The sequence below is a fragment of the Epargyreus clarus genome, unplaced genomic scaffold (genome assembly GCF_041222505.1).
Source record: "Epargyreus clarus isolate Ecla_fem2 unplaced genomic scaffold, WU_Ecla_fem_2.2 ptg000006l, whole genome shotgun sequence".
Taxonomy (NCBI): Eukaryota; Metazoa; Arthropoda; class Insecta; order Lepidoptera; family Hesperiidae; genus Epargyreus; species Epargyreus clarus.
Window position 1 is genome coordinate 7,258,210 of NW_027332214.1, and position 144,179 is coordinate 7,402,388.

The 144,179-nt window shown below is 36.4% G+C and overlaps 1 protein-coding gene across 1 annotated transcript; it reads left to right on the forward strand.

Annotated features, from left to right (window-relative positions):
• The first annotated feature begins 14,980 nt into the window (after window positions 1-14,980).
• Window positions 14,981-110,010, forward strand: LOC140742838 (neural cell adhesion molecule 1). The gene is made up of 16 exons (XM_073073872.1): window positions 14,981-15,108; window positions 32,602-32,810; window positions 52,261-52,371; window positions 66,567-66,773; window positions 68,420-68,565; window positions 69,271-69,421; window positions 82,200-82,330; window positions 85,764-85,923; window positions 90,401-90,562; window positions 96,569-96,703; window positions 105,660-105,845; window positions 105,951-106,109; window positions 106,577-106,834; window positions 108,453-108,524; window positions 108,897-108,973; window positions 109,657-110,010. Exons 1-16 carry the CDS (start codon window positions 15,056-15,058, stop codon window positions 109,969-109,971), a joined length of 2,532 nt encoding a protein of 843 aa, XP_072929973.1. The 5' UTR covers window positions 14,981-15,055; the 3' UTR covers window positions 109,972-110,010.
• Window positions 110,011-144,179: the final 34,169 nt, after the last annotated feature.

Genomic DNA, 144,179 nt, shown 5'->3' on the forward strand with positions numbered 1-144,179 from the left:
TGGAGTTTGTATCTGCGTTTGTTTTCAATATATAACGAAGTAATTAATAAGTAAGTAAGTATATAATGATAAATGCCTACTGCTGGCAATGGACAACAGAGGTCGGCCAAAGATTGGGAGCTACCCTGATGACTAAGTTTGCACAAATGGTTTTCCATTACTCATAATATTCAACCAGATGCGTTTACTGTCATTAAATATAAGACAATACATGAGTCAGTAGAGCCTCCGGAATCAAACCACGTAGGAAATAGGTATATATAGAACATATCTCAAAGAAGAGCTATTTTAAGTAACGTCAGCCTTTAACTTTAACTAGTATGTGGATCTTTTCATGGAGATAGAATCAATACAACAGTAGAAACAAAACTTAATATACAAACTATAAAACAGTTACGGTTAGATGATAACAATTCAGTCACAATGGACACAAACCCTCGCATCGCATGCCGCGTGCCACTGCCACTCACGGCAATAATGAGCGGCACAATGCTTTAGGTGCGAACGACACGACACAATTATTTTACACGATGCACCACACACATTCTATAACCTTATGTGGCAAGTGACCACAAAATTATCCAAGTGGCGTAGTTGTGATAAGAATGATCTAACTCATAGAAAGTTTCGGGTTTGATTCCTGACTCGTCTGATGTGTAATAATGATTACTAAACTAAATCTGAGTTTAGTCCCTTTATGTGTGTCCATTTTAGTCTTTCATGATACGGGTAAAGTGAATGCAAAATTATAAATGTAAAAAGCGACAAATAATGAATGGAACCAAAACATAACACCGTGAAAATAGACGATAACAATTCACTCACAATGGACACAAACCCTCGCATCGCATGCCACGTGCCACTGCCACTCACGGCAATAATGAGTGGCACAATGCTTTAGTGGCGAACGACACGACACAATCCGAACAAAACAGCCCGCCATTACGCGGACAAACCCCCAGTCTAATATAATTTATATTTATCTAATATAATTCATTATTGCTGAATAGTTTTGGGTTATTTTATTCAAAACCTAATGAGGCAAATGATCCCAACATTATCTACGTCGCGCAGGTGTGCTTATAATGACCTGACCTATAGTAATTTTCAGGTTTGATTCCTAAACCATCGAATGTGTAATCATGAATTATTAAACTAAGCCTAAGTCTAGTTCTCTTGTATGCTATTGTAGTCACGACTCGGCTAATACTAATCTGAAGTTATGGGTGTAGAAAGCGACAAAGTATGAATGGAACCGATATATAACACTATGAAAAAATAGCGGGTAACAATTCACTCACAATGGACACAAACCCTCGCATCGCATGCCGCGCGCCACTGCCACTCACGGCAATAATGAGCGGCATAATGCTTTAGTGGCGAACGACACGACACAATCCGAACAAAACAGCCCGCCATTACGCGAACAAACCCCCAATCTAATATAATTTATATTTCCGATACATTATGCGTGGGTTCCCGTCACTACTTTTTGTCTCAATTTGCTGAATAGTTTTAGGCAGGTTTATTCGAAAATTATATTGGACAAGTTTTCGTCCCCTATTGTGTTGTCCCCTATTGTCTTACTGGTCATCTATATTACGTACGGACGTTCTAGACATAATGATATAATTTGGACTCACTAATATAAATTTTATTAATAGTAATTAGGTGTTAGACCATCACCGACCACAGATGCGTTGATACCTTTTGGAATTAAGTTGGAATGCCTCGGGAAAGTCTCCCTTCAAACCAGAACACAGCAACGCCTAACACTACTGTTATTAGTCAGGAATAAGTTTGGCAGTGTTGTCGCCACTTACCACCTTCAGTGCTACTTTTAAATTATAAAAGCAAATGTAAAGCCAAGCCAAAAACAAGCAACAAAAACTCCCTAACCAATGATAATCGTGATGCAGTGACATAGAAATAAAGGGCTGTTCCGATTTGGAGTTTCATTTCGGCTCTTATCTTAATGCGAGCGTTGTCGCAAGCGTGTTGGGTGAAATCGTTTTCTTTCCACACGGAACCTTTATCATGAGACATGTAATGCTTATGTAAAATATTAGTGCCGTTACAGGGAAAAAAATGGCTTGGAAATTAATTAAGCTGTAGATAATCACGTTGGAAATATAATTTATAGGTCGTAAAGGTGTATTTTACATGTAAATGCGTAAGAAAGTTTTTTGGGTGGCGATCGATGTCCACGACTTCACACTGATTTAAAAGTGTATTCTAAAGATGTCATAGATTTTTTTATAAAATAAAAGTCGTCTATATTCACGCCACGTCATAACACCAGCTAAGTACTAGTGGAAGTCGCGTCAAAATCGTCCCAACAGTTAAGACCATTTTCCAAAACAAAGAAACAGACTGGCAGACATTAACGAAAAATTTTAAAAGTATTTTTTTCTATCTGCAGTTAATAATAAGATATTACAAACAGGCACATCATTTGTATTTGTACGTGTAGATTAATACGCTTTTTTTCCAACTTCAGGAATAAAAATTTAAAATAAAAAAATGTAAAACCTATTATAATATTATCACGGGACTTGCTTTGTGAGTAAGGATAACTTTTTAACAAAATAAATGTAGATTTTTGCTAAGTAATTCACATAATCTGAATAGGTCTATAAAGAAAGTTCATAAAAGCTGCTCGTGCAGGATGTACCCTGGCTCATGTTCTATAACAAGTATTAAAAGTCTTTATGCTTATAATTACAAGCTTATACATATTTAATTTGCCTTGTTAGTTCATGTGTATGTTGGGTTAAATCTTGCAACAGAATTTTGAACCGGTTACATCGGTATTCAATGAAAGCTTTTTGAAAACCTTTTTATAAACTTTCATGTATATTTTTTGTCATTTTTTATAAAAAGATAACAACTAGCAACAATTTATTTACAAAATTTTATAAGAATGAATTGAGTGTCCATATTTCAAAAATAACATGTAACTAGCATCTGAGAATAACGTAATAAAATTACAAGCATAGTTCGTCTGATTTTAAACGATCACTTTTGCCCTCGAAAATCAGTAATTAACTTCGTAGGAAACAGAAATCTTAATGCTACTGGAGTGAGGGCTTCTAAAGGCTTTGATAAAATGAATGGATATATTAACGCTGCATTACTATTACAAGACCTAATAAATAAATACCTTTCCCTTTTGCCACACTTTCATAACACTAATTTTACTCTCAATTCGACTTTAGAAGTGTCCAGTGTAAAAAAAATATAATAAAATAGAAAAAAATAAGTAACAACGACATAAAATAAATAGCTACAGAGAACTGCAAGATCGAGCAATCCATCTTTATTTAGCCAGTCTTCACGGTGGGTAAATTGAAAACTCCAGGCTTCAACTAAGTATGACTGATGGTGCATATTACTTGCCCCCAAGCGGTGACAGTTCCACGTAACCGGATTGTCACATTGCATACGTATAAGCGACAAGCGATGGATAAACGAATCGCTTAACATAAACAAAGTTATTTAGAAATATCTACAAGCGCATGAGATAATTATAACATAACACTCACACATGAAGGTGGTAGAACCCTTTGTGGTTCGACTCCGGCGGCACCACCGCCACACCTATTTCTACCTAATAACAGCAGTGTTAGGAGCTGCTGTGTTCCGGTTTGAAGGGTGTGGTAAGGGAGACAGACTTTTCCGAGGCGTTCCAGCTTAGTCCTCAGGGGTAGCGGCGCATCTGTGGCCGACCTCAGGTAGGAATATCTAATCCTATCTGGGGTTGATTACAGATGTCCATGGGCGGCAGTAGCCACTTACCATCAGGTGGACTGCATGCTCGTCTGCTACTCTTATATTATAAAATAAAAATACTCACACAATTGCGCTCAAAATTTACGAGCTAGGTATATCGATTTTTCAGATATTGAGATAGATAATTTCACTACTTCGAGGAAAAATGTGGTGGAAATAAATTGATTTCGTGTTCATTTTTTGTAGCGAAAGTAATATTAACAAATTAAAAGTGGAAACATAAAAGCTATCACGCCTGTTGCATTATTAATTATTCATACAAGTTCATCGCTTAACTCTACTCGCTCCTCGTTCGCTATCAAACAAGTCCACAAAGCAAAGAGGATTATATCGTGCGGTGCGAAACCGAGACATTTTAATATTACGCCTATTTATATTCATGCCCTTTTATCACCAAGGAATAAAAGGATATAACTGTGCAGAAACAGTAATATTCACTTAGTCATTCCTATTCGATTACAGAGGTACTTGCTTGAGTGTTTGTAATGTTCTGTTCAGAGTCTCCTGATACAATATCTGCGTTGTTTTCTATACTGTCTATTCCATATCTGCTTTATTTCCTTTATCTATTTAGTTCTATTTAGTTTATGGCTGAGTCTAGAAGTATGCCATTTAGTTCAGGAGTTTTTTAGTGTAAGAGTTTTATTTGAAATTTAGATTTATTTGTCTGTAATGGGGATAAATAGTATTACGGACGACAACGGCCTAAGAATTTAAATGTAAATGTTGATTAATGTAACTTGTGTATGTAATTAAGACTATGTAAATAAGACATTTTATTGCAATAGATATAAGTCCTACGTAATAAGAATAGATATGTAAGAGTAGGATAGCAATAGAGTGTAAGCATAGAATTGTAAGAGTAAGACAGGCTATGTTAGAAAGGGACGGCAATAGGACGCGGTTGCTGACTGAGCCTGCGCCTGTTGCGGTACCCAAAATAAGTACTTAAGCTCGCCTTTTTGTATGGAAAAGTGTGTACGCCTCGGAATAAAAACAAGAAGAAAAGAACTGAAGATTCAAGTTGGAGTTTTATTTGAAAACCCATAATCTACATTGGTCCTTCGAGAAGCCGGATTTAAAGAAGACTCAAGATGAATACGCCGATCGCAATGAACACAAGGGGTCGTGTTCGCTCCGAATCGGGGTACAGCGAGTCAGAAGCAGCCCCGGGCGCTAAGGGTGCGCCAGGGCCATCGCTACACCGAATTTATGAAGATTCTCCGCAGTCGCCGTCGACGGTCGCAGGAAATTCCCAAGAAAAAAGGATGGAGCACTCTCCGCCAGAAGGGGCGAGAGAGACAGCACCAGCGACGTCAACGCGGACGTCCGTCATGGGGCCACCTGCACGACCAGCTAGCACGCCACCAAGGCGTGAAACTTCATCGCCGGTGCGGAGACCTACATCGCCGGTGCGGAGACCTACGTCGCCGGCACACACCGCTCGCAGTAACACTTCAAAGCGAAGCATCGACGCACGTATGAAGATGGCACAATACGAAGCGGAGAAAGAACTCGCGGCTATAGAAGAGAAGCGGCTACTTGTGAAAGAAAAGCTAATCAAATCGAGATTAGCCGCCGAAATGACTGCAATCGAAGCCGAATCTGAATATGCGGCGAGCTCATGCAACGAAAGGGTACAAGACTTGGTGGATAGAAGCATGGAACAACCAACGGCGACGAAATACAGGGAAGAACCGGAAGAGGTTCGCCCTCCCGTTAGTAAGCAACGGGGGGAGAACGCGAAATTCCAAGGCATTCAACGGCTAGCCGACACCTTAGAAAAACTAGTCGCCTCAAGACCGTTGCCTCGCCAAACAGCGGAACTACCTATATTCACGGGAGCCGTCGCCGAGTGGCTACCGTATAAGGCCGCCATGGAAGATTCTACAAGACTCTTTAAGTTCTCTCCAACGGAAAATCTCCTTCGACTGCGAAACAGCCTGCGAGGGGAAGCGAGAGAAACCGTGCTGTCACAGCTATTCACCGCATCTAACCCAGATATCATCATGCGCACATTAGAGATGAAATATGGAAGACCGGAATTCATAATAGATCGGGCCATGGAAGAGCTCAAAAAGATCCCGAAATTAGGGAGCGCGAGCACCGATCTGTATGAGTTCGCGGTGAAGATTCAAAATATTGTCTATACGATAAAAAGTATAGATAGAAGAGGCTACCTACGAAACCCGCTACTCGTTCGAGACGTAATGGACAAACTGAGTCCTCATCTCATAAGCAAATGGGCGGAGTACGCAGCCAATAACGAAGCACGCATCATGGAAGATAATGAAATGATAGTACTCTCCGAGTTTTTAATGGCCGAAGCGGACCTTATGATAAGGTACACCCACACAACGAAGCGAAGCGTTCCGGTACCCGTCAGAAGAGAAGTAGCACCAAAGCGGGTTGCTACCAAGGGCGTATACACTGCGGGGGAAAGTCAACCGGAAGAAAGAAAATGCTTCAAGTGTCCAACTGGGGGACACTACACTACTGAGTGCGATAAACTCAAAGCACTCGACGTCAACGAGCGATGGAAGTGGGCAAAGGACAACAAGATGTGCTTCAAATGCATGAAAAGGAAGCACAGCAGGTTCACATGCAAAGCCAAGGCCTGCGGAGTCCACGGATGTACCTACCAACATCACGCGCTACTACATAAAGAAAAAGTAACGGAGTCTACGACTACAGTGAGCACTCCGGACGACGGCAGGGAAGACGAAGCAGCCGCGCTAGTAATGAGCGTCACGACAAGGAGGTCGCCTATTACATCAGTACTGCTCAAAACCTGCGAGGTGAAACTCAGCGGTCCACGGGGGGAGGTAAATACGTACGCCCTCCTAGACGAAGGGTCTACTGTGACGCTAATAGACGAAGAATTAGCGAAGCAACTCACTAACGGCGGACCGAATCGACCTCTGAACATAAGGGGTATTAACGATCAGAGAAGGATCGACAGCGAAGCGGTCAAGGTTCGTGTCAAAGGGGTACACGAACAAGAAGCCTACTTAGTGACAGCCCGCACAGTAAAAGGACTACAGCTACATCACCAACGCGTACCGCACAACTTAGAACGGTACAAGCACCTGCGAGTTGTACAAGATAGCATCAGTAAGGGAGAAGCTCGACCTCGCATATTGATAGGTGCCGACAACTGGCATCTAATAATATCGCGACAGCTGCGCGCCGGCAAGAGAAATGAACCCGCCGCGTCGAGAACGAAGTTGGGATGGGTACTGCACGGGTCGGTACCCAGGAAATCGATTTATCAAGACCAGGCGGCCGTACTTCACATCTGCGCGAGCGACGTCCAACTACAGAAGCTCGTCGAGTCACATTTCGACGTGGACTCGCTTGGCGTATCGACTAAAGAAAAAATTAATAAGCATGAGAAGAGAGCCAACGACATTTTCGAAGCGACCGCCACAAGAAAGGACGGCCACTTCGAAGTGGGTCTGCCCTGGAAGATAGATAACCCCACGTTCCCAGATAGCTACGAGTCTGCCCTTAAGAGACTACACACGCTCGAGAAGAGGATGACTAAGGAGCCGGCGTTTAAAAAGGAATACGCGGCTCAGATCGCTAACCTTATACGAAAGGGTTACGCGGTGCAATGCGACGGCAGCGAAAGGGATACGTAAAATGGTTCCTGCCGCACTTCGCCGTCACCAATCACAACAAGCCGGGAAAAGTTAGAATGGTCTTCGACGCGGCGGCTAAGGTGAAGGGAGTCTGTCTCAATGACTTCCTACTAGAAGGACCCGACCTACTAGCTTCACTCACAAGAATATTGTTCGGGTTCAGAGAAAAGAGAATCGCCGTCACAGCGGACATCGAAGAAATGTTCCTTAGGGTTAAAATCAGACCCGAGGACCAACCGGCACAGATGTTTTTATGGAGGGACAAGCCTACGGACCCTCCGAGAAGATTTAAAATGGTCTCCATGATATTCGGAGCCAGCAGTTCGCCATACCTCGCTCACAGGGTAAGAAACCGCAACGCCGTCGACTATGAAAGTAAATACCCAGAGGCGGCCACGGCGGTCAAGGAGCGACACTACATGGACGATTACCTAGACAGTTTCCCATCTGAAGAGGAGGCTATTAAAATGGTGAACGAAGTTACCTACATCCATCAACAAGCGGACTTCAACTTAAGAAGATGGAACTCAAATAGCAAGAGAGTTTTAGCTAGCATACCCGAAGATAAGAAGTCTGAAAGCGCGAATGTAAAGTTAGCAGCACACCAGAAGGAAAAGACATTGGGGCTGCGCTGGGACCCGAGCTCCGACACCCTCACCTTCAACACTGACATCAAGAGGGTTCCCGATGAGGTCAGACTGCGGTTGAGAGCACCGACTAAACGCGAAACCCTAAGCGCGGTTATGTCGGTGTACGACCCACTGGGGCTTATCAGTCAATATACGATCGTCGGCAAGATGATATTACAACGCTTGTGGCTCAAGAAGGTTGATTGGGACCAGGAATTGCCATCTGAAGACGCTAACCTATTCGACGAGTGGATAAGGCGACTCCCAGATGTCTCAGCACTAGCAATACCGCGGTGCTATAGCTACAACGTAACGCCGGAAACTCACATCGAGTTACACGTGTTTGTCGACGCAAGCGAGCAAGCCTACGCTACGGTGGCCTACTGGAGGATCGCACACGGCGATCACATAGAAACAATACAAGTAATGGCCAAGGCGAAGGTGGCTCCACTGAAGTTACTAACCATTCCGAGACTGGAGCTCCAAGCTGCGTTAATCGGGGCACGAATGGCTAACACTATAGTCAGGGAGCACAGCTGTTGGAAACCCAAACGAGTCATATACTGGAGTGACTCCCGCACCGTCCTTCAGTGGATAAGAAACGAGACGAAAAAATACACGCCGTTCGTCTCACATCGCCTAGCTGAGATCGCCGAGCTCACACATACAGAGGATTGGCGATGGGTGCCTACAACACTCAACGTAGCCGACGATGCGACCAGGCTTCAACGACGGGATCGACAGCCGGGACCGGTGGTTCACGGGACCGCAATTCCTACGAGCCACAGAAGAGCACTGGCCTACGGAGAACGGGGAAGGTGAAGAGACCGGGGAGACGTGTTACACCGTCTCAGAAGAGGACTCGGACCGCAACGACTCATTACCCGACATTAGAAGGTTCTCCAGTTACCTGAAGCTTATAAGGGCGACGGCACTTACTCAGCTATTCGTCGAGAAGCTTCGATCTAGAGACAAGACTCTACACTTAGAAGTGTCACACTTAGAAGCGGCCGAACGACGGTGGTTTCAACGCGCGCAGCGGGACTCCTTCAGCGAAGACTTAGCGCGGTTAAGTCACAACCAGCCGCTACAACGACACAGCAAATTTAAAAGGCTCGACGCAGTATTGAACGACGGGCTAATAACCGCAAGAGGCCGTATAGGTGCGCTCTATTCTACAACGCACTCTAATGAGCCGGTAATACTCGACGGGCAGCATCCCTTTACTCACCTGCTTGTCGAGCATTATCATCGCCGGGCGGGACACGCGAATAACGAACGAGTCGTCAACGAGCTCCGTCAACGATTCATCATACTGCGCTTGAGGCCTACAGTCAAGAAAGTAGCACGAGCGTGTCAATACTGTCGCGTGTACAAGGCGACTCCGACGACACCACCGAAAGGAGACCTACCTAAAGTGAGGTTGGACTCGGGGCACCGCGCCTTCACCTATTGTGGCGTGGACTATTTCGGGCCCCTAACGGTGACTATCGGACGAAGACACGAAAAGAGGTGGTGTGCACAATTTACCTGTCTCACCACAAGGGCCATTCATTTAGAGATCGTCCAGTCGCTCTCTACGGAATCAGCTGTTATGGCGCTGCGAAGGATGGCCGCCAGAAGGGGTTGGCCGCGCGTCATATACTCCGACAACGCCACTAACTTTAGAGGGGCCGACGTCGAACTGAGAAATACATACGGAGCATGGATCGCAGCACTACGGGACTACGGTCTGCAGTACAACACCGACTGGCGTTTCATACCGCCGGGGGCGCCACACATGGGAGGAGCCTGGGAGCGCTTAGTGCGTTCAGTAAAAACCGCACTAAGCACCACGCTCAAAGAAAAGTCGCCAAAAGAAGAGGTACTGCAGACGTTAATCACCGAGGCCGAGTACAGCGTGACCGCGCGACCGCTCACGCACGTCTCCGTGGACCCCGAGGACGAGGAAGCACTAACGCCGAATCACTTCCTCATCGGCTCATCGACGGGGCTACCGCGGACGGGGCCATGCACCGAGGCGGACCGCAGCACGTGGAGAAGGGCGCAGGCACTGGCGGACCAGTTCTGGCAGCGATGGCTGCGAGAGTACCTGCCTACGCTCATTCCGCGGGGGCCGTCCAACGCACAGGCGTCACAACTGCGGGAAGGCGATCTCGTAATTGTGGTCGACTACGCCTTACCCCGCAATACCTGGCCGAGAGGAGTCGTCGAGCGAGTTCACCCGGGACCTGATGGCATCGTCCGGTCTGCAGACGTCCGCACAAAGGGAGGTGTGTTCCAGAGGCCAGCGACGAAGCTTGCCGTCCTTCAGATGGAGGAGGCTTCGAAGAATCTACGCCGGGGGGAGAATATTACGGACGACAACGGCCTAAGAATTTAAATGTAAATGTTGATTAATGTAACTTGTGTATGTAATTAAGACTATGTAAATAAGACATTTTATTGCAATAGATATAAGTCCTACGTAATAAGAATAGATATGTAAGAGTAGGATAGCAATAGAGTGTAAGCATAGAATTGTAAGAGTAAGACAGGCTATGTTAGAAAGGGACGGCAATAGGACGCGGTTGCTGACTGAGCCTGCGCCTGTTGCGGTACCCAAAATAAGTACTTAAGCTCGCCTTTTTGTATGGAAAAGTGTGTACGCCTCGGAATAAAAACAAGAAGAAAAGAACTGAAGATTCAAGTTGGAGTTTTATTTGAAAACCCATAATCTACAAATAGGTTGTTTTAGTGTAATTTATTTTTAAGGCTTTATTTTTGTAATATATCATTTTTCTTTGGAAAGCACAAATTCAATGAATTTCGAATTAATAACTATAACATGAAATATGTTATCCAGAAAGAAAGCATAACTCATACGCTTTGTATTCACACAAATAAATATTATATGGATTTTACATATTCGTATATTTGCATGAGAGTACAATAAATCCGTTCGAATAGAAATTCGGTTGAAAACTAAACAATTCCAAAAATATTTTTAAATGTTTTTGTGTGAAAAATTAGCTACTACTCGAATATGAAGCTACCACCTCGCTTAAGCAATGCATGGTCGGTTTTAGGTACGAGTAGAATACATGTTTTATATGAAGGTGGTATATAAATAAAAATATACAAATGTCCATAGACGGAAGTAACCACTTTCCACTAGGTACTTGTCGTTTTGTCCCTGTAGTTCCGGGACCAGAATAGGGCTACGGTATCTCCTGCCTGTCGTAACAGGCGACTAAAAGGGGGCTTCCGGGGTTGCGGGCGGCAAGAGTGGGAGCTCGGCCGGAGGCGGGCGGAAAGAGGAGGGAGAAGTAGAGCTGTCGTACGCAGCAGACGGTGTGGCGAGCGCCAAGCTCACCTGGGCGGAACCCGACGGGGCAACGCACTTAGAGGACTGCGGTTGCATTCCTTTGGAGATCCCGGAGCCCTCTACGCAGCGCCGAGGACGGCCACCGGGGGGGTTTTAGTGCGGTAATCCCACATAACTCTGTGTCGCTCCCATGGCACCGGGTACCTTTAGAAGGTTTCCCCCTCGATAAAAAAAGGTACTTGTCGATTGCTATTTGAATCTCATAAAAAACATTTCAAACATATATACTTACACATTAACCATTATTATATGGCAAAATAAATATACCAGCAAGCCGATTGCAAAGTATTGCAAGAATAAAACAAATTTAATAAACTAATGTTTTTGCATGATAGCAAACAATGGGTTTAGACACTCGGATAAGTAAAAACTAAACAATTTCTAATTTTTTCTCGTATCGTGCCAAATTCGACATCAGTCAACAAAACCGACTACTCAGGAATGGCAACTCGTTCGTCATTGGCTCTTGGTAGAATACATGTTCCATATGGAGTAAGGTATACATATCCCTGGACGGCAGTGACCACTTTCCACTAGGTGGACTATATTTATGTGGCGTTTCCTACTTAAATGTCATAAAACCCTTTTGAGCATACTTACACATTTACCCATTATTATACGGCAAAAATAAATATACCAGTAAGCCGTCTCAATCTTACTACAAAGTTCCACCACCATATTTGTACACATAATCCATTATCCTGTACCTTAAACGTCACTTCACAAACACTCAAATCTGTAGTCAGTGGCTGGAATGCGAACATGTCTAAGATTTCAGAAGTTAAGTTTACCTCTAAAACTTGATAGTTCTAGCGCACCGAATACACTTTGTGTTACGTGCTCAATTTACTGAACGCTATAAGCAAATTATTACAACAATAAAACGAATTTAAACCGAATTTAATAAATCAAATATTTTGTATTTAAAGGAAGTATAAATATGTGTGAAAAAATATGATTTGTGTGTAATATTTAACTGTAACTGTTTCTATTGGCATACTATAACTTTTCTTAAAGTATATTGATTTAAGTTTTTTTCTCGTTTTAAGAATACTAAAATTTCAGCTTCACATTATTTGTAACCCTATAGCAATTAAAATAATATCAAATTCATCCTTTTTCTTCTTTTCGCAATTTAAAATTCAATTTAGAAGTAATCTAGACAATCAACTCCAATCAATTTAATAGGACCTCTGAAAAGGCAATTACATCTCTATAAATAACCTCCTAAAATTGCGTTAGACAATTCGCAGTCCGTACCCTTAGTATGAGTTTTTACGTTTTTACTGAAATGACTGTTTTTGTATTTATTTACATATTTCCCATACAAAACCAAACAGTTCTTATACAGTCCGCCAGACGCACTGATTGGAAATGTATGTGCAAATACAAAAACAGTCCTTTTTGTAAAAACTCATACTAAGGGTACTGGCACGCTGTCAAATGAACATTCATAAATAAACTATTAAACCAGTTACGGATGCCTTAAATGTAACAGTTTATTTCCAAATAAGTTTATAAGTTCATCACCAACATACCCAATATGATTACTATCATTACTTAGTTTATAGGTTTCTGGTTTGGCATCATGCCAGCATACTAAAGAGAGCGTGTGAACGAGGTACTATTACTACAAATATGTCTGAAGATCGGATATTATGTTCCTGAATATGTTTATAACATCATCGAATATCTTATATTATCGCCAATATCGTTATAGCTATCATTACTCTGTAAATAAATATCTGGCGGCGACTGGCACTTTGCCAAAATAAACTTATACTTATAATATTTGGCAAAGTGTTAAAGAAAGAATTAAGTCAAGGATATAATGTGAATGCAACTGTTATTTAAACAACTGCTTAACCAAATTTAACTTAAATTCAATAAGTGTGGATCACTGGCACCGTGCCAATGAAACTAGAAACATAGAAGTAAAATATCGGAAAATCTTTAATATACAATATTTTCTTCTTATGCAATACAAGTACTTAACTTTGTAGTTAGCTGCTATTGTAGTTTAAAATATGGTTTTAAGCTGTAATTTATTTTAATGAGCAAAATAATCGGTTGATCTTAGAAATCGAATGTTTTTAGATACACTTAAAGATATCACATTTAACCCCACACTGTCAAGCCCATTTTTATTGCCCCATAAAACAATTTAAACGGTAAAGTATAATGTTACATTATCTTAATAGAATTGTGGTAGGGATTGGCAAGTTGCCAGTAGGAAAGAGGAAGTGTGGCAATAATAAATACTTGGTAATCAACGCCGTACACGCTGCGGTAAGTGACGTAAACGTTCTTTACGTCAGGGTAGCGTGGTGATATTTATTCAAACTTATTTTACTAATGCGACTGAAAATACTGTGATAATTTAGTGATGTGTGTAATGTGATATGTAAGAAGTGCAAAAAGAGCTCTCCTTCAAAGCCGACGACGCTCTGGTATTGCAAATGTCCATGGGCAACGATGACTGCTTTCCACTAGGTAGCCCGTCTGCCTTATCGTTAGGTATAAATATAAAAAACACTGATATGACACTAAATACTCGTATATGTAGGTCTTTGTCATACTACTGTCCCACTGGACACATGTCTCCTCTGAGAATGAGAAAGATTATCCCATAGTCCACCGCGCTGGCCAAGTATTGGTAGACGTCACATACCTTTAAGGACTATTTCTTTTGTTCAAAGATCTCTCAAGTATGCAGGTTTCCTTAGGATGTTTTTACTTCACCGTTTAAGCGAGTGTATATAGGTATCAATATACATATACGTATTAGATATATAAATCAATTAACATTTCACTACATGCTGCCGTTCTTCGCGATTACTGCGAAAAGGCCACAAGCCAGAAGAAGTTTATCTTACTTGAGATCTGCTATTTACTAGACTGTGCGATCTACCAATAGCAAATTTATATCGCTGCCTAGGAAGTTCTGTATGTGGGTTAACGCGAATATCAGAAATCTTTGCCTTTTAGATACTATTAACAATAATGGCCAGGTTGTTAGCTTTAATATACTAACTCTAAATTGTCAATATATAAATTATATTATTAAGGTGTATCGAAGTAAACGCTTGTATTTTTGTTATAACAGTCTTTAACGTAATTCTCTGCTACATTAATAGTATCTTGATTAAAGATAATATTTTACCTTTGTATCTAAAAACCTTTGATGTATATTAAAGAGCTAAAAGACATTATATTAAAATAGAGGCAAGGTTCATGCCAACGACATGACGTTGCTTTCTGTGCAGTTACATAACATCGCAACTTAGAATTATGTTACAAAGGTCTCGAAGCCACATTTTCTGTAGCACTAAAACTAAAATCTCCTTGCAGTGTCGACGGTGGACGTGGATGCGGTGTTGGGGCGGACTGCATCGCTACCCTGTGACGTCACGCCCGACACTAACGAGGACCGCGTGTACATGGTGCTCTGGTTTAGAGCAGGGAAGATTACTGGCGGGAAGCCTATTTATAGGTAACTCTATACTTTACTTAAAGAATATTAAGTATGTTAAGTTTAAAATGTGGACGTGGATGTGGTGTTGGAGCGGACTGCATCGCTGCCTTGTGACGTCACGCCCGACACTAACGAGGACCGCGTGTACATGGTGCTCTGGTTTAGAGCAGGGAAGATTACTGGCGGGAAGCCTATTTATAGGTAACTTTATACTTTACTTAAATAATATTAAGTACGTTAAGGTTAAAAATGTGGACGTGGATGCGGTGTAGGGGCGGACTGCATCGCTGCCTTGTGACGTCACGCCCGACACTAACGAGGACCGCATGTATATGGTGCTCTGGTTTTTTTATCATAAAAGCAAATCATCCCGACTGCTTAAAATAATAAACTAAAAAGGTAAATAATGTAGACTTATTCATTTCCATAAATTATATGAATCCGACGGCAGTTTAGTTACGTTAAAATCAATCTATTTGGATTCCAGGGTATGTCACTAAACACTAAACACTTGATAAACATCCGAGTTAAGATATGTAGTGTCTTTGATATTATCTTGTACATTTCGATTGTAATTACGGTTCAGAATCCATTATATATACACCGTTTCGTCAGTTGGTACTCAAGTCTAACTATAGTTGAGACAACTATGAATATGAAATTTCATTATACTTGAACGCTACCAATATCAATATTGGCACTGCAAATGGCACAACCATGTTGCGGAATATTAATGCAACATCATCGCCATCTTGCTACTCGGTATATAAATGAAATATACGATATCAATGATTGAAGCGTTGAACGATTTTATAAACGGAGTATATTTTGAGTATATCCGAAGATTCTTCCGAAGTTTCGGACGTTTCGTTCCGTAACAGTTCTGTACCCTTAGTATAAGTTTTTACGTTTTTACAAAAATGTTTTTGTTTATGTATTTCCAATCAGTTCTGGTATAATCCGCAAGGGGCGCTGATTGCAAAATGTATGGGCAAATACTTAAACAAATACCAAAACAGTCATTTTTGTCAAAACGTATAAACTCATATTAACTGTACTGTTTCAGCTAGATTGGATTAAGAGTAAAGAGGCTTTACCTATCACGCGTGCTGACAACCACACGCGCGTTCCACTCGCATACATAAATGTTCTTTATTTAACTTTTATGCGAGATGTGCCCATAAGCAATTAAAAGATAAGAGTATGCAAGTGGCACGCGGGTGGTAGAGACGCGCGTGTAGACGTAAAAATGCGCGACAGTACGACACTAAACTATTGTAAGGAAAGTAAAAGGTAAGGATTATTTGTCCTTGTAATTTATCTATATTAAAATGAACAAAAATACTACATTCAAATCAAAGTTCATACAATATGCAGTATGTAAACTTCTTCACTAATAAAAACAGTAACAGGAATGTATCCCTCGATTTAACTATTTGTAAGCGCGTCGTTTAAAAAACACAGAATTCAATTAATCTAATCAAGATTGATAGCTTGTAATCTGATTTAAAAACAGCATTTAGTCTAATGGATATCGGTAGAGTACAATCAGATACAGATTAACCTTGCCAAAACATGCATCACAATAAAGAGGTCAATATGTGACAAATTAACCCATGTAGTATTTGTATTGCATAATTGTGTATTATTGTTATGATCTACTGAAGTGTGCAATAAAGAATATCTCTATCTATCTATCTATCTATCTATCTATCTATTTGGAACTTTCCCCTTAGTGTTTTTACAAGAATGACTGTTTTTGTATTTGTTTACGTATTAGCCCATACATTTCCAATCAGCGCCCCTAGGGGACTGTATCAGACCTGAATAGAAATGTATGGGAAAATAAAGTAGAAAGATAAGAAAGTATGGGTAAAAACGTAAAATCTCACACTAAGGGTACTGTTCTAAATTTTCAACATTTTGTACAGAACAATCACATTTATTTTTCACAATCCACGTGGATGAAGTCACGTGTAAAAACTAGTTTGCAATAAAAACGGCAGTCAAACGCAGAATGTAACGAATGAAACGGTTTGATTAAATCAAACCTGATATCAATCAGTACAGCAAATATTTGAATAAAAATATTTGCTGTCGCTTTTACAAAAGTTATATTATAAATGGCAACACACATTTCAAGTTTTAGTATTTTTGTGTAGCTGTAAAGTTGTATGCGGAACGACTTGCAATTTGCACAGTAAATATTATTTGGTTATTGTAATTACTAGAAAATATTTTTAGGGAGTCCGTTTAGATAGCAATCCAATACCCTTACCATGAGTTTTCAAAACATCTCACAACTTCAATTGAATTGAAGGTGGTAGAACCCTTTGTGGTTCGACTCCGGCGGCACCACCGCCACACCTATTTCTACCTAATAACAGCAGTGTTAGGCGCTGCTGTGTTCCGGTTTGAAGGGTGTGGTAAGGGAGATAGACTTTTCCGAGGCGTTCCAGCTTAGTCCTCAGGGGTAGCGGCGCATCTGTGGCCGACCTCAGGTAGGAATATCTAATCCTATCTGGGGTTGATTACAGATGTCCATGGGCGGCAGTAGCCACTTACCATCAGGTGGACTGCATGCTCGTCTGCTACTCTCATATTATAAAAAAAAAAAACTCACAACTTTACGTTACGTTCACATAATCCAATATTCAAATGAAATGAAATGAATATAGTTTATTTATCTCACAAAAAGGTCATATGATAAATCGCATGATTACAACATATGGATATTTTAAACCTTACGTAGTGAGAGACTGGTGCCTATTGTAGGTAAAAAATACCTGAATTACAGGTCACCAGTGCCCTGCCGCGGAAGACTAAACAATAAACATTTGTGTGAATGCAAGTAGACGTGTGTGTAGTAGTGCATATTGGTGTATACGTGTATGAGTGAGTGTATGATGGGTATGATATTCTGTTCCGTTTGCTTTAGTAGACTGAGTAAAGGTAACAATAAGTAAGTGCTCAAGTCTTTCTGTCTGCCTCACATGTTCGCAAAAAAGAGAGACAAAACATAAAGCGCCATTTTGTCAATTTAGACATTTAATGTTACGTTACTGACACTATAGTTCTGATACAATCCGCTAGGGGTGCTGATTGGAAATTGTATGGGCAAATACGTAAACAAATACCAAAACAGTCATATTTGTCAAAATCTAAAAACTCATGGTAAGGGTACATTAGTATGAACACAGTATTGTATTTGCAGATTTGTATGAAGTTCGTCTGATTAAGTATATTATAGACCAACCACATATTTTATTACTCGCTCGCATGCTACTTGCATACTATCCTTTTATAAGTATACATGTGTCGCAGACTACATGTATGTGAAATGTGTGCGTGTAGAGACGCGCGTGCAGATGTAAACACACGCGATCGACAAAGCATCCAAATTATTACTTTTTATTTACCAACAAACAATATTATTACCAAAAACCAACAACATTAATAGTTACTAAAATTAATTGGAATATAATAAGCATCGACAGCGTATCACTCGAATTAGAAGCGCCATAACAGTCCATACGATGAATAAGTTATGACAGGGAAGTAATGAGAGAACAAAGAAATATTTCTTTTTCATATTAGGTTACACCGGCAATAATAACGTTCCAGCTAATGTGAAAGCAAATATGAAATATGAGTGCTGGGTAGATAAAAATGGCGGATTGATTTACTGTAGTCGACGCTAGCGGGGCTTGGAGATAGGGCTTCCGTTCGCATAAAAACATTCTGTATCTCTTATAGGGATGTGTGCATTATTCCTGAAAAAATCGATTCGAATGGTAGACTGCCAATGGAACACAATATTGAAGAATATAAAATTTATTGGCCAAAATTCGCTATATTTCTATGTGTTATTTGCCTTTCTGGGTATAAATGATCATAAGAATGTTCCGATTTGTAATAGAAAAATAAAATTAGAAAAAATAGATTCAGTAGATCGATTTATTACTTAATACCGATTAAAATAAACAAAATAAACATAGTCACTGGTCTGCTTAAAAATATCTCATATGTTAAAATCCATCAAGCTGTTAGGGCTGTAGGAATAGCTAAACGAATGACACATCATCATCATCATCATCATCATCAACCCATTACTGTCCCAATGCTAAGCACGGGTCTCCTCTCATAATGAGAAGGATTACGTCATAGTCCACCGCGCTGGCTAAGTGCGTATTGGTAAACTTGACATACCTTTGAGATTTTTTTTATAAATCTCTCAGGTATGCAGGTTTCCTCACGATGTTTTCGTCCACCGTTTAGCAAGTGATAATTAATTTCTAATACGCACATAACTTAGAAAAATCAGAGGTGCGTGTGCCTGGGATTTGAACCTAGGACGCCTCGATCGAGATGCCGAGTTTCTTAACCACTAGGCTATCACTGGTTTGAATGAACTTTGAATGAATGAATGACACATACATACAAAGATATATGCGCTATGCAGTCCGATAAAACCTTTTTTTCGTTCCAAACATCGATTCTTTAATCGATTCCAAATGCATACTCTCAACGTAATTCAACAAAACTTTTGTTACTTTAAAAAATGGTTATTTCCCGTTGCTACGCTTTTGTATTTTAATATTGAATTGGAAGTCATCACACCGTAACATCGCTGTTACCGACTGTCCGATGGTGTGGGAAATGTAATTTTTCATGCTAGTCATAAAAACCGAATGAGTGATGACTTTCCGCTGTAGCGGGTTAAATTCGCAGTTTGTACAAGATAATACCTGCAATCAAACGGTTATTGGCTAATAATAAAAGCTGCGATATTTGTGAAATTGTACGCTATTTAAGGGTTAAAACTATGTTATGATTTATATTCGTTTTATATTTTTATTTAAAGTGTAAAGTTGTACAACCTGTATAAATTTAACTAGTATTATTTTGACATTTACAATGTATGAAATATACCCATACATAACTAACTCCAAATAAATGATTCTACAATTTATAGCCCAAAGTATATCCGACATTGCCCTCTCTTGTCTCTGCGTTACAACGCCAGTAAATGAATACAGAGCAGTTTAACACTGCTGTTATAAAGTAGAAATAATTGTAGCAATCATGTTTCTAAAGTCGAAGCACAGTAGAAGGGTTCTAGTTTCCTCTATTTACCCCCAAATCTACCCCGCGTATTGCGTCTCGCGATAAAAATCTGACATGAGTTTAGATAACGGTGGATGATTAAATTATGGTAAATTAATTTTAATTTACTTTTTATTTTAAAGGTGGTAGAACCCTTTGTGGTTCAACTCCGGCGGCACCACCGCCACACCTATTTCTACCTAATAACAGCAGTGTTAGGCGCTGCTGTGTTCCGGTTTGAAGGGTGTGGTAAGGGAGACAGACTTTTCCGAGGCGTTCCAGCTTAGTCCTCAGGGGTAGCGGCGCATCTGTGGCCGACCTCAGGTAGGAATATCTAATCCTATCTGGGGTTGATTACAGATGTCCATGGGCGGCAGTAGCCACATCAGGTGGACTGCATGCTCGTCTGCTATTCTTATATTATAAAAAAAAAAAAAACCTATTTCGTTTTATAGTAAAAATAGCGTACTTAATTAGGAGTCTATGACCTAACTTGGGCGAGGAACGTGTGATATTTTGCACGGAACTTTATCCAGCAAAGCTGAGGTAAACCGATTTGACTCGGAACTGCGGAAGTAGGTCAGTCGCAGATTATACGAAGGTTACGTGAAATTTTCTTAACTACCCACCTACGAACATGAAAGAGACGTAATACGGATAGTTTTAGAGCAATCAGGATAAATTTTCGAGCGTTTTAATGAAAAAAATACATGACAAATTTTTCAATAACACCATATAGGCCAAAATATATCAAAATATACTCTCCGTTAAAAAATATTTATGGATAAATATTGCGTCAAAATCGACCTAGCTATTTCTAAGAGTAACGCATACAGACAAACATTTTAAAGCAGACTTTTATTTTAAATTGCTTTCCTATTCCGAAAGTAACCTAAAGCAAATTAGATAATTGCATTTTAAAAACACCAAGGTACATTACATTAATTTCTACCTATTCCATGCTAGAAATTGTACCTTACATATAGTCAGGGTCTATGACCTAACTTGGGCGAGGAACGTGTGATATTTTGCACGGAACTTTATCCAGCAAAGCTGAGGTAAACCGATTTGACTCGGAACTGCGGAAGTAGGTCAGGCGCAGATTATATGAAGGTTACGTGAAATTTTCTTAACTACCCACCTACGAACATGAAAGAGACGTAATACGGATAATTTTAGAGCAAGCCGGAAAAATATTTACTCACGTCCCTTTAACTTTTCGACCGTTACATTGAAATTATTAGAACGTTTAATCCAAAATAGGTAAAAAAGATTCAAAGTGAAGGTAACTTTCCTTATTCTTTGTTCATACTTGCATCTTTATATAATGAGTATCTTGGTAAAATGGATAGTAATAACCTACCTATCATAGTTCAAAATAGAGCTTTTTCAAAACAGCCACAAATAAAGGAACTGAGGCTAAGGATGCCAGCGCGCTCTGATACTTATTCTAGGCATACCAACTTGTTCTAATATTTGCCCTTGATTTAAAATCTGCCTTGCAATATTACGCCACGGATTTACTTAAGTGTCCTCAAATAGTTATAACTTTAATGTGGGACTTAAAACCAGGGTATATGCTTTAAAGTCCCATTACTCATTACGATTATTTCGCTAAAGGACTCTATATAAAATCTTTTGCTGCATTTCTTTGTCCCCATTCCAGAAAAGATACCCGGTATAATTATAAGCGCAAGAAATGGGACGCCTCGACTAAATCCTCCCGGTAATGCATTCCCGGCTCTTTTAGCTTTTATTTAGCTCTACTTGTTTGCTTCAAACAAACATTGCGTGAGATAATTATGACCTATTTCTTAAATTGACTGCAACATGTTCTATGTCCACGGTTGGGCAAGGTTCTTCAACAGGGGTGACCCAAGAGCATTCTTTAAATGATTGAAGTAGCCATGAGCTTGAAGTTAATTTTATGGTAAGTGGTCACTGCAGGTAGTGACCATTTTGAAGGTGGTAGAAACCTTTGTGGTTCGACTCCAGTGGCACCACCGCTTCACCTATTCCTGCCTCATAACAGTAGTGCTAAGCGCTTCTGTATTCCGGTATTCCGAGACGTTCCAGCTAAGTCTACAGGGATAAGTGGTATAATTCTGTAGGCGTGGTGCTACAAGCCTACAGAATTATATAATCAACCCCAGATAGGATTAGATATACCTACCTCAGGTCGGCCACACTTGCGCCGCTACACCTGAGGACTAAGCTGGAACGCCTCAGAAAAGTATACCTCCCTTACCACACCCCTTAACATCACTGCTGTTATGAGGCAGAAATAGATGTGGCGGTGGTGCCGCCGGTGTGGAACCACAAAAGGGTTTTACCACCTTCAAAATATTTTCAAAAAACTATCAGCCCTAATAATTTTTGTTCTATAAATATCAATACTCCTTTGTTACTCGTATGTCGATTTTTTCCCCTTAATATTTTCGTTGGTTCATATTTAAAATTCCCCAAACATTACGTGTACAGGACAAATTTCAGTTATTATGCCAACGTTGTAATTAAGCATAACATAATTGAAACAACGTAACGCCCCCGGCTATAACCGCTAAGGCGAATTCCGTAGCAGCCTTCGAATCACGCACTCGAAAATTCTATGGTATTAGATTGGTACAAGTATATTTTTTGTAGTTCTGTTTTTGTTCTGAAGGTGGTAGAAACCTTTGTGGTTTGACTCCGGTGGCACCATCGCCACACCTATTTCTGCCTAATAAAAGCAATGTTAGGCGCTGCTGTGTTCCGTTATGAAGGGTGTGGTATGGGAGACATACCTTACGAGGCGTTCCAGCTTAGTCCTCAGGGGTAGCGGCAGTCTGTGCCCAATCTCAGGTAGGAATATCTAATCCTATCTGGGGTTGATTACAGATGTCCATGGATGGGAAATTTTTTAGCGATAGGTTGGGAACTAATTGGGAATGTTGACTAACTAGTATTTTTATAGGTATGTATATTCATAGGCTTGAATTTATTTTGATTTGAATTTAATTTAATTTAAATCTAAATATATATAACTCAAAGGTGACTGACTGACATAGTGATCTATCAACGCACAGCCCAAACCACTGGACGGATCGGGCTGAAATTTGGCATGCAGGTAGATGTTATGACGTAGGCATCCGCTAAGAAAGGATTTTGATTAATTCTACCCCCAAGGGGAGAAAATAGGGGATGAAAGTTTATATAAATCTTCTTAATTAATAATATTACTTCGTAACGCGAGCGAAGCCGCGGGCAAAAGCTCGTTTAATTATAAAATGCGACTTAAAATTACATTTGCACGCCATTTATGACAGAATGAGCGAAATTTCTTCACTATAACAACAATGTATACACCTTATTCTAAAAATAAAGATTGTTGTATTTGTATTTGCATCTGTACAACCTATTTTGTAAGGCATATGCACCAGTGGAACCACTATAGACTACTAAAAAGATTACAATATTTATTATTAGTATTGAATGTGTAGGTAACAATTATTTACACAATGAACAAAAAATAAAACACATTTCCTATGGTATTAAGGATATGGTATTAAGATCTCGTCAATTTCTGAATAGAAATAATAAGGACGTCGACCTCGTTATAATGGTCTAAATATTGTCTATCAAAAGGAAATTACCCCAAATAGTTTGACACAACCTTATCAAATATGTTAAAAACGTTTTCTTTTCAATACGGAAGTCCAAAAATAAAAGTCAAGACAAATAACACACTATTATAAGCCAACCTAGTAGTTTACATGAAATTACTATTAATATTGGAATCCAAATTCAATTAATCACCCTCATATTATCAGACTAATCAACTGTGGAACTTTTAAAAATAACCTTCGTATCAACATCAATGACAATAACTGCCCTGTATTAAACTGCTATTTTTTAACACGCTTTTATTAGCTTGGGTTGTATGTATGTATGTATGTAAGTAACAAGTAACGGAACCTTTGAACCCGATTTCTGTCCACTTTGAACGTTCAGTTTAATTCAACATTTTGAAGAATGATCAAAAACCGATGACAATACACGATTTTAATCATTTTGTACCATTATCCTTATCAACATCCTCAGGATTAACGATTTTTTGTAAGAAATGACGTGTAGTAGAATAATTATTAATCCTACTATTCAGTCAAATTGTAGCAATAATAATAATATGATGGGACTAGCTGACCCGGCAAACGTTGTGTTGCCATATAAATAAAAAAATGTTAAGGGTGAACAATCCTTATCACTTAAGGGTATGGAAAATAGATAGTAGCTGATTCTCAGACCTACTGAACATGCATATAAAATTTGGTGAAAATCGATAAAGCCGTTTCGGAGGAGTACGGTAACTAACATTGTGACACGAGAATTTTATATATAAGATAATTCAATTCGTGTAAGGCAGATATGACACGAGCCACAGTGTTGACAAAGGTGTAAAAAGAGCTCTCCTTCAAAGCCGGCGATGCTTGAGCGACTCCTCTGGTGTTGCAAATGTCTAGGCGACGGTGACTGCTTTCCATCAGGTAGTCAGTCTGTTTCATCGTTTAGGTATAAATATAAAAAGAAAAAAATCGATGAAGCTTGTTGACGACAGCCGGCTGCAGTGACCGACAGTCGGTGACGGTCGCTGGCGACAAGCGCCGATAATCGGCGATATTCGTCAATATAAACTACAAGTTTTTGCCCGCAGCTTCGCCCGCGTTTAAAAGAAAATAATATAACATACTAACATACATAAAACTGTAAATTCGTACCTTCAATTTTGCTAAAGATCATCACATGATCAAATGCATAGTTTGCGATTCAATCCTTACTTATATCGATTAAATAATCGATCTTTTGGGTCCAAAAGATCGATTCTCCGATTAATCGATCTGAGTTCTCCATCCCTAGTTCCCGTGGGATTTCCGGGATAAAAACTATCCTATATCCTTTCTCGGGTCTCAGACTATCTTTGTACAAAATTTCATTAAAATCGGTTCAGTGGTTTATGCGTGAAGAAGAAACAACCAGACAGACAGACAGACATACAGAGTTACTTTCGGATTTATAATATTAGTAAGGATAAGTAAAATATAGGTACCAACTCTTCATTTTGCTGTTGTCAACAGATTTCTATGCCCAGCAGTGGGGCACAGAAAATTTTGCAGTTACTACCATCAATCTCAATAAAAGTGATTAAAGGGGGCGTTCCCACTTCTACTATATAAAAAAATCGTTGATTTTACCACGCTTATTTATTAGCTTGGCCTGTATGTAACGGAATCTTTGAACTCGATTTTTACCCACTTTAAACGGTTCGATTTTGAACAATTATCAAGAGATAGACAGTACATGATTTTAATAATTTTATCTCATTCTTCTCATCAGGATCGTCAGGAATCGGGATTAACGATTGTCCTTGTGCGATATTGGCGTGGTTTTTAGTTTTTAAACTATAATTATTTTCTAGTCGGTTGCAGATGTCGATCGGCGTAGAGGCGGCAATGACTTCTTGATATTTGATTGCCATGTCCCTGTAGTTCCGGGACTAGAATAGGGCTACGGTATCCCCTGCCTGTTGTAAGAGGCGACTAAAAGGGGTTTCCCCGGGGTTGCGGGCGGCAAGAGTGGGAGCTCGAACCGTCTAGTAGCCCCGGGAAGTACAGTGGTATGTGTGGTCGCATACCATCGTGAGCACCAGATGGTGTGGGAGGAGCGAAAACTACTCCCCTAGGGCAGAGCCCGATCGGGGCATCGCGCTTGGAGGACTCCCGTTGCGTTCCGTCGGAGATCCCAGAGTTCTCCAACAAGCCTTGAGGACGGCCACCGGGGGGTTTAGTGCGTTAAAAATCCCACATAACCCGGCGTCACTCCCACGTCGTCGAGTACCTTTTGAAGCTTTCCTCCTCGTTAAAAAAGGTGGCCTACATATTCATTACTGATACAACCATATAAAATATGACAGTCTGTTATCGTAAAAATGGCGAACATAATGACAAGTGATAAGTGAAAACAGCTTTTATTTTCTTGCAACACAATCAGATATTCTTTTATTATTTTAATTTGTTTCCAAAGATATAAGGCGCCGTATTTTCGTAAAAAGATACATTCGATAATGGAATGCTAATGTAAAAGGAGGAAATGAAGTGTGGAATCGAATTTTTGAATATATTGAATGTTCGCCGCATACAGGTGTTCATGCGAAATAATGGAACGACTAAACTTTGAATATTGTTTTGTATTTGTATACAAGTATTCCTTTATTTATGGTTTGTGAGTACTAGAAACGTTTGAGTAGAATCCGACGCGATGTGCATGTGCAAACTATTATTTTTCAATGGGTTTTCTTTAAAATGGAAGTAGCAAGCGAGCATACAGTATATTTGATAGCAAGTCTTTTTTATAATATAGGAGTACCAGACGAGCATGCAGTCCACCTGATGGTAATTGGCTATTGCCGCCCATGGACAACTGTAATCAACCCCAGATAGGATTAGATATTCCTACCTGAGGTCGGCCAGAGATGCGCCGCTACCCCTGAGGACTAAGCTAGAACGCCTCGGAAGTCTGTCTCCCTGACCACACCCTTCAAATCGGAACACAGCAGCGCCTAACACTGCTGTTATTAGGTAGAAATAGGTGTGGCGGTGGTGCCGCCGAAATCGAACCACAAAATGTTCTATCACCTTCAAACGACAACTTCAAACGACGAGTCTAACGACTTACTATCAAATATATAGTATGCTATTTATACGATTATGGATATTTATACGTATCTGTAATCAACCCTAAGTAATATTTTGGCCACATATGCATTGCTACTATGAAGACTAAGTCAGTATTGATCATGTAAATTTCTCTCCCTCACCACTTTTTCAAACCATAAAACAAAAGCACGTGACACTGATGTTATATGAATACAGAAATAGTTGTGGCGGTGGTGCCACTATGATCCAATAGCCTAGTGGTTAAGAAACTCGGCCTCATGATTGAGGGCTCCGAGGTTCAAATCCCAGACACGCGTCTCCGATTTTTCAAAGTTATGAGCGTATTAGAAATTATCTATTACTTGCTTAAACGGTGAAGGAATACATCGTGAGGAAACCTGCATTCATGAGAAATCGTAAAAAAGGTTTTTAATGGTATGTGAAGTCTACCAATTCGCACTTGGCCAGGACTGTGGACTATGGACTATGGACAGGACTAACCTAACCTAACCTAATCCGTCCCATTCTAAAAGGTGAGCCGTGCCCAGCAGTGAGACAGTAATATGTTGATGATGACCTAAAGGACAGTGTTTACTTACCATCAACATTTCATGCTAATTTGCTTTTTCTAAATAAAAATAAAAATAATATGATAGTGGGTGACGCAGTTAAGCGTTGGTGATTTCTGTCGCAGTTAACCGTACAGTTAAAAATACATACTCGTAGGAGGCGGATGGGAGTTGGGGGTGAAACGGTAAAAAGTAGATAAGAGGTGGCTCACTTACAGTTTGCTTTTTACGTTTTTAATGTTCAACGCAAAATGCTTCATATTTTAAGTTAACGTTTTTCTTACGTGTATCTGTTTTTAATATCGTAGTTCTAAAATAGATAAATGTTTATTGAAAATCTATTTATCCGTTAGTATAACCTAACGAGTCGTTGTCTTATAAAATTTAAAATTTGACAATCATTGCCAAATATAGAAATGTGTCTCATTCCTTTTTAAAATTTTGTGTATTCTAAAAGAAAACCCACGTCTAGCAGTGGCACACTAGATGTATGTATATAAAAATTAATGTTTGTCTGTTTGTCCTATATAGAATCGTAAACTATGCATTTGAACATGTAATAATCTTTAGCAAAGGTGTTGTGCATGAACCCACGAAGGTTTCTGAGTTGGTACAACCAATTTTCGGCAGATGGCGCCAATATCATTCCAATAAAGGTACAAATTTTCAGTTATATGAATGTCTTTTTTTAAACGCATTTGAAGCCGTGGGCAGTATTAGTTAAAGATAAAAATTACTATTAAATTAATATTCTTATACCAATTTTATTTTTTCAACTTACGCTATACAATGTCAACGTGGCGTTGAAGATGAAAAACTATTTTCATATGAAATTTATGTCATTTCTGAAACACGCTTAGTAATAGCGACTATTACGACTAGCTAGCGTAAGTTGTCCTCGGGGCGCTATTTATGCGCTATGTTGATGATATATTACTAGTTATATTACGTTTCTACGTTATAAACTGTAACTTATCTGCTATAATTAAACTTTTTGCTGTCTGTCTGTCTGTTATACAAAAGTACGAAGTTTATTTTAATGATCCTTATTGCTTTTAAATTCTATTGTAAAAACATACAAAGTAGATTTATATTCATTATTCTAGTATGGAAATCTAAATACTAAGATTTTCTTCTTACCTAACAGGTTATTGAACCCGAAACCTCTGCATTTCAGACGAGTAAAATAAAATCTATACCACACAAAATAGCATCATTACATTCACTATTCGCGCTACGCGTGATGTCATACTATTCTTTGTTTTTAACAGAGACATAAAAATAATAAAATCATTAAGTACGTGTCCGGTAATGGCCTTATGTCCACTTGGTACCGTTTACTCGTCCCTCGGGCGCTGTATCACTCGCAAGGATAAACCGAGAGTTATGGTTTAATTTGAGTTGCTAATTTACTTGCCTTGGCAACGGTGTTATGTTTTGGTTTGATGAATACGCTAAGACGATATTTATGGGACGTGAAATAATTATTCGCGGGTACTACAACCACACCATATATACCAAAGACAATAAAAATGGTTACTGGTGAATACAGTAATACATACAATAAATGTTCTAGTCTTCTTTTTTATATATGTAACCTAACGATAAGGCAGACGGGCTACCTGAAAGCAGTCACGATCGCCTATGGATATGCCTATGCAACACCAGAGGAGTCGCCAATGCATCGCCGGCTTTGAAGGAGAGCTCTTTTTACACCCCTCTTGAAGAGCCCCATGTCATAGTCCTGAGGAATACCTTAGTCTAAATAGCATTGCAAAATTCACAAACTTAAATAGAATCTTCAAACTTAGTCTTTACGGATAGCAACGGATTTTTACATCTTTCTAACACAGAAGCACTTAACACTGCATTTATAACGCAAAAATAATCCTAAGAAATAGACGTGGCGTTGGTGGTTATAGAAATCAAGCATGAATGGTACTACCACCTTCAAAATTCGCAATAGATATAAAAATACAAATAAATATAAATCACAATCATTTTCTTACGCACATATTAACAGACACAAAATTCACAGCAAAGCTTTAAGCACGTGCCAGTTATGTCCACTTAGTACCGCTCAGTCCCCAGAGCGCTGTTTGACGATAACGCGGCCTACAGTTTAACTCCGACAATAACATATACCATAAAGCGATTTTAAAATAGATTTTTTTATATTTATCTCGAGTAGATTGAGACCAGAAGCATTTTCTTCGACTTAAAGTGACTACTGTGCAATCAGCGGACGTTTTTGGTATAATAGTTTTAAAGTAGTTTATTTATTTGATAAACCATATGCTTCAGTAACTTGTCATGATTTTCGCTTATTAAACTAGAGAAATCACACTACCTTTTCCTCATCTTTTATACACGTGTTAACGGACACAAAATTGACAATAAATCTTTAAGCACGTGCCAGTTATGTCCACTTGGTACCGCTCAGTCCCCAGAGCGCTGTTTGACGATAACGCGGCCTACGGTTTTTTTTCTATTTATCTCGACAAGATTCCGACCATTCGTTTTCTACTACTGTAATGGATGTAATCAACAGAATTTACACTGTTATGTACTAGTTGCGTTCTATATTTTAAAACCTGATCGATTACACGAATAAACCGCCGCCTACCAAATCCCAATTGGACAGTGAAATGATTCTTATGCATATACCCATGCTAACCAATTGAACAGTAATAGGTTGATAATGATAATGATGACCCGAAAAAGTATAGCATTTAACTTTTATGTCAGAAATCAAACCCAAAATCCTTCGTGCCAGGCTGGCTGTGACCATTCCGCATTCGGATTCAAACGTTTAAACAGAGCAATCATAACAAAAACAGTTAAACTGTAAACGGGTATGCCTAAGCCTTCCCTAGAGTACCGTTTGGCCACCAAGATATAATGGCATGGTGTAATCCAGCTAAGTACACTTTATTGTACCAATAATCCTCATACATAGCTGAGATGAGTAAAATACATGGATTGATCACTCTTAATAAGTGTAATCAGTTCTAAAAATGTTTTTTTTTTGCGTAAATAAAGTGATGCCACGTCTCCGTTCTAATATGTCCCTAAAATATTTGAAATAGTTATTTATTATGTAAATTATGTAGTATTCGTTATTTATACGCAGATTTTCTCTACAAATGTTTTTTATTTGTCAAGAATTAAGAAATAAATTATAAAATCATCCTTTTGTGGCTATTTTCAAATTCAAGACGGTGAAGTATCTTTCTATTTTACTTATCAAAGATACATAGACATAACTTGTTCATCAATTGTACCTTGTTAACACAAGTTCTAAGTGTTAAGCCTAAGTACATTAACTCAGTCTAATACTAATCCTTTCAATGTATATATTACTCAATTTATAACATGAGTTTATGAGTATATATTTATCTATGTATTGCGTAATGCAGTAACTTACTAAGAAATATACATGAATGTTATATCAATAATAATGTGTAGTATACAAAATGAATAAAACGCAACAGCCAGACATGAATTTGATTATCTGTTTTGGGTCTGGGTGTTTGTGTATTCGTCTTTGTGTGTGTCCATGACACCCACGGCATAGTATGGGGCTGTGAGTGTAGAAAACGTCTATTATTACTACTTTACTACAAATACATCTTTATTAGAATAAAATTTATCTTTATAGTGCGCATAAGAAATTAATTATCACTTGCTAAACGGTGAAGGAGAACATCGTGAGGAAACCTGCATACCTGAGAGATTTATAAAAAAAAATCTCAAAGGTAAGTGAAGTCTACCAATACGCACTTGGCCAGCGCGGTGGATGGCCTAATCCTTCTCATTATGAGAGGAGACCCTTGCCCAGCAGTGGGACAGTAATGGGTTGTTGATGATAATGATGATGATATCTTTATTATTGAGTAGGTACTCTCGATTTTTACAAGTCCTATTCCCAGGGAAACATAAAAGGGTTACAGTCAAACTTGTTTACATAAAATATTAAGTTAGACTTAAAGGCGAAGGCAATAATTAAAGTTATAATATTTTTTTAATATTCAAATATTTTGGTATTTAAAATTCCTACATACTTCCAAAACAAAGGGCAACTGAAAACTGTTTATCCAAAATTAACGAACAAAAACCGCTTTCGAAATTTAACAAGATACCACCGCTTAAACTATGTTCGTAGAATTCGTTAACGAAATAAAACATGCCATAAAATTCTAGAGAAAATTATAAACGACGCCAAGTACGAGTCGAACTTGTCACAGAGGGTTCCGTACCACTGTAAAATAATGTAGCAGTTTATTTTATGGGTAGCACCTACCCTTTTTAAAACCTATTTAACTTCACTCGTATATTAAACTTCTTATTTTCATTACTTGTTGTTATAGAAGCCATAGTAACACACTCTCCCTATAATTTTCAAGGGTCTATTTATTTCGCTTCAAGATTGCTGTCACAGACAGACAGCGGGAGGGTCCCACGTCTATCTTTTAGGGTTAGTGTACGGAACCAATGTACGGAAAAATACAAAATATTTGTGCATACTATCTATACATATAAAATTGAAAGTGACAGACGGTGAGACAGACGCACAAGTGATCCTATAAGGGTTCAGTTTACGTTTTGTCATACGGAACCCTAATAAATTTAATACGTAGCCCCTTGAAGTCAGCGCGAAATCGCGGGTAGAAAGTAGTATTTATATAACGTTCAAAGTATTTACTTTGGCGTTGTTTCAATCAAATAACTGGTTTGCGGTCCCGACGAGACGACCGCCAGACTGTATTCCATTGAAAATGTATTTATTATGAAAAGTGGTTCAAACATGGTACATTCGATGTTAAATGTAATATAATTATGTGGTGTAAAGCATGGCTGGTTGTATAAATGTATCTGATGCGGGATTTTAATTGGCTTTAATTTTTTTAGGGTACCATACTCTTGACGACTACACATGTGCAGTAAAACATAATGCAGTGCAGTAATAGCCTAATCGGAGAGTCCGAGGTTCGAATCTTAATCACCTCTGATTTTTCAAATTATAGCTTAAATGGTGAATGAATATATGTTGAGTAAACCTGGATGCCTAAGAGTTCCTAAAAATGTTAAGGGTGTGTAAAGTCTACCAGTTCCCACTTGGCCAGCGCGGTGGACTGAGGCCTTAAGCATCCTCTCATTCTGTAAGGAGACCCATGCCCAGTTGTGGGACAATAGATTTGACGACAATTTTCAAGAAACATACTAGAGCTTTTTAAACATACTAAACCCTAAATCGAATCTGACTTACTTTACTTCAGATAAGGATCAAATACAAAAACACCCATCTTTAAACCAGTTTATCTTTCCAGCTTCGACGTCCGCGGGCGGTCGTTCAACAAAGCCCTCCAGTGGTCAGACCCTCACGTCTTCGGACCCCGCGCCTACTTCGCGACGGTAGCGCGACCAGCTGCCCTCACCCTCGACACTGTACAGCTGGACGATGAAGGAGTCTACCGGTGTAGAGTGGACTTCAAGAACTCACCCACGAGGAACTTCCAGATACGACTGGCTGTGATAGGTGAGTGAGATTTTTTAAAATACTATAAATTTTTATAGTACTCGTATAGTAGCAGACGAACTTGAAGGTGGTAGAACCCTTTGTGGTTCGACTCCGATGGCACCACCGCCACACCTACGAGTATTTCTGCCTAATAACAGCAGTGTTAGGCGCTACTGTGTTCCGTTTTGAAAAGTGTGGTAAGGGAGACATACTTCTCCGAGGCGTTCCAGCTTAGTCCTCAGGGGTAGCGTCGGTCTGTGGCCGACCTCAGGTAGGAATATGTAATCCTATCTGGCGTTGATTACAGATGTCCATGGGCGGTAGTAGCCACTTACCATCAAGTGGACTGCATGCTCGTCTACTACTCCGATATTATAAAAAAAGACGAGCATGCAGTTCACCTGATGGTAAGTGGCTACTGCTATGGACATCTGTAATCAACGCCAAATAAGGTTAGATTCCTACCTGATGTTGGTCACAGATACCCCACTACCCCTGAGGAGCAAGCAAGAATGCCTCGGTAAAGTATTTCCCTTGCCACACCCTTTCAGCCAAAACACAGCAGCACTTAACACTGCTGTTCCTAGGTAAGATGCTGTTATAGGTGTGGCAATGGTGGTACTGGAGTAGAACCACAACGCGTTCCTCACAAACTACCTAAGATATAATATTTTTTTTTAAATCCTATCTGGAAATAAATTCCCACCACCACAAGATAAGAACCCGTGGTCGAACAAAGGTCTTCAGCATCGAAGACCATTCTTATACTCGTATAGCACACAATTAAGTACAAACGATTTCTTACAGCAGAAAACTGTCGAACAAAGTTTGACATAATCGTTACGAAAAGGAAATTCGCGAGTTTCGAAACGAACCAACTAGTATAGCGATTGGCGCAGTTGTTCGCATTCCCACGAAAAACTTTAACACAGAACCTCTGCCTTATGTCGTGAATTTATAAGCGTTATCTAAAAAGCCAGGCTTTCTTAGAGACAAAGCTTTGAGATCCTTTGAATTTCGTGGAGGTTACACATAAAAAAACAGTGATAGCCTAATGGTTTAAGAAATTCGGCCTCTCGATCGAGGGGTCCGAGGTTCAAATCCCAGGCACGCACCTCTGATTGTTCAAAGTGATGTGCGTATTAGAAATAAATTATCAATTGCTTAAACGGTGAAGGAAAACATCGTGAGGAAACCTGAGCACATCTGAGAGATTTTATAAAAACATAATCTCAAAGGTATGTGAAGTATACTAATACGTACTTGGCCAGAGCGGTGGATTATGGCCTATTCCTTCTCATGCTGAGAGGAGATACTTGCCCAGCAGTGGGACAGTAATGGGTTGATGATCACACAAGAGCCGTCAAAAGGTGGTGGTTTATTACAATTACTGTTATATGAAGTTTGTGCAGTAAAGAAAACTGTGCTATTTTTTTTACTGCTGTTTCTGTAGTTTTTAACGGATGATATTAAAACTATCACCACCACATATGATAATCTAAGACTTACAACAGCACCAAACGTAACCATTGCACCACTCTACAAAGTAGCCCAATAAATAGCGCATTCTACTAAATAAATCAAACTATGCCAACAAAGGTGTAATTTTATAAGCCATTTACAAGGGCAGTGACCCTTCCTACACATAGACTAAAATTGACTTACAAAGTGATTTTATTAACTCGGCCAAACTGCCTTAGCGAGTCCGTTCCGGAATTTATTACCCCCAACATCTACATGTGTTTATCGCGAACTTTAAATTGCAAATAAGCTAACCCGATATACACGAAAGATTAATATCTATCAATTATAGTGTCTGCATATTTACACCGGTGAAGAATGGTATCTGATTTTGACTTATTTACCATAAGACTAGAATTAACACACATTTACATAAGGAAATAATACAAACACGGAAACGTGTTGATAAGTGCTAGGGTAGTATGTATTAGTAGGTTTTGAGCATGCTATCCACCTTATGGAAAGTGCCCGCCCATCGACATGATGTGTCACCAACTCCATATATAACTGGAAATAAATGCATTGCCGTTCTTGAGAGAAAATGTAAGATGGTCATTGGTCGCCTCATATGGAAGTCAGCATCCACACCTTTCGACGGAAACGTAAGAAATGCTTTACGCTAGAAATGGGTGTGACGGTGGTACCCCCCCCCCCCCCATTCGAACAATTCCGTTCTGTCTTCCTATATGTATATCTGGAAATTTATAATTACCTGCATGGTACACATTGGATTATCGAAGGAGAATATAGAGTTAATCATTTTTCTTCGGTAAAAAGATGGTAAATAAAATGATAAATATATTAATATACGATTTACCTGCCTGAGATTTTAAAGCGGTCTTTCTTACAAGAAGTGCAGAAACTAAGCTATTACTAGACCTCAATAAGGAGAGAACGGACCGTGATAGCCTATTCTAAGATTTATTACTTCATTTGTTTTAAATATAGTTATTATGAAATATATTATATTCGGAGCCAATTTGATAACTAATAATAATAATAATCTTTTATATAAAATTCTCGTGTCACGATATTAGTTACCGTACTCCTCCGAAACGGCTTTATGGATTTTCACCAAATTTTATATGCATATTCAGTAGGTCTGAGAATCGGCTACTATCTATTTTTCATACCCCTACGTGATAAGGGTTGTTCACCCTTAACATTTTTTTATTTATTTGGCAACACAACGTTTGCCGGGTCAGCTAGTAAAAATATATAATCATAGTGGACTTTTCGATTGTAAACGACACCTATTCAATGTCGTAATATACAATTTCCAATGACCACATCGCTTACCATTAATATATCAATCAGAACAATTACAGTTAAAATCGTTGGCAGAGAATTAAAACCACAGAATACACCGTAATCACTCCAAATTATTATTGGTGTACGTTTCACAGACATATGTGAACTGATTGCGTATTTACATATGAGTAGATTATGCCCATGACTTCCTTACATTACATTTTTTTTACAATATAGTAATAGCAGACGAGCCAATATAGTAATAGCAGTCCACCTGATGGTAAGAGGCTACTGCCGCCCATGGACATCTGTAATCAACCCCAGATAGGATTAGATAACCGGGTACCTGACTACCTGAAGTCGGCCACAGATGCGCCGCCACCCCTGAGGACCAAGCTGGGACGCTTCAGGAAAGTATGTCTCCCTTACCACACCCTTCAAAACGGAACACAGCAGCGCCTAACACTGCTGTTATTAGGCAGAGATAGGTGTGGCGGTGGTGCCGCCGAAGTCGAACCACAAAGGGTTCTACCACCTTCAAAATGTAAAGATGTAAAGATTTGACTCTGAAGGTTCTGTCGCCGCGCCTATTTCTACCTAATACCTGTATTTTTAAGCGCTGCTGTGTTCCGCAGGGTAAGGGAGACATACTTGTCCCAGGCGTTCCAATGTAGATTACAATAAAGCGATACGTCTGTAGTTAATCTTAGGTAGGTATCTAATCTTATTTAGGGTTAATTACCATGGTCCATGGGTGGCTTTAAACACTTACAATTAGGTGGAACGCATGCTCGTTTGCTACTCAATATTATGGCTAAAAATGTGGTATGAGTGTAGATTTTAATCGAAACATTAGGTATACATGGTATCAGCCCTGTGATCTCAGATCAGAAGATAGAGTATGCCTTGCTTATCGTGAGTAGCAAGAATATATGGCTTTAGGGGATGTGGGCTGCAAGGGATCTCAAACTACTCAGCTAGCGGCCCCGGCAAGAACAACGGTAGGGAGAACTTCACAAAATTAGACATCATTCATTTTTCCACTATACAAATATAGTTTAAGCACTAAATATAACTGAGTTAGTTATAAAGTTTCGTTTTAATTCCCTATACCCAATCTACATACAAGCCTGTCGTTATTCCCACTCAGTTCATTTCTCAAATCGATACGCGCTCAGCTGTTTCCGAACTTGTTTCATTAAATTCAAATTTCGTGTTGTACTTATTAATTCAGGCGAGCGTTTCTCCACATCGCGGCTGCTTTGCACGACTGCTTTTTATACGGGAATTTGAGCGACAGAGTGGTTTAGTATGTGAAATCGTTTTAGTATACGATCGGTTATAAAGTGCGCTAAACCTACGGTTTGGGTGTATATATCGTTGCCTACAAAGTTAAGCAACATTGTATGTATTCGGGTATGACCGATAGTAGCCATGGGATGTAAGTTTTTAAACATCGTCAGAGAGCTTACGACAGACCGGTACGGGCTAGATACCTTTCTTCTGTGAAGGTGGTAGAAACCACTATGGTTCGACTCCGGCTGCACCACCGCCATGCTTATTTCTATCTAATATTATATATTCTTTTTTTTATAAAATAGCAGACGAGCATGCAGTCCGTCTGATGGTAAATGGCTACTGCCTACTAATGGCTGCGGCAGATAAAATTAGATTCTTACCTGAGGTTGCTAGTAGTACATGCAGCAACTGTTTTTTGATTTGAAGGGTTTGATACGGGAGACATACTTATCAGAGGCTTTGGGTCTTAGCCTTCAGAGGTAACAACGTATCTGTTATTTTAGGCTTATGGAGAATAGGAAGGAATGATAAAATATGAAACCAATGAGCTCACTAAGTCTCACTAAGGGTTTTTATTTGGATATCATAACTAATGTCACTGATGTGATGTCACATGTGCACTCTGTATATCCGTGTACAACAATTTCTGTATCAAATACTAAAATAGTTCTCACTAACAGGAATGTTGAATTACATTCTCAAATTAAATACAGTTCGAGTCAACTAATTACAAAGTTATTTCATACGTCAGCATAGTTTACGAATGCAAATATATGTGGAGAGATAGAATTACGAACACAATAGAGATTGTATAAACCGAAGTTACTGCTAGTCGTTTACAGTAAAACAAGTTTGAGAGGTCGTGTTGAGCAATTCACTTAAACTTCTTGCATAATCACATTCGGAGTCGAAACTTTGATGTTGTTATACAATATTGTTGTTATGAATAGTTCCGTTTTGTCTATTTTTGGTGAAGCGCTGCCGAAATAATTTTATAGATAATGTAATAAATTTGCACATTTAATTATAAGTTTAAGATTAAAATTGTTTTGGGATTCCACAATTCAAATAGTCGGAAAATAATTTAAAAAAATAAGTATTTTGTGATTATCTTAACACAAGCGAAACATATACGTATATGTACATTATATGTGAATGTGTATGTGTCTATATATAAATATAACATCGTTTTCATTAAGAGGAATAATGATTACATTCACGAATTAAATACAAGTACTCGTAGTTTGAGTCAACTTATTAGTAAGTTACTTCGTAGTACGTCAGCATAGTTAACGAATATATGCAAATATGTGAAGAGATAGAATTACGAACACAATAGAGATTGTATGAACACAAAGTTACTGCTAGTCGTTTACAGCAAAACAAGTTTGAGAGGTCGTGTTGAGCTATTCACTTAAACTTCTTGCATAATCACATTCAGAGTCGAAACTTTGATGTTGTTATACAATATTGTTGTTAAATATGAATAGTTCCGTTTTGTCTATTTTTGGTGAAGCATGTACCAAAATAATTTTATAGCTAACATATCAAAGAATACGTCATGGTCCACTGCGCTGGTCAAGTGCGTATTGAATTATTGATAAACGTCACATAACTTTGAGGATTTTTAAAATCTCACAAATATAAAGGGTTAATCGCGATGTTTTGCTTCACCGTTAAAGCAAGTGATAAATAATTTTTGATACGTAAGTAACTTTTAAAAAAGCAAAGGTGTGTGGCTTGTCGTAAGAGCTGTATGTAAATTCTGCCTCTAGATTGAGACGCCAAATTAAACCCACTAGGCTATCACTGCAAAAAAATTATTCATCATCAACCTATTAATTCTAAGCACGGGTCTCCTATCAGAATGAGAAGGATTAGGCCCATAGTCCACCGCGCTGGCCAAGTGCGTATTGGTACACAAATTATTACCTATAAATATTTACATTTTACTTCTAACTTTAGGTGGTAAAAGGCAGTTATTTAATAAGAAGGCTTTTACCAAAGTGAAATTTAATCACGATTAGTCCGTGGCCGTACAGCCGCTAAGCTGTGATGTATGGGGCTTGCAGTTCCTCTGACATGCTGTGTACGAACTGCTTGAAAGTGACAGCCACCGGTGGGGTTTTTAGTGCGGTAAAAATCCCACATAACCCCTTGTCGCTCCCACGGCACCGGGTACCTTTTGAAGAATTCCCCCTCGAAAACAGAAAAAAACTGTGATGTATGGGGCTTACAGTACCTCTGACATGCTGTGTACGAACTGATCTGATTTTTGAAATTTATGCGCGTATTAGAAATTAATTATAACTTACTTAAGCGGTGAAGGAAAACATCGTGAGGAAACTTGCATACCTGAGGGATTTATAAAAAAAAAATCTCAAAGTGGGACAATGATGGGTCAGTGATGATGATGATGACGTAATTACGTCAGATTCGTTGCACTGTTTCGTAACTTGCTCATTTATATGAAATAATATTTTTCTTTCTAACATTTTCGCTAACAAGCCTTCTCACTTGTCACATTAGTAGGATACATTTTAAGTCTAAAAAGGAGTTATTTAATAAGAAGGCTTTTACCAAAGTGAAATTTAATCTCGATTAGTCCGTGGCCGTACAGCCGCTAAGCTGTGATGTATGGGGCTTGCAGTACCTCTGACATGCTGTGTACGAACTGCTTGAAAGAATTACTGGCTGCCACACATTCACGTCAGCTGGCTGCGCCGTTCCGTTTTAGGTTACTTAAAATCTATTGTACTTAGTTTCTTAAGTTTTGTAATTAAAAAAAACGGTCCTATATAAAAAAGTTTACAATAATTACGTTTTATTGTAAACTTTTTTAGATGTTTTTATAAATAAGAAAGTTTACAATAAATAAGTTTTATTACATTTTTTTTTATTTCTGTCTTATAAATTATTTTCATTTACTAGTTTATTTTATTATATCTGAAAGAATTATTGGTTGCCACACATTTACGTCGGCCAGGCTGCTTTGTTTCCTAAATTTTACTTCCTTATATATATATATTTTTATTGTGTCGTCTAAAATGAAAAGGTAAATAATGTTCTGAAAAAAATCTAAAAAAATGTTTTATCTTATAATAATTTTAATCAATTCACAGTCAATTTATTTATTTAAAACACATGAAATAAATTTATGGGTTAAGTTTCCAGCATTTATATAATTTTGAAAATTAATTTAAAAATAATTTGCCGATATTTTAAACATTATATTAAAAAGCATTACCGCTACCGTGACAATGCAATACAGGCGAGTTATAATAACGCAATACTGTGTAATATTCAAGCAATTATCACATAGCCATGTATAATAAAGCAACTTTGTAGAAAGGGCCATAGTAGTGAGGCAAGTTAAAAATTTTATTAGGCTGCATTTGTTTAAGGGTGTAATATTCAAAAACTTTCAAATATCATCATCATATCTAACCAAAAGCTAAATAAATAAATACCTAAAAATTATGCCTCTACATTTTCGGATCTTCAAATAAACTTGAAACCTCTATACAACCCCTCTAGATGTGTAATAACAAAGAATCCTTCCGTATTGAGTGTCGACGTCATAAAAGAAGCGTATTAACCAAATTTCAGACTTCTACCATGAATCAGTCAGTCAGTCAGTCAGGACAAGTCTTTTTATAATTATAGATTTAAGTATACAAATAATTAGAAAGCAACATCGCTTCGTACGAGTATTACACGACAATATAGTAGCATAATGAAGCAATGTGTAATATTTAGTGGATCGTAGTACATCGTGAGTCATAGGTCGCCTCACCTCGGGCTCTACAAACCCATACATCAGACTGTTTAAACGGAGACCCGCATACGATCACGGTAATGTCGGAAGTAAGTTATGGTATTGCAGACTACACAGTATACACTTAAGATCTACGTTTTTATGATAATGTACATAAACATAGAAGTGAGGTTAGTTAAATGATATGACAGGTTTCCGAGCGAAGTCGATTAATGAATGGCATTGTAAATAGGAAATGTTCATTCATAACGAATGTAATGCTTACAGTTTTATATCAATGTTTCTTTATGATCTGTACCCTTACCATGAGTTTTTACGTTTTGACAAATATGACTGTGGTATTTGTTTACGTATTTGCCCATACAATTTCCAATCAACGTCCCTAGCGGATTGTATCAGAACTATAGTGTCAGTAACATTAAATGTCTAATAATTGGAGATCTACAATAATATATTGTTTGCCTGTATAACGGTTAAAGTTTAAAAATACTAATTTAATATGAAAATTTTTGCGAAAAATATTAATTATATTACGGAAGTTTTTAACGGAATGGTGAATGTAATGTTCCAGCATATGTAAGTAATTCTCATTATTTGGCATACCCTACAGCCTAAACGGGTAGACGGACTTTAATATAAGAGGTTTTGTTAAATACGTCTAGATTGTGAGAGTGACAATAACCTTTATTTTTAAGCCATTAAGTTCATGTTTTATCATAATTCATAATTCACATTTACTATAATTTATATTAATTGTCTGATTATTAATTACATGGTATTATCTGATTCTAAAACAAGAAAATCCAACAATTACCTTAACAACAATAGCTAATAATTAGATTGATGTAGAGAAATTAAACACCTCAGTTAAAATAATATTCTATATTTCAACACACTTACAAATTACACTTTTACTTATTTTAATTTAATGTAAGATAATTCGGAGTGTAACTATAACCCGAGAACCTTCTCGTTTCGTGGCAGATTTTCTAATAATCCTTTTTGAGAGGGTATCATATTATCTGCGTAAAGACAACTTTTTTTAAAAAACGTCTGTACATTACAATTAACATTTTGACTAAAAGTACGAATCAAGTTAGCATCTCAAAGAAAGATTCATTCATCTAGCGTTGTAAAATATAACAGAAAAACATTAAATAAATTTACAAATTTTATGAAATCTTTACGTTATTATAATTTGTTTGTTAACATGAATTATAGTAACACATGTTTAATAGTACATCCCTTATAATCGTTTTTAAGTAACCCAATAAGGTCCGGCCTTATTCCACTTGTCTGGTTAACGTATTACCAGCACGCACAATGTTTATCCCCGCCGGATATCACGTCCGGAAGCAGCGTTAACCAACTCCGTCAACAACGGGAAGACAAATGCTCGATACTTTCTTTAGGGATGTTACTTACACTTATTTATGTGGGACATAATATTGCTTTTTTAATAAATCAATTACAAATATTGTAAACAACGTTGCGAAAAAGGGGGTAGAACCACAGATTAATAAATAGTACGTAGTAACTTTTTTTTATAATATATGAGTAGCAGACGAGCATGCAGTCCTGATAGTAAGTGGGTACTGCCGCCCATGGATATCTGTAATCAACCCCAGATAGGATTAGATATTCCAACCTGAGGTTGGCCACGGATGCGCTACTATTCCTGAGGACTAAGCTGGAACGCCTCGGAAAAGTCTGTCTCCATTACCACACCCTTCAAACCGGAACACAGCAGTGCCTAACACTGCTGTTATTAGGTAGAAATAGGTGTGGCGGTGATGCCGCCAGAGTCAAACCACGGGTTCTACCACCTTCGAAACTATTATTAATATACTACTTCGAACTATTTATTAATCTGTGGTTCTACCCGTAGAACCCTTTGTGGTTTAGTTTACAGAGTTAGTCAGTGCCACGCCTTTTTAACACGCTGTTATTAGCTTGGGTTGTATCTATGTGTGTGCATTGTACTGCGGTTCATAACTATTCTCTCAAAGATAATTGCCAATAGAATAATATATAATAAACGCTTTGCACACTCACAGCCCCACATTAGGATTCCCTGTGTCGTGGGTGCCATGGACACACACATAGACAAATACACAAACACCCAGACCCAGAAACAGAAATCTAAATTCATCATTTAGACATCTGTCTGGCCGGGGATCGAACCCGGGACCCTTTGCGCGTCAGACCGGTATGATGGCCACTCCGCCACGCGGGTCGTCAACGTAACGTTTAAATAATTGTAACCTTTAAAATATCAAGCACCCCACCCTTAAATGTTATTATAATTTTATTTCGATTTGCAATAAAAGCGTGTTTTTTAGTTTTTTTTAACTATTATTTATTTCTGTCTAATAACAGCAATATTGATCCGAAGCGTTCTAGTGCTCTAATGCGTATTGATAGACTCATATTAAGATTAACTTAATCCTTATTAGGGTCAGTCACAGTTAATACCATATTGCAATTAGTAACTAAACGATATAATTATATTGATTTTACACCATTTGGATCAGAATCATGTTTAACACTGTAATAACAGAATATTTTTTTATTTTAATTTTCTATTTAACCGTTAATGTCCTTACTGAGGTCGGTCACAGTTAATAGCATATTGCAATAAGTAAATAAATCGGATAATTAAACACCTACTCGCAACAACTTCAAAGCGAACTAGCAGTTTGGCGCGGACTTTACCTGCTGTTAGGTTTAAACCTAATTTCGCACCACACACACACATAGCTGTTCTAAACTAATTCCGAGTTAGTTTATGTTTAAATCATAAAATCTTGGAACACTAATAAAGTTTCGTTCTAAAATCTGAGTTTATTTTTAAGTGCACAATAGCCATTATGAGTAAGTGCTGGGTTGTCGAGACTAGCATGAAACTAGTTTAGCATACCTGAACACGAAGTTGAACTGTCATACAGAACCTTATGTCCACGTGTGTAAGACTCTTCATCGGAGTCGTTAAATAAATGTTGCCCAGGTGGTCTACTCTGTACACATATTCGAAGTTTCGTCCGAAAATTCGGAAATTCTAAATAATATACGCCTTAGTATTTGTAGGCTTTGCGAAAAATTGTTGTCAAAATTATCACAATTTGAACAAAGAATAGTCGACCCAAATGAAAGGAATGAAGTAAATGTAATTTTAATTAATATTAAAATTGTATTTTTAATGTTTAAAGTATTCGTAAATGGTCTTAAAATTAAAAATATAATCATTTAAGTGTACATTATTGAACAATTATGTTTTAAGGCAAATTTTTGATAAGTTACACGATATATTCGAAACCTTTCCACGAATTGTATTCTACCGACTACCGATACTGATGTCTATTTTGAAATTTACAAAGAATTTACAAACGACAGATTAGGATAACTTAACTCTTTATTCTTTAAGTCCGTCCGAAAAATTGAATGTGTCAGATTCATCGGATAGTTAGTCAAATGTTTTCGGCAAATTTCGTCTCCGTGACTTCGTTGACGTACTGAATAGACGCCCAAGTTATACCTGCGGGCGTGGACGAATTTTCGAGTCGTAAGAAGTGGGTGTCGACTCGTAAAGTTGTCGCGTATAAACGCGAACTTGCAATAAACTAGAGCAATTTGTGTACAAATAGTGGGAGCTCGACCACTCTCCATCGGGACTCAGTTTTACAACCAGCGTTACGGTTGATGCATAATTCAGTGGCCATAATTTCAACGTAGTCTCAGCTCGATTTATCGTCCATCAATGTTAGTGTGTGAAAACTGAGGACAAAGCTCAGAATAATCACATAACACGATAACTTTAACTAGGCGTGCCATATGTTTTCTTATAAGTGGGTTGACTGTCCGTAATAATCGTTGTAATCAATTTTTGCCTACCTAATATCGAAATTTGAAAATTTATATTTGTTTTTATTTTATTAAGTATTAGTTCCGTAGTTAGCAAAATATATAATAAATTAAGATTAGAGTAATGGCAAAGAACATTTTTCTTTTTTATGAGTCAATCGATTTGTACTACGATTTTTTGACGAAGAACTTTAGTGTTGTCAATAAAAAATGAAAATAAAAGAATTAAAAAAAATAGGAATTCGGTCACCATCCAATATCCGAATGCACCGGGTTGAGTAACTTTGTAATTCAGTTGAAGGCTAGTTCACATTAGGTCGGCCTGACAGTTTTACTGTTCGCCGACTGACGTACTTACGACCCATGTCTGACACATTCAATGTATGTAGATATAAATGATGCTCATTATAAGTATCTTTTCACTTGTGTATAAAAATCAAGCGGACATTACCAGCAGGCCGTAACACATAGATTGCAAAAATCTTCCCAGAAACTGCACATCACAAACCGTCAGTTTACAGCATGTTGCGGTTTATGCATAATTCAATAGCCATAATTCCAACTGTAGTCTCAGCTATACGATTTATCGTCATCAATGCCGTGTTAGGACAATGTGGGATACAGATTGTAGAGGATGAGGACTGAGCAAACAGATAGTGATTGCTTATGCAATCCTATACCGTACCTAAAGACAGGGACCGAAATAGGTATTTACATATATACATTTGCATACGAGTACATTTATACTAGCACCTAAGATAAAGCCTAGCGCACATACAGACACATCGATATGTATGTTCCTTTGTGAAGGGAGACGATACCTAAACCCTTTGTGGCTTGACTCTAGGGGATTCACTGTCACATATAATTGTTATTAAGCAATCCATTTCTGCTTTATGACATAAGCACTGCTTTCTTCCGCTTCCGAGGCATCGTCATCAATCCATTATCGTCGCACTGCTGGGCACGGGTATCCTCTCAGAGTGCTTAGGAATTTCCATATGCAATAGTAGCCTCTTACCACCAGGTGGACTGTATTTCCGTATACTATTTTAAAGTTATATAAAAATTAAGTTTTGTAAAACTATATTTAAGGTTTTATTAACCTTTCTCGAACCACATAATAATTTATTATTTGAAAGTAGTTCTAGCTATTGCATTATATTATTTTTATATTTTCTTAGTTATAAATACAAGATTCCTTTTCATAAAACGTATTTCTAACTACAACTTCATATTAAACGTACACATTCAAATTCATTGGATTTCCGAAATTGGATCTCGTTTGGCAATACAGCGGAATCGTTGTCGAATGGTCACCCATGTAATGACTACTAACTAAAGGGTCTGAACGCAATGACTACTAAATAGTTGGACAAACCTAGGTTGGTACCACAACTAATTTGGGATTAGATTTCTATGTTTTAAGCATGGACCTCATTAGTGTTTAGTGCGGTAACGTCGATGATTAAGTCCATTTGTATATATTTTTTTGTCATTAAATCTTGCTATCATGTGTTTTTAAATGAAATGTTAAAGTAATTGCTATCTTAGGCACGTTATGCATAATATAATAAGCAGTCCATTTTTTGCCTAATTATATTTCTACCTGAGGTCGGTCACAGATGCGCTGCTACCCCTGAGGACTGAGTTGGAATGTCTCCCTTACCGTTTCCTTTCATAAGAACACGAACCACAGAGTGTTCTGCCACTTTTAGAAACTGTACTTATTGCCCACTGTCGCAGCCAAAGCAGACAATTGCGACTTGGCAGGAATAAATCGTGGCAACTACCATCCAATTACATTTTCGCCAGAGGATATCCTACATATATTATTGGAATGTAGCCTAAATAAAAGTAAAAGGGATGCATTTCATCAATGCTTCTCTTCAAAATAGAAAAATCTAATGTTTTGAGAAACTGTTTGGATATTTTAGTATTATTGTTATATATTTGTATGTCACTAGTGTTAGTTATTATGAAGTTGTCATGTACAATTGTATAAAAAGTTCTAAATAAATGAGATTTAAAAAAATACATTTTCATCTATCTTGTTGCGTTACTACAACGGAGACGGAAGAAAAACTCTCATTCTCACCAACAGTCAATACTACTACGCGGGTAGTTTCGGGTCAGTATCACAAATGGTAAGGGTTCCCATAATTCGGTTTTGCGGTGTTCCCGAAACGTGCCGCCCAACTATTTTGTTTGTTGAATGTAATTAGGACGGCTTATTGTTCACGGATTACCGATTGTTCGCGCCCCGTAACGCATTTGTCGTGAATTATGTATTAAATGATGATTTACGTGTAGTTGTATTCGTATTTATTTCATTTTTAAGTTGAGACGTGGTGTTAGTTATCTTTTTACAAACATAATGTAACTTGTCTTTCTAATTAGCTTGTCCGCGTAAAATCTTGCAAGTTATTTTTAGCAAATCACTCCAACCGATTGAATTGAAAGTTTGCATACACGTTTGGTTTAGAGGACGATGCATAAAATAGCTAAACAGCTAGTGACGTCATTCTTAAGTTAATATGGAAGAAGCAACAGGAAGGTAGAGCAATTGTTTCTTATGCATTCCCATGATATGGGTGTCAAATGAAAGGGCTTTTTGAGAACGTTTTTCACTTATGTTTTATTATCTTTATTTTGTAAAATTTTAGATTATGGTCGTTTTTCAACTCCTTGGCGGACTTTTCATATAATTGAATGGGAAATATAAAAGAAAAACCAGCTTACTTCACTTTTTCTCTTTAGTATAGCCAATGTTTTGGTTTTTTAGTTGCTAGTTGCTACCAGCTTTATAAAAAAAATCTAAGATCTTCGATTCGAATTTCGACCACATTCTGAAACCCGGTATTTTATGATTACTATTACTCTCATATCGTGGTCAGATAAAACGTGGGGTAGAGGGGGTGGGTGTCTTAAAGTCGTTGAATTTCAAGTCGTTTCAAGTTTACTCGTTAAATCTAGTCGGAAGCTTCTGGGTTTTATTGATTTCATCCAATTTTATCGCATTTTGGTAGACCCCTTGACTTCCAATCTACATTCCGTGGCAGAATGTGTGGGCATTTACAAGTTACAAAGAAGTGTGTATGTACTTATGTATGACTGTATGAAGTTATAGGCCCCGTTTGTAAACATTGAACGCGTCAGGTACGGGTTGTGTCAGACAAAATAATATTTTTCTAAATATATTTTGACAAACACTACACGCGTGTGGTTGTTAAAAATACGGTAACATACATTATCCGCAAAATTTGCATTAAAATTTTACAAAGGAAATGATTAATAGACGAAAAAACTGAAAATAAAGTACGTGTTACATTGGGGTACGCAACTTCGCCCCACGTTATGAACTACACCCGGATCTGTTTTGCTAAACGCGCCCAAAATATTATAACTTTAATAACACAGAGATGTACTCGTAATACCAATTATAGGGTTTAAAAGTTAATGTGTCGATATCAGTTATAACCAATTATATTCTACTTATAACTATACTATTTTACTTATTCACTACAAAAAAAACGAAAACAGATAACAATCTAAACCGCTGACAGCCCAATCCCTACCAACCCCGCAATTGGGGGTGCAAACCCCGATAATACCGGTCCCATGTTTTTTGCGCCCCGGCTCAGGGTACAAAATCGTCTATTCTTGTTACCTTCTGAGAAATACGGTTAGCGGCTCTGACATGCTTACAGCCGAACTACAAGACAAAGACTTTTGTGGCAAAGTGCCATAATAATCAACCACAAAGTTTGCCATATATGAGCAATGATGAAATAGGATCTTGTAGTGAATGAGCAGGTTCGTATAGTATTGTGAGGCGTCTTGCTGTGTTGAAGCCTTTATTGTAACTCCCTTAATACTAAGCTTAACCTAACTTATATAACTATAAGTCCTACACAAACTTTATAGCAATGATGAAATACTTTTTTATTATATTTGCTAACTCTTACAGCTGAACACAGCTACAAGATAATACTTTTGTCGCAAAATGGCATAATAAGCAACCACAATGTTTGCCATATATGAGCAATGATGAAATAGGATCTTGTAGTGAATGAGCAGGTTCGTATAGTATTGTGAGGCGTCTTGCTGTGTTGAAGCCTTTATTGTAACTCCCTTAATACTAAGCTTAACCTAACTTATATAACTATAAGTCCTACACAAACTTTATAGCAATGATGAAATACTTTTTTATTATATTTGCTAACTCTTACAGCTGAACACAGCTACAAGATAATACTTTTGTCGCAAAATGGCATAATAAGCAACCACAATGTTTGCCATATATGAGCAATGATGTAATAGGAACTTTATAGCAATGATGAAATACTTTTTTTATTATATTTGCTAACTCTTACAGCTGAACACCGCTACAAGATAAGACTTTTGTCGCAAAGTGGCATAATAATCAACCACAAAGTTTGCCATATATGAGTAATGACGAAATAGGAACTTTATAGCAATGATGAAATACTTTTTTATTATATTTGCTAACTCTTACAGCTGAACACAGCTAGAAGATAAGACTTTTGTCGAAAACTGGCATAATAAGCAACCACAAAGTTTGCCATATATGACCAACGATGAAATAGGTACTTTATAGCAATGATAAAATACTTTATATATATTTTATTATATTTGCTAACACAGCTACAAGATGAGACTCTTGTGGCAAAATGACATCTCAATCAAAGTATGCAAATTTTGAGACTTATCATAGGGTTAACCGGTTTAAATTATGTTGCAATATTTGACCTTCACATACTGACAAGGTAAGTTAATAACCTAGTATAACTCTGAAGATGCATTACTGATTAAAATTCAAAATGATGCTTCAGAAACTTGTCATATTATAGTACTTAACGTGTGTGGGGTTATAGGAAGTGGAGTATGCATTCACAAGAAAGGGCTTTGTCAAAGTTCTTGCTACCCTTAAGGGACAAGGTCTTCAGCGACACACCCGCGCTTCATACTCGCTTATACCTAAACTTTGAAGGGAGTAAACACTGTTATTACCACGACGTAGATCAAACGCATGGTTTGTTATTTAGCACCCTCCGCTTCTTAAGGAAATTGCGGATAACATTGCACACAACAATTCACTTGTAAAAATAAAATATCCTAGTCACCTTAATGCTTATTTATCAAGAAAATAAAAATGTCCATCTTTATGTTTCAACTGGTCCAAAATGTTATTTTTGTGTGAATTTTGCATGGTTTCGAAATGTTAGTGTATTCACTATTTATAAAATAATGTTATCGTAACAAATATTTTTAGAAAGACATGCCCGACACTAATAACTATTATTTCTTTAATTATATAACTTCACAACTACTTTTAAACGTGATCATAACTTTTCGAAAGCAAATGTACCTACCATCTCACCTATTTTGACCTAGAAAATTACGAGGCTCCAAAACTATACTACCCCACTCATATAGCATATAAGGCCGAGTAATATATATGTATGCGACACAAAGCATTAACAAGTAGGGGACCCGTCGTAAACACGAGCCTTAAGGCTGTAACGCCATGCACTCGCCCTGTTTGCTCGCTAACACGTCCTCACAGCCCTGAATAGAATGAAAGGATCACATTACAACCGTGGATTTTACATACGCTTTTACTTTTCTTTCGTACACCGGCGTTATAATGACGTAATACAACTTATGATTTGTATGTTCTTAAAATTTGGAAATGTAATTAAGAAGATATAATTTAAAAGTTTTGATAGTACTAATACATAGTGTAACGTACAATTATTATTAATATTTAAATCGAATACATACAATCTCACTTATATAAATAGCGTGCAAGTACCTCTTCATACCATTTTTGAATTCGATTAATAAAATTAAAGACAGTGTTCGTTATTTTAATAGCGCTAATTCCTAGAAGTATAAATATTAATAATGAAGGTGGTAGAATCCTCTGTGGTAGAACTCCGGCGGCACCACCACCACCAATATGAAAAATAAACAATGAAATATTTAAGTGTATTTGATGACAACTACTTTTATGTCCTACGGGTCTCTTCCCACACTTGGGAACACCTGGAGTGTATTCCACATCAATGCTCCAATGTAGATCGTTGAAGAAGGGTACAAGTACAGCAACTGACATCGCATCACCACCACCACTTTAATATTTAGTATTCTTCCTCTAAGTACATATGTACGTAACATTATAATATGTGACATTTGCCAGGTAACACTTGACCTTGCGTAATAAATGGGCTTGCTTGGGTTGATAAATCAATATAGATAGATAGGTGGTATGAGGGGAATATTTCGCAAGCTAAGACTGTTACCAACCAATATACAAATAATATAACCCAGACTCTATGTTAGCAAAAAATGTTTTTTCTACAGGATATTTAACAGTGATGTTAAGTACATGCACGTTGAAGGTCCCGGGTTCAAATCCCAGGTACGACTTTAATGACTTTCAAAGTTATATGTGTATTATTAAGTATCGTTTGCGTTGCGGCGAAGAAAAACACAGTGAAAAAAATACATGAAATTTCTCTAAATCAAAAGTTTTTAAAGGTAAAAGTCTATCAATTTACATTAGAAGGTGGTAGAACCCTTTGTGGTTCGACTCCGGCGGCACCACCGCTACACCTATTTCTACCTAATAACAGCAGCGTTGAGCGCTGCAGTGTTCTGTTTTGAAGGGTGAGGTAAGGGACTAGGCGTTCCTAGGCGTTCCTAGAACTTTTCCAAGGCGTTCCAGCTTAGTCCTCAGGGGTAGCGGCGCATCTGTGGCCGACCTCAGGTAGGAATATCTAATCCTATCTGGGGTTGATTACAGATGTCCACATTTTGGTCAAGGTAGTTAATTATGATATAAATCTTTCACATTCTTAGTGTACATCCGAGCTCAGTAGGACAATAATGACTTTATGACGCTGAAGTATCTAAGGAAAATAAAAATAAATACTAAAAGTTAAACAATTGTCCTTCAGAAACTTCTCTCTTAGTTATTTTTATTACCTGAAAGCGAAACTTATAATGTGTTTGTGAAGTCGTTAGCACTCAACTTTTTATATTGCGAGTGGGATTATAATTTTTTCTACCCACTTAGGGCCCTAGCAGACGTGCCACTTTTGCATGGGCGACTCGCGTTTTTGCGATTGCGTTGATGAGGGATTATGTTTTGGCGACTTGATACGTTTAGTTGCGTTATAAGAACGTGCATTTGTGACTGCATTAGTGCTGCAACTCGTTTTTTGCAGTCAGTTGCTGTACTAAGATTCCAAAAGAACTTAAACGTGTGCGGGATGTAACGTTAAATCATTGAATCGACCAAAATCAGACAGCTACTATTCAAAACACTAGATCGTCTATCGCCAATGCAAAATAGCAAGTTTGCTGGGTCCTTCCTAACATCCTTAGCGTTTATGTAAGGGCTGCAACATTTAATATGAAATGAAAGTTATTTAATATTCGTCTTAATAACACGTCATCTTTATAATGAATTCCATTAGTACTCCACTACCAAATCACTTCCCAGACAAGGCCAGAATTTAGACCACTACATTATAAAGCGTTACAAATAAAATATTACAAGAATTAAGTTGACCTGATAGAGCTTAAAAATCAGAGATCTCTGGGAATTGCGATCCAATCTGACAGATAATAGAGTATACTAATCGTGGCGTACTTTTGGTATATTATTCGAGATAAATTGTATTGTAAGTTTATTTTTATTATAAAATATTATTTAAATTGTTTCAGTACCGCCTCATCAGCTGATTCTGTATGACAAGTCGGGCCGAGACATTTCCGGAGTCGTCGGGCCTCTGGAGGAAGGGAACGAACTCGTCCTCATTTGCGAGGTCAGAGGAGGTAAGTGTATTAACTTCCAAAAATACAGCATATGCTTATATATGTTGAATTTCATAGATTGTAAACTATTCATGTTTCAATATTCCTAGGCATGATATGTATGATTTTGATCCGGCAGAGATCATAAAATTCACTCTCTCTGTGCAATATATGTTATTAAATACCAACAAACATACCATATTATTATCTAATATTATCATATAATCAATAAATATTATCGTCATTGAAACATATCACATTACTCCGAGCTCGACATAAAATATTCTTCGTTTGTGTTGCTAATCCATTGCAAAAAAATACCAGCAAAATTATTAACCGACGGGCTACTTAGCCTTCAATGGACAGTATGAAAATTGTAGTTATAATATGTTTTGGTTCCTCGTAACTACAACTATTGGCGTAGCGGTTTACACCCATTCGTATACGTAGCAGACGATGAATCGTAGCTTTAGCCGTAGACATTTGTCGTAGCATGTAGGGCCGACAATAGTTACATGAAGACAAAGACAAATGTATTTTTGGATATATTTATATGGAATATTTCATATAATATGTATATGTATTTAAATTAGAAGATACACTTCAAAAATATAGCATGTCACTCCCACAAAGAAAGTCACGAAGGGTCAAGAAGGTCAAAGGAACTCTGGCGGCACCACCGCCACACCTATTTCTACGTAAAAACAGCAGTGTTAAGCGCTGCTGTAGTCTGGTTTGAAGAGTGTGGTAAGGGAGACAGACTTTTCCGAGGCGTTCCCACTTAATACTCAGGGGTAGCGGCGCATCTGTAGCCGACCTCAAGTAGGAATATTTAATCCTATCAGGGGTTGATTCCATATGTCTGCATGCTCGTCTACTACTCCTATATTATTAAAAAAAAAACACTTTAGACGAATCCAACCTTACCTCACATGTTAAAATCCGTCAAGTCATTTGGCTGATAGTGCGAGTTAAAGAATGATACATAATACAAACATACATGCAAACGTTAAAAAACATAAAATTAAATTTATTTAGGTATCTAGAGAGCTTGTTTATAATTCCAAGCGAAAGGAACCACAGGCGGTGGAATTTACGAAACATTTAGACGTGAGCTAAGTCGAGCGTCTAATTTTACGTCAGAGGGAGGCTCGTAGTGTCTCGAGGCGATGGATAACTTTACACCGGGTGCCATTTGGAGCCGATCTCTCACAGTGACTTATCGGCAAGTTTAAGCGATATATCAAAGTAAATGGTTTAATTTCTCATCTCTTGAGGGCTATGCTAGATATCGTCTGATTTCAAATGGGTATAAAATGCCGATTTCGTGACTTGTGGGAGTTTCGCACGGTCTTTGTAAAATGTATGAATAGTGTGTTATTATTGTTTGTTATTATTAGATTAAGAGAGGGTAAAATCAGTATACTTAGACCGGAAATTCGCACGTCCATATCCATTTCTATCGTAGAGAAATTCTTGTATTTCGATGGAAAGGTGTGGATACTGACTCACTTTACTGACTTATGACTGACTGACTTACATGTTTAGCGACTATCTTAGTCATCAAGAGTGGCAATGTATCTATGATTGACTTCAGTACCCTTAGTATGAGTTTTTACGTTTTAACAAAAATGACTGTTTTTTTGTTTACGTATTTCCCATATATTTTCAATCAGTTCTGATACAATCCGCGCTGATTGGAAATGTATGGTAAATACGTAAAAAAATAGATTTTTGTAAGTCATTTTTGTAAAAACGTAAAAACTCATACTAAGGGTACTGGTGTCAGTCGTTTTCGTGACTTGTGGTACTTTCCCGCAATCGTTGTGAATTGTATATTTTGTTATTACTATTTTAAAAGGAGAAAAAGTCAGTATAGATCGGGGAGTTACCATTTCCGCATTTATTTCTAGTGTGAAGAAGTTTTGCGCTTCGGTGCAAGAATGCCGACTAACTTACAGACGCTACCATCTTAGCCCTCGGGAGCGTCAACGCATCTGTGATGTATTACTTGTAGAATCCTTATCCATCTTGATGTAGAGTCGATAAAGGACCACCAGCATACCTTTTGCTACTTCAATATAATAAATAAACCTATCTTAGTAAGTAAAAGCAGTGATAGCCTAGTGGTTAAGAAACGCGGCCTCTCGATCGAGGGGTCCGAGGTTCAAATCCCAGGCACGCACCTCTGATTTTCAAATTTATGTGCGTATTAGAAAATAATTATCACTTGCTTAAACGGTGAAGGAAAACATCGTGAGGAAACCTGCATACCTGAGAGATTTATAAAAAAAAATCTCAAAGGTATGCGAAGTCTACCAATACGCACTTGGCCAGCGCGGTGGACTATGGCCTAATCCTTCTCATTCTGAGGGGAGACTCGTGCCCAGCAGTGGGACAGTAATGGGTTGATGATGATAGTAAGTAAAGAACAGAAAGTTTTTACTGAATTTAACATAACTAATAAATATTCCTACGCTGAAAAGGTAAATTATGCTGTAACTGTTACTTAGGTAACTATGTAATAAATCAATTAATTTCTTTTCATTCATATTTTAATATTTATAAGCCTGTGTGTAATCTAGTCGCGAACACAAATTAATATTTTATAATGGAATTTCAGTACCTGACTGATTTGTGGTAAACATTTTTTTAAGTCACCCCTGGGCATATTTTAACATATTATGATAGTCAGCTAGTTTAACTTTGAAAATCCGTCAGGCCGTTGGGACTGCAGGGTTTACTATAGGAATCCTCCTATATAGTCCTCATTCTAGGACATACGTACAAAACATACATACGAGTACATACTCTCCGCGCTCAATAAGTAATGGAAAAGATATATAAAAAATATAGTTTAACCACATTTTTTTATAAATTCAAATTATAATGTACTGCGCCGTAGAATAATACCATTCTTACGTAAATCATTAATAAAAATTGTTCATATAAAGATCACACCAATGTTTAATTTCGTAATGTGTTCAAATTTCCCACACCAAAATGAAAAAACGTGATAGAATACGTACTACGTCATAAAATGGGTCAGGTGTGAGCATTCAGTGCAGTGGAGCGGGATTTCATTCCAGAAATTCATATGCAAGATGATATTATTTTTGCATGTGGTCCGTTTACAAAATTGCGGATTTGGAACGCTGATAGCAAAATCGTTCTGTTTTTGTTGGATATGTTTTTATGTGACCAAGGAGTCCAAGTGACGATAAGTGGAAATGCGGTCCTCATTCTTGGACTACTGTTATGTATAAACAACTAGATAGAAGTTGAGTGTAAGTACAAGGATTCCGTTGTTTTTCGTGAAGAACCTTAAAAATGAGTACATAAATATCCGAATAAAATTTCAAAAATGCCGATCTGTAGATCGAACCCGGAACTCTCCGGATGACACACCTTTATGACGTACTGCGTCATAGAATGGGTCAGGTGTGAGCATTCAGTGCAGTGGAGCGGGATTTCATCCCAGAAATTCATATGCAAGATGATATTATTTTTGCATGTGGTCCGTTTACAAAATTGCGGATTTGGAACGCTGATAGCAAAATCGTTGTTTTTGTCGAAAATGTTTTATGTGATGAAGCGGTCCAACCGATGGTAAATTGCCATTTATTATAGATAAATATGGGTGGCAGCATAGATTAGTAAAGATACTTCGCCGCCTTGAAATCGAATGAAGCCACAAACGGCTTATTAGTAAGTTATTTTTTTGAATTCTTGACAAATAAAAACATTTTTAGAGAAAATTTACGAATAAAAAACTAATACTGCGTAATTTACATAATAAATAAAGAATTATTTCAAATATTTTAGGGACATTTTAGCACGGAGACGTCGCAAAACTTTTTTACGTAACTATTTCAATTCTCAAAACTGGGTACATTTTCTTGTTAGGAATGAGTAATCTTTACTAATCTATGGGTGGCAGTGGCAACTGGCAATCAAGGCAAAACAGAACTCGAGATTTATCAGAGGTCGACTTACTACTACGACCTATACGTTGCTACTAGAAAGGTCTAAGCTTAAATGCGTCATTCTCTTACCATGTCCTTCTAACTGACAACGCGACTACGTGAGTACAAAATATTATGACAATCGATTATGTAGTTAGGCGTGAAAGTGTAGCAAATAGAAACTCACATTAATATTAAAATATTATTAGTTCCGCGTTACTAGGCTTTTTTTTTCTCGAGGGGGAAACCTTCAAAAGGTACCCGACGACGTGGGAGCGACGCCGGGTTATGTGGGATTTTTACCGCACTAAAACCCCCCCGGTCCTCAACGCTTGTTGGAGAACTCCGGGATCTCCGACGGAACACAACCGGAGCCCTCCAAGCGCAATGCCCCGATCGGGCTCTACCCTGGGGGAGCAGTTTTCGCTCCTCCCACACCATGTAGTGTTTACGACGGTATGCGACCACACATACCGCCGTCCTTCCCGTGGTCGCTAGCTGGACGGTTCGAGCTCCCACTCTTGCCGCCCGCAACCCCCGCGTTACTAGGCTATTCACACTAAAACATAACAGCTTTATCCCGCTAACAAATAGGCGTGGCTAATTGCATGTATATAAAATTTAATGAAAATACTGATTATACAGGTTCTTAAAAGGAGTTTATGTAACATATTTTAAGTATAAAAATGATTCATTTTGTAAAAAACATATTTTTACTTCATTTTCCGTGTAATTAACACACATTGCACATTGCAATTAAATACACGACACACAACAATTTTTACATATTTTCAGAATGTTTTGCATTTTCATTTTCAAAATTTCATTCATTTATTTAGAAATGAAATAAATGTAATTTAAAGAAATTGTAAAATAAACAGAATCCGGTAATCACATTATGTTGTGTGATTATAGTATAAGGAAATATGAAAATTCACAAACGGATGTCTAAAATATTTTTTAGAAAACGAAAAATTATCTTAAGATCTATATGGACCTTTTTTGAGACCTAGAACTCGACCTCGAACCACGTCACAAACAAAAAATCAATTCATCTTTTAATGAAGAAAAAGGTACATCATTCGATAACATTCGGGAAAAAGTTTCCACAAATAGTTTTTCTAAATAAAGATATTTCCGCAATCACATTCCAAACTTTTGTAACACATAAATCCAAAAGCGCCACTAAAAGAGTCGCAGAACTTCCTTACGAAAGAAACTAAGGCGCAAACTTGGATAAAAACTGGAAAATCGTTAGATAGCTAAAATTATCGGATACGTCTGATAAAATACTTGTATGAATTCCCGGAAGACGTCGAAATCGACAACTTAAACGGAACTTTGAACGGGAAGTCCGTAACTTATCCGTAGGGAAAGAGAATTTGCCGCGATGCAAACTTTTCAACATTGTATCGTTTGACGTTTTATACATTATTCCCAGTTTGTATTTTAAATCTACAGTACAAGTTTCCGTGGTATTGTGATGCTCGGTATTTTCTTTATCAATCCAAACGCGTATTAAGAAAACAATTAATCCTAATATTAAGATTATCAATATCTAAAGCTAAATGACAATTTCTGCCCAAGAGATTTCTTTTTGACTGACTTTTATAAACAGATATAATATAATTAAAATTACTTATCGAATTAATTATTAGAATTAAGAATGAAATATAAATTAATTATCGAAATGATCGAATTTCAGAAGAAAGAAAGAAAGTCTTTCTTTCTTTCTTTCTTTTCTAAATGATAGAATTTCAATCTTTAATAAGCAAAACATGGCACAGATTGATTATTGATAACGGACGCTGGCTCTTAATGATATCTTGATTTCAATCCAACGTCTAAGCGCCATCAAATTAACAATTGATGTCACAGCAAGCAATAGCAATTAAGGCGAAGTGCACCTTGGGCCTTTGTTTATAGATTATCTTCGACTAAGTAACGTTGAGTAGAAGAGTTGAATAATATAATCTTAACACGTCTATTATTATTATTATTAATCAGTCTATCCAACGTTTTGTCTACCGAAGATTGGAATATGACAATTTCTACATATTAACTACAAAACGTAAAATTTATATCATTACTATTCTTAATAATGTCTTGATTTCGATCCAATGTATAATAACTTTCATTATTAATAACACGACTCTACAAAAAAATTTTCGTTCTTTGTCCTAAAGTTTATACTATTATTTTCCAGTTAGTTATGCACAAAAACGAAAAGAAAATACCTTTTTTCGGTATAAAGTTTGCTTTTGTGATAGTTATAATAATAATACTCATTTTTAAATTTTTTCATAAATTTTAATTGATTTTAATATTTTTAAAAAGACCGCGCGGTGAGAGTGGGGTATTAACGTTTACACTGTGCCGCTAGATGGCACCCGAGTGATAAACAACCATCAGGTGTTATTTACAATTTATTTTGCATTTTAATAATAAAGCTGAAAACTACGAAAAGTTGGTTGAGGATATGCTTATAAATTTTAAGGCCATGGGCTGCAGGATGTCATTAAAAGTACATATGCTGCATGCTCATTTGGATAAATTTAAAAACAATATGGGAGCCTATTCCGAAGAGCAAGGAGAACGTTTCCATCAGGACATCATGAATTTTGAACAACGCTATCAAGGCCAATACAATGAAAACATGATGGGCGACTATATTTGGGGTTTATTGAGAGAAAGTAGCTATGAACATAAAAGAAAAAGTAAAAGTGTGCACTTTTAAGTTATTTTCCACTTTTCTGTAAGCTAATTTGATAGTAAAACTTAATAAAAATAATAAACATTTTTATTTCAATAGTTTTATTTTCAATCAAAAATTAAAATCCGAGATTTTTAAAAATTTCGTTCAATCAGTCTTCTAAGCACAAAAGCAAAGTTTTTCATGCCATATATTTTTTTCCGTCTTATTACGACCTAAACTACCGAAATTTAATGCTTTGCAATCAAAGTCAAATTTCATGTTGACCCGTGTAATCAATCTTTCCAAGTTTTACCTACTAAATATCGAAGGTTGAAAATGACTAGTATGAAGAAATTGTCAAATGTCGAACTTTGGTAGGCAAAACATTGGATAGATTGATTATTAAAGCCGGGCGTAAGAGCCGTCAAATTAACAATTAATGTCACAGCAAGCAATAGCAATTAAGGCGAAGTGCACCTTGGGTCTTTGTTTACAGATTATCGAAATGGAGTTGCTATTAGAAAATCCGTTAATATTGTATCGCAGGAATAATATATAATAATGACGTCATTTGTTCTTAGTACTGTGACATAGTTAAATCTGTGTTTGGCATTACATTAAATTGCCTGTAAAGTGAATGTGATTTGTATTATTGCAAATGGTGTGAAAATTTGTATATTATTAAAGTTGTGCAAATATGGTTAAGTCATAGTGTTAACAGTTTATTTGTTTCTAAGGTAAACATAGTAAATACATCATACCATTTATTTCAATAAATTGGACTTAACTAAAAATAAAATACTAATGAAATAAAATGGCGGTGACAGCCAAGTAGTAGAAACTCAGCCTCTCGATCGAGGGGTCCGAGATTCGAATGCCAGGCACCTCAGATTTTTCGAAATTATGTGCGTATTACAAATTACAAATGAATTATCACTTGCTTTAAAGCTGAAGGAAAACATCGCCAGGGAACCTAAGAGATTTATAAAAAAGTTCTCAAAGATGTGTGAACTCTACCAATTCGCACTTAGCCAGTGCGGTGGACTATGGCCTAATCCTTTTCGTTCTGAGAGGAGACCCGTGCCCAGTAGTAGGACAGTGATCGGTTGATGACGACTAATGAAAGATATGAAAGGGAGAATAATTAAATGGAATCATAATTATGATAAATATCACTTTTTAAACGGTCCTGTTTTGATATTAAGTATCTACAACCGTCTTTATGTAGGACTGCAATCCTGTTTTCAATTGATTGCAAATGACCGACGATTTTCATCAAGTGCACTACATGTTTCTTTACTACTTCAACAAAGCAAACAACTGTACCCTTAGTATAAGTTTTTACGTTTTGACAAAAATGTCTGTTTTTGTTTTTGTTTAAGTATTTCCCATTTATTCCAATCAGTTCTGATACAATCTGCTAGGGGCGCTGATTGGAATCAATAAAAAGAAATACAAATAAAGCGATGTAAAGAGTCACAAAATTTTTAACAATCCAGCAATTCCATCACTTCCATACTTTTATTACACGAACAATAGAACAAGTAAGCGGCTTCTTGTGTAAACGTCGCTAATCCCGAAAGCGCTTAATGTTTCGAGCGGGAATTATGCATAGCCTTAGGGATTAGGGGACGTCATCCCGCGGTCGAATTTGCTAGATCATTTTCCTGATATAGCTTAATAGGCAAACACTGCGCTGCCGTTATGCTCCTAACTTAATTAGTTTGCTAAATTAACGATGTGGTCTTTGTTTTTTATTTAGTACTGCGATATAACTTGAGACCTGATTGATGACGTCACAGTGGAATTAAGAAAAACCTCTACACGAATAGGTATCCTATGGATGCAATGGACATACACAAAGACGAGTACACAAACACCCAGACCCAGTGAGATATCTTAATTAATAATTTAGATATCTGGCTGACCGGGGTTCAAACCCATAACCCTCAGACCGCCCCGCAGGGCGGGCATATAGATGTTTATAAAACATGAAAGAAACTAGAGGATTAGTATAAAAACAAAAATCCCGACTGCTTAAAATATAGCCTGTATTACTGCCATAATTTAAACCTGGAGGAGCATATTACGCTATTACTCTATTAGTCATCAACCCATTACTGTGCCACAGAATCCTCTCCTCCTCTCAGAATGAGAGGGTTTAGGCCAAAGTCCACCGCGCTGGCCAAGTGCGGATTGATAGACTTCACACACCATTGAGATTTTTTTTTAAATCTATCAGATATGTAGGTTTCCTCACTATGTTTTCTCTCACCGTTTAAGCAAGTGATAATTAATTTCTAATACGCACATAACTTTTAAATCAGAGGTGCCTGGGATTTGAACCTCGGACCCCTCGATCGAGAGGCCAAGTTTCTTAACCACTAGGCTATCACTGCTTTTTATATTAAATTTTATAATAACTTACTTAATCACAAAGTAAATCATACCTGAGACAATCTCGCTTACGAAGATATTAAATTTTAATTAGCGTCTGCCCGTCACGGCTCGATTTAGTATTTATCTCGTTTAGCGTCAACCGTCACGGAAACTGATGGCAACAATACATCAACATTAAAGTTACGAGCCTCATTATTTACGTCTATTAACGCTAAATGGAGTAGTAAATAAATAAACGCAAAGTAAGTTCGGAAAGTGGCTGTGAAATGAACTGGTTTGAGTTTTTGAGCGCATTTTGCAAAAAACGAATGGGATTATAATGGATTTTGTGTGTTTTATGATCATTCAATTAATAGAGGCAATGATAGCCTATTTGTTGATATTTGATATACCCCGCTATGATCATTCGTCTAAAACACAGTGATAACCTAGTGATTGATTGAAACTTAGCCTTTCAATCTGAATTTAAGATTCAAATTCCTCTGATTTTTCAAAATTATGTATTTATTAGAAAATGATTACTTTCTTTAATGACCAATGAGAAAATTGTAAAGAAATCTTCATGCCTAAGAGCTTTTACAAACAGTTCTCAAAAGCGTGTGAAGCCTACAGAATCGCAATAGGCCAGCACGATTATGGCCTAAATCCCTCTCACATTGTGGGAAGTCCTGTGTCCAGCAATGGGACAATGATGGGTTGACGACGACACTTTAAAGTACGTTCACTTTCAAAATTAAAATAATAATACAATGTGACATATAAATAAGAGCGATTATAAAGTTTCCTTTAAAAAATAATACGAGGTACAGCATAATTAAATCGACAGTTAAATTAATTCACCCAAAGTAGATAATACATATTTAATAACCACACAAATAGATTGACCCCGTTCTAACTTCAACCTTCAACTAAAGTTGACCGAATGATTAATAAGGTAGAAAATACGTATGTGGTAATTAAAAACCTTATTCAGGTAACATGTAAATTAACGAAGTCCTAACTGATACACTCGTAACTTGGTAAGACTTAGGGATGGCGATCTGAGATCGATTAATCGAAGAATCGATCTTTTGGACTAAAAATCGATTATTTTAATCGATCTCCAGTAATAGATCGACTCAGTGAATCGATCTTTCATCCTAGAAAATCTAAAGTCGATTTAAGTTGATTGAACATTAACAAATGTAATGTAGACATTTTTTGATAACGGACCTATTTTCAGTGCTTGTCTGGTCCAGATGACCTTTTTTTTCACTATCTTCGTCATTTTTAGCTGAACTGGTCGATTTTTGGAGGATCGATAATTTGGGCCTCAATTTTTTTTGTGAATTGATTTATCACACTTCGATTCGATTCGAGAATCGATCTTTTTTGGAAAGAATCGCCATCCCTATTAAAACTAATTTGTTCGGAATAAGAGATGTGGAATGATCAATAGCGCCCAAGTCGAAGTTGACCACAATAACGTAATTACGAGGCCTCAAGCCACGACCTTGGTACGTAAGGGTCAATACACACTATCATTCTTGCCGGTCCGGTAAGGCTTCGTGATTCCGTTCACAATGAGGTATAATTTGACTCATATACGTCTCAATCTGATGTGTCAATCGCTTCGATCTACAGGTATAATGCTACCTGTTCATGCTGTTATAAGGATTTATAGGTAATAATAATGTAATGCGTACAACTTTTAAGGGTTCCGTACCCATAGAGTAAAAATGGAACCCTATTACTAAGCCTCCGCGGTCTGGCCGTCTGTCACAGGGCTCTATCTCTCGACCCGTATTAGATAGAAACTTTAAATGTTTGTGATTTGACTGTGGCGCTATTACTAACTACACTAAGTTTTTAGTTTTAACTGTCGACTTTATTTTTTTTTTTTACTTATACTAAAGTTTAATGGTAATTTGGACCATATTAATTTATTTATTTTAGAAAAAATAGCACTATACCAGATACAACTTGAAGTGTAGTACCTTGAAGGTGGTAGAACCCTTTGTGGTTCGACTCCGGCGGCACCACCGCCACACCTATTTCAACCTAATAACAGCAGTGTTAAGCGCTGCTGTGTTCCGGTTTGAAGGGTGTGGTAAGGGAGACAGACTTTTCCGAGGCGTTCCAGCTTAGTCCTCAGGGGTAGCGGCGCATCTGTGGCCGACCTCAGGTAGGAATATCTAATCCTATCTGGGGTTGATTACAGATGTCCATGGGCGGCAGTAGCCACTTACCATCAGGTGGACTGCATGCTCGTCTGCTACTCCTATATTATAAAAAAAAAAAAAAATATATATACAGCACTCATTCTATAAATAATCGTATAAATATCTAATTATTTTAAATTATATCATATTAAACCGATATCCAGTAATGTTAGTAGATAGTTAGTTGTTAGTTAGCTAGCACATTGTTAAAGTTTGCTGTAATGTAATTAAGGTCATGTAAAACATATTTTAAGGTTTAGTATTTAATCATACTCAAACATGTAATCTTGTTGATAAGTCTTAATAAATAAATAAATAAGAATTAGCTTAAAACCGGATGATAGTATGTATAATACCTAAAGTTTTGACACCGTTATACCGATCGGTTGTATAACCTCATGCAATAGATTCGACCATGAAGATATTCCCGCTAAGCCTATATGTAATATATCATCATCAACCCATTTCTGTCCCACTGCTGGGCACGGGTCTCCTCTCATAATGAGAAGGATTAGGCCATAGTCCACCGCGCTGGCCAAGTGCTGTATTGGTGTTATGTAATATTTGTTGATCAATAATCCTCATACTGCTCTAAATTATCTATACGTGATAGATTGATTTCACGGCTTTAGAACTAAATCTAAAACTCGAAATTAGTTATTTAAATAACTACCAGTGGTTAAGAGTAGGTTTATATACATTTCGTTTATACTACTGCAACAACTACAACTAATACGACTATATTTTTATATGTAAGGAGAAAACCAACTGGTAGTCCACTTACCAATAAGTGGCTACTGCTATCCAAGGATCACCTCTGATAAGATTAGATTTTCAAGATTATTGAAGATCGACTACGATGCGTGATTACTTCTGAGGACTAAATTGAAACGTCTCGGAAAAGTATGCCTCCCCCATCACAGCCTTCAAATCAGAACACAGCAATGCTTAACACTGTTGTTATCGATATATACAGGGTGGATTTCTCGAATAGGCCTTCAGGGCTAAATCCGAAACTATTTGGCCGACCGAGGCCTATTTTGATAAAAACTAAAACTGCATTATTAGTTTTTTAAAATATATTTTTCCTTAGCCGGGAATCGACCCACTGTCGCACGTGTGTTCCTTGCCTTAATCTCAAACAAACTGACCAAGAACCGTACCTGGCGAAACATCTTAGGTATTTCCCAGAACGTTATATAACTAAACAGTTGTTTGTCTGTCAAAGCGAGCTTGCTGTACCTGACAGTTGCAAATGTTCCTCAAAGCGTGAATATCGCAGAATCTACCTATATCTCACATACGAATATCTGTCTATACGAGCGTATTACATGTATATCATACAAATGGATCTTCCATTCGATACTTCGCTTAGTACCATAGAAACACAAAAATAAAGAAAATATACAATAATCCACAAAATATTACAATTTGATTTTTTCGAGGAAAATTTAAAACTTACCGTCTTTTTAGTACGTAAGTTACATAGTTAACACACATACAGTTTATCTATGGTAAGTAGGCACTGCCTTGGAGATCTGGAATTAACCCCTTAGTATTAGAATATATTTACATGCAAGAACGAAGTTACCGTTTCACCTGAAGACTACTCGTATGTTGGAACGCCTCGTAGAACTGTCTCTCCTTTACCACATTCTATTTCACATTCCAACCAGAATCCAGCATAACTTAGCAGTGTTATAATCCAAGAATCTGTGTGACGTAAATATCATAGGTATTCCCAAAAGATTTTACCACCTTTTGTTAATGTTACATTTTTTAGTAAATAACCCCAAAAGATTTTGCCGCAATTTTTACTCCTAAAAAGAAATAGTTTAGCTAACTTAAAACAAAAAGTTTGATTAAAACAAGCCTTAGTAAAGCTACAGCTGGAACAAAATGGAGATTTTTTAATAAATGTCGTTCTACACGACCGCAGCTGGGGTTGAAAGCTCATTTTACGTGTGAAAATAAAAGCTATTCTCATAAAATACTTTTCATAGTACATCTCGTAGCAATAATTGTAAAAGAATGTTCTTTGGAAAATTCAATATAAGATTTTAACACTAGTGCAATATTTTTAACAAAATTTAAGTATATATTTCCTTTGTGGTATAAAATTTGAATTACAATATTATATTCCGGAGTTTAGTTATATAGTCCAAATAATGACAATTCATTGTCTAACGGCTTAAGCTTAAAATATAGCTTCTACCTTTCTTTAGAACGAACAGGTTTATAGTATCAGAGAATTTAGATTTTTTAAAAGGTGCAAATGAAATAAAGTGTGAAAGCTATAAATCCGCCCTTGGCTAACACGATGGCCTAAGCACTGTCACTTTAAACCCGCCCCGGCAGTGGAACAGAAAATCTTTCACAAAGCTATAAGAAAATATTTTTCTACTCATATCTCAATAAATCAAAAAATCAATCAAGTCAATTTTAATAAGTCAAGTGGACAAAACAAAATAACAAACCCGAAAACATATAAAACGATCTGCGGTTATTCCTTCCTAAAGTTTGATCACTGATCGTCCTGTGGCGTAAACTACCCCGGTCATGTCGGTTTCGCCCGGAAGCCGGCCGCCGGACCAAATTCGATACCCCTGTAAACTTACTAGTGACTTGTTTGTCAGTTGCCTGTTACATACAGTTTTATATAATATAACATTTGCGTTACATGTCGTTGCATAAACATTTTTTTAATAACTATTTATACATATTTAGATAAACTTGAAAAAATTGAAACTTGTAAAATATGATTTACAATTTATGGTCATCATAAAATTTTAAGTGAAAAAATGGTTATGTACCTGAAAGAGTAATTTGGACGAAACATGCCAAATGCGTACAGGCCAAACTGGTCGCGTACTGCTAATCATAATATCAACTGCACACATGCAGGCCGTTTTAGGAGATATTTAAAACAAAATTAACATTTATCTTCGTTCACAGGCCGCCCAGCACCAACAGTCATATGGCTGATAGATGGAACTCCTGCCCCACAGTACATAGGCGAGAAAACAGACACACACGTGGTAGTAAACCAACTAGAGCTACCACATGTAAGAAGAAACCATCTAAACACTACATTCAAATGCCGAGCGTCAAATACTAATCTCGTCAGTCCTCAGGAGAAGACGGTCAGGTTGGAAATGAACTGTAAGTATAGTTTGTTTTTAAAATATAGGAGTAGCAGACGAGCCTACAGTCCACCTGATAGTAAGTGGTAACTGCCGCCCGTGGACATCTGTAATCGACCCCAAATCGATATTCCTAGCTGAGTTATCCCTGAGGACTAAGCTGGATCGCCTCAGAAAAGTATGTCTCGCTTACCTCACCCTTCAAACAAGAACACAACAGCGCTTAACACTGCTGTTATATTGTTTAGACCATGTTTTGACTGCGTATGAGCAGTTATACTAATATATAGTGTTTAATCTGGTTTACATTAGACCATATGCGCTCTGGGTTTCGGGTTCGAATCTCTGATAGGTAAATTTATCTTAATTTTTGAAATTAAGTTATTTAATTGAACGGTGGAAGAAAATATTTTGAGGAAATCTACTTTCTTAACAATTCTTTAAAAATGCGTCGGAGGAAATCAAGGCTAAGATGACCGCTATTAATAATCAATCCTTCTCAAATTGACAAAATTTTCTTACATTTGAAATACCATTTTTTCTTATTGCTCTTAACTACTTTGTACACAGTAATGAAATATTTAATTAATGTTTAAAATTACACCGTGTTTTTGACAGTTTATTAGTAATTCTATGAAAGTTTGAGTAAAATATTAAAATGTTAAATCTTTCTTTTACCGCAAAATAACTTAATAACACTAAATTAGATTTTTCACAAAAGTCTTGCCCTTGATTTGATGTAAATGTAGTTATTAATAGAGTATTTAGGTGAGGCAATTAGTATTTTTTTTCATTTAGACATTATTTAATTGTCATTTTTTTACATAATATAAGAGTAACAGACGAGCATACAGTTCGTGGCTGTGGCTACTGCCACCCGAAGTCATAAATGTGTAAATTTTAAAATATGGAAATTATAGCCATTTGTTAATTCGACGTCAATCTATTATTGTCCCACTGGACACAGGTCTCCTCTCAAATTAAGATGGGTACGGGGTAGGCCATAATCTACTGCGCCAGAGTTTTCTCTCAAGAACTCGCACGGTTGTAGGCTTTTCCTTACGATTTTTTTTTTGCCCTAATAGCAAGAAACAGTTAATTTCTAATACGCACTTTAATAACAATACGCACTTTAATAACTTGGAAAAAAGTTGTGCTGGCCTGGAATCGGAACCTTGGACCCACCGACTGAGAAGCCGAGGTTTAACCAGTAGACCATAGCTTTTAACTTGGCTATTACTGTCAATGATTTATGAACCTAATTGATCTGAAGCAGTGACACGTTCAATTGGTCACTAACCCGTGTACTAATCGCATTGACGCATATTTGTATAGTCCAGTATACTCCAAACTAACCACAATGGCAGAGAGAACGTAACAACAACAACATTCGAATGTATGCATATACTCGTGCATACGTACGTATGTAGACTGCAACTAGCCACAATGTTTTTATTTAGAATTTCCATCCATTTGTTTGCGAATGTCAAAGGGCTCTCTAATAAAGACATATATTTCTACTGCACTAAAACGACAAAGCGGCGCCGTCAACCGGAAAATCGGAGCGCGGTCCGTGAAAACGTGAAAATTTCATGTACGCCAAAAAAAAACTGGAAACACGATATTCCATTTGAAATGGTTACGGAAAATCTTTTTTCTTTACAGTAAAGCCGACCCGCGTGGAGATTCTGAACAAGCCTGTGACGTTATCGTCCGAGAGGTACGTCAGTTTGACGTGTGTGTCGGAGGGGAGCCGCCCGCCCGCCCAACTCACATGGTTCAAAGACAATAGGAAATTCAAACGAGGAAAGGTGAATGCGGTATTATTGTCTTGTATGTTCGTTTTATTCTATTAGATGTTATCGTGTTACGCTAAAAGCATGGCTTTGTGATCGCGAATTTCATTACTATATAAGTCAGTGTAATGAAAGGTTTTCTCTTTTATTGCTTATAAATGTTTTTGTTTAAGCAACCATGCATACCCTGTTGTTTTCTTAATTTGAAAAGTGGTATGATATTCATAATTACATGAAAATTCTACCTTAATCCTTATACAAATAAAATGAAATTTATGAATGAAATGGTTCAATAACGGTGGTTCCACCACCACTTATACGTATTTTGTTTAGCCTTTTATAGGGATTGGTTACGCTAAGTACCGATACAATGCGTTTTAACTTATGCCAAAATTTATATAGTTACCGTCGGTAGCTACTTGAAATGAAACAGGGATAAAAAACATAGGCAATAATGGGGACTATCATTAGTACCTAGTGATAACTTAAAACTTTAGAAGAACTTAGAACATTTTATTTCTTAATTAATTTACGTTTGGCACACTAAATCACAGCATATCGGCGACTCGAACCCAGTAGTTTTCTTCTAACCCAAAATTACTCAACGCTCCTGTTTATCTTTAAAAAATACATATAAATTTACAAACTTTTATATTTACCACAAATTCTCTTGAAAGTCAAGTTCTACAAACGATTCGTAACAGATTGGTTATCTGACAGATAATAGACGCAATGAACGAGACCTGGGTGAGCAGTAGCCTGCAGTTCATGCCGTTACCAGAGGATGACGGGGTCCAGCTCAAGTGCACAGCAGACAACAGCGCGCTACCCGGCCAAAGTATAGAGGACTCCTTGAAACTGGATGTTGTATGTGAGTAGCTGTCATTTTCAATAGTTTTCTTTATGGTTCGCGTATGTCGTTGTAACCTTGTTATATATTTATTTTATGTATTCCTACCATAGATTAGTAAAGATTACTCACTCCTAACGAGAAAATGTACCCAGTTTTGAGAATTAAAATAGTTGCGTAAAACAGTTTTTCCACGTCTCCGTGCTAAAATGTCCCTAAAATATTTGTAATAATTATTTATTTATTACGTAAATTACGCAGTATTAGTTATTTATTCGTAAATTTTCTCTAAAAATGTTTTTATTTATCAAGAATTCAAAAAAAGAACTTATTAATAAGCCGTTTGTGGCTTCATTTAATTTCAAGGCGGCAAAGTACCTTTACTAATCTATGATTCCTAGAGGATACTTAGTTTTAATGGTTTTCCTACGGTACGGTTTCGTACTAACGTAACGGTAATAACATCCGTTCGGAAAAACGAGATCAACTGTGACTAAGCGTATAAAGTGAAACTTCAGCAGTACTCGCTTATTTTTAAGTAAATTGACTCTTGACTCTTGTATCTGTTTCCAATCGACTGAAATACTGTAATACATACGTAATTAAATTTTTTACAACCTACTAAATCTTATCTTATACTTATCAAGGCGGCAGAACCCTTTGTGGTTCGACTCTGGTACCACCGCCACACCTATTTCTACTTATACCTAATAACAGCAGTGTTAGGCGCTGCTGTGTTCCGGTTTGAATGGTGTGGTAAGGAAGACAGACTTTTCCGAAGCGTTCCAGCTTAGTCCTCAGCGGTAGCGGCGCATCTGTGGCCGACCCCAAGTAGGAATATCTAATCGTATCTGGGGTTGATTACAGATGTCCATGGGCGGCAGTAGCCACTTACCATCAGGTGGACTGTATGCTCGTCTGCTACTCCTATATTAAAAAAAACTTAATAACATAAATTGTACTATGTTACTGTATAGTTAGCATAAAAGAAAGCGTAAAAAGGATTCCTATTCGTATCACAGGCCGAAATAAATAAAATATATACGCACAAAATAAAAAATATTCAACACAGCACTAGTACTCAAACTACTTGAAGTGCGCCTCAGTCTTAGATATTCAGCCAACCTTGTATCATTATGCCCAACATCGACACCAACGTCTTGTAATATGACACAATTCTAGCAAACTAGATAACTATAATCACTACTAGATGTCACTATGTCCTTTGTTTGCGACGGTCCGCAAAAAGCAAAATTCACCTCTCCGCTAGAATAAAATTTGCGCGCCGTATTTTTCTTTTGTCAGCTTTTAATAAATGTAAGCGCTCCCGAGCCATTATGAACAAAATAACTTTTATTCATGAGTTTAACATAGCCTAAACTAAAGTTACGCAACTAATGTAAAGATAGAATCTGAGTGGAAGTTTCGGGAATAATATTTGACGACACGGCAATGCGGCGAGTTTATTTGCACGAGCGCGAAATTACCAATTTTACAAATCATCAGAATTGTGCCGACAAATATTCTGTTTTATTTGCTTTACTTTCGAAATAATATTTGCGATTCGGTCTCGACTTTGCCATCAGCCCAATTTGTTCAAACCGACTTATTTACTCGAAGACAAACGGGCGCAATGACGCAATTCTCTTAACTTCTTAATTTGCGAAGACTCGTTTGCAAAACGAATATTGCTACAAAATAAGCAATAAAGGAGCTCGGTTTAACCAGTTTGCACATCTCTAACATCGTTAAGCTTAATTATCATTGCTACTTAAGCACTTTCTCTGTACACCGTCTTACGTATGACACACGGGCGGTGCGCTCTGTCTATTGTCGCTGCTCACTGACACTGATTGTTTCTCGTAAGTAAGCTGGCGATGTTCGTACTCATACGAAATACAAAAACATTACCAAGCATTTTGTTTTAAAGTTTATGATTGCTGTTTGCAATTTATCTACATATTTATTACTGAGAGATTTCTATTCAAAAGTCATGAAATAAAACCTTGTGAAACTCAAAAGCAAATGTTACAATTGTTTAGCCATTTTGTTCTTATAATAAGTATACGAGTTTAATGTTGACGTAATCTAAATATATATAACTCAAAGGTGACTGACTGACATAGTGATCTATCATCGTACAGCCCAAACCACTGGACTGGTCGGGCTAAAATTTGGCATGCAGATAGATGTTATGACAAAGGCATCCGCTAAGAAAGGATTTTGATCAATTCAACCCCCAAGGTAATAAAATAGGGGATGAAAATATTACTTGGTAACGCGAGCGAAGCCGCGGGCAAAAGCTCGTTAGAAATAAACGTGGAAATATCATAAGTTACATTCGCCATTTCATTGTATAATAAAAGATGAATAAATATGGACTAAGGATAATGATTTAAATAACGATTACATCATGTACACGATGCAGACAAGTTAAATACTTTTAAACAAATTTTATGCGTTGTAAAAATTTCAAATTATAAATTACAATATCGTGACTGTGTGTCGAAAGTCTTGAAAACGTCATCATGTAATATTTGAGACGGCAAATTTCCGCGTATCGCGTATTCTAACGATATTGCTGTGTGCGTTTCGGGAAATATTACATTATGAACAGCTGAGTTCATATGAGGCGATCATCTCCTCCGGAGTCGCGATGCATATGTGATAGGCTCAGGTAGAACCACTGGTGTATCTAACTGGCTAAAGACTTTATTTAGTGACATGATTCTAAGTGTATCAGGTAGACTGCATGCTCTTTTCCTACTTCATATTATAAAAAAAAACGTAATTTTAAAAAAGAACAAAAAAAATTATTTACATTAAATTTTCCGATTAAAGGTAGCTGTTATTTTCCATGAGAAAACCGACTTAATGTATTGTAACAAAATTCACGTTATTATTAGAGTATTATTAATCAAAAATACTCTTTTGTTTTGTTCATTTGATTTTCAAAAGTGAAATATTTTCCTCAAAACATGTGTTTTAAAAATATGTACTTAACTAACTTCCATAATTTGAATAAACATCATCGGTTTGGATCGCAACTCTATAGAAAGTGGTTGTTTGTTAGCAAAGATCCTAAATTCAAAACATAACATGAAATGGGAAAGTTGAAATGAAACAACTTTACTTCGCAACTGTCGTGCGACCGCTTGTGTGTCACGTCGTCTGCGAGTTATATTTGAAACAACTTTGCAACATTCATGGGACTGTGTGAAGTCTTAAAAGCGTCATCATGTCATATTACATTTCAAACGTTGTAAACAATCATAATGGAATTGATTGATACTAAGTGCCTAAAAATACAGGATAATTGTAGAAATAATAGCTTAGTGGTTTGAAATTTGACCTCTAAATCTGGAAATCCGAGTTTCGACTTCCAGGCACGATCTTTAGAAGTTAAATCTGTATTAGAAATTATTTTTACTATTATTGCTTTAACCGCGAAATAAAATACAAGGAAACCTGTAAGTACGCTTCAAAGATTTTAAATAAGAAATGATTTCTAAGTAGAGGAAGTCAAGCAATTCGTACTTGGAACCACTACGTCGAAATATATACAAAATTCTAAATATTTATTTGTCAAAATCAATGTGTGAATGGCACTATTTTCTTGTATCACTCGAATAATACTGATATGTTATATTTGTACGGAACTTCCGTTGAAGGATTTTCTCTATAGACACACTGTTTTAGTTTTCCTCTTACCTAGAAATTCTAGATGAAAAGTGCAATTAAAGTTACTTACAAGAAAATACGTTTATAGATGTTCAAGTTTATATTTCCTATGGCTTCATTAAGACAAAAACCTAGCCACAAAGATGGTAGAACCCTTTGTGGTTCGACTCAGGAGGTACCACCGCTATTCCTATTTCGGCCTTATAAAGGCAGTGTTAAGCACTGCTATGTTTTGGTTCAAAGGGTGTGTTAAAGCAGACATGCTGTGTGGGATTTTAGTTTTATCTCTCGCATTATGAGCTCGTTTGATACTTTAAAAATATAAAAAGTAAATTCTTCCCCCATTAAAACTTACAGTATTTTCGCAGCTAGGTTCAGAACTTTTACTTTTACAAATATTTTTTACGATTTATCTCAAATTCAACTCCTGCCTTATTTAGCAAAAAAAGAAGTGGAGAGATTTTTGGAACAAGGAATCTACAGGACCTTTTTTAAAAGTTTTAGTAGTTTCAAGCTAACCAGAAAATCTATTTACTTATATCCAAGAATTACTTTAATGTGTGTTTAAGACAACGATTTTCCGCTCAGCAGAACGAACGCAATAAGCAAAGGCATTGTGTACATTTAATTAAATTTGTGCAATAGCACACGTCACCGTTTCTGATTACGCTATAAGTTGAGTTGTTACTCTTAAGTGTTTGTTCAGGAAGTACTTGTTGCCGTTCGTGATTAAGATTGTCAAGATTTTTGTTGTTTTACGTGAATTGTGAAAATAAAACAAGTGTAATATGTATAGAAACTTGGGTTACTGCTGAGGTTTTAGTGCGTTACAAACCCCACACAATCCGGCGTCGCTCCCACGGCGAAGCTTTTTTATGGGGAAACCATAAATATATACCTCGATAAGAAAAAGGAAGGTCTATATGAAGTTAGTTTCAGTACTACATGGGCGGCAGTGACCACTCAGTATTAGGTGGACTGCAAGTTTCTTGTTTCAATCTTAAGAAAAATCTATCGACTATAGTTACGATAACGGAGAGTCGTCCACTATAAAATCCCGCTTAATTTATTTATTAGTATAACCCTGCCGGTGCTCAGGTGAACAGTTATCTCGGGACAGCCGTTGACACTTTATTGGCCATTAAAGACCTATAACGACCCCCGCCCCGCAGAAAGAAACGTACCCCGAATAAACATTTACGATACCGTTTAAATTGTTGCCAAAACGATTCGCGCCGAAAGCAGAGAATTCTCCCCATTCCAAATGCGTTACGGTTCGCCAAGCAGAAGTAAATAGAATTTATTTATATTTGGAAATTAATTTCCTTACTTGTAATAGAGTTGGGCGGCTCTGAACGGAATGACCGGCCCGTTTGAGAAGATTCGCGATTGACTTGAACTTGATGAGTGTTTTGGTCAGTATTACGTAGTAATGAGTTATGTTTAACGAGGGTGCGGCGGGTAATGGTTTTCTACCATATGTATCATTCTTTGTCAGGACCTACGGCTTGACGGATTTTAATATATGAAGTCTCGTTGGATTCTTCCGTTGTAGGAGTGACAAAGGCAGAAGGATATTTGCTTTAATAATAAGTCTCTAGTTAAGCGATAGAAGTAGCTGTAAATAAAGTCATTGATTAAGTTAGATTGCCTCGTAAAATAAGTTAGTTAAACTACTTCTTTTAAACAAAAATGGGTATGGCAATACCACAACAGTGCACCCAGGAAGAAATATGTATCAAGAAATATGCCTGTAAATTAATTGAAAAGAAAGTCACTCTACGCGACTAATTGATGTGACACATCTATGTACCTACTTTAATATAATTTAAACTAATTAGAGAAATAATAAAAGTCGATGAACATTAATCGCACAACTACAACAACGTATTTCTAACACACATACGAGTATAGAACATACTCGTACCATTTCGTCACTAATTATATGTTAATTTAATTTAAATATATTTTGCTACTATTACACAATCGGGTTCCGTAGGACCATTTCAAAGGAAAATATGTCCGCTAGTATCAGATCGTAAACATGCTGTTAAGCTTAGTTTAATCCTCGTGTCATGTGACCTCCAGCGTTGAACGGTTACCCACTCGGAATTACGTCCGGTGTTAACTGTTGATTTTAGACCGAGAAGCTAACCGGCTTTTAATTATGTTTTGGACAATAGCATATGTAAAGTTGTCTCAATTGCATGTAGATGCATATTGAAAGAAGAATGTTTTGGAGATAGGTATGGAAGAAACAGAATGTTTTGCCTGCCAAAGATCGGTGTTTCACAATTTCTGTATATTGGTAAGTGTCAAATTTTAATCGTTGGTAAAAATTGGATGGATTGATTAATAACAACAAGTGTTAGTTAAGTTACGTCCGGAGTTAAATTTAAGTTCTAGTCGTCAAGCTAACTAGCCTTTAATTATGTTTTGGACAACCCTCGGATATGTAAAGTTGCCTCAATTTCATGGAGATTTGTATAGAAATAACAGAATGTTTTGCCTCCCAAAGATCGATGCATGACAAATTCTGCCTATTTGTAATTGACAAATTTCGAGCGTTGCTTCATTCCCTTCACAAAATTGGGATTCATAGAACCAGTTTTAGTTTAACAAAGGAAAATATGTTAAGCTTAGTTTAATCCTCGTGTCATGTGACCTCGAGCGTTGAACGGTTACCCACTCGGAATTACGTCCGGTGTTAACTGTTGATTTTAGACCGACAAGCTAACGGGCTTTTAATTATGTTTTGGACAATAGCATATGTAAAGTTGTCTCAATTGCATGGAGATGCATATTGAAAGAAGAATGTTTTGGAGATAGGTACGGAAAAAAACAGAATAGTTTGCCTACCAAAGGTCGATGCTTGACAATTTCTGCCTATTGGTAATTGTCAAATTTTCATAGTTGGTAAGCAAAAATTGGACAGGTTGATTATTAATAACTGATGTAAATTAGGCTACGTTTAGCGTTACTTGTTGATTTTAGTCCACGAAGCTAATCAGATTTTTAATTATGTTTCGAACAACCCTCGTATATGTCTCAATCGTACGGAATTAGATATTGCAAAATTAACTGTAACAACTATTAACAACACAGGGAGAGGTGTGACATTATCACTTCAGGTGTCGAACCAAAAAAGGATATACCATTTTCTTTAATTTTAAGAAAACATATGCGGAAAAATGTTAAAAATCTGTAAATTCTGATATCTTTCTACTACGAATATAAATAACTATGTATATTCCTACACAGTAAAAAGGCATTTGGTGATAGTTTACCCAACTAAGTCGTGACGAACTAATTCCATGTAATTCACCGCACCGTCTACGAGATCTCCTGAGACGGCGGATTAATTTGGCTTTGTCCGTCGTACCGACTTGTCCGACACAGAACCGGTTAAACCATGACGGACATATCTTGCTACAATAATAAATTAAGTAAATAAATGAAATTCGTTCTTCTTAAAGTCAATTACAGGTGCGTGCCACTCCTAAGGACTACGACAGTTACTTCATTTGCGTTTAGCAGAATAAAGATAATTATTTTAACTTGATATATATGATCACGTCAATTTATTTCTATTACCAATAACAGAGAAATCAGGAATGTATTTTAAGACGTTACTATCAAGTAGAGAACCACACAGAATTCTAACACATTAGTGGTTTACCCAACTAAGTTGTGACGAACTAATTCCGTGTAATTCGGTCGTGGCCGCGGCGCGTCGCTCGCCGAATCTCAGGAGACGGAGAATTAATTTAGCGTTGGCCGTCTTACTGACTTATGTAACACAGAACCGGTTAAGCGGACGTGACGGATGGAACTGGCTCGAAGAATATACTATACGAATTAAATAAAATTAAAGTGTACGTGTGTGATTTAACTTTATTGTATTATTAATCATATTTTTTGTAAATTTAATCAGCATTCAACGTTTTGACATCACTTATTACTTCAATTTACATCTATAATTAATTCCAGAAAACGAAAGCTCTGCCTGAAGACCTATAAATCATAAGGTATGGCAGTGGCTCCATCGCAGTGAAACCACACAGGATTCTAACACATTAATGATAGTTTACTAAACTAAGTTGTGACGAACTAATTCCGTGTAATTCGGTCGTGGTCGCGACTGTCGCTCGCCGAATTTCCGGAGACGGAGGATTAATTTAGCTTCGTCCGTCGTACTGACTTGTGTGACACAGAACCGGTTAACCGGACGTGATAGTCTTTATGTCTTTCAAGAACAAATTAAATTAATATAATTAAATAAATTTATTTAATAAAAAAAATTAAACAAAAAATTTGCGTCGATCGCAGATTTTAAGATGTTTTCTTAGTTCGTGTTTGCACAAGAGTTAAATGTGTAAATGTGTTTTATTTTTTTTTTTCTTCAAAGTTTAAAGAATATTTTTTACTAGAAAATATTTACAGATGCTGCTTGAAAATTGAATAAACCTTACCAATAGCACTATTGCGCACGCGATAGAGCTCTTGAAAGAAGTTGTAGCTCGTTTGACAATATTTATATTCCTACCATATAGACCAATAGTTAAAATGTATAAATATATCCGAATACATTACTTATATTAATGTACTGATTATTTTTGAGATTATATTTCATTAATAAATAAAAGTATAAAATTTAAGTTCACAAAGCCTTAGCTTAGCTTTTATCTTAGCCTTAAAAACAAAATATATTCAATACGGCTATGATCATTCACTATCGTCACTCATATTGTTTGTTTTGTTTGTCCGTCACTCCCACCTTTTATTCCTCCGTCCGTCTAATCTTCCGTCCGTTCATCAGTTCAACTGTCAATTCGTCAAGAGATCTATTACTGCCAATGTCTCAGTACCTACACAACCTAAAACCTCATATCTGACATAGCAACACATCTTTCCACAAACGCAAACTTTGCGAACAGTAAGCTAATTTATTACAACATTCTTGTTTTCAGAATTCTATTCCCGTAGCATTTGTACAGACAGTTTATTCACTAACTTGGTACAGAATAATTCCGCGTAACTCAGCACGAGGGCTCGCGACACAGCTTCAACTCCCCGTGACGTCATCTGAGGGATTAATTAGGCTTTGTGCTTCTTATTGTCGTCTTACCCCGTCTGGTAAGATTTCAAAGGAAAAACACGAAAGGAAAGAGGTTGATTCAACTTGTCCTTGTCTCAGTTTGTCCCGGTTTTTATTCTTTTCCAAAAAATGGGTGGTTTTTCTGAATTTGGTTGAAGTATCTGTCTGCTTTTTATGTTATAGGTAACAAGTAAAATATTTTCAAAATTAAGAAACCCGATGCGTAAATGGATCATATTCGCCGCGTCGTTATAATTTAATGACGCCAAGAGACAACTAAATCAAATAATAATTCTGATTATTCAAATTTGTTTAATTTTAAATGTCACTTACACTTAGGCTACCCTATACTAATCTAACGACACCTCATGTGATAAAATCATTAAGCTGTATTACCTATATGACCATAGTAAAAAAAATCGCTTACGAAAAGAAATACTAACGAACATAACGCAGCCGAAAAACAAAATCCTCGTCTCCGTCGGATAATAAGGCTATAAAATATGTAGCTTAATAGTAGTTACAAAACTATTGTTATACATTTTCTAGCTTCTATATACTCGCTCTCAATAGAACATGTCCATTAGATTCTAAGAAACTCCAAATTAATAATAAGTATTAGGTAAGTTGTTCTAGGTAAGGTAAGGTTATAAGCCAGTAATCCATTTGACAACTGTTCTAGAGGTTATTTAATATATGACTGGAATATAATATTTCTAGAATAGGAATTAATTACTATACTTATGCTAGTTAGGCTTAAACTTTATTCTGTTTCAGAATTTTATAAGCGGCTTATAGGTTTTGATTTGTGTCGCCGAATATAACGAGTTATTAAAATTAATGAATAAACGACTCAATCATTTTAATTATAAGTATTCTATACATACAACACTATAGTAAACAATATTCCTTACCTATATATATATTTTATAATAACTTTAATAAATACAGTATTACAACAACATTTTAATTAAATAATTATGTTGAAGGTTTTATTAGTATTTATGATTAATGTATTTTGTAGAAAACACATACTAGGAAATAAAGTCTATTGAATGTGTAAAGTAACAAACAAATCTGTTTGAAGGTGGTAGAACCCTGTGTGGTTCGACTCCGGCGGCATCACCGTCACACCTATTTCTACCCATTAACAGTAATGTTAAGCGCCGCTGTGTTCTAGTTTGAAGGGTGTGGTAAGGGAGATATATGCGCATCTATGGCCGACCTCAGGAAGGAATGTCTAATCCTATCTGGGGTTGATAACAGATGTCCATGGGCAGCAGTAGCCACTTACCATCAGGTGGACTGCATGCTCGTCTGCTACTCCTATATTATAAAAAAAAAACATAATATCAAATAGAGTACCTATAATTCTATTGACTCGAAAATATTACTTTAATATTTTAGTATGCCGTACATTAGCATTATAAATTTAAATTGATATAACAAATGTATGGTAATAAGTAGTGTTATTTATTTCACGCCAAAATGAATTTGTTTCGAGACATTTTAGTATTTGAACGTTTATATCTCAAAGACAATATTCGGGTAATATTCCCAAAGGCATATCAACAACATAGTTACATTTGTATGTTACATAATTAGTGAGGCGGAATCGTGTTTCAAAGACGTTCTTGTCTATTTCGGGATAAAGTGACATTTAGTCCTGAAGTAGGTAAATCTTGAATCTTCAAGGACTCAAACACAAATGTTTTATTAACTTATGATTTTTAAATGCAAATGAAGTATCGGTGAGCCTTGCAATCCATTTGACGATAAATAGTTATTAACAGTCATTAAAATCAATCCCAGACACGATTTTAATTTCTATCTAAGATCGAGCATAGATACTTGGCCAATTTGTCTACTTCAGACGTTTACATGGATTTGCTACATGTAATTGTTTCTCCTGCCGTACACTTAACCAAAACACACCGGCACTTGATAGTATTCTATGAGGGAGTCTTTATATTAAAAAGAAATAACCATCTACATTATTCATAGGATACTACTGAGGTAGGCTTCTGATGTAGCTCAGTTGTTATTTAGTTATACTGTATAGTTTTACACTTGTAGGTACGCATACACAACACACACATGCAATATAAAACGCAGAATTAAATTTTATTTTGTAGTATTTCAGTTCTCGTTCTAAGTTTTTTTTTATAATATATGAGTAGCAGACGAGCATGCAGTCCACCTGATGGTTAGTGGCTACTGCTGCCCATGGACATCTGAAATACACCTCAGATAGGATTAGATATTCCTACCTGAGGTCGGCCACAGATGCGCCGCTACCCCTGCGGACTAAGCTAGAACGCCTCGGAAAAATATGTCTCCCTTACCACACCCTTCAAACTAGATCACAGTAGCGCTTAACACTGCTGTTATGAGGCAGAAATAGGTGTGGCGGTGGTGCCGCCAGGATCGCACCACAAAGGGTTCTAGCACCTTTAAAAATCTAATATTTTCAAGTTCCGACACAATCCGCTAGGGGCGCTGATTGGAAATAGTATAGGCCAATACGTAAACAAATACCGAAACAGTCATATTTGTCGACACGTAAAAACTCATAGTAGGGGTACTGGGCACAGATCTCCTCTCAGAATGAAAATAATTAGGTCATTGTCCACCGTGATGGCCAACGTACCTCTGATTTTTGAAAACAATGTTCACGTATCAGAAATTAATTAGCACAGGAAAACATCGCGAGGAAAGTTACATATCTGAAAGATTAAATAAATAAATGGTACTCAAATTTTACATGAAATCTACCAATATGCACTTGGCCAGCGCGGTGGGTTACGGCCAAATCCTTCTCATTCTGAGAGGAGACCCGTGCCCAGCAGTGGGACATTAAAGGGTTGATGATGATAATGGCGAGCAAAACGTTCAAAAACTTTTATATTGTCACCTTTTCAAATACACACACCGTACGTTTAATTATCATGCATAATCAATAACAGATTTCATAACGCTATTAAGATACCTATATTGCCCTATATTGCCGTTATTAGAACTGATTCCGAGAAAACCCCAAGTGAAATTTCACTTAAGTAATTTAATATAATGGAATTTCGACCTAAACCCAACTTTGGGTAGAGACGTTCTCTTTGAGTTTTAATTGTTTGGAGAATCTTGGATGGCTCCAACGTTTTGACAGCCAAGTAATGTAATTTCGGCGTATGACTATCATAATACTTAAATGGAATTTGGGACATTGATTGCTATTAGCTTACGGGTTGCTACTTGACTTTTAACACTTATTTTCGAAAACTTTACACGACAAACTATACACGTTAGATGAAGCAGTATTTGGAGGTCTAAGTCTAAACTGATATAAAGCTGAAAAGATTGTTTGTTTGTTTTGTACTTATTAGCGGGACACAGCTAGTAAATTTATATGGTTTGTATCTTAGTCTTCAGAGACAGCAAAGCAGTATTATATGAGTAATATTTTAAAAGTATTTTTTTTGAAAGCTCCAATCATTTATTACTAAAAAAAAAAAGATTTTAATAGAAAAATACTTATTAGTAGCCCATTTCAGGATATTTTTTTTCGAACGGTTCAATAAAGCCTCTGATGCATGGTACATAAATTAAATGGATTCTTTAAATCTAAGCTATCCAACTATATCTACATTCTTCCCGATCTGGCAGACGTGGCAGAGCGGTCACCATACCGGTCTGACGCGCAGAAGATCGCGGGTTCGAATCCCGGCCAGGCAGATATCAACGATGAATTTAATTTTCTGTTTGCAGGTCTGGGTCTTTGTGTATTTGACTATGTATATGTCTGTGACACCCTACGAATAGGCAATATTTTAGGGCTGTGAGTGTAGAAAGCGTTGAGTGCATAAAGCGTCTCATAAAAAAAATGTATCGTTAAGTGTATTAAGATGTTTACCGGAATAAATGTTTTCTTTCTTTCTTTGTTTCCTTCTTTCTTAAACTATAACTATAACTACATAAATATAACTAAATAAGCAAAAGTATGTTATCAATGTTTTTTGCTTCCAGATCCACCAGTAGTATCACTATCACTAGGAAGCACGTTAAACCCCCACGACATCAAGGAAGGGGATGACGTATACTTCGAGTGCTCGGTGCGAGCAAACCCGAGGGAACATCGTATATCGTGGTATCATAATGTAAGTAGTTTTTTGTGAAATTCCAAAAAGGTGCGATGTTGATTATCTTACACTACTTATTATTATTGCAATGCGCTAGTTAGGGAAATACGGCCTATAATCGACGGGTCCGCGGCTCGATTCCCAAGCACGAACTTTAGCCAAGTGCAAATTGGTAGACTTCACACACCTTTGAGAACTCTCTTCTAAGGACTGTCAAGAGTGTAAGTTTCCCTTAATTAATGTGTATAATACGAACATAATTCAAAAATCAAAGGCGTACCTGCTATTCAAAAAGGGATTCCCGGCAGGTTTTCAACCACAACGCTACTACTTTCTATTTCCAATAAACGTATTTCTTACTACATCAGCAAGTATGAAGGTGGTAGAACCCTTTGTGGTTCGACTCCGGCGGCACCACCGCCACACCTATTTCTACCTAATCACAGCAGTGTTAGGCGCTGCTGTGTTCCGGTTTGAAGGGTGTGGTAAGGGAGACAGACTTTTCCGATGCGTTCCAGCTTAGTCCTCAGGGGTAGCGGCGCATCTGTGGCCGACCTCAGGTAGGAATATCTAATCCTATCTGGGGTTGATTACAGATGTCCATGGGCGGCAGTAGCCACTTACCATCAGGTGGAGTGCATGCTCGTCTGCTACCCTTATATTATAAAAAAAAAGTAGCAAGATAGTATTCAATAATTTCTAGTCTCATTCTTCTCAGGCGAAACCTCGGTAACGGGGATTAGAAAAGGAGGTGAAACATTCAATACCGCCCTTAATGAAGTCTACAAATTAATCTCTAACTTAAGACGCCTGCCTAGAAATGATCATGTTATCAATTTAGGGCTGAAAGTTGACAGGAAAGCTTTGCGGCGAGCTAGATTGCCGGCATTTCTTCAAAGCTTTGAAAGTCCTAGTCCTTAGCTTAACGACGAATACCAAAATTAATTCTTCTCATTTGTAAATGTATAAAAATAAAAAGGTATTTTTGGTTATACAATTAATTAAACTTCAAATTTTTATCGCTTTTTCCTTTACTCGCTATTTCAGTATATTTGCTTATTACAGTTTAGGCCTATTCAAGTCATTATTTGTTTTCTTTTTCTATATTCTCCTTTGTACGATTTATTTTTGTTTATATACATTTTATATTATTTGTTTTTTCCCTCACGCGCTTAAAATCCAGCTTATTATTTTTTATAGTATGGAAATCTGTAATCAATCCTAGATAAGATAAGTTCTATCTGAGTTCAACTACAGATGCTACTCCCTAAATCCTAAACCCTCCTGAGGACTAAGTTGGAATGCCTCAGATAAATATATCTGCCTAAACACACACTTCATATTAGAACACAGCAGCGCTGAAAACTGCTGTCATTAGTCACAAATAGGTATGGCAGTGTCTTCAGAGTCGAACCACAAAGGGTTCTATTTGCGGATATAATTTAGACGTATCATTTAATTTAATGAAAACACTAAAATGCCAATTCAGTAACACACAGGTATTATGTAACAACGTAGTAAATACACCAGTTCCTATATAAGTTGTGGACTACCTATATGTCTACACTTGACATGCCTCCCTAACGATGCTTCTTGACAAACGCCTTCAATTACAATTATGGAATATTCACCGATTATATTCACACTTGAGCGAACTTAAGGTTATGTAAACAGTGATAAGCGAAAGCAATACTAAGCATTTGCTTCTTACTCGAATGGTAAGTTGAGTCGAATGTTAAGTGTTAACTACTGATATTACGAAGCAATAGGGTAGATTTTTTTAAACACCTTAAAGAACAAATAATTTACTAAATATAGAAATTAAAAATATATCGTTTACATTTTTTCATTTAAAATACTGTTCTTCCTTACGAAAGGTATAAACTGAACCCTCGGTGCATCTTTAGGCTATGATCTTTAGCCTTTAATAGCTAAAGCAACTGGTATCTTCGTAATTATTAAAGAAGTGGTTAATGCGATTTTCAAAGGTTGCTCGGGATAGACTAGACTATTGTAATCGAAGTCTTCTTGAAGGTAGTAATGTATAAATATAGTTACATATACGGTACAGAGTAACGATATTACAATTACACGTAGTAGGTACACACTAGTGATTAGAGGTATTATAACTATTCCCGTTATTAAACTGTTCTTGCTGAAGTCTCCGACCAGAATGTCGCTCTGATAACTCGAGCGTCGCCATGATATCATCCCCACTTGACATCCCCACTGCATCTATGTTTGAACTGTAGTAATCAAATGAGTGACTTATTATTTTAAAGTAGTAATATAAAAATGCGATATCGTTAATATTCAAGCTTCGTATTAACGATGATAACACTATAGATTTTCAAATAAAATATAGTGCCGCTCGTGAGTTGCCCAAACAACAAAATGATGCCTAAACGACAAGATTATGTGACTACTTAGTAGTTTAAGTGACAAGATGGTAGCTTATCCTTAAGTTATTTGAAATCGTAAAAAGTATCCGCTCATCTCATCGTTACCGCTACCGCTCGTCGCTCACCGCGTCCAAAGGCGTGTCGTCAACATGACACGGTTTCGTGACCTCCATCGTGATTCACACGAACATGAAACTCACGAACACAATCTACATAATGTTGCTTATACCATAAATAATGTAATGAATGAATCTGCCTTAATATAATAAGTCCTATTAATTTATGTTACTGTCACAGAGTAATCAAGTTTACTGCTGCCGACAATTCCCGTATTTATGTCTTCGTAATTCGTCGTGAAATCCCGTTTTCCTTTAATGTCATTTAGCTGAGCGTCAATCTTACTAGTTACTTAAATAATTACCGCTTTGTTAGTGAGTTTCTGAGAAACAAAATCGCAATTTATATTTACGTATTTATATTACGTGGATTAGGCTATTTCGAAGAATTCTCTTGACTTTTGTTGGTAGTTTCCGACACGTTTATTGGAGAAACCTACCTAAGAGGTCTTTTACAGTTTCAAGTATCAAATGAAACTTTAGTAATTCAAGGTTTTATAGCAGAACATTTGATAGTTATTTGAGTTCAAAGATCCTTCACGATCTTCAATGAACGTTTAATTAAGAACAGTAGAGCCTTAGATTGGATTGTATGATTAAGATGAGTAGTTTAAATTTAATTAAACTATATTGCCCTGAAAGGATTTGTTACCTTGACAATTTTATGCTAAATTTAACTACTCGTATTTGTATTCTTCGTAATATTTTAGCTGGTATCATTTTATTTTAAAATTATGTTATTATGTCACAAAATAATCATTTTATTTACTTAAATACTTCTATAGACCGATTCATAATTAGATGTCCTAAAATGTTGATAAAGCAAATGCCCTATCAAAAAAATTGTTGAGTTTGTCAAAGTTATTTTATAAAAATATTGACAATTTCTGCTCTATCTACTTAATCTTTTTGTAACAAGTTGTTATATTTTAGGACAAACCAGTACTACACAACGTGGTGTCAGGAGTCATAGTGAGTACCAAGTCGCTGGTGCTGCAGAAGGTGACCAGGGACCACGGCGGCGACTACTCCTGTAGAGCTACCAACGCTTTGGGTGAAACCGCTAGCCAGGCGACCCATCTTAGCATACAATGTAAGTGTAATATTTATTTGTATTTTAAAACCAGTGTGATGCGTCGATGTGTTCTAATTTGAATGTAGATAATAAGCACGCAGTCAATCTGATAGTAAGTGGTCACCGCCCAAGGATATAATAAACAACTCAAATCAAATATTTTTTTTATTCAGAATAGTTTTATTACAGAGCACTTTTTGAATGTCAATACATCTACCAACACTTCACAAGGTGTTTCGTTATGGAGAAGAAGTGGCGGAAAAAAACTCCATAACACACATCTCTTTTAAAATTTTAATGTTTTTTACAATGGCAACTTAACCTAATGGTCCATAATTATGAAGCTGGAGCTACTCCAGACTACACCGTTTACTACTCGTACACTACTCCTGAGTACTAAAATGATTGCCTCTTATGTAAGTCAATTCGGCTACGGGAACCTTTTGAGTGGCCGACCTGAATAGGGAAGCAATGTCCACTTAGGTAGATGGTATATTAAAGTTAGTGCACTTACTTGCTACCAACCCTTAACACATTACGGATACTTTGAACTGAGTAACCCGTACTTCCTACCTTAAGTTGCCGTCAAATTAATTAGATTTCATAAAATATTTTTAAAATATATTTTTACTTTAAATTTACAAATTTTGCAAATGTCGAGCACAGGGAATACCATTTCGTATTTCGGAAGAGTTATTTATTTAAAACAGCTCTACTAAAATGAGATTCATTTATAAAAACTGAAATTACCTTAAATTTTTTGCGAATACGTAAGTACTCACTCTTAATCCGATAGAATGTTTAAATATTAAAACAGGTCGACTCTGAAAATGGTAAAATAATTTAAGTCTAATAAACTAAAACGCCGGCCAGGGTAAATATTTTACTCTTAGATATTTTTCACGTTTCCGAACTAACGAGAGTGCAAGCTGATTTTGAGTAGTCACTGCTACCCATCACCTTAATTTCTTTTAAGGTTTCGTGGATCTAATGAAAAAATTGAGCTTAGTGACTCTCGTGTCCACTAATGTGCCTAATATATGGAAATATTTTTTAATAAACCCATTTTACTTATCAATATTTATTTTTCGTAACTACGAAAGAAATTATATTATCCACATATTAAATGTCTAGTAAAGTTAATGTTACATTCTCGAAACTGTAAAGCATCCACAATGACTTAAGAACAAGCAAATATTTAAATATATTTTCCGGTGAATACCACAAGTACCTACACCCCCCCCCCCCCGCATTTATCATGAAATCGCATTGTAAAGTAAAACACTAACTAATAACGTATAACCTAAGCTGGTGGATTAAAAAATAAGAAATTTTGCAATGTTCCTTATATAATATAGTTGAAAATGGAGAAAACATTTTTGAAAATTTCGCCCTTAAGGAGCCCTAATAAAGAACAAATAAGGAATGACAGCATGTATAAGAGTGTATATAACGTCCTTCGACTTTCCCGACTTCGAACAAATTCACGGACAGAAGCTAGTCTTAATTAAAACTTTAAATTAGTAAAAGGTAACGCCGACAAGCGCAGATAATAAGCAAGTTAGATACTTAAGTAGTCAAAGGCTCTGTGTTTAACAAATATCTCCCTATAAACTTTCTTAGTCCAAATGGTGACTCTCTAAAGATGTCCATTGGGAATAGCTACGCAATGCAGAGGGTTCGATTCCCGAAAAGGCCGGCAATACATATAAGTTAAGTAATTATTTATGTAGGCGATGATACTTATGTATGAATATCATAGAGACAAAAGCGATAATTATGTTATAAGAAGTCGCATTACCTTGCCATGTTATTCTGGTAAAGTATGCTAAAAACCGAGTTGTAACTGAGGAATTACAAAAAAAATCCATGTCCGGTACTATGACATGAAAAGCCAGACAGATTTTATTTATACTAAGAACTTTACGATTGCCTTACATATATGATATAACTATCATTTATTCATTACTTATAAAAAAAAAATATCGTATTTATAAATAACATATAGAAACCAGGTTAGATTTATAGGTTCCGTTCCAAATTCTAGTCAATAACATAAATGTATTTTTAAGGCACTAAAGTACAGCAAAGTAAGTATTAATAAAGATGTAAAGTACCTACGCACATGTCCAACATCCCATTGAAAGTTAGATAATGGATCCCTTAACAGTTCTTGAGCGTTACCTACATCGTTTATTCTCATATATTCGATACTTTCCACAACGAAATAAAGCCCATAAAACCTTAATAGCCTAAAGGAGTCCTTCCCTTCGGAATAAAATAGGCAGATAAAAATAAAACGCCCCAATAAGTAAATTTGTAGCGAAGATTGCTTTCCTAATTCGAAATTGGACGAGTCTTTTTGTTCTATTATCAACAGAATGCTAATAAATTTTATTTCATCTCCGGAGAGATCTCTAATCGTTTCAGACTTCGGAATCAATCATTCCCCGAACACCCCTAACGAAGATTTGTAACAGTCAACGGGGTGAAATGGAGAAAATCTATTAAAAGACGAATCATTTGTTTTTCTGACAGACATGAAGAAATAAATAAAATATAACGTGTTTGGTTTCGGCCTACTCGCTAGTGATATATTGCTGAGCAAAATTTCGGCTAGGGTTCTCGTACTTGAGCCATCTCGGCCAATAGCCTACTTTAGTAGGTCGGCGTTAGTAAATATCCGTTGCGGAGTTCGCTTAGCTATTTGTGTGAGTTATTGAAGTATCGAAAATGCATCAATCAATATCGGGAGCGAACTATCATATCCTCAAGGAATTCGCTAACGAACAATAATGAACGCTCCGAATAGATTAACTTCTGTTTGCGAACTGTTGTGAATTCCAAAGGGAGGGAATCACTACGGGGCATCAATCATGAGGGTAGGAGCGAAGATTTACGTGGTTGACGCCGACCAGCGAACGACGACAAATGTACGCTTTGTTCGATCCCTATTTGTCACCTCGCTCTCCTTTGTACCATTCAGTTGCGGATTATTTGTTTGCGCCTTATTGATCTTTGTGTAGCTACAAATCACTCACTTAGAGAAGCGGTGAATTAAGCTTTACTGTTAGCGACTTACTAATTTGGTACACATTAGTTTATTACATTTCATATTCCGAAGCAATTCTTGCAAGATTAACGCTGGAAAATATTTGAATATTAACTTTTTAAATTTACTAGTAGCTCACGTAGTTATAGTAGCTCAAGAAAATGTAGCCAATAGTAGGCTAGCAAAACTACTCGGCTTCTATTTAGTAGCTAAAAGTAAATACATAGCATACAACGTCATAAACGAATTTTTTTTGACTCGTCGGTTGCTCAGACCGCAAATTAGTCGCCCAAGCGGCAGTGGCTTATGCAATTGCAGAGTAGCTTAAACGACAAGATGGTTTAACGCAACAATCATTCTAGATACTAACCAATGGGCAGCCTTAATGAAAATCGAAGGCACCGTGGCACAGATACCTAATGGCGCAGATAGATACCTAAATTAAAAGTTGCGCCAGCTGTGGGCGATAAAATTTATATATCGCCTAACTTCTGTTATGATTTAACTATTACTTTTGCTTGAGCAACTCATAGCCTTTATGATTTAATAGTAGTCTCGCAAAACTACTCGGCGACAATTTAGTAGCTTACAAAGAAATAAATGGCTTTTTTTTTGACTCGTCGGTCGCTCAAACAGGCAATGGTTTATGCAACTGCGGAGTACTTAAACGACAAGATTCTACGCAACTATCGTTCTAGATACTAGTCAATGGGTCTTAATGAAAATCTTAAGCACCGTGGCGCAGTGTAAGTAGATACCTAAATGAATCACAGTTGTTGGCTGCGCCGGCAGAGGGGGAACAGTTGGACGATAAAATTTATATATCGCCTAACTTCTGTTATGATTTAACGAACTGAATTCGGGCTCTCTTTCAACTCGCAGTTAATTATCACATCCCTTTTAAGTAAATGAAACGCTGTATTTTAGCGTGATTACAGCGTACGTATCATGAATAGGTATATGAGACAATTATGCGTATTTAGACAGTAATAAGTGAGGATTATGTTACCGCCTGTTAAGAGAAATGTTATTATGGAAAGTAAATATGATGAAGTTAATTTACTTATTGTATATATTGCAAAAGTGAGGCTAGGTTAGTAATAAATGCTTTGAATAGACTTTAGACAAATCTCGACCATATACGTTTGCTATTATTATTAAAAGACCATTTATTATAATTTTAATTACAACTACACAAATACAAAAATTAGGCTACTAAATCAAGTATCGTAGGATATTAGGTATATCATAGGTATTTGAGTATAATATTTTTTTACCTTTTAATTCAATGTTCCATCGTTCTAAAGTTTAATAACGCCAGCAAAAGAGAAAAAAGAGAAATATAGAAGTGGTCTAATTTTATTTTCTGCTAATATATTAAGTGATAATTCATTATGGTTTATGCTTCATTATTTGTAAAAAAATGTTTCTTTTTCAAAACAGATGCACCAGTATGCGCGCATTCAACCCCACAAGTACTAGGCGCGCAGTTGGACGAAGCGTTGCGCGTCCGATGCTCCGTCACCGCCAACCCACCTGACGTCACGTTCTTTTGGCAGTTCAACAACAGTGGCGAGAGCTTAGACGTCTCACCTACTAAGTTTGGTAAGATATACTAAGTAATTTATTTTACAAGCTTTTATTTAGCTTAAGTTGTTTATTGGCAGCAGTGGCAGTGATAGCCTAGTGGTTAAGAAACTTGGCCTCCCGATCGAGGGGTCCAAGGTTCAAATCCCAGGCCTCTAATTTTTCAAAGTTATGTGTGTATTAGAAATGAATTATCACTTGCTAAACGGTGATGGAAAACATCGTGAGGAAACCTGCATACCTGAGAGATTTATAAAAATAAATCTTAAAAGTATGTGAAGTCTACCGATACGCACTTGGCCAGCGCGGTGGACTACGGCCTAATCCTTCTTATTCTAAGAGAAGACCCGCGCCCAGCAGTGGGACAATAATGGGTTGTTGATGATGATGAAGTTGTTTATTCATATGTATGCTAAAATGAAATCTTGCATCTGAATTTTAAACCCTATCGATTGGGCTAAGATTTTGCATGCATGTTTGGTTTGGACGACATGGTTAGTTTAGTGACGTCATTGAAATCCAATATTACGGTCGCTCCAGTTTGGCGGACCAATTATACCCGTTATACATAAAGGAGCTATCTAAGAGGAAATTTTTTTTATTATTTGAAATGTATTATTTAGTAGATAAGTATTATATAGTAAAAAAGATCGTGATGACTAATTCCGTACCACGCGTGAATATTTTAATATGTCGATCTACTGTAAATATATTTATGTACATTATTTTGTTTTAGTCATAATAAACATTAGGATTGTTTAATAATTTTAATTTATAGGGTGAATAAGTAAGTTAACGGGTCTTTGATTACCGTACATACACAACTTGTCAAATTTTAAAATAACCCTCTCACCAAAGAATAGAAATAGCTGCAATGAATATTGTGCATTTTCGACTTATTAACTTATTCACGCGTGGTACGGAATTAATGTTAACAGATTCCTATAACCGAACGAAAATAGAACAGGAATCCTGTCAAAGGTCAATTATAAATACCTTTCGGCCTCTGAGAACTAAACTATTACATCACATTTCTATACATACATACTTGTGTTACCCACGTACAATGTTCTTAGTACATTTAGCGGTCTATTATTACCTACATTTTGAAATACAAATACATATTACATCGTTTATTTTATCAAGTTTCTGATTATAATCTAAGCTCAACACAGTACTAACTTTTAACAATTCTTTTCGTAGATCCTAATATTTTAAGTTATTTTAAGATACAAAACAAACGCAACTACATAATTACAGATCGAAACACACCGTCAACACGACTTCAAACTGGGAACAAATACAAAACAACAACCGGACGAGAACAACTCGTCTGCATAGAGCAGTAGGACTACCATGAGTTTACAAAAGTATTACTCGCTAGCGACTGCGTAAAATAAATGTATGAAAAATTGTACAGCGCCTCTGGTGGTTACTCGTAGAACTAAAATCCGTAGTGACGTAACTCGATACGTAAAAAACCTATCGAAATCAAATCGCTAGCGAATGTCATTATGATCTATTGCCATACAAATTCGGTCCCATGAGTTATTAATTTGACAGACGTTGTCAAGAAATACCGTAACGATAGTAGTTATGTTATTCACTAGCAAAATGACAATAGTTTTCTATTTACCATTTCTATAGTGGCGTTTCTATGCCAACTCATGGTAATGCTACAGTTTCGAACGAAAATTTTGTTGGATAACTCTATACGTGTCACTATACAGACGTAGCATTGGATTTCGAGTTAATTAAAATTGTAGAAGATCGGGTTTCCTTATCTCAAACAATAGGTGCCTGCATTCCGTTCGTATTGATTTGGGTCACAATTACAAAAGGTTTATAATACTACGAAATTAAATGACACGTTTCTTTCTGTATGTTTGGTTATGTTTTGTTCCTTTGTAATTTATTCAGCTAACAATCAAATAATGTTGATATCAGGTTGTCAAAGTAATCTTATGTATTTTATAGGTAGGATTTCTTTCACGTAAAACCCACGTAACATTGTTATTATAACTTATTTAACTGTAAAGAATTTTCTTATATCTAAACAAATAAATAGAATTATAGCCCCGCTCTACGTTTGTCAATTCTAACTTATATTTAGCACGATAACAAAAGACAAATTAAATTTATTCAAAATGTTGTTTATCTGCGCGAATTCAAGGACTGCTAAACCACAGTATTAGGTTAGTCTTATCTATCTATCTAATATATACAAAAGATATGCCATATTTTGTGTTGTAAAGATACACTAGGTAAGTTAAAACGGAAAAATCCAACACTATATTGCACGGAATCAAAACGAAGAGGGAACTTGAACGTGTGAAAAACAAAACACTGAGCCTAACTATCCCATCTACATTGAGCGTAGTCTAGTACGCAAATTGAGTTACACTGGCATAAAACTAGACCTGCCTTAGTCTCAGATATTTCTAGTAAAGTTAATGACAACAAATAGAATATTATAGGATACTTTAGATTTTATCTTTCCATTGTTACTTATTTACGGTCTTATTCATAAAAAGTTATAGCACACTTATAACATTGCTATAGTACGATTGTCAAAAAGTGTTATTCATAAACGCATTTTAGGCACTAAACCGTTCTATAAGCCTTCTATAACTTATAGAGGCCAGAACCCTACTATAACAGTGCTATAAGACAAAGATGGCGGACTCTCATCAGCTGATTAGTGATTACTAACCTAATTTGACAAATGTTTTGAATAAATTTTAAATGGCAATGTCCGTTTTGTATATAAACTTGAAATAATTTATTTAAATATCCGATAAATAACATTATTATATCACTATTTCAAATTACAATGCAAATTTTACAAAGCTTAGATATTATTAATAATCTAGAAAACCGTCCACTTCGAAGATCATTGCACCAAAGAGTGATCCGTTTTCTTTAAACGACGAATACTTTCGGAACCGTTATCGCTTTAATAAATCGACAGTAAATTTTATAATTGATCTCGTACGTAATGATCGTAAATTAGATCGCAGAGATCCTGGTACACCTTCTGAAATACAATGTTTACTGCCATAAGATATTGCGAATGTTTACAAAACGAAACTTAACAAAACATTTATATCCAACCAATTTTCACTCCTTTATCTTTTAACAACTTTTGCTTAATATCCTATTTTAACAAATTACATATTTTTAAATTCGCGGTATTTACAAATACAATGACACTGACATGTTATTTGGTTTTATTGACAACGCATTGACAAGAATGTCAAGACAGAATATTTTTTTAGTACGAAATAATGTCATTTAATGATGTTTATCTATGGATATTTGTCAATTTGTTCGCCGAACTTCACTATAATGGCAACATTTTCATTTATAGTTGACTTTAGCGACACATTAGTTATAGAAGGTTTATGGAAGGTTTATGAATAAGCAATTTTATAGAACGTTTTATAAGCTTATTGAACACTTTAACTAATGAGTGCTTAAAACCTTCTATAAGCATTTTTTATGAATAAGACCGTTAATCTTTAAGAAAATGCCTCTGATTTTAAAATTCTTATTTAATTCTTTACCTTTAAGAAAATACCTCTAATTTTAAAATTCTTATTAAATTCTCTTAAAGAAGCCCACGCAATGATAGCCCAATGGTTGAAACCTGATCTATCCACTGAAGTATCCGAGGTTGAAATCCCATGCATCTCTGATGTATTGAGCTTACTAGAAATTGACCTATTTGCTCATTGACCATACTTGAGGAAACCTGAGACTATGGCCCAGCTCTTAATATGCTGAGCATAGCCCCGTACCCGACAGTGAAACAAAAATAAATTAATGAAGATAAAATAAATACACAAAAGATAAACTCTTTAAAATTGTATAAATACTGAGTACTGTCAAGTTAGTTTGTTGGAATTGCGAAATAGTTTTATAAGCACTAAAGTAAATACCACTTGTTTTAAAGCACCAATTAAGCTCATTCATGTAAATAGATAAACAGTCTGTAAATGTAGGTTAAAAATATTTATCATTTACTCTACGGAATTGCAATTGACTATGAGGACCTGTGCAAATTATTTGCCCACAGCCGCTACGGAAACTCGTTTATTAAGTACGAATTTACTTAAAGTTTTTTCATGTTAAAAAGTTAAAGTTTGAAACACACAGTGAAGTGTAACTTCAAATGATAAACACGCCTTCAAAGTGTGAACAAACACAAAACAACAACAGGACGGAACAAGTTGTCTGCATAGAGCGGAGTTTCGAACGCAAATTGAGTTGGACCCCACGTCCTACGAGACGCGTAGCGCTACGAAGTTACACACAGGGATTTTGAGTTAATTAAAAATTTTAGGTGTGATAGTTGACAATTGAAATGCTGTGAGCACAATCAAGGAAAGTAAGTCCCTTAGGATTTGTATACACTTTTTAGACATAAGATGAGACACGTGTAGTGCTACGAAGGACCCCATATGTCCCACGAGACGCGTAGTGCTATGAAGTTGAACACCGCGATGCTGAGTTTTTAAAAAAAATTAGGTGCGATTGTTACCCATTTAAATTTTAAATGCTGTGAGCAATTTTCATGGTTTCATGCTAAATTCTTACGGTCTTATTCATAAAAAGTTATAGCACACTTATAACGTTGCTATAGTACGATTGTCAAAAAGTGTTATTCATAAACGCATTTTAGGCACTAAACCGTTCTATAAACCTTCTATAACTTATAGAGGCCAGAACCCTACTATAACAGTGCTATAAGGCAAAGATGGCCGACTCTCAACAGCTGATTCGTGATTACTAACCTAATTTGACAATACGTTTTTAATAAATTATGTCAATGTCCATTTTGTTTACAAACTTGAAATAATTTATTTTAATATCCGATAAATAACATTATTATATTACTATTTTAAATTACAATGCAAATTTTACAAAGCTTAGATTATTAAAAATCTAGAAAACCGTCCACTTCGAAGAACATTGCACCAAAGAGTGATTTGTTTTCATTAGACTATAGGAAGCGTTATCGCTTTAATAAATCGACAGTAAATTTTATAATTGATCTCGTACGTAATGATCGTAAATTAGATCGCAGAGGTCCTGGTACACCTTCTGAAATACAGGGTTTACTGCCATAAGATATTGCGAATGTTTACCAAACGAAACTTAATTGAATTTAACTTTATATAATTATATCAATATTATATAAAATATTAATATCCAACCAATTTTCACTCCTTTATCTTTTAACAACTTTTGCTTCACATCCCATTTTAACAAATAAAATATTTTTAAATTCGCGGTATTTACAAATACAATGACACTGACATGTGATATGGTTTTATCGACAACCCATTGACAAGAATGTCAAGACAGAATATTTTTTAGTACGAAATAATGTCATTTAATGATGTTTATCTATGGATATTCGTCAATTTGTTCGCCGAACTTCACTATAATGGCAACATTTTCATTTATAGTTGACTTTAGCGACACATTAGTTATAGAAGGTTTATGGAACGTTTATGAATAAGCAATTTTATAGAACGTTTTATAAGCTTATTGAACACTTTAACTAATGAGTGCTTAAAACCTTCTATAAGCATTTTTTATGAATAAGACCGTTAGCCTCTATACACACTTTTTACATATAAGGTGAGACAAGCATTGCGCTACATAGTTACACATCGAGATTTAGAGTCATATGTATCATATGTATCATAGATGTCATAGTTGACTATTGAAATGCTGTGAGTTCAGTTAGCGAATGTTAGTTCCTTAGGCTCTATACACACTTTTTAGATATGAGACAAGCTTAGCACTACGTACGTTCTACGAGACGCGTAGCGCTACGATGCTACACACCAGGATTTAGAGTTGTTGGAATATGCGGTGTCGTTGGATTAATCTAATTTGTTGGAGTGCTATATGATATATTTTATACAGTCGAGATTTTTCTCTGCATATTAATTGTTACTAAGATTGAATGAACTGAATCAATGTTATATAATCTTATTTATTTTTGGACAGGCACAGCAAACGGCAGTACCAGTGAGCTGATATACAAGCCACAAAGCGAGCGAGACTACGGCGCCCTGAGCTGTCGCGGAAGCAACTCTGTCGGCAGGCAACTTGAGCCGTGTGTCTTCCAGATTGTACCAGCTGGTGAGTATTGCTTCTTACTACATGTGATAATAAGATTACTATTCACTTTAATTTTTAATTTTAACTGCATATTCTGAAGAACATAAAACATATAACACAAATGTGTCGCTGTCATTCTCACTACCCGAAGGTTGACTGGCAGAGAATGCTATATAGCATTAAGTCCGCCTTTGTGCCTTTACATTTATGTAAGGTTCATAAAGTAAATAAATATAAATATAAAAAAAAAAATGTGTTTAGTCGTCGTTTAAATTAAATCATAATGAGCTTTAAATCATAGGACTTTTTTAAAATATAATAGACCTATTGAAACACTACTGTTGTTATGAGCAAAATTATATGAAAGTAATCTAAAAAGGTTTGTAAACGTCTAAACAATGTTTTTTTGATTTAATCTTAGAAAAACTTAAAGTATTTAATTTATAGACATTTCAAAACCTTGACATTTTGTAAAATTATATACGTTGGCAAGAACACGCGCAATGCTCTATAAATGCACTTAAAATAAAATATACCAAATAAAGAAATTAAAGAGTAGTGTAATAAATAAATAAATAATTCCTGAATGAAAATCTTAATATCCCATAGCTTATACAGCACAGCAAGAACACACTGCGGTTGTGTTCTTGCTTCGTAAGTACAACGGAAAATATGGTTTGGTTTAGCGAGATGCAGGGAAATGCTTAGCCGCAATATTTAATTTATCCTTCCCGACGTAATATAATACGACCACATTTCATCAGTCTGGAGGAATTTAGTAGGGATATATTGCACTTAATGCCTACTATTTAAGCGCATTTATATGTTCTCGATAATATTATCAAAAGTGAAGTATTTTTATATAATATATGGGTTAGCAGACGAGCATGCAGTACACCTGATGGTAAGTGGCTAGTGGACATGGACATTTATTATCAACCCTAAATAGGATTAGATATTCCCCGGAGGACTAAGCTCGAACGCTTCTGAAAAGTATGCCTCCCTTACCACACCCTTTAAATCAGAACACAGCAGCTTAAGTGCTGCTGTGTTCTGGTTTTATTAGGCAGACTGCTGTTATTAGGCAGAAATAAGTGTGGCGGTGGTGCCGCCGGAGTCGAAACGCAAAGGGTTCTATCACCTTCATTTCGATATTTTCACGGTATCCATAAGAGCAAAATGTTTATCGACCGTTACCTAATGATAACAAACGAGATGGAGGCTTGACGTATGCTCCAAAGCAACTTTCTAACATGAAATTGAAGCCACTAGCCATCACCCATCACTTCCTATCGTGTTTGACGTTAACACTGTATATCGGTTAAATGGCCATAAATAGTACTTCTGATTTCTTGATTAATTATAAACAAATTAATACTCAAAAAGACCTTAATAAAAAGTTTTTAGTAACATTATGATGTTATTCCTATTCTTCTCGGCAAATTTTAATTCAAACCTTGGAAGTGCATAAAAATAATTGTTCAATCATATTGGAGCGTCAAATTGGTAATAGAGTGGCGACACTACTCTAATCATGCATTGTCGTACGACACATATATGCAAAATTTTAGGTCATTTGGATACCGGGACACTTCCCGACTGGTCCACTGGTCGATTTTGATATAAATTTAACCCTCACATACGTATACGACGAAAGCAAATTAAATAGAAGCTTGTAAAAATATAGCAAAAGTATAAACATGAAATACAGAGAATTCTAGAATCCCTAGAATCTATGGAAGAAATCCATTATTATATTTCTGAATAAAAATCAAATGTGGAAGGAAGTATAATTTGTATTTATTCCTATTTACGTTATTAAAATGTTCGTTAAATCTTAAAAGGATTACGATTAAATATTCATAAATTATTTCTATCCTACTCAATGTCATCAAATTAGTGCAAATATATATCATAAGCATTAGTTTCAATTCTAGTGCATGCAATGTTTTTTATATCGTATACTTATTATTTCATTCTCAAGTAGCAGTGTTTCATAAGCCATTCGGTAATTTTCCTCTTAAAAATGTGTAAGGTCAGATATTTGTGTTCTTCAGTCTTTCATCTTTTTGGTATCTCAAGACAAGGTTAGGTTTTTAAATATACAATAGTAATAAACCCTTCTATTTTTGTACAATGCACACAATGTTGTCCCTACCCCAGTCGAGTTACAATTAGTGAATTCAGAGGAGCACTCAATTTTCATTTGAACATGTATGTACACGCGTGAATTAATACCTTTGTACTCGCAACTTCGCACGGATATTATCATGATTAAAGCTGAACGGAGTTAGATATATTGCGGGGTGTCTTCAACTTTGAAATGTGAATATCTGATGTTTTAAACGGCTTAAGTGCTCAATTCAGTTATAAATTCATTTTATAACCTTAGATTTTCTGTTATGGCCCGAGTTTCTTTTAAAAAAGTTAATAGCTTGAAAAATTTATAGTAAAATTATAAATAGAAACGTTCCCGATGATATATAAGTACTGTATTTCTACATACAAACATATTAACCTCCGCAATTGGATAAAAATTCATTAACATTCTTGTTACAAAAAGAACCTAATGTTTAATAAAACATTCCGATGGTTACAGACAGAAACATTTCCTAAAATTAATAAATAACTTTAATAATCCGCCTGCTGCGTAACCTACTGTCTAAGTTATACTAATGGAAATAAATTACACTCTTCTGACGCAGCCCTCGGTTATTCATCGTCAATGAGATCGCTCCTCATACAAATGAGATTAGGGCGCGTGGTGTCGGCCAGGGTGCTAATACTGTTAGTGTGCATTTACGTGAGTGCCGGAAGTTAGCTTAGAACGCTATTTTCTAAGTTTCTGTACTATGTGCTTCTCTAACTTTCTAAGTTACTATATAACTATAATTTACTATAGTATTTCAATAAGGCATATTATATTATGTTTAAAAAAATAGAAAAAAGATAAAAAGCGTTGAAAACACAACAAAGTAATATTTATCTCACTATTAGATTTTTGTTAAGTATCACTTATAGTGATATTAATTTTAAAACTTTAAACTTAGGAACACACTATTTCGACTTCAGTGTAAATTTATTGTGCTAAGTTAAAAAAAACAACAAAACAATATTTATCCTGCCTAATTATATTTTATAGTAGTAACTACAGTAGTAGTTGTATTAAACCCTAAGTCTTAGTAAAAAACAAACTAAAACAACTTTCAGTTCGAAAATGTACAACCTAGCAGCATCTAGATTACCTGTGCTACTTAAGTAATTAATTAATAGTATCGTACTTGACTACTTAGTCAACTTATTCATTCACATTCCCTCACTAGCTCATAGTCAATGAGATCGCTCCTCATACAAATAAGATTAGGGCGGGCGGTGTCGGCCAGGGGTAACACTGTTAGTGCGCATTTACGTGAGTGTCGGAACTTAGCTTAGGAAGCTATTTTCAAAGTTTCTCTCCTATGAGCTTCTCTAACTTCATGATTTATGTGCACGAGTAAGTAGTTCTTGTAGTATAATGATATATTTAGTTAAAGTTGCTATTATGAAATCAGGTATAATATATCGTCTAAAATAATAAACAATATATTTAATGCTATTGATATGATCGATATTCTCTTAGAACAAACTTTTTTATTCACATCTTCCTTAAATTTAAACACTGAGATATTAATCAAAACCATGAACATTTTTATTATTAATATATTATTAGTATTATTACATTCCAAATCATTAATTTAGAAAGATACAACCTAGCATATGTCAAGTTAATTAATACTAAGCTAATTAAGACTGAAGCACCCTACATACAGTATCATACCTAGTATTTAATGAATAATCCACTGATGCACTCTCACTCACTCATCATCAATGAGATCGCTCCTCAAACAAATGAGATTAGGGTGGGCGGTGTCGGTCAGAGTGCTAATACTGTTAGTGTGCATTTACGTGAGTGTCGGAACTTAGCTTAGGAAGCTATTTTCAAAGTTTCTCTCCTATGAGCTTCTCTAACTTCATGATTTATGTGCACGAGTAGGTGGTTCTTGTAGTATAGTGAAATATTAAGTTAAAGTTTGTACTATCAAAGCAGTTATACATTATATTTGTTGTTATATTATATTTACTTGTCATATGTTATAATAAATATATAAAATTCTCGTGTCTCAATGTTAGTTACCGTACTCCTCCGAAACGGCTTTACCGATTTTCACCTAATTTTATATGCATATTCAGTATGTCTGAGAATCGGCTACTATCTATTTCGCATACCCCTTAGTGATAAGGGTTGTTCACCCTTAACATTTTCTTATTTATATGGCACCATAACGTTTGCCGGGTCAGCTAGTAATAAATAAATATTCAATGTAAAACAAACTTTTATAGCTTAAGTTTCTTATAAAACTCTTTGACAATAATTAATACTTAGTAAATTCATTTTTTAACTTTGCTCTTGGCAACGCATATAAAAAGATTAGGGCGGGCGGTTTTGGGCGGGGAACTAATTCTTTCTTATACATCTTTAAGTGACAGTTCCATGATTTTATTTAATATACTTCTTAATGCTTTATTTATTTACATAACTATCAGCTTCTAAGTTATGTCCTACAATACATATGTATCTTAGTATCAATATTTAAACATGATTTATTTTTCTAAACAAATATACCATTTTATATTGCATTTGAAATGATTATATTAATATAGTGTCCCTATTTATTACTTAGTAAATTACTTTTCTAACTTAGCTCGGTCAGTCGTATAAAATAGATTAGGGCGGTGTCGGGCGGGATCTAATGTTGTTACCGTGCTTATACGTGTCTGTTGACGGTTAGGAAAGCTATTTCAAAGTTAACTCCAGCGGGCTTCTCTACTTTGATTACACGTTTGACCACCATAATGGTATTATAAACCAAATTGTTTTTTTTTTTAATGTTATAATGTAATTTAAAACTTTACCTATAAATTTAAATAGAACAGTGTTAATTAAAAAAAGCAAATTGACGAATTGAAACACTATTTTTTTTTCTTATACGTAAGTACTCCGTTACTGACTTCAAATAAACAGGTCCTATTTGACATTGATAGTAGGTACCTGTAGAAGAAATGTTGTATTTTATATTTCAAGTGAATTTAATATATTCATATGATTTCACTATTTATTACTTAGTAAATTACTTTTCTAACTTAGCTCGGTCAGTCGTATAAAATAGATTAGGGCGGTGTCGGGCGGGATCTAATGTTGTTACCGTGCTTATACGTGTCTGTTGACGGTTAGGAAAGCTATTTCAAAGTTAACTCTAACTAGCTTCTTTACTTTGATAACGTTATACCACCGTAGTGGTATTATAAACCATCTTTTTTCAAATGTTACAATGAAATTTAAAACAATAAGATTAACTGTTCAATTTAAATAGAAATATGTCAATTAAAAAGCAAATTGACAAATTGAAATACTCTTTTTTGTCATACATTGTTTTGTCATAAAGTAAGCAAATTGACTAATTGAAGTACTAATATTGTTTTCTAAAATAAAAATTCCTTCTTATGAAATTACATGAGTAATAAAGGATTATTGACTGCAAAAACAGGAGTCCTGTTTGAGAATATCGAGAGATGTATCTATTAAAATAGATCTAGTGCCTATTGAAACGATGTTAGAACGAATATTTATAGTACTTCTACCCACGCTTCAAATCAAAAACAGACACTTTATTGAGGCAGTAATGCCGAAACACTCGAACCACAACAAGTCAAACCGTCATTGAATCTAAATTAAAGATCTTTTAAAGTTATAATCTAAACATATATAACTCAAAGGGGACTGATTGACATAGTGATCTATCAACACACAGCCCAAACAACTGGACGGATCGGGCTGAAATTTGGCATGCAGGTAGATGTTATGACGTAGGCATCCGCTAAGAAAGGATTTTGATCAATTCTACCCCCAAGAGGATAAAATAGGGGATGAAAATATTACCTCGTAACGCGAGCGAAGCCGCGGGCAACAGCTCGTTATATTATATTATATCTTTTGTGTATTATTAAAGTTGTTAGAACCCTTTATTGTTCGACTTCGGCGGCCCCACCGTCACACCTATTTCTGACTAATAACAACAATGTTATATACTCTGTGTTCTGATTTAAAGGGTATGATAAGTCCTACTAGTCCAATATTACAAAAATAGCCTAAAATTCTCGAGTGTTTAGATATTATCTAATTAATATTTAACTGGAGTATTTATCTTAAACGACGAATAAAGTGACATAATAATTTCAAAGACATTATTATCTTAACCTAATCACAAATTAGGAAATCATAACCTATCTTCGCATTAAGAAATGTTAAACACGTATTAATCATGACGTCATACGGGTATTAAAAATTCAAAGGGCTTAAATTAAGCCATGAAAAAGCCAACCTCATGAAAGAGCGTATAGATATTTTAATGAAGATTTCAAAGGCAGGGAAGCCTAAGAGCCATTAGGGGGAGTACGGTTGGAAATATGATGGGTGGGAAATGGGTTTGGCAATTACTTTCTTTTTACTTTCGGGCTCGCGTTTTGGGATTTCGGTAATCTTTCGGAGGTTTTAAAGTACAACAGCTGATTTTTAGGTTTTACACAGAAACTAAGCTACTTAGCCACGGTACTTTTTTCTTAGAACTAAGGCTTTTTAGTGTTAAATTTGAAGTAAATAATTTATACAAAACAGGTACGAATATAGGTATGGTATAAATATAAGTTAAATATGTCTAAAATAATATAATAGACTTGAATTTACAAATATATTTTTAAATAACAAGAAACAATATCAAAATGCGATAACTTTACAAGCGCGAAAGAGTAATCTTAATAATTTGTTTTTTGGAAACTTATTTATATCACTATGCTTTTATTTTGTTATAACTACATTCCAACGATTTTACTACTCTTTTGTTTATAAGCAACAACTTCTTTAATAAATAATGTATCTATTAGCACATAAAAACAAAACCCGCGTTGTTTTAAACAAACAATTCATACACAAACATACAGTTATTCGTATAATTGTTTGTATGTGGCCGTTAGCTCGCATCTTACGATGTAAGTTAGACATGAAGTCTAATTAATTAAACCGGCACTCTCATAACAAACAAACAAACATAATATCAGCCACTCGAAATAATTAAACCGAAGTTTGCTGCGGAATTTACTTACGACTAGCTTCGTTCCCGTGTTTCGTCATGTGCCATACTGTCAATGTGAGAAGTTCATATACGTATTATTCGCGGTTTGTCCCTGTAGTTCCGGGACTAGAATGGGGCTACGGTATCCCCTGCCTGTCGTAAGAGGCGACTAAAAGGGGGCTTCCGGGGTTGCGGGCGGCAAGAGTGGGAGCTCGAACCGTCCAGCAAGCCACCCCGGGAAGGACGGCGGTATGTGTGGTCGCATACCGTCGTAAACACTACATGGTGTGGGAGGAGCGAAAACTGCCCGTTGGGCATCGCGCTTGGAGGGCTCCGGTTGTGTTCCGTTGGAGATCCCGGAGTTCTCCAACAAGCGTTGAGGACGGCCACCGGGGGGTTTTATTGCGGTAAAAATCCCACATTACCCGGCGTCGCTCCCACGTCATCGGGTACCTTTTGAAGGTTTCCCCCTTGAGAAAAAAAAGAAAAAAAAACGGTATTGGTATTATTCGCGGTTATTGTTATTTTTTAATTACGTTATTAATTTTGTAACATACTATCATTCGTAAACGAGCTCACAGTCCACCTGGGTAAGTGGTTACCGCCCATAGACTTATGTAATGAACCCCAGATAAGAATAGATTAGATATAACCAGATAAGATTAGATAGAAGATAAGCAGTGATAGCCTAGTGGTTAAGAAACTCGGCCTCTCGATCCAGGGGTCTGCGGTTCAAATCCCAGGCACGCACCTCTGATTTTTCATAATTATGTGCGTATTAGAAATTAATTATGATTTATAAAAAAAAATTTCAAAGGTATGTGAAGTCTACCAATACGCACTTGGCCAACGCGGTAGACTATGGCCTAATCCTTCTCATTATGAGTGGAGACCAGTACCCAGCAGTGGGACAGTAATGGGTTGATGATGATGATTATGATGATGATGATGATTATGATGATGATGATGATGAGGAATAGATTCCTACCGGAGGGTGATCACAGATGCGTTGTTACCCCTGAGGCATAAGCAAGAACGCCTTGGATAAGTATTTCTCCCTTACCACACTTAACAAAGCGGTACGCAGCAGCGCTTTGCATTCCTGTTATAAGGCAGGAAGAGGTATGGTGACGGTGCCGCCGCAATCGAACCACAAAGGGTTCACTTTCAAATGTTTCGAAAATTCAACATCTTCCTTCACCGTGGAAGCAAATGCTATATACGAGTAACTTCATAAAAAGTCATACGTAAATTTTGAAAAATGTGTACAGTAAAGAATGAGGAATAAGCCTCGGGCATGACAGACGCTAATCTCAATTACTCTCATTGTGCAAAGAGACTAGTGTGCGGATGCCGGACAATACAATTGCCTCATTTTCATGATGTACATTTTATTCCACTATACATATTCTGTTAAGTAAACACCCATTCGATTAGAACATTTATGTATTTGCTTAGCAAAACACATTCCGATATTTAGTAGAAATAGGTATGAATTTAGAATATGGTAAAATGATCGTGATATAACGCAAAAGTTTGTTCGTGAAGCAAAGTTAATAGAAGCCACAAATATGCAGTCGTGATGCTAAGTGACCACTGTCGCCCATGGTCTATAATCAATCCCAGATTGGAGTCCTACGTCAGTCGGTCACGGTCATGTTGCTATTTCTGAAGACTAAATTAACACGACTTGTTGCCATAACAGAGCTTAACATTCCTGTTATAAGAATGAAATAGGTGTTAGTGGTGCCACCGGTCAAACAACGAAGAGTTTCGCCATCAAAGACGTTTACGATATATTTTTCTTGCAGCTCGGCCAGCCGCCCCAAGAAACTGTTCGTTGCAAGCTGGTAGCAACAGCTCCGAAGGGTATACCAGCTGGCTAATTGTGCGGTGCGTAGCGGGTTACGACGGCGGGCTACCACAGACCTTCGTGCTGGAAGCATTGGACCCCATCACCAGTAAAACGAGATACAACGGCAGTGTTAATGAGACCGGTATGTTATATTTCGATACAATATACCTTCTACCCATTACTTTGAACCCATTACTTTGACATATTTACTTGACAATCCACATTTCTCAATAAACTTACCCCGCAGACGGCCTGGCGACGTTCAAATTGGACTTGTCGCAGCTATCCGCCGGCAACGTAGAGGGCGCCACTTTTAATTTGCTCATCTATGCGAGAAATCTCAAAGGGGAGTCTGAGAAGACGCTGCTAGAGAACATCGCATTCAACGACGCGGCTAGGAGAACAGGTACTCAAAGAGATAGGAGTAACAAAGTGCACAACTGCAGACTATTGTTGGACTGAAGAATCTTATTAAATTCAAAGTTCAAGTAGTGGTTACGGTCTGCATAGAAAATTTGTTATAAATAAACCATTGTAAATCAGTAATTTGGTCAAGAACACACAAACACAATATAAATTATCTGTTTGTAATAAAAAATACTAATATATTGAAAAAAATGTCGGGATGTCTTTCGACCTGGAATAATCTCGGAAAAGTAGAGCCTTGTTTGACGAAGGTTTCAGTTAAACGTAAAAAATATTACAAGATAGATGGATTATATTTTTCTTCTTAAAATATATAGGCTTTCACAGCAGAATGCTATAATACAAATAAGAATTAATTTCTCTGTATGCCTTTTGCCTTCTTTCTTGTATTTTATAAAAAAAAATATTACCGGCAACGCATTAATTAAACAAACTTTCACCAAACAGATGGCAAGAGTTCAATGGGAGGGATAACCCTGGGAGTTGTGGTGGCAGCAGCGTTAGGCATCACACTTGCTGCTGGCGGCATAGGACTAGCAGCAATATGTGCGAGACGAAGACGTGCACACCCTCCACATAAGCATCCCCCAGGGGATATGCTGGAATTGAGCGATGGTTGCAGAAGATACGTGGTAGCATACACCATCAAACCATCACCAGATTCGAAGACGCCGGATCCTCAGCCGGATATACTGAATCCTCCAGGTTTGTATTTACCTATCCATAAGATCATAGTCTATTTCTAGACATAGGTCTTTTCTAGCGATGTGATTGGGTAATTGAACAGGTTTAGGTCAACCAAGGACAAACTACCATTACACCTATCTCTAGCGTAAAACAGTTCTTGTAAGGGTGTGAATGCCGGCTGACGTACGTATGCGGTGACCACCTTAGTCTATAAGAGTGACATCGAATCTGTACCACATGAGTTTTCACCAGTTTGAAGGTGGTAGAACCCTTTGTTGTTCGACTCCGGCGGCACCACCGCCACACTTATTTCTACCTAATAACAGCAGTGTTAGGCGCTGCTGTGTTCCGGTTTGAAGGGTGTGGTAAGGGAGACAGATTTTTCCGAGGCGTTCCAGCTTAGTCCTCAGGGGTAGCGGCGCGTCTGTGGCCGACCGCAGGTAGGAATATCTAATCCTATCTGGGGTTGATTTCAGATGTCCATGGGCGGCAGTAGCCACTTACCATCAGGTGGACTGCATGCTCGTCTGCTACTCTTATATTATAAAAAAAAAATCTTGGTCTCATAAGAGTAACATCGAATCTGTGACCACATTTGAGTTTTCAGCAGAATACTCTCGGTCAATCTACCAACACTGCTTCCGTTACATATAAATGATTTAACGTGGTTATTTCTAATGAAGACGTAATTATGTGTACAACTATAAAATTAAAACGGTCATTTGCTATTCATAAAGTGTGAGAATGTGGTGTATGATTCCTTAACAATAATGTGTATTGATACGTATAATTATTCAGAAATCTCCACAAAGCGCACTCCGAAGTTAATAAAAAACTCGAGCAACGGAAAAGTAAAAACAAACGTAAAAGGCAAAATGGCAGTCTCGGTTTACATTACAGTGGCTGTTTTCCTTTTTTCATTGCCTTCCGCATTATCACGCTGGTTTGGTAACGTCTTTGTTGAATGTGGATGGAAATATGTATGTTTAACTGGTGGTATATGGTAACTAGAACCCGTGGATTTTGCACTTGTGTCGTCGAATACTCAGCTCAGTAACACTGGATCCCCATTAAGAGTCGCTAGACGCTTTCTATTACATACATGGATGCTATGGATGGGCAAAAACGAAACACAAACACCCAGACCCAGAACAGATATCTAAATTAATAGTTAATTTTATCAGGCGTTACTTTGCGGAAATCCATGCTATTAAGTTAAGATTAAAACTACTTCGCAACAATCCGCTACAAATATGTATGATGGTATATATTTTGAACCATGCAGTATGTACCACCCTCCCTCCCTCAAAGGATGCGTGCAGATGCAAAAATTAAAAATATACACCACCAATCACCATACATACCACCACCAACACGTGTTTCGCTCCAAAATGGAGCATCATCAGGGTAAGTTGACTCCACGACGGTTAATCGTTAAGTAAATTAATAATTTACACGTCCGTTTGGCTGGATCGAACCTAGAACTCTCAGCTCGTCTGCTTATTGTGACCGCTCGGCCACGCAAGTCGCCAGTCAGTTACGCCAAAAACCGTATTTGTAATTATACAACATATATTTCGTGCTACATATACTTTGCGCGAAAGTTTTACCAATCTGATTTTTAATATTTGTATAGATGGTGAAAATCAAAATCCCCCGCCAACATCTGTAGAAGCTGATGAGTGGCCTAGCATAAAGGAAGTAAGAGGTAAGAATATCCGTTTAGAAAACTTGGTGGATCAGCTGAAGTTTGGAATCATTCTTTCTAGACTTTTTCACCCTCAGCAAAGTAAGTTGCTGTTAATCCAAGTATGAACAGAAAATGTCTGTTCCAAAAAGATATTTCTGCCATAATATTTTTACAAGTCTTGATTGTCCAACTCATTTTTATGAATCTCCTAGTAAGGTTCAATAGAAGAGATGGTTGGTAGACCTTACAGAATTTTTTAAAATTTAATACATTACTATCCTGATGACTTGATAAAAAGTTGATTTAGGAAAGATTACAGCAGCACTTTATTTTCCATCTTTGGCTGACTGGCTACGATTGTATTTCCTAATAATATTTGTGTGCCCAAAGGAGACTGGTGCAAGACTGGAGCAGTCTTCTCTGCAGAAGATTTGGCGCTGCTTGACTCTGCGGGGCGACCACAACAGGTAAAGGTTTCATCTTTACTCAAGGAAAATAATTATAGTTTAAAAAAAACGTTCAAGGAAAATGGTTAATCCTGATTCCTAACGATCCCAATTAAGAGAATGGGATAAACTTATTAAACTCGTGTATTGTCATTGGTTCTTGATAATTATTCAAAATTTTAAAGTAATCAGACCGTTCAAAGTGAGTAAAAATCGTGTTCTAAGATTCCGTTACATACATATATAGTTACAGGTCAAGCTAATAAAAGCGTGGTAAAAATGAAGAAAAGACATGCAATTCTCTTGATGATCACATACAAAATCGATAACAAACTACATTCCAGTAATTTCGGGTTGTGATCAAGTTTGTGTGTAATAACATGATGAATACGTCCTTATTTTATTTAAGAACACAATAAGAAAAACAGCATGTCACTATCTTGATCTTCATAACTTATGATATTGCCCACAACGTAAGAAATTGTATAACAATCTACGTGATAGCAATTCTGGGTCTACCCAGTCAGACTAAAATAATGAAATTTGTCTGAAGTAAATAACTTAATATAATATTTGTTCTTAGCCCGAGGGTTTTGTCCTTAGCTTTATTTATTCATGTTTCTAGAATTACTAGTAAAGTGAAATGAAAATCGAAAGCGTTTTCATTTCCATTACATCATCTTAAATATTTGTTAATTTTCAAGCTCACACCTGGAAGCGATATGGTGCCCAGCAGTCGACAAGACATCATCAACGACAACATTCAGCAACAAGTTCAACCAAACTATAGATCTAACTACGTAGTGTCAAACAGCCCCACTTTAGGGAGCCCAAACTTTGTGTGTCCTAACGGTAATATAGGGTCGCCTTTCGGGAGTCAGTCGTTGACTCTTAGCGGCCCGACTCTTAGTTCTGGAAGCCTGGCCACTTCAACGTTACATAGGAAAGGGAAGAGTAATGTTAGAAGAAGAGAACACGTTCTTGCTGAAAATTTACCAGGCCCTGAAAGTTGTGTGTAGTATTTTACAGGCAAGATTAACACGAAAAAATTTTCAGACACTATGTCTACGTCAACCGAAGCTAATATCGCATGCTTTGAGGAATGTGAAAACAAGAAGTCATCTTTTATTTTCTTATCAGTTCTATCAGCGTTATTGAACTTTTCCGTTTCGAGGGAAACAAACGCTTTTCTCTTTACAGTGACTACGTACATTGAACTTCGCTTTATTTATTCTTATCTCCAGTTTCTGAGATAAAGTAAACTACAGTCAAGAAAGACGACATCATTCGGTTGTCTCAAAATAAAATTTTCTGTGTAAGCGAGCGAAATTTATTCATTTTTCTTTAATCATATTTGCATATATTATGTAGTTGTGTTTTAACAATTTTATTTGCATATCGATTTTAAACGATCAAATGTCGGTGCCAGACATAAAACTAAAAATGTTACTGCTGTCAAAATATCGTATGCTACGTTGCAGACGTAGCGCTTGTCGCAAACTCTAAACCTCTTCATATTCGGCTTGAAACAAAAGCTACGCTACAACCACTTGCAAACCTACACAAACCAAGTCAAACGCTCTATCCACACGATTTGTGACGATTCGACAAGCGGTCGGGCGCGGCATTAGGCGTTTTAATTTCATAAGCTATTTTTTAAATTGTTATAAAAAATATACTACTTCAAACCTATACAAATAGGAACCTTATTGGATTTTTTGTTTGTTTTATCAGTAATAAATATTATTATAACCAAATGCAATATGGATATGATTTACCATATTGCACCTTAATTAACGTAGGATGAAAATACGGTAAAATTGAATACCAAAAACAAATATTTTTTTCACAAAGATAAAATTATGATAGAAGAATGATTTAATACGTTCAATTGTATGCGTAATAGACACCGAAAACTTGCTTGTTTAATAAATTTTTAAACAAATGATATTGTGATTCCATAATTTTATATTTTTTCATGTCTCTAAAATACTAAATAATGTTAATGTATAAACTGTTATAAATATTCCGTTAAATATTACCTATTTCACAAAAGCTATTTTTCGGCCAAAACTCTAGTTTACTGTATTGAAAATATTTCTTTGTTATAAATAGTGCATAATCTCTGTTTCTTAATATATACATAGAAGTTAATGTTTATTATATAAGTGTGCATAATATTTGTCAGAATTTAGTTCGCTGGTAAATATTTGCTCAATTACGTCATAGGGTCCGTTTATAGATCAAGGAACCGGTTTAGACGTATTTTTAAACAGATGCCCTGGGCTCAATAAGATAGGTTTAAAGTAAGATGTGTGTTCATGTATGTTTTTTATTATTTTTAAGATCAGTTTCAAGAACAACAGTAAAATAAATGATGATATTAAACTATTAACACTTTGTTATATACTCTATACACCTCGTATGCTTGTCTGAGTCGATATATAAAATGAAGCTACTTGAAACCGGCAGCTCTATAAACGCACCCCTTTAATATTACTGTGGTGACCACTTAACAGGATAGTACCTATTTTAAAGACTGTAAAATCCTTGTACAGAATAATATTAGAAATATCCTTTATTAAAAGTAGGTATCTTGTAAAATGTTTGACTCGGAGTGAGTCTACTTCGTTTAGTTAAAGGGAATTTTACTAATTATAAATTTTATTTTAAATTATCCACCTGATCGTGTATATACATACCTATGTATACATATACATTCCTATATCTTTTAGGCCGAATACCTGGTACCAATATTGGTAAATTTAAGATTAAAAATAAATTTTGAAAATGTGCGTTAAATCTGGAGGCAGGGCAGTGCCTCCGCCAAGTCGAGCCATTTATTTTTCCTTACTATATACATATTTATATGATATAACTTAATAATTCAGAACCGGGCTTATTAAATATTTAAAATTAATTCGGTGATTGCAACGAGTGAAGGTGTAATTTAATTTTCTTAGTGTTTTCCCTTTTAAACGACGAATTAGTATTATGTGAGATAGTTGTATTTATATAAAAGGTTTATGCTTGTAGAAGTTTCTATTATTTTAAATTGAATCGGTTGTGTGAATGTAAATATGACTAGATATAAACTGTATAGGTAGAATAAATGAGTTGAAGGCTTTCGTTGTGAATTTCCTATGTACATATTTGTTACCTAATAAGTAGTGCCATTTTATAATGATACGAATGCCTAAATGTTTTGGATTTTTGTTGATTCTATTATATAGAGTTTAAAGACTTTTGTTTTAGGCGCTCATCCTATTACTGACGAGTAGCGACTAACGAGACAATATATAAAATAATGAAAGACAAATTAGTATCAAAATTGATCGTTATTAAAAGCAATATCAATATGGATCAACGCTCGTCGCATACTCGCTTGTGATAGGAGAAGTAGCTTATGAAATGATGTGAAGTGAAGTGAAGTTGTAGCTGTCAGTGATGATTTCCCCCGCTCGTACGATCTTACGTGACAATTTTATATTTAATAAATTATAAAGATTTATACAAAATGTTTCTTTTATTCTGCCTTTAATATTGATATCATAAACGCAATATTTTAATTAATACGAGTCCCGTGTAATAGCGGCAATATGAATAGCAATATGAATACGTTACCATATTGCGCGGATAACAGTGAAAGTGATCATATTGTATTTCTAAGAGTTGGGTCTTGTAAGAGAATGGTTGTAAGATCACTGCCAAATCACATTCAACGTGAATATATAACCAAATGGTTTTGATACCTACATGGCTCCTCAATTTAAATAGCAGCTTTACAAGTTGCAGTGTCAATATCTGTATTGTAGACATTTTTACTTTGAGATATTTAATTAAGATTACAAATATATCCAATATTTACCGCATTGTAATCCAATTTTACGTATTCATGTTATTATTATTTTATATAACTACCTGGAGCAAGATAACAGGAAAGTGGAAATTTAACCTTCCCAAAATTTGGGGAAAATTTACAAAAAAACTGTACACACCAAACCGAGAAGGAAAATTATGCAGGAAATTAGGTGCTCTGATAGGATGAACGGATAAGGTGATCTTATCGTAGATTTTATTTTAGAGAAAAAACGGGGAAAATCAACGTTTACGCTCTGAACAGTATAAAATCCTGGGGCGGCGAGCTCGTCTAATATTGACACGGCTAACAAATACCCTGTTTGAAGAACTTCAACTGTTTGCCAGACTATAGATAATTATAAGAAAACGCTGTGTTCATTGGACTTTGAAATATTGAGTAGGATTACCAGGGAATTTGTTCTGATGTTCCTTTTTTGTTTTTATTTTAACACTTTTATTTTCACTAATAAGTAATGCTCGTATATACCCATTTTCTCTTTTCAACGTAGTAGAAACCTTTCTGGTTCGATTCCGGAGGTAACACCTCCATCCCCATTTTTATTAACAGCATTGTTAAGCGCATCAGTGTAATAAGGGAGACATATGTATGTAGGTACTTATCCGAGGCGTTACTACTTAGTCCTCAGGGGTATCAACGTATCCCGACCTCAGGTAGGACTTATCTGGGATTGATTACAAATGTCCATTGACTGCAGTAACTTACTTAGGTGGAGTGCATATTCATTTGGTATTTCCATAGTATAATAACTAACTTTATATGCACATTGTAAAAAATTCAAGTGTCTATATATTACGGTTTAAGATAGAGCCTGTAACAGACAGACACAGACAGGCGGACAGATGGACAGACAGCGGAGGCTTAGTAATAGGGTTCCGTTTGTACACTTTGGGTACGGAACCCTAAAATGCTAAAATCTTGGCACAGTTAAAATAGCAACCATGCTATATTAAGGTTTGATTAAATCAGTACAAACAATCAAACAGACTACCACGGTCTGAGTAATTAAATTCTGCTTTAGATAAATATAATTAAAACAATACAGGGCCGTATTTGCGTAATTCTAATTTAGCTTTTAAAAACATTTACATTAGGTTCCGTTCGTTAGGGGTGTTTTATTATTTTGAAAGGATAACTTCGACCTAAAAAGGGCTGCCATGGATAATTATGTTACGAGAACTCTTCACTCTCACGTAAATTAATTACTAAACATTCAGTATAAATAAAATAATATGTCACATACGATTTTCCTGCCGTATTATATAGACACAGTATTTGATATAAGTTAAATTTCTTTTATTACCTTAAATTAGTATTATTGATTCGTCATCATCAACCCATTACTGTCCCTCTGCTGGGCACGGGTCTCCTCTCAGAATGAAAAGGATTAGGCCATAGTCCACCGCGCTGGCCAAGTGCGTGACTGGTAGACTTCACATATGTTTGAGATTTTTTTTTATAAATCTCACAGGTATGCAGGTTTCCTCACGATGTTTTCCTTCTCCGTTTAAGCAAGTGATAATTAATTTCTAATACTCACATAAATTTGAATCAGAGGTGCGTGACTGGGAATTGAACCTCGGACCCCTCGATCGAGAGGCCGCGTTTCTTAACCACTAGGCCATCACTGCTTAGTATTATTGATTAGCTGAAGGTAAAATTAATAAATAAAATGTATAATATAAAACATAACTTTTAAGTTATTATAGTCAATCTCAAAATATTTTAATAGATAATCTGTTCTACACATTTACTGTAAATTTTAAAAAGTTTACAAAATCAAGCTATTTTTATGTTATTCACAAAAACATCATTTCATTCGAATCATTTATTTCGGTACCCATATATTGATCCCAGGTATTTACAACCTGACAGATGACAGTATTTACAATACTCGTATGATGATAATACGATATACTCAACTTAAAAGCAACCCAATCAAAACTTAGAGATGCCATCTCACCTGCCGCTGGCAATGTTTACCATGGGATGCTGAGTGAAGCAGTTTAATTATTCTGAAACCTTCTTGTTTATGTTTTTCTTATACTTTAAGCATATACAATATACATACATATGCATCCTTAAGTGGATGTTGAAACTTCAGAAAATCGCTTTCAAACATTTTACGAGACTTTTGTTTACATTCGAACGGGAATTTCCTCATAATGTTTATTGTAACTTTGGGAAAATTTAAAAATCGTATGAAATTATGATTAAAAATTGTTTAACGTGTTTAACGTTTAACATCGTTTTGTCTTTTACCCTAGGGATCCAGGATTTTGTCCCTGTAGTCCCGGGACTAAAATAGGGCTACGGTATCCCCTGCCTGTCGTAAGAGGCGACTAAAAGGCGGCTTCCGGGGTTGCGGGCGGCAAGATTGGGAGGTCGAGCCGTCTGGTAAGCAACTCCGGGAAGGACGGCGGTGTGTGTGGTCGCATACCGTCGTAAACACCAGACGGTGTGGCGAGTCCTGGAGCTCACCTGGGTGGAGCCCGAAAGGGCGACGCGTTCGGAGGACTCCGGTTGCGTTCCGTAGGAGATCCCGGAGTCCTCTTGGCAACGTAGAGGACGGCCACCGGGGGGGTTTTAGTGCGGTTAAAATCCCACATAACCCTGTGTCGCTCCCACGGCACTGGGTACCTTTGGAAGGTTTCCCCCTCGTAAACAAAAAAAAAAAAAAGGGATCCAGGATTTAAATCTCACACAGATAACATGGATATTTTTAAATCATGTGCGTATTAGACCATAGAAGAGAAAAGCAAGTATTAGACATTATTATCACTTCCTTCAACGTACATTTTATATTCACGATTTATAGACGACCTACCTGACGCGGTGGTCATAATTCGATTCGATCCAAGTTCGATCCCGGTCAGACAGATTACAAAGGCCAGAGTAAATGGTAAGTTTAGATTTCTGGTTTTCTTGTAGGTTTTTATGTATACTATTTATGTATTTGTTCATGGCACCCAGACCATGGGAATCCTAGTAGGGTTGTTAGTGTAGAAAACATCTCTTAAAGCGTCTTTACTCATCATAAAAAGCACTATTGTGTTGTACAAAATGAATGCTAATTTCAAAATTACCAAATACCACGATATCAATTGCATAACACAGATAGTGAGACCTGACCACCAACTAACAATCAGCCTGTCAATTTACGGTTACACGAGATTCTGTAACTGACTGTTAACTCGAGCCGTGTCGAAGGATCGAAATGCATGCTCGATTCAAAAGCCCTTTGTGTGCATCACAAAACAAACCATTAGAAAACGGCCTCGTACACATGTTGATTCGAACTGAAATAAACCTAAGTCGAGAAGTACTTGTCAAAATTGCTCACTGATTTTCCAAAATTATGTGCGTATTAGTAATTCATTATCACTTGCAAACGAAAATGAGAAGATCGTGAGGAAACCTGCAAATATAATAAAAAAATATATGTAGGTGTGTCCACCAACTCGATGCAACTTAACTCGATGCACTATCACCTAAACTCCACTCTCTTCTGAGAAGAGACCAGTGTCCAGTGAGCAATCAGATTTAGACGACGAATTTTAATTTTATTTTTTTATTAAATACTCCTTATCTAAATTAAGTTAGCTATAAATTGTCATGGGCGGAAATGACTACTTAACGCATTTATTGCTTCCATTAAATAAAAAAGTTATATCATAAATATAGTTATAATTTCTACATACTAGAACAAATTGACAACCAATTGCCATACACATATAATGGCAAGACAGAAATATAGTTCTAATCTGTACGTACTAGAGCAAATAGGCAACCAATTGCACATAACGACAGAGCATGACCCACAGCTCAAATTGGAACAATTTGAACAACCATCTGCCAATTTCCTTAAAGTTACACTCGATTCTGGCTTATCAGCTCTCAAGCTGTTCTAAAGTGTCGCATGCTGTAGCCGACCCCTTTGTGCAACAAACTCGTACGAAGCACTAAAGTTAGCTCTCGAGCTCACATCTGAACCATGTTGACCCGAGTCAACGTTTACAGGCTTAGGAGTATATTTGGGATACATATGTACTCGTATAAGCAATTAATATGTATAAGTGTGTACAAGTGTATTTATATTGGTAAAGTGATTAATGCTGCATGTCGAAAAATATAAGACAAATATTGCACACAAAATAATTGGACAAATATATTACACTTATAATCCGATGTCGGCTGTACGGTCCCCTAGGACGGAGCTTTTAAGGAGAGTTTTTAGTGGGTTGGTCCTCCCTTCAGGAGGTCCTTTCACGAGCCCCACACGACGCAGGCACCGGCCGTCGCGGCCTGTAAGTGCTTGGATGCATTATTACTCCTCCCTCTCCGCAGAGGGTTAGCCCAGTTTTCCACCTATTCGTCTAGGCGCTCAAAAAAAATACACTTATAATTTAAAGGACATAGACTTGTAAGCTATGTCTATATAGCTAGTCTTGTAACTATGTATTTGTCCACTGTACTGTATAGTGTAGTAATTATTATTATAATGTCTTGATAATATAAGCGTAGCAGACGAGCATGCAATCCACTTGATGGTAAGTGGCTACTGCCGCCCATGGACATCTGTAATCAACCCCAGATAGGTTTAGATCCTACCTGAGGTCGGCCACAGATGCGCCGCTACCCCTGAGGACTAAGCTGGAACGCCTCGAAAAAGTCTGTCTCTCTTACAACACCCTTCAAAACGGAACACAGCAACGCCTAACACTGCTGTTATTAGGTAGAAATAGGTGTGGCGGTGGTGCCGCCGGAGGCGAACCACAAAGGGTTCTACCACCTTCCAGTTGTCCAATATATTGTTGTGCCAAGAAATAAGTTGTATTTTCAAAAGACAGTAGGGAAGACGGCCCTATGTTCTCGAACGGTTGCCGATTGTCGCCGTTTGTCAGCAATTGCCACTAACTGCCGCCAGTACCCTTACCATGAGTTTTCAAAACATCCCACAATTTTACGTTACATTTACTCAATCCATTATTCTTTTCCGTTTGCTTCAGTAGACTGAGTAAACGTAACAGTAAGTGCTCAAGTGACGATAAACTTTTTGTCTCCCTCACATGTTCGCTAAAAAGAGAGGCAAAACATAAAGCGCCATTTTGTCAATTTAGACATTTAATGTTACGTTACTGACACTATAGTTCTGATACACTCCGCTAGCGGCGCTGATTGGAAATTGTATGGGCAAGTACGTAAACAAATACCAAAACAGTCATATTTGTCAAAACGTAAAAACTCATTGTAAGGGTACAGTTGTCATTGACCGCTGACCGAACGACAGATGACGACACACGACAACAGTCGTCGGCATCATCTGTCGCTCACACAGACCCGTATCTAGACGCTCACATATTAGCTATCGCTCGTGTATTAGTTCTGTAACAGTTATTATTAGGTATATGTATTTATTTATTTTATTTATTAAATTCATGAATAGATTGAAATTAAGTTAGCTAAAATTATTATATTTATTTATTAACTTGACATTGAATTGAAAATAAATTGTAATGAAACTGTATTTGAAAAGGCGGCGGCCACTTATTCCCGCTTAACATCTGAGGGACAAGGATGTGGCTGAAAAACAGCGCTGCACGGAACCCTGACTCTGTGTCAGTAAACGCTGAGCCACCTCCTTTTGCCTCTACAATTTTATGTTTGTTTCTTTTTTTTGCAAATCTTAATTGTAATTCTTATTGTATTGTATATTGAGGCAATAAAGTATTATATTATTATTATTTTTAATTCAGACATACTCCATATTTTGTTAGTATTGACATTGTACTTCATGACCTATGTTAGTAAAATATGTCTTAATGTTATTTATTGAGACATATTTTACTAACATTTGTAGTATTTATTTATGTTATTTAATTTTAACCCTGGCTATGGCATCAACAAGAATAATCTGGTTTAATTTTGTTAACATAGTTTATTCCCGCAAGGGTCCAAACATGACTTGCCTTCAAAACTACCAACGGACCTCTCAACGTTCGCGACTGATCAGATATATTTAAGGATATTTTTGTTCAGAATACCGTATGATTCAAGCACAAAGCACTTTAACCTGTGAAATTCTGTACAAGGCGACAATACGTTGCAATTAACCTGTATACGTAAACACAGGCAACTGGAACAATTCCAACAGGGTTCTGCAAATCACAGTTCACGTGCCGGACTTTGTCATAGTCGCAATTTATCTCTATCTGGCGGTCCTTTGTACCGAACTATGCCTAACTTAAGCCTGTGTCTCTTCACACGTACCGTAACTTCAACCGGCTAACTTATATGTGAGATAACCATCGTATTCCTCAGGAGTGGCACATCTATAATAAGCTTCAAGTAGAAGCTTTGTCCTATAAAAAGTCGGTTACAGATGTCCTTAGACGGCAGTGATTATTACTTCTTCTTCTTCTTAATGTGCCTCTTCACTACTGAAGGTTGGCCGTTAGTTCCTAGAACCTCTCTCTATCTCTATCGATTATTACTCAAACTGCAGTTATTTGCTACACACACAAGAATAACAACCAGACTATACTACAGCGACAAATTGACGAATAACGTGTAAATAGCATCGCTGCACCTCCTTATGACTGTGTTGTGATGACTACAAAAACATGTATTTGCAATACAATAACCAGCTTCTTATGCGCTCATGTAGCTTATGGTTACATTGGTCAGTATATTCTACTAGTCATTAAACATCCCCATTGTAAATAAAACTATTAAATTTTCATACAAAGCACCCACGCACGCAGTTCTAATGGTATAATTGTGGTACGTGTGAATTGGAACTTAAATCTAGCCCTTATATCAGTGTAGACTCGAGTGTGGATACCGAGACTCGAGTGTAGGACGACAGGTGTCGGTATGATTGGACTACACAATGTGTATAACATCATGCATTGATTCAATAGATTTGATATCAATATAGAACTAAATCTTTAAGTATGTTTACGAAAGTACTGCTATAGGGCTAATTGTTCTGCTAATTGTTAATGATCTGAAAAATTAAACCCATCGCGACTGATGTAAAATTCACTATGTAAAATTGTATATTATTTACCCTTTAAAAGATGCAAATATGCACACGTATGGAGTTTCTTGCGCCGCTTCTTCTCCATAGCGAAATACCTTCCGAAGCGGTGGTAGTTTGTTGACTTTCAAAAAGTATTCTATATGAATCAATTTTGAATAAATGAGATTTGAATTTGAATTTGAATTTGAATTTGTATCGACTTCCACAATAAGTGCGGTAATATATTATATATGCTTTATGGGTGATTTTTCATAACAGGGAAATTCCCCGACTTATTCGTATAGCGCAATGTTTTTTTTTATTTTTTAACTACTGGTGGCCTTTTGTTTTTATTTGTATTATATGATAAAAATGTTCAAATGGTCTAATTACCAAAGTTAACTTAGTCCTCATTTCAATGGCAAATGGGCCTTAACCAGTATTTTTCTAAAATGTATATATGGAGAATATTCTTTGCTTTCTCCCAGTTTAAAGAAATACGCTAAAGTAATAGTGGAAACTTTGGAAAGTAATGAGTTTTGCAGCCATGCGTTGATAATACTGCTGAGAATATTGCTCACCGATTTACTCTATTTACATTACTTTTGGCAAAGAAACCTAAGACTTTGGAGCAATTGGCGTGGGCGTTACTCCCGTTTATAAAATGATTAAAAACCTAATAAATAACCGTAATTACAAACGCATAAAATGTTTAAATCTTCAAAAACTTCAAAGATTTCATCCAGAAAATAAATAACAATCATAATAATTACACATTCACCTATAAATATTGAGACACATGGAAATTTAAATAATGAATATAAAAGCCCCCGTCTGCTACAAAAAATGTGCGGCTCAGACCTCGCACGCCTGTCTATTTCGTCAGCTGTATAATTGTAGGTATAATAATATACATTTCTATAAAAAAATGTAAGGAATATTACACAATCGTTATTCTAATAAATAAATAAATAAAATCACTTACCTTGACTTCCAAGTCGATGTGCAAACTAGAATCGTATTAGGAGCGATGCGTGCGGCACTGTCACGATACTTGAACCATCAACCAACCGAACCATGCCTACAGTCACAGCCTGATTTAAGACTATGCACCTGACATACTAAACACCTTACAAAGTCACTATACTCCTCATAAACTCACTGTACTCCTCACAAATCACTATACACCTCACAAAGCACACACGGTAGCGCCACTGGTCCACATGGAAAACGTACCACGACTGGTCCACGTGGAAGCCATGAGCGAAAAGACACATACAGAACGGCTGTACAAACTTACCGAGCGAAAACCGACAAGTGGCCGCAAGGAGCGACAGCACATTTTAGAACTACCCACTTCCGAATTGACAAGAATTGAACTAGAATTAATGGTCTACAAACAGGTAAACAAATTACCCACACCTAAGAACGCTCTCGATCAAGCTAACTTTAAAATAAAAAAATCGGTTTTACATTTAAATTAGGAGAATGACTGCATATGCGCACTTTGCCAGCGCGGTGAGCTATGTCCTTAAGCCCCTTTAAGAGAAGACCGAAGCCCCTCAGTAGAATAACAATGGATTGATGACGATAATGTACATACATCATACATAGTCTTATTATTACTTTCCATGAACAAAAAACGCACAATTACAAAACCGGAGCCAAAACGTATGATGGAAGGAGCCCTAATTTGTTACCAAACATTTCCATCACCGTGTTGCAATATCCGCTTAGCGTTCCATAAAAGTTGAAATCGGCATTTATGTTTTCTGTGTACGGAAAAGCTGATTTTTTATCGCTTGTGTCACGTGAAAGAGAATCGCTTTGTCGGTTTCATTCGTTCTCTGACTTAACGGTTTTAAGGGTTCTGTACGAAAAAAACAAATACGAAACCCTTATAGGATCACTTGTGCGTCTCCGCTGTTAACCGTAGCCAATTTGTTTAAAAACGACTTGATTAATAAGGTAAAATGTAATACTCAAATGCTTTTCCATGATCTAAAGACGTAAGAGAATAAATCGCAAACAACTGAATTTTGAATTGAGGGATTACATTTCGGTGCAATCTGTACCCTTAGTATGAGTATTTACGTTTTTACAAAAATGACTGTTTTGGTATTTGTTTACGTATTTGCACATACATTTCCAATCAGCGCCCCTAGCGGATTGTGGTAGAACTGATCGGAAATGTATGGGAAATGCGTAAACAAATACAAAAACAGTCATTTTTGTCATAACATAAAAACTTATACTAAGTTTACTGTACAATAAAAGCGTGTTAAAAATAGACGGAACCGTTTATCACAATAAATTTTCACCGAAACTACTTAATTAAAAAAATAAGTTAAAATGTGATACTCATATGCTTTTCTGTGATCCAAAGACGAAGGTAAATCGTAAAAAAACAAATTTGTATCGAGGGGTGACATTTCGGGTATTCTGTATTGAGTGGCATATGATAACGGAATTCGTTGTAAATCTATTTTTATAAAAGTTCTACACTACATAGTTTTAAAGATATTTATGGGAAAATACTAAAATTTACCATTATCTCCAAAACCATTAAGACTAAAGTTAAAAAAAAACAGCAAAAAATCTTTACCTAAAATAAACCTATAAGAACTTTATGGCCTTCGGAAAACGAACACATTTAAATTTTCAACAGTAAACATATTTATCGTACGGGAGAACACGGTTCATTCACAGTGTTAAATTCATACGGAACCCTCTACACTCGAGTTAGCTCGCTACTTAACGGTTTTTACATAATGGGTGGTCAGAACCGGCTTGCAAATAGAGAACGCGCTCCAATTGAATCAGCAGAACTGAACTAAGAGTATAAAATCAGTTTAGGTTAGATTGCTTTCTATTAGTTACTTGTTGCGAATGTGAATTACATGAAGAATTGCTTCCTGTTTTGCAGTTGTATGCAGCTAAGTTTGTGAAGAGTAGTGATGTATATGGACATCTGCAATTAACCCTGGATAAAAATAAATTACTTTTTTTTTTATAATATAAGAGTAGCAAACGAGCATGCAGTCCACCTGATGGTAAGTGGCTACTGCCGCCCATGGACATCTGTAATCAACCCCAGATAGGATTAGATATTCCTACCTGAGGTCGGCTACAGATGCGCCGCTACCCCTTAGGACTAAGCTGGAACGCCTCGGAAAAGTATGTCTCCCTTACCACACAGTTCAAAACGGAACACAGCAGCGCCTATCACTGCTGTTATTAGGGAGAAATAGGTGTGGCGGTGGTGCCGCCGGAGTTGAACCACAAAGGGTTCTACCACCTTCAGATGTTATAAAAGGAAAAAGTGTGGGAGAGGGTGTGTGTATGTGTACGTGTCCATGTGTGGGTGTGTGTACGTATGAGTGTGTGTACGTGCATGCACATATGACGTGTTGTTGGGTCTTCTAAATTGTGGGAGTGACATATACTAGCGGAGCCAAGGTATGTGGCCGCGCGGTGGGGAAACATGGATAAGAACTGATGTGAGTGATCGAGGTGGATCATTATTTTGGAGCGTGTAGTCACTACCTTGAACCTGCTGCTCAAATCCTTTGTTTGTAAAGTAAAGTAATAGTAGTAGTATAGTATAGTTATTTTGTAAATCCGAACTTATAAATGTTAAATACAATTAATACTGTGATTACTGTGTTTGTGCCTGCATCTACCCATGATAACGCCCACAAAACCCATAGATTCTATCAATGATGTCGATGAGAGCAGTCCTTCTCGACATATATTTTAAAAGCATTTGGGGCGTTTGTTTTTAAAATAATTCTCTACTTTCACCATTCACATATATAGGCTCAGGTTATATTTTAAGCAGTCTGGATTATCGGTTCTATTAAAATTCTCTACTCTTACAATATATTTCTTCTTAAAACGAAGCCATTTCAAATGCTAGACCTACGAGTGTTATAATAAATTTTTCACAAACCTAACAAAATCATGTTCCACTTCCAGTTATTTCGTGGAATGGCTTTGGAGTGTTATGAGCGGATTCCGTGCCGCATTCCATAATAATGTTACGTGTATCTGTATTATAGAGAATTGTGTTACTGTGTGTTTGTTTGTTAATACAAACTAAAGCTGATTATGAAGATTATGAGTTGATTTATGTTATACAAAGAGAGGTAATTGAGGTTGAGAGGTGGGTTAATGGAGTTCTTAATGATCAAATTTAAATGTTTTTAGAAACATTGCCATTTTTGCACCTGTCTGTTCATTTGTGTATTCATTTTTTAAACATATGATATAAGTATTATAATTAATCATAAAATGTTCATTTACTCCTATGATATTCAAGATCTACATCGGGACCTTAAAGTAGACCTTGTCAAAAAAGTAATTAATACATATGCCGAAGGTCATCAAAAAAGACTGCAACATCACGTTAATATCGAGGCTATCCAGCTCCTCGATACAACGGACCTAGTGAGAAGACTCAAACGGACTAAACCCTTTGAGCTTGTGACATGACACAGTGTAGTGTTAGTGAAATAGTGATAAGTGAACATTATAGAACACAAGAACAATGTGTCTACTCCCTTATGTGTATCAATATAGATAAAGAAGGCTGAAATATTCTTCAAGTAGCAACTCGGACATTAAAGGTATATTACCGTTACATTGTCTAATAAAATTCCACATACTTTGTAAATGGAGTAATCCGTCCGATCTAAACACGATATTTAAGAATACAAGTGATATTTAAAAACAAACAAATCCACGGCCTATTCTAGTGTATTAAAGCACTTAATGTATATAATACGAGAAACTAAAGTAGAAAATATTTGGCCGTTACCACTAATTGGCTACTTAACATTTTACGAAAGTTATTTTCTTCTTTTGTTGAAGGCATTTAAAATATGAACCTGAATATAAATTAAGTCATTGAGAAACTAATGTGGGGGTGACGGACTACAAATAAGTCAGCTGTAAGCACTCTTAGAAGTCTTATAGTTTTAATTAAAAATGTAAGGTATTTAATCATTGCTTCTGAGGTAATGACCAGTATAACACTATTTAATTAAAATAGTTGCTTTTGGCACAGTGAGCTGCACAACTGGTCCGCCACGCTCACGGTGTCAGGTTCAATGCCGGCCAAGCAAACATATAAATAACGAGCTTTTGCCCGCGTCTTCGCTCGCGTTACGAAGTAATATTTTCATCCCCTATTTTATCCCCTTGGGGGTAGAATTGACCAAAATCCTTTCTTAGCGGATGCCAACGTCATAACATCTACCTGCATGCCAAATTTCAGCCCGATCCGTCCAGTGGTTTGGGCTGTGCGTTGATAGATCAATATGTCAGTCAGTCACCTTTAAGTTATATATATTTGGATTAACAAACTTTCATCCCCTATTTTATCCCCTTAGGGGTAGAATTGATCAAAATCCTTTCTTAGCGGTTGCCTACGTCATAATATCTACCTGCATGCCAAATTTCAGCCCGATCCGTCTAGTGGTTTGGGCTGTGCGTTGATAGATCACTACGTCAATCAGTCACCTTTGAGTTATATATATTTAGATTAATTTATGTTTCTATTGCGGATGTTTTGCTCATTTTCATTGTAAAATTTTAAGTGTAACGATTGTTAATTAACAACATACAATGATTCAAATTGTCTTTTTTGTATACCAGATTATATATAATATATTTACAAATACATAAAAGATAGGCATAGGTACTAAGTGAATGTAAGCAGTAAGGTTAATTTCTTCAGTAAAACTACACCTTTTAGTAAGTAATTGTGTAGGTGCCCCATACTTTTTGGATCCAAGACATTTCTTTGGTTTATACAATTAGGTTTACCGACTATCTGATAAATGAACAAATATGCCAAAAATGATGGCATTTAAAACATACCTGATAAATACCTTAACTACTGACCTTTATGTACTGTTTACAAAGATAAATTCTTTTAGAACTTTTCGATCATTTTCATCTTATTCATGAAAACAGTTTTAGCAAAATATACTTAAAAATAAGATCACAGTTTAATCTTTGAATCATTTTAAAACGTGCCATTCAAATAAATGTCAGAAGCGGTCGTGAATATTAAACCGGAATTCTTCTCAAGCTGGTGGTTTAAACTCTCCTATAATACCTCAGATGAGTAAAATACATAGATATATCAATCGTAATAAGAAAGTGTAACCAGTTTTAGAAATGACATTGCTGCGTAAATAATGTTTTGCCACCCGTGCTAAAATGTCCCTAAAATGTTTGAAATAATTATTTATTAATTACGTTATAGTTATTCACGTACGTACATTTTCTCTAAAAATGTTTTTTTTATTTGTCAAGAATTCAAAAAATAAATGACAAATCAGCATCTATGGCTTCAGCCAATGGCGGTGAAGTATCTTTCTATTCTACTTATCAAAGTATAATACGTAAATAATCGTCAAGAACACTCCATAACTTTCTAATTGCTCTTTACCTCGCTGCCCGTGCTTTTAGTCAGATTGCTTATTTTGTTAATGAACTTCAGAGCTTCCGAACTTTTTGCTTAGACAGGGAAAAGAAATTTAAACAGCCCTAATAATGTTTAAACTTGGCCGCTGATGGAGCTTTGTCCTAAAACACCCGTATAAGAAAAGATACGCGTCTTACATTATATGTAGGTAAACAAGAAACAAATATACAATATATTGTGCTAAGTTAACTGGTAGCTTTTTAAAGTATTTTTTTTTATTTGTTACAGTAAACAAACAGTAATAAAATACAATATTACAGAAATATGATTACATCAAAAATTTTATTTAACTTTGCTACCAGCACCGTTTTCCACGATTTACTGGTTCTTATTAGTGGTTTTTACAAAAACAAATTACTTTATTTTTTAAATAGGGTCTATTTTTATGTTTAAAAATATACTACATAATAAGATATTAATGAGATTTTTTACAAAGCAAGATATTCTATATTTAAACAATATTTCCAATATTAATTCAATGATGGTTAACAATAGAAAGTTTAATAAAAAAAGGTTTTAAATTGTACAGGATTTTATAATCTCAGTAACTATACTTTTGAACTTACTAGGGTGCGTTGCCAAGATATCTATAGAATTAAACAAATTGTTATAAGAATATAGTAATCGATACAATGGGACTCGCTTACCCATATTAGTACGATGTCTAGAAGTAAAAAAGTATGAAGTACATAATTAAATAAAGAAGTTATAATGTTAAGAACTTTACTACAGTTTTATTTAAAGTTCATTAAAGATATGGTGCTCTCATGACAATAATGTTAAAACACTTAATCCTTCTCACCATAACTTTCTACTAACTATTACTTATATTCTGCGTCAGTATATAACGGTACCAATATTGACGTCGTAAAGCATTTAAATTGTTGTGGTACCATCACAATTGAATCACGAAGTTATAGTCCGCACATAACTGCTAAACCGCTCTGAAGTTGTTACGAGCAGGTGTAGTCATACAATTTGCTATGGCGTCGCGATTCATTTCTATGTTCAGAGCGGACTAGCAGTTTTACGTGGACTGTACCAGTTCAAAAACGTGAAGAATCGTGAAGTATGTATACTTTCATGTTTGTATGTATGTATGTATGTCTTTCATGATTTTGTCGTGTGTTGTTCTTATTATGAAAGTCTACCCTTGTCTTTAGAAGATGTCCAATAATATAATTTTAAAGACTGTGCAAGGCCGATTATTTTGGTCTGAATTTCGCTCTATTTCTTACACCTCATTTTCAATTTTAGTTATACTTTTTGAAAATTTCAAGAACCACTTTGTTATCACTGCCTGTCATACATCTACCGCATCCTGAAGTTTAATTGAAAGCTTGCTGTGCTTATTCCCGGGCAGGTAACATTTCGACCATGTAAAGGCGCCGCACACAAAAGAATTTCAATTTGGTACCGTATCGCAACCCTTTTCAACTTTACAAAGTAATTTCCTGACGCGAAATTGATTTGTTGGTTTCGTGGTTTTTGTTTGGTGTCACTGTGGTTTAATTAAAGTGGACAAAAATGCTAGCTTTTTATTTTGCTGTTTACAAAACGCCAGTTAATATGGGCTAGCCATACATTTCATATGGGTTCAGATCTTATTATTTATAGAAGCAGCACGCATACAAACCTTATATATCACAAAACTTATCATCATAAGTCGCTACTGCCGCCCATGGATATGATCAACTTCAGATTAAACTAGAGTTCTACCTGCACTAAAACCCCCCCGGTGGCCGTCCTCAGCGCTGCGTAGAGGACTCCGGGATCTCCAAAGGAACTCTGAGGTTGGTTACAGATACGTCGCCACCCCTGACGATTAAGTTCGAAAGCCTTAGATAAGCATGTATCTCTTACTGCACTCTTCAGAGCGGAATGTTTATATGCAGAAATGGGTGTGGTAGTAGTGTCTCCGGAGTTGAACCAAGGGGCCTACCACCTTTATATACATGAGTGTACATACAGTTGTGTACATTAGGCTATATGCGTATACTTTATTTCAACGAAATGAAAACCTTTTAAATCCCATACAATATCATACCATCCCATACCCATGATTTTATTGTGTTGTATTGTGCTTTTTTCGTACCTAATCTAATGAAAAAGTCACCCCGCCCATGGAAGTTTTCAAAAACAGTCGCCAATGCATACCGGCTTAAAGAGCCTTTCGAATGGTTGTAAAGCCCCCTATCACTGCGTTCCGAATATACCTGACGAGGAAGTTTCTTTCACACCTTTCGGGTTTAAATGTTTTTACTTAATAAGCCTTAAAGTATTAATTTAGTGGAAATAGTTTTGGAGTTTACTCCTTAAGAAACGATTTGAGTTATAAGGCCCGGTACGGAAATTTTATGAGGAGTAAAATCAAGTGTAACACGAAAAGTTGAGGCGTAACGGAAACCAAAATATGAATCAAGAGTGCTTTTATTAATTTAAAATACAGTAAGTTCAAATCCCATATTAAAGTAATTATTTAGATCAGTTTCGATTTAGGCTCTGATTCTTTAAAAATAAACCGAATCGTGTCTGATTTAAACTATTTTTATTCAGATTTACTTTAGTACCTTTGATTGTTGGACATAATTATGTATGCAATGTAGATACAAAAAATATTTTGGAAACTCTCTCACTAACGTGTTTTTCGTATTATTTTCAGAAAACACCTTGCTTTTGATACTCATACTACATATTATGAGTTACAATGTTAAAAAATATTGACCCACCACTTGTGGCGTCCGCCATATTGGATTATGAATAACATCACTAAACTTATCATGGATTGTCATTCAAACCAAACATTTCAGTTCAATCGGTTATTAGTGAGACTTTGAAATTCTGTCGCAAGATTTGACTCCCATATACATAGGAACAACTATAGTTTGTCCCTGTAGTTCCGGGACTAGAATAGGGCTACGGTATCCCCTGCCTGTCGTAGGAGGCGACTAAAAGGGGGCTTACGGGGTTGCGGGCGGCAAGAGTGGGAGCTCGAACCGTCCAGCTAGCGACCCCGGGAAGGACGGCGGTATGTGTGGTCGCATACCGTCGTAAACACTACATGGTGTGGGAGGAGCGAAAACTGCTCCTCCAGGGTAGAGCCCGATCGGGGCATCGCGCTTGGAGGGCTCCGGTTGTGTTCCGTCGGAGATCCCGGAGTTCTCCAACAAGCGTTGAGGACGGCCACCGGGGGGGTTTTAGTGCGGTAAAAATCCCACATAACCCGGCGTCGCTCCCACGTCGTCGGGTACCTTTTGAAGGTTTCCCCCTCGAGAAAAAAAGTTATTTCACGTAGGCGTTAGTGGAACGTAATTGTTTTAAATGATATCTGTTATGCCTCTCATACGTTCATTATTGTACGGTAATGAACTGTATAGAAATCACATAGCGCGCATTTTTTGTTATAGCAATTCTAAATTCAAATAGAGGTCACTTAACGCGGTTTATTTGAAGAATATATTTAAAAATCATGCAATCCACTGGCATAAGGCAGTTACACTTACTCATGGGTATTGATAATTTAGTCTTAATGTAGACAAACAGTTAGAATTACTTGTATATGGCCGCCGACCCTCATGGACATCTATAAATGAGTATATGTCATTACTAGCAGAACCCGCAGCTTCGCCCGCGTAAAAACATATGATATGACATACAAATAACTGTAATCGTAAATTTGTACCTTTAACAATTTTAACGATAAAGTAGCATTAATATTTAATTAATAAAAAGTTTTTTTTGCGTCACTGTGTACCTAAATTGGTCAAGCTTTCTTCAGAAACATACACTAAAACTCTAATAAGTGGACTATAATGAAACTTTCTTTAAAATATAAGTTTCATGTTGGATACAATAATTATTATTATTTACACTATTCCATAGGAACCGTCGATGTTATATGGGGCTTTACTGTGATCTTTCCAGGGTCTCTGGGTGGGCGGTTAGAGCTCTCATTCTTGCCGCACGCAACCCCAGAAGTCCCCCTTTACGTCTCGTACGACACGCAGAGGATACTGTAGCCCTGTTCTAGCCCAAATTTTAATCCAAGGTCTTTGTGTCTACCACATCACCATCGCTAATCCACTCCTAACCACAACCATTTTTTTTACGTGAGGAAACCCTCATGGGTTCCTCTCTACCGCGGGGGTAGCTGATAGGAAATGCCGGACTCTTACCGGCTAAAACCCTCCTCTGGACGCTCTTTGCCGGGACTGCGGGTACGCTATAGCATTCGTCCGCGGTCCCAGCGGCGTTTGCTCACAGCAGGGCCCGTCTCCGTTTGGGATGGAGTTGAAGTTACGCATAACCACAACCATACCCCACGGCAAGACAAAATGTTGGCACGCAGCACACTGCGTGGACACAGTTGGACACATCCAAAGTAATTGCAATGTACCTAATCAGTATACCAAAATGTAGGCCAATTTGAATAAACTTACGCATTATCATATATGAAATTTGCACCCGTCCACGTTGTCGCGTATTTGTCTGAATAGACGTTATCTGAAATTTCACGTTTCTAACTTCGAACCTAAAGATTCCCGTATACATACATATAACATTTCTTTTACCTCCTTAGTATAATTTCAAAAACATTCCTATGTGCAAAACATATGCATCAATAAATACATTATCAGCAAATTTCTGAAAGCTAATATGCATCACCAGCGGTCGGCAACCCGACACCCACGGGTAGTCTGTGGCCCGCGACTTTCCCTTGTGGCCCGCGGGTCTGCGCGTTACTAATAATTGGCCAAGTGCAAGTCAAACCCGCAAGTTGAGGGTTCCGTACAACCAACGTTTACATTTCGTTAAATTTCTTGTATTTAATATTGCAGCAGCCATTAAAGTGCACACATTGTGAAAATTTTAACTGTCTACCTCTAACGGTTCAAAAGTTAGTTGGAAAAATATCGAATAGCAGTTTGTTGTATAGGGAACCCTTTATGTTTTCAACTTTTTTTAGTATTTGTTGTTATAGCGGCCACCGTTATGCATCCTCTGTAAGAATTTCAAATGTCTATCTATTACGGTTCCAGAGATAGAGCCCTGTGGCACACGGACAGACGGACAGACAGCGAAGTCTTAGTAATAGGGTTCCATTTTTATCCTTTAGGTGCGGAACCCTAAAAATATATGTTACGACGGCCCGTGGAATTTCGCCCTACACTAAACCTCTCTGCACTCTGTTCTTTTTCCAGACACGCCAAAGGAAGTAACTTTAATGACGGTTTTTAAAGAAACTTTCTTTACTTATAGTACCCTAATGGGGTTGATTGTTGTATTGCTAAAAACGCTGAAACAGATGTGTAAACAGAAAGGCATAATGCATACACCCTTTTATAGCCGTCTTAAGGGTTGATCTGAAAAAAACAGTGACTCAGATGCTTCATTGAGCCCAATGATAATTTTTCATAGCGGTTGCTTCCAAATTAACGGATTATAAAATAAAGTTCCAATCCCTATTTAACGACCAAGGCTTGATTTTCAAAAAAGGGAAATATAAGTGATATATTATTTACAATCAGAAAGCAAAATACCAATTTTCATAGACTTTGCTTCAAAATCTGCGGACTTCTAAACGAAGTTTCTACCCCTATTTTATCCTCTTAAGGGTAGATTTTCTATAAACGTTGTTAAAGAATATCTATTTTTTCGTACCAGAAAGCTAAATGTTATTTTTACAATCCTTGTTTCCAAATTAACGGATTTTAAAATAAAGTTATATTCCCTATTAATCGAACTTAAGGGTTGATTTTCCAAAAACGGTAAAATAGGTGTTCTATTATTTTCAATCAGAAAGCTGCATACCACTTTTCACAGACTTTGTTTCAAATCTGCGGACTTCCCAACGAACTTTCAAACCCTATTTTACCCTTTTAATTATAGATTTTCCATAAATGGTGTTAAAAAAGTTCTATTATTTCCAACAGGAAAGCCAAATGCAAGTTTTTATAGTCCTTGCTTCCGATTTAACGGAGTTTGAAATAAAATTCCAACCCCCATTTAACGACCTTAAGGGATGATTTTCCAAAAACAATGAAATAGGTCATTATTTATTTTCTGTCGAAAACCCAAATACCGATTTTCGTACAGTTTACATAAAAACTGGGGTACTTTCATACAAACTTACAACACTTATTTAACCCAAATAAGGGTAGATTTTCCAAAAACGGTAGAATTAAAGTTCCACTATATCTAATCAGTGAGGCAATGGCTAACTTTCATAGTGCTGGCTTTCAAATCGGCAAAATTTAAAATGAGCTGTCAACCCTTATTTTACCAATTTAAGGGTTGATTTTCTAAAAATGGTGAAATAGGTGTTACATTATTTTCTATCGAAAACCCAAATACCGATTTTGGGTTTTGGGTTGGATGAAGTAAATGTCAAACTTCGAATTTGGTAAGCACAACCTTATTGATTGATTAATTAAGAACAACGAGCCTACAGGGCGTAAGACAATTGAAACTTCATAAATAGAACACCAAAATTCCACCGAACATGCTTGCAATACGTCAATGCACCTTCCATATCAAATTACTACGAAATGCCACGGGGTATAATCTAATATATTAACATTTCGAGCGAAACTCGGTGGGAGTGACGTTAATATGACAAATAATTTCCTCCGAAGCCTACGCGAGGAAATGCGTTGAATATGCTAATCATTCCCCACGTGCTTTGCTCGCTTCAAACCAGCCGTCAGTTAAACTTGAAATACTTTAGAATTTCAATAACTTGTGCCTGGGAGGAAATATTACGGCATTTTCAATCTTACGAGTATAAGAAGTTATTTATTGTAGTGTTAGTTTATTTATCTATGATGTTGTAGGAAAATAAAGACAAATAAATAGTCATCGTGATTTGAATTCAATTATCATCATCAAGCTATTACAATTCCACAGCTGGGCACGGGTCTCCTCTCAGAATAAGAAGGATTAGGTAGGCCATCCTCCACCCCTTTATTGAAGGTGGTAGAACCCTTTGTGGTTCGACTCCGGCGGCACCACCGCCACACCTATTTCTACCTTATAACTGCAGTGTTAGGTCATGCTGTGTTCCGGTTTGAAGGGTATGGTAAGGGAGAAAGACTTTTCCGAGGCATTCCAGCTTAGTCCTCAGGGGTAGCGGCGCATCTGTGGTCGACCTCAGGTAGGAATATCTAATCCTATCTGGGGTTTATTACAGATGTCCATGGGCGGCAGTAGCCACTTACCATCAGGTGGACTGCATGCTCGTCTGCTACTCTTATATTATAAAAAAAAAAAAAAAAAAAAACCCCGCTAGCCAAGCACATATTGGCTTTACAGATCTGTGAGATTGTTTTTAAAACTCTCAGATTTGCTCACGATAATTTCCTTCACTTTAACAGCGAGTGATAAATAATTTTAATGCCCACATAATTTTGTATAATCAGATGTGCGAGTCTGGGATTTAAACCTCGGTCCTTCCGACTGAGAAGCCGAGATTCAACCAGTAGTCTATCACGGCTAGTCGATCATATATTTGCTACATTTTGTTTGTAGTTTTTTTTTGCAAAATACCTATACCACGTTAATTATTTAGTCCGTAAGTAATGAGCTATAATCAAACTATAAGTACTTATAAAACAACGACCTATTTCATGATCAAGTCATTTCACATAACTTTATAAAATAACTCCTTTATTATTAAAGATATTATGATTTGCATATGTGTGTCAAACACAAAGCTTTAGGTATCATCCCGCATTTCTTTCCAAATAATTTTACAAGGGCCTAGTAAACCCTGTAAGGGCCATAACTAAAGATTAGCCCAATTCCGTGCTAGCAGCTCGTGGCCCATTTAAAGGGTGAGCGCTGCGAATGGCTCTTTGAACATCACTTTAGGGTCTCCAGCCCTTTATGAGCTCTCTATCGGGAAATAATGGATCTACTGTTTATAGAGGGTTTTTGGATAAATGTTTGCTCTGCGGTATACCCGGTAACAAGGGATGTTTGTTAGTAATGAGTGTGTTTTGTCATTGTTACTCGTAGCTTTGTTGTTGGTTGTACATCTATTATTGGAATATGCTACATAATTTTTGACATAAATCTTTTGTAACTAGAAAAAATGCTTTTGGACTAAATAATCACGCATATTCTTATAAGTATCTCATCTAATGTAAGTACGTCTACAAAAGTACCTCGTATGAGACCTGCTTTTCTTTAAGTCGGTTAAAAATATGGAAAAATAGTAAAAATATATTTTATGTAAATTTCGTTATCCACTAAATATATAGTGACTTCCATGCTTAATCTTTTAGAACAAAATATAGATACAATTAACTATCCAAAATATAGAAGCAAGAATAATGCTCAAATTGCCCAAGAATAGATATTTTATTTCAAGGAAATTAGTTAGTAGATAATACTTACATTGTGACAGTATTATCTACTAACCACGAACCAAATTAATATTGTGCCAATTGTCACATTTCTTAATACTTCATGATATTCTAGTATTCAAAATTTTGAAGGTGGTAGAACCCTTTGTGGTTCGACTCCGGCGGCACCACCGCCACACCTATTTCTACCTAATAACAGCAGTGTTAGGCGCTGCTGTGTTCCGGTTTGAAGGGTGTGGTAAGGGAGACAGACTTTTCCGAGGCGTTCCAGCTTAGTCCTCAGGGGTAGCGGCGCATCTGTGGCCGACCTCAGGTAGGAATATCTAATCCTATCTGGGGTTGATTACAGATGTCCATGGGCGGCAGTAGCCACTTACCATCAGGTGGACTGCATGCTCGTCTGCTACCCTTATATTATAAAAAAAAAATCAAACTTCGTCTTTAACTTTCAACTTCTAAGACTGAAAATTTAAAAGGTCATCGAAAACATTTTAGAAGTGCCGGGTCCGTTATCAAACGCTTACGTCGATTAAATGTAGGTAAAAGGCCAATAACCAAAAATTAGATCAGTTACGACTCCCTCGCCCCATTTTTACGTTAACGAGAATAGCTTTTTCAATCACTTTAGTGTGTTAGTATCCTTATTTCTATAGACAAATAATGAGCTAGGATATATAATTTTTTTTATGATATAGGAGTAGCTGACGAGCATGCAGCTCACCTGATGGTAAGTGGCTACTGCCGCATGGACATCTGTAATCAACCCCAGGTAGGATCAGATATTCCTACCTGGGGTCGGCCACAGACGCGCCGCTACCCCTGAGGACTAAGCTGGAACGCCTCGGAAAAGTATGTCTCCCTTACCACACCCTTCAGAACGGAACACAGCAGCGCCTAACACTGCTGTTATTAGGCATAAATAGGTGTGGCGGTGGTGCCGTCAGAGTCAAAGGGTTCCACCACCTTCAAACCGCGACCGTCGTCAACAGTCGCCGCCACAAACTGTTGCTTGTATATTAGGGCTATATACACAAGCTACTACCCGTGCTGACGATCATCGTCGGCAATCGCTAACGACAGCGTGTGACCGTCAACGAGAATCTGTAACCCGTTATCGTTGTCGACCATCGGCGGCTGTCAACGACCGTCCACGATGGACTATCGCTCGTGTGTTACCTCACTTACTGTCGCCGGTACGTGACTTCCCTAAGCGTTCCTTTAAGCGTTAATTTACCCACGAAAACCTATTCTATATAAAACACAAATCTTCGCCGCGGAACCCCTAAGTTAGTGTAATTGAACTATCATTAAAACCACGGAGCGGAAGCTCAAAACGACCGCCATAATGCAGTTTTGAGTTTTGAAATATTTTCTAGCTCATAATAAACTGTATCTTTGCTGATTGTTCCAGAGTTAAACGATTTTGGGGCTTATGAAGTGGACTTAAGGGTGAAGGTTCCTTGTGTAAAGTGTAAGACAAAAGGGTAATGTCTCTCGGAGAGGGACCATCTGTTGGCTTCCACGGACATTACGTCTGCGGTGGGTTTACACTGAGCACCACGGAATGCCACTTTCATTTATTTTTTTCAAATTGATATCGTAGCTTTGGCTGTAGCGATATCATCTGTGTTAACATGATACGAAATGGGAATGGAACGTTTTTCATACTAATTAAATTAACTACTAATATTTTCTAGATTATTTTCTTTTAATATGAGTAGGCAATAACGTATGGAAGATAAAGGAGGTAATAACGTAAGAACGCAAGGAATTAACGTGGCTTAGTGGTCGGTATTATCTAACACGTAGAGGGTTGCGAGTTCGATTCCCAGGAAGACATGAGTGATGAATTTCGATTTGATGTTTTTGCGTCTACTTTTGTTTTTAGCACCCACGAAACAAACAATCCTAGTATGTGACTATGAATATAGATAACGGAAGGTGGTAAAAGTAACTCTTAAAGTAATAAAACAGTGTATTTTGCTCACAGAATACCCTGAAACAGTACTCGCTCTGTGTTCAGTTTCAGTGCAGTAGAACATATTTACAAAAGGAGATCCAATTAGTCCTCAGGAGCAATCGATTACATCTACCTAGAACTCTTAATCTATTTGAAGTTGGTTGATGTCCGTGTACAGAAATAGCCTCTTAACGTCAGTTGGACTGCAGGCTCATTTGCTACTTCTGCTTTAGAGAAATATTCAGTTGATGATGATATTTAACACTCTTTATTCATCAATCAATGATAGATCGAAATTGGTCAATTTCTGCCTACTAAGAATTGTTATATCTCAGTGTTTTGTAGGTAAAAAATATATAGAATAATCAATTTTTCTGCACATCCCTAAGGTTGACTGAGAGAAAATGCTATTTAGCATTAAGTCCGCCTTTTGCTCCACACTGTTTTTAATATGGTCAATAAAGAGTAAATAAATAAATAAATGATGACGGGAGTAAACTAATAATTACAGAAGAAAATATTTAAAATCATAGATTAGCTACTGAATCAATTTAAAAAGTTATAAATACAAATTCAACTACAAAATATTCCCTGTGTGAAATCATCCTAAACCCATAACGCTTTTATATCTGTTATCTCACTCCCCTAGTTCATTATGACCGAAACCAAAGGAACGTAGTTTGTTCGTCTCATGGACTTGTCTTTTTTGTATTTTTAAGCACAATATAAGGGAGTCAATAATTGGAAAATATTGTCCTTCTAGGGTTGCCAGTATAAGAATAATATGTTATTATTCTTACATATATTCTTATATACAAATTAATAATAAATTGAAATAATAACTTAATAACTAAAAGCGTTAAGTGTTTCAGATTGTAAGGTGTAGTAATACTTATCCGAGGCGTTTCGTTTTAGTCCTCAGGGGTAAAAACGAATTTGACCGATCTTAAATTAAATAAAATTAGATAAAACTAGGTAAACATTTGATAGATTATATAATAACAACGGGCGTATACTAATAATTACAGAATAACCTATTTAAAATCGTAGCTTAGCTACTGAATCTATTTGAATAGTTCCGTATACAAATTCAACTACAAGATATTCCCTGTGTGAAGTCGTCCTAAACCCATAACGCTTTTATATCTGTTATCTCACTCCCCTAGTTCATTATGACCGAAACCAAAGGAACGTAGTTTGTTCGTCTTATGGACTTGTCTTTTTGTAGTGTAATATACGAGTAGTAGCAAACGGGCATGCAGTCCACCTGTTGTAAAGTTACTACTGTCGCCCATGAACATCTGCTAACAGCCCCAGACAACACCAGATTCCCACCTGAGATACTATATAATCTACACTAATATTATTTATTTATTTATTGAACATCAACATAATGTACACTAAACATTTTACTAAAGCGTGAAATAATTAGAGAAAATAGGTGAGTGCCATTACAGTTACAGGTGAAGACTGCATGCTATATAAAGAAGCGAGTATATACAATTATAAGGGTAAAGTGAACACGTACATTTGTAGATAATATTTTTTAAATATTTTTCTTTTTCTTTTTTTTAGACTAATTTTAAACTATTTCTGAACTTGCAAATGTCATGCGTAAAAATGTCAATATCTATACGTTTAGAAACTTTTCGGAATTCGCGAACCATTCTGTTAAGAGGTGCATTCTGACCAATTATAAAGAGGAAAACTTTGTTTATTTGTTTGGTTGTAATGAATAGGCTCAAAAACTACTGGACCGATTTTAAAAATTCGTTCGCTATTCGAAAGCTACATTATTTACGAGTAACATAGGCTATATTTTATATGAAATATATTTGATAAATAGTTTTTGAGGCGGTACAAAGTTTGCCGGTTTAATGCAGAACACAGCAGCGCTTAACACTGCTGTTATTAGGCAGACATAAGTGTGGCGGTGGTGCCGTCGAAGTAGATCCACAAAGGGCTCTTTCACCTGTATGTATATTCACCTTTCTGTATATTTATGATGTCGCTTTGTAAGAAGAATGGCACAATCAAAATTCATTTTTCTGTTAAAGATACAATTTAATCCCAAGTATTTTCCTATTTTAATGTATCCTAACAACCTGTGGTTATATACATAACTAGATATATTTGTATTTATCATTATTTTAATTCTCATTTAAATAAAATATTTCGAAAAAAATACATGAATTAATTTTAAACTGGTACCCCTAGAAAATTAATGTAGTAATAAGAATCGATGTAGTAATAAAGAAGAACACGGCACACATTTTACCTTTCAGTGTAAATGAAACTATTATGTATAGTCTACTGTGTTACTATCAAATTATTTAGTCTTATAATTGAAAATATACTCACAAAATATCGCGCGTGGAGTCATCCTATGCCCGTTCGCAATGACGGCCGTTATATCTGTTATCTCCCTCCCCTAGTCCATTATGACTGAAAAGAAAGGAACGACGTTTATTCAACCTAAACTTTTGTCTTTCTATGTGTCTTATCTCTATATATTCATGATAATATTATTATCATAATCATTAATATGCAATGTAAAAGAAGCTATTATATTATAATATACTATCTTACAATTAAGTTCTATTTCGTCTTATAAGTTAAAAATATACTCACAAAATATCCCGTGTGCAGTCATCCTATGCCCGTTCGCAATGAAGGCCGTTATATCTGTTATCGTCCCCTAGTCCATTATGACCGAAACCAAAGGAAAGTCGCTCGTTCCACCTCTGTCTTGCGAGAAATATTTTTAGAAGATATTTCGCGTAGTAAGTTAAACTTTCCTAAAATTGCTAACAAGTTTTTATTCTCAACACAATGAGATAGATATACACATAAAACCTGAGTTTTTAAACTATATCTTATATATAAAATTCTCGTGTCACAATGTTAGTTACCATACTCCTCTGAAACGGCTTTAGCGATTTTCACCAAATTTTATATGCTAATTCATTAGGTCTGAGAATCGGCTACTATCTATTTTTCATAACCCTAAGTGATAAGGGTTGTTCCAACGTTTGCCGGGTCAGCTAGTAATTAATAATAAACGGATAGCTATAAGTAAAACTAATAATACCCCAATAATATTTGAAAAAGACAGTAAAAGATATGTAAATATTACAAACAAAAAGAAATGTTACTATTAGTTTAACATATTTAATTAAATATTCAATAATGTTTTGTTTTGTTAGTTGAATAACATTTTTAACTAAATTGAACATCACTAAACCTTTGCAATAATTTTTTAATTTATCGTATTACTTAAATTGCCGATTTTATCGCGGATTAAATTAGTAAAATTAATTGAATTAGTTCCAATCGTATTCAAAAACAAATCATATTCAAATTATTTTAAATAACATTTATATAATACGAGTATTATTAAAATACCTTCATGTCCATTATAATGTAAAAGAAAGTACTTTGTAATTGAAATTTTCCATTTACGTTTCATTGAAACTAAATGGAAGCTCGGTTAATGACACTTTGATTATATTTTAACTGTCGGTACGTTAATGATCCTTTGTATTGTACGATAAGTTTTGATTCAATTAAACCATGACCATTATTAGATATTTTACTTTCTATTTATAGATAAAACTAGCTTAAATACTCAAATTAATAAATATAACACTTTATCAATTAAATCGGCTTTGCCACTCCTGAATATTGAGATGGTTGCCTCATATAATGTTGTCCCTGTAGTTCCGGGACCAGAATAGAGCCACGGTATCCCCTGCCTGTCGTAAGAGGCGACTAAAAGGGGCTTCGGGGTTGCGGGCGCAAGAGTGGGAGCTCAAACCGCCCGGCCAGCGACCCCGGGAACGACCGCGGTATGTGTGGTCGCATACCGTCGTGTACAACAGACGGTGTGGCGAGCGGCATGCTCACCTGAGCAGAGCCCGACGGGGCAACGCGCTAAGAGGACTCCGGTTGCGTTCCTCTGGAGATCTCGGAGTCCTTCACGCAGCGCCGAGGACAGCCACCGGGGGGTTTTAATTCCTCATATAATGTAAGTCCCTTCAACCGAAACGCAAGAATTACTTCTGGGCAAAAATAAGTAGGCCTTTCACATCCTGGCTCAATCACGTATTTGATGATACATTTATATTAAGCACGTAACTTACAACTACAGAGAACTGGGATTTAAACCTAGGGCCTTTATTGAGCCAGAATTTCAAAACAATGGGCATAAAAAAATTAAAAAATAAAACATTAAAATAAATAAAATCTGAGGCAAATATTTTACTACATTTTATAGGAATACAGAATTACAGATGCACATCACCATACTAAAATCTAGGCACTGCCATAAATGGTAAATTCTATAAAGATTTGAAAGAAGAAAATAAATATAAAAGAAAAGACACTTGTATTTCTACGATGTGATAATAACAGCTTACCATTGATAGCACAATATAAGGGAGTCAATAATTGGAAAATATTGTCCTTCTAGGGTTGCCAGTATTAGAATAATATGTTATTATTCTTACCTATATTCGTATATAGAAATTAATAATGAATTGAAATAATAACTTAATAATTAAAAGGGTTAAGTGTTTCGGATTGTAAGGTGTAGTAATACTTATCCGAGGCATTTCGTTTTAGTCCTCAAGGGTAAAAACGAATTTGACCGATCTTAGATAGGATTCCAAGGTTAGTGACGGTTGCTACTTACGATTATGTGGAATAACAGCTTACAATGTAAAATAAAAAATCCGACTGCTTAGCCATATAGCCTATGGTCACTCCCATAATTTAGACGAATCCTATGTTGAAATCTATCAAGACGTTTGAGCTGTAGGGAGTGCTAAGGAACGCATACATACAAACGTAAACTATATAACATTACGCTCCGCAGACGAGTAAAAAAATAGGTAATAACATAAATTGTGTCAACCCTACGCATGTCCGTTTTTACGAGCGGTTCACAGCGGGCCCTACGCGGCCAATAATAACCCGTTCTCTAATCTTTGCCACATATCGCCTATAAAACAGCGTAGCCTACGCTTACCGTATTAATGTAGCTGTATTAAGTCGGCTTTGATATTAAGATTCTAGGGAATTGACTACCCCCATGAGAGAGGGTCTTAGACACAGAAGGATCGGGGTTCGATTCCCAGCCAGACAGATATATAAACGGTGAAATTACTCGTAGATTCCTGTTCTGGGTCTGGGTTTATATATTATGATCTTTGTATGTTAATGGTGACTTTCCGCGACTCATTGAGAAATGGCGCTACACGTTACTGAACCACGATATCGAAATTTACACAATATCTTGTACATATACATTATACAAGCTTCGAACTGAGACGGTCGGAACGCGGCCTCTCCTCTGATTACTTGGCCTGGCGGGCGATCTCCCTTTGCCAAATGTTTATGGCACCCACTATACAGGAAATAATCTAGTGAGCCTAGCTTAGCCATCAATATACATAAATAACTCGTTCCTAATATTATTACCTATATTGATTCAATATTTTCTCGCAATCATCGTAGACATTATCAATCCAAAACTCGCCTACGGTCTCGGACTTTCTCTGTTACCTTAAAAAATGTGAAATTTCGATCTTTGCTCAGCAAGAAAGTAAGTACATGAAAGATCATAATTAAAGATTTTAATGTGTAAATCATCTATTTATTTCAAGAAACTTTTCCTAAAAATTCAGCAACGTCAACATCATTTAAGAGTCTTAAATCTATGTGCCGATACAAGCTAAAATCAAAACACCGCTGATCGCGTTACGACCCACACGTTCCTAGAACAATGTACTATGTAATCTGATTTTCTTTTACAACTTGAATGTGTTTGTTAAACAATAAGAACGCTCAGTAGTTGTAACATCAACCGACAGCACTCAGGGTAAAAGCACCACTCGGTAAACACGCTACACGGTACTTATACACGGTTATACGTAGAGCTGTAATAAAATAGACATGACTTGCCTAATATATAACGTGGAAGCTTTGGCCATGGTTTAATTCTTTTAATCTGATTTTCTTTTATATATTAAATGTGTTTGTTAAACAATAAGAACGCTCAGTAGTTGTAACATCAACCGACATCACTCAGGGTAAAAGCACCACTCGGTAAACACGCTACACGGTACTTATACACGGTTATACATAGAGCTGTAATCAAATAGACATGATTTGCCTAATATATAACGTGGAAGCTTTGGCCATGGTTTAATTCTTTTAATCAGATTTTCTTTTATATATTAAATGTGTTTGTTAAACAATAAGAACGCTCAATAGTTGTGACATCAACCGACAGCACTCAGGGTAAAAGCCCCACTCGGTAAACACGCTACACGGTACTTATACACGGTTATACGTAGAGCTGTAATAAAATAGACATGACTTACACGTAACGTGGTTCGACTCCGGCGGCACCACCGCCACACCTATTTCTGCCTCATAACAGTAGTGTTAAGCGCTGCTATGTTCTGGTTTGAAGGGTGTGGTAAGGGAGACATAGCTTTTCGACGTGTTCCAGCTTAGTCCTCAGGGGTAGCAAAAAGTGAAATAGTAAACGAGCAAAAATTTGTACGTAGAGTTGAAATAAAATAGACATGACCTACGTATAACATAAATTTTCCAGTGTTAATTCATATAAATAAAGCGTTATAAATATGACAATGTATATATGAACACAATACGAATGATTGTAGGACCCTCTGTGGCTCAGCTCCAGTCATACCAACGTGATACCTTTCTATGTCTTATAGAAACATTGTCATACGACATTCAAATTTGAAGAGCTTGATATGCAAAACACAAGGCAATCCATTTTAGTTTTCTAATCCAATTGAGAGTTAGCATTTATTCGATTTCAGGAATTCAATCCTCTTTGACGTCGACTAAAAATGTGTATAAGCCTCATTTACCTTTTACAGCTACGATAACACACCTACTTCAATAAAAAAAAACTACGTACATGCCCCACACACATGTCATTTCTATCCCATATTAACTCTATGGTAAAATAAGTTGATAAGTACCACAAGAGTATGTATAAAGTTATCCAACTTTGTATCATATACTTAGTGCCGCAGCAGAACTGAACGCTGCAGTTTTACTGTAATTCTTAATCAATGACTACTTAATCAGTTAGGAGAGCGCTTTGTGCCTGTGGTTGTGTTACGTGCATGAAGAGTTCCAATTTAGTCTACATCCGTAATTCTGTGGTCAATTTCAAATTAGAGGACTGTTCTTTTGGGTTTTAACTAGAGAATAATACTTCGGCCAATAATAATAACAAGGCCTTTTAAATAACAATACAGGCGAGTAAACACAACACATACTTATTCGTGGTAAAACCCTTTGGATTTCGACTCCGAAGATACCATTCCCTCACCTATTTCTACCTTTTTTTTGTCTTCTCGAGAGGGTAGCTCAATCAAAAGATACCCAGTGCCGTGGAAGCGACACAGGGTTATGTGGGATTCTTACCGCACTAAAACCTCCCGGTGACCACTCT

What these genes read in the sequence shown, in the direction of transcription:
- LOC140742838 (XM_073073872.1), top strand. Translation starts at nt 15,056, where the DNA reads ATGGTGCTCTGGTTTAGAGCAGGGAAGATTACTGGCGGGAAGCCTATT. An exon ending in GGCGGGAAGCCTATTTATAG is followed by an intron (nt 15,109 to 32,601) that starts GTAACTTTATAC and finishes TTATCTTTCCAG; the next exon opens with CTTCGACGTCCGCGGGCGGT. An exon ending in GTATATCGTGGTATCATAAT is followed by an intron (nt 82,331 to 85,763) that starts GTAAGTAGTTTT and finishes GTTATATTTTAG; the next exon opens with GACAAACCAGTACTACACAA.